At 36.2% G+C, this 121896-nt stretch overlaps 1 protein-coding gene and 1 non-coding gene across 3 annotated transcripts; both read left to right on the top strand.

Annotated features, from left to right (window-relative positions):
- Positions 1-9392: 9392 nt before the first annotated feature.
- PLOD2 (procollagen-lysine,2-oxoglutarate 5-dioxygenase 2) lies at positions 9393-105046 on the top strand. 2 transcript variants are annotated; one of them, XM_047727144.1, is made up of 20 exons: positions 9393-9880; positions 50885-50976; positions 54310-54446; positions 64946-65109; positions 68333-68445; positions 71083-71146; positions 72594-72691; positions 79857-79958; positions 82881-83006; positions 84655-84776; positions 87968-88072; positions 92050-92175; positions 94872-95013; positions 96175-96237; positions 97247-97360; positions 100676-100741; positions 101998-102102; positions 103264-103410; positions 103520-103645; positions 103822-105046. In XM_047727144.1, exons 1-20 carry the CDS (start codon positions 9772-9774, stop codon positions 103975-103977), a joined length of 2277 nt encoding a protein of 758 aa, XP_047583100.1. In that variant the 5' UTR covers positions 9393-9771; the 3' UTR covers positions 103978-105046. The 2 variants fall into 2 exon arrangements, with proteins under 2 accessions (XP_047583100.1, XP_047583108.1); XM_047727152.1 differs by lacking the exon at positions 96175-96237 and having other exon boundaries at positions 9394-9880.
- LOC125089717 (U6 spliceosomal RNA) lies at positions 15328-15435 on the top strand. The gene has a single exon (XR_007124035.1). It is a non-coding gene; the product is annotated as a U6 spliceosomal RNA (small nuclear RNA).
- Positions 105047-121896: the final 16850 nt, after the last annotated feature.

Raw genomic sequence — 121896 nt, 5'->3', positions numbered from 1 at the left:
ACTACTCTTTCTTTGATTTCCTCCTTCCTTCCCCCAGTAGGTAGAGATTCATTCTCTGCAGAATATGGAACAGAGGGCATGGATTCAGGGACCCATATTAGATAAATAGAAGGAGTAGGGGAGGAGGCAGAGGGAGAGGGAGAGAATCCTCAAGCAGACTACCAAGCAGACCACAGAGCAGACTACAGAGCCCGCTGTAGGACTGGATCTCATGATCCTGAGATCATGACCTGAGCTGAAATCAAGAGTCTAATACTTAACCAACTGAGCAACCCAGGTGCCCCATGACAATTAAATATTTAAAAATGTAATTATTAATTCAAGGAAAAAAACAAAATTACAAGAAAGGAAATGAAAGCACAGAAAATTATGTACCTTAATAGTGAATATTATTTACACAACCATAATTATGCAAATTTAGATAGTAATCTAAGTAAAATCATGACATATTTTGGGAGAGGGAGCAGGTATGTGAGAGAGAGATAAAAATACTGAATCCTCCATTTACCTGGTAGCCAGCCAATGAACAGATAATGGGCTATGTTGGCTGTCAACCATCTATTCATTCTTCTTAATGAAACTTTAATCTTGTTTAAGTTTCCAAAAAAACCTCCCCCCACCCCATGTGACTCAGAGAAAGGTTACCCTATCCACATCTCTAGGAAAGACACTGACCTGCTAAATGTGAGTGGCAATCCCCTTCCCCCACCATGATTAGTTTAGTAATGACCATGTGACCTAATTCTGGCTAATGACACCAGGGGAAGACTTTTGACATGTTTTTTGGGGACAGTTGCTGGGCAAAGACATGAAAAATGGCAGTTCCTTTTCTTTTTCAGGATATCTTCATGTCAATGTAATATCTAGAACTCCTGCACACATGTTCCTACCAGTCTAAGAGCAAGGGTAGGGCAGGTCAAGAGCATCAGAAAGAATCAGAACCAGAGACCTAACACACCATACCTGGGGACCTCCCTGCTTCTGGACACTGTTGATTGTGCAATAGATTTTCTTTAATTTCAACCAATTCAAGAGGTCAAGAAACCAGGTCAAGATTTCACAGTTATAAAGGAATAGAATTAGGATGGGGACCCAGGCTGACCTGAGTCAAAGATTTGAGGTAAACAGAATGCCAAACTGTCACTGATGAAATACCTTCAGTGTATACTTCAAAAGTATACTTATACTCTGTATACTCACAAAACTGTTTTTGTGGCAGAGGAAAAAATTAGGGCATATGAAGGTTATCTGATAGGCAGTTTAGTCATGAGTAAAGACTACCTTAAAACTTTAATAACTTAACATCTAATGCTTTATTTTTGCAAAAAATGGCATTTTTTGTAATTTTTTAATGTAACTGAAGTAACAAAATTAATTATTTCCTAGGTGTACACTATACTTTCAAAAATTAATTATTTCCTAGGTGTGCATTTTACTGAGAATTGACATGAATAACAACAAAAAGACTTGAAAGAACATAATATTCTATTATTTAGTTAGGTGCCAAAATCAGTAAACAACAAATGCTACTCTTATGCTTATAAATGAGAAATGACAAAGAAATTACCTTGAGAGGATAATTCAAGTTATTATTTTATCTGAGACATCAAGGTCTAGCTCCAATATTCTGTTGTCCAAAATTCAGAACATTTTTTTCTTTAATAAAATTTTGTTTAGATATACTATAGGCTAAAGAAATGTATAACATGATTTAATTTACTACTTAGCACAGTGATTTAGACATGCATGAATATATACCAAGTGAGAGAAGTATCTAATTCATTTTGAAATCCTGAGAACAAAGTGGTGTCTGGAATATGGTACCTGCCCAGTAATTATTTGTTGACTGAATAATGAACAGCTGTTCATAATAATGAACACCTACTTTAAGGAAAACATAGGTGGAATAAAGAGAGAAAGGGATTTCCCACTTTTTGTGATTGATCTGGGGCAATTTTGCTGTGTGGATACTAGTTGCAACATTTGTTTTGATGTAGGCAGTAAATAATAATTATTGAAAAACTGAAAAACTCAAAGGTTGGCATTTATGTAACTGATTTGATAATATTTTTCATTTTAAGAGATTTTTAAATTTTTAAGAAAAAATATTTTTGTTTAAAAACTTCTTCTTTACATGATTATTTGCCTTTTATAATCTATTCCTAAAACATTTGTTTTAAAGCTGATAATCCTTTGCAACTAAATAGTGTTTCCACTTTGGGTTAAAATTGTAGTTCTTAAGAATCATATTAATGGCTGGAAAAAAACCAGGGCCACACATGAACAAAGTAACAGGAGAGTAGTAATTAAGAAAAACACTGTGATTGAAGGTAAAGATAAATTAGAGGGCAGTCGCCAAATGGCTACCTTCAGATACCAGAGTGGTGTCAGAGATAATGTCAGAGAACTTTGCAAAATATGATGCCTGCCCGGAGTTCACTGAACATTCACATATGATGCAAAGAGGCTCACAAGCAGTCAGCAAGTGGGCGGCATAATCATTACAACTATCTTCAAACGTGTGAAGGTACTCTGTGAATTGTGATCTGTGTCTATAATACAGAAAATTACATCTGATGCAAACCATCTCTTTTGGAAACCTGTAATGGAAAATGCTCTAAAGAAGACAACACTTATAATTCCTGGGGATGCATTCAGAATGTGCATGGCGTGGCATGCTGACCAACGCCATGCTTTTCTCTATTGGCACACCCTTTAAAGGAAACCCTTCTACCTTTCAGTTCTATTGCAGAGATATTTCCTTTAATGTATGTCACAAAATTCAGTTTCCAGATTTTAGGAATGACGAATTAAAAATAGTACTAGAAACTTCATAGCGTATTTTTAAATAATAAGCATTTCTCTGGAGCCAATGCTTTATAACATTCTGATTTTATTCTCTCGCTCTCTCTCTCTTTTTTTTATAACCTCTAATATTGGAGCTACTTATATCTGTTTTATTGCATAATGGATCCATGTTTTTCTTAGCTAGGCTATGCTTCATTTCCAGTTAACATCACTGGAGATCTCACCAAGTGAAATTATAATACAATCATTTTACTCATAGTATTCTGGCTGAATCAAACACTTATAATCAATGTGTGCTAAGCTCAATTCTGGCTTGATCAGCTCTGCCAGAACAGGAATGCTCAGAATCAGACCTGCCAACCATGGGGCAGAGCACATAAGGAAGCACCCAATAGCAGGTAGTAAGATGGTGGTAGCAGGAGGCCTTGAGGAGGTTCAGAGGTTGGCCAAGCTAAAGAACTCCATTCTTTGGAGATTTATGAGACAAAGAAAGCTCTCAGTCTGAGATCAATTAGGCTATCAGACAGCAACCCAAGATATAGCTAAATACTTGAGCTAAGGCATGCAAAGGAGAGCTCAGTCACATAGGAATAAGGTGACAATACCATTTTTGGAAACTGGGCATGACATAAGATCAGAATTGACTCAGGAAGGTCCAACTCCAAGCTGATCAGGAATTACTGATTATAGATTCCTTATATTCTCAATACTTATAGAAAAATTGGGTCTAGATTTAGAGGTAGGACAAGGAATAAATCAAAGGATTAAAGTTGATATCATTTTAGCCCTTTTAAGAAGAAAAACACCATAGAGTTACAAATATAGAATAAGGTAAAGAATGGGTATTTATTTGGGATAAGAAAAATAAACCTAACAATTGATAGAATCCTTGGGGTTCAGGTCTCCATTTTTTTTCTAGGATCTCCCTTGGCAGTTTCTGTGAAATGTTTTTTTAGTAACTGTTCCTCATTACAAACTTGCTTTCTACTCAACACAGGATATTATACAATTCCCAGACACTCCCGATATGCCCAGAGGCTCTTGCAAATGAGGGCACTGATGCTTACACTCTGTTAGTGCAGAGTAAATGTGCCTCTAGGTAGACATGTTTCCACAGAAAGGAGTTAAACGGTCCTGAGAAGAAGCAGGTCCAGGAGAATAAGGAGCAGAAAAGGTACCATAAGAAATCATTAGAACTTACTATTTGAATAAGAAATTTTTGACACTATATTGTGTTTAATCAGACTTAATGTCATTCTGGTGTCACCTATGTCAGCAAATATGTCACAGCTTTGGTATGAAACTTTGGTAAAACTGTTTGGAAGACTGAATGCAGAAGCCACACATTATTTCTGCTGACCTTGTAGAGTGACTCATGGCCCAGACAGCTCTGTCCCAATCTGTGTAAATGGTCACAAAACATCTGTTAGGATCATCTTTGGAGTACTTGTGTGCTCTCTGGCTCTCTTTCCTGGCCTCCTCTTCTTACTTTGAATCTGGCTGTGTTCAGCTTTATGTCTGACATCATTTTGCTAGGTATGAGGGTTTCACAATTCATATCTACCTAGAGGGAGATTCTATACAGCTGTGCTCAGATGACTAACTCATTTAATGAAGGTTTAAAAAAGTGGCTGGAAGTGCTGAACGGGAACTCAAATGTATTAAGGGCTTCTCTCTTTTCCTGAAGACAAAAAGAAGCTAGAGAAGAAGAAAACTTCAGAATACAGGCCATGCACATTTCCCCTCTGATAAGTTAATGTTTTTGTTGGGCGATGAAAGCCCTTTTGCTTACCATATGTTAAGCCTGTGTTTATTTTCTCATACTGGTCTTGTCTGAATAGCCAACTGTTGAAAAATCACCTTGGAAATCCTTCCTCTCCAATTGCAGCTTGAAGAATTTAAAAAGAAGATGGCTGGGGCCCGCAGCGTGCTATGAACCTCTCATTCGTAGAAGATACCTTCAGCTTGGTGGCAACTTGCAAACCCGAGATTTAGAAAGGCCACCTCTGACATGTGCAGGGATGCTGATTTAGACTAGAGGAACAGCCTGACTGTTCTGCGGCACCGTGCCCTCCACGCCCTCATCTGCAGTTTATATCACATTCACTGTGGTTTCTGCTCCAATCTAAGCATTTGAGCTTAAGCTCAGCCTCATGGTGCTACAAGCGCCCGTCTTTTCCTAGGGTTTCTTCTGTTTCCAAGTCTCTGTTCTGCAGAATGTTTGCTGTTTCTCTGACTTTATCAGTGTCCTTTGTCGACTCCTCCCCTTCCCCTAAAAGCATTAGTCTTCTCCAAGTTTCAGCTCTTGGCTGTCTGGCTGTTTTTCCTTCTCATCTATTGCATTTAACCTCTCCTTCCATCTCCACCCCCAGGGCTATTTCATGTGTTCTCAAGATTTGGCTTCTTACTCATTCAACAAATATTCATTGAATAAATATCCTCATCTCCTTTTTTTTCTCTCACACCTACATTCAAACCATCAAATTTTGTTGGCTTGGTAATCAAAATCTATTTAGAAGTTGACTTGCTTTTACTGCTATCCAACAGGCTGAAAGCACCGTCTTCTCCCAGACCACTGTATTAGCTTCCAAACCGGTCTCCGAGCTTTGTATTTCATTTTCTACCGTTCCTTAGTCTAACCATGCATCTGGATTCTGTGGGCCTTTTCAAACCTGGCACCAGACTATGGGTACAACCATCCAAATGGCATTCTCTCTCTTTTTTTTCACTTGCAGTGAGAACACTTACCATGAGTTTGACCTTCTTAACAGATTGTTAAACGTACAGGAGATTACTGTTATCTATGGATGCATTGTTGTTCAGTAGATCTCTAGAACATATTCATCTTGCATAACTGAAATTTTATACCCACTGATTAGCAACTCCGTTTTTTCCCCTCCCCCAGCCCCTGGCAGTCACCATTCTATTTTTAGTTTCTATGAGTTTGACTATTTTAGATGTCAGTGGCTTATCTCACTTCAGGATAATGTCTTTAAGGCCAAAGATGTTACCAGATTCTGTAAGTGACTTCACACTGTCTGCATGTCTGCTTACCTTTGTCCTCCTTGTCACCTCTCAGGACCTACATCTCCCACTGGTCTTAGCCGCTGTCACTGAACTCCTGCTCATTGCTATCTTGCCTTCTTTTACCATTCCAGCCAGATATGTTCTAGCCCCAGAATCGTTAAACTCCCTGTCTCTTCTTCCCAGGCATAGATTTCCCATATAGCAGAATGACTCTCTTTCCCTCACTACTTTTAGGTCTTTTCTCAAGCATCATCTTTTCAGTGAGGCCTTCCTAGGACTTCCTATTCCAAGTTTCCGCATACCCTCTACTCCTTGGTCCTTCCTAGTTACTGTTCCCGATTTATTTTCTCTCTACCACTTATTCCCATTATATGTTTATTTTCTCTTTCTTAATGTAAGAGTAACTGCATAGGGATGTTTATTTTTTCACTGATATATTTGTTTTACCAGCATCTAGAACAGTGCCTAGACAGAGCACGCAGGTACAAAGTCAAAGTTTTCTGAGTGAAAGAATGAATGAATGAATACATGTTACTATGGGCCAGTTACTTAGTATGCAATGATTAAAAAACAATTGGATTCTGCCCTCAAAAAACAAACTAATAAAAAACTAATAAAAAACTCACTAATGAGAGAGTTTTGTTTAAGGTGTTAGAAAGCCTGGAATAGGGATACCTAACTCAGCCTGAAGTAGGATGAGGCCCTAAAACTGGGCTTCCTGTAGGAGGCAGCAAGTGAGCCTCACAAAAGTTAGCCCAATGAAAGGAGAGGTTTGGAAAGGAGCATTTTAGATGGAGGGACAACATGAACAGAGGCATGGTATCTGGGCAGATGCTGTTAGTACTCCTCTCATTTCTCCTCAAAGCTTTCTACCATTTCCAAATATGTCAACCTGACTTGTGGCCAAGAGCTGCCTCATTACTGGGAGCTTGCTGCGCCTATGAGCATAAGCAGGCTGGAATGCCTGAGAATTAATAAGTACCCCTCAGCTCTTGATGACTAGTGAGTGTTGGGGTATATATACCCTTGTTCTCTTGCCTCATGGCCAGGATATTTCTGAGGGGTAAGTACAGCAATTTTGTAGGATTGAACTCTAATTACTGTTGTCGATTTACTAATGTACCCATTATCAACTAAATTCTCTTTCCTGTGTCACTTCACCCTCAACTACCCCTTTTCTTTGAAACTCCCAACAAACTGTTGATCCTTGAATCTGGGGTCAGGGTTGGCCTCTGGAAAAACTCAAATGAAGACAATGATTTTTACCCAAACTCTAGAGAGTAAAAATGACAAAGTCTTTGGCCTGCTTTGGGAGATAATAAAGCAAGCCATATTGGTTGTGTATACGTGTTGGGAGAGGTGATCAGGTTGGTCAGTAAAGGAATTTGCATTCTACATGAAGGGATTTGGACTGTTTCCAAATTCCTTATGAAATTTGAGTTTGGGGGTAGTGTAATCAAAACCATATCTGAGTATGATGAATCTAGCTGTGGCATATAGTGGTATTGTACTGGGGACAGGAAAGGTCTAGTTAGGAAACATTCAGGCAGCACAGTTAGGATATATTCAGGAGTGCATTAGTGAGGTGGCAGTGAGAATGGGAAGGAATAAATGGAGAGAAAATGTCAAGGGAAAAAAATGACAGGATTTGGAATCGAGTTCTGAGTGTTGTGGGGGTGAGAGGAGAACAGAAAATGTCTGAGGTTGTGTGAGTTAGATAGCAGAAGTATCGTTAACAGAGATGAGGAAGCTGTGAGTGGGATCTGGATTTGATGAGTTAAAGACATTTGGAGTTTGTGCCAGTGGAATGTCCAAGCACAAATGTTCAGCAGACAGCTGGAAATATAAGAAGGCAGGAAGGGTTTGGTTTCAGAATTGGGGCTCTTTTAAACAGCGATAAGTGTGCCTGGCTATGTGAAAATCCCAAAGAAACGCTTGCTTTATCCAAGTGTTATAGTCCTGACATTGTGACTCTCAACAGAGGAGAAATTTCAGAGTAACCCATTGGTGGACTTTGCAATTGAAATACATATTTGTGATGTAGAGAGGCTTTACCTATATATAGAGACAAAAGGGGGAGTGATAGGGCAGGAAGGTAGTCTCTGGCCAGGTGAACTTTTAAAGATACTGGACAACCAGGGAAGCTCGAAGTCCAGTTCAAGGAGTCTGGCAGAGTTCAGGTACTGTTGGCAGGTTCTGGAATTCTGGAGACCTAAATTTGGCCAAAAGACCAGCCATTCCTTTCAGAATCCTGACTCAGAAGACTGAAGTTGTTTGTTTTCTGCCTAATTTTACGGAGTGGCATTGGCCACACACTGAAGGATGTTATTAAGGAATCCATCCCTTAGTTTTTTCTTCTTTGGACTAAATAAACCTATTTTATTCTTCTCACAGGTCATACTTTCCATTTCTTTAATTATTTGTTACTCTTCTCTGAATTTTTTCCAATTTTCCTTCTTAAAATCCTGAGACTGAACCTTCAAAGCAGTAACCACTGGCTTAGTTCTGGGCACAGAAAATTATTTTCTAAAATGTCACACCCAGGCAACATTTCTTTGCAGGTTTTTTCCACCTGTTTTAAATGTGAACATTTATTATTCATCTTATCTTCAAATCATGCTATTTTTGGTTAAAATGTGGTCATAATGGGATTTTTTTTTCAATAATTTTCTGTTTTAACTTCAAAGGCTCCGAGTTGGAAAAGATATTGGCTCAAATTAATATATTTTTTTTCATTTTAGGAAAATATAGGTAGAAGATTACAGAATACTACCGTATTACCAGTCTGATTCTTTTTCTTCCATAAGATAGCTCATGTTATGAAATATATGAAACAAAATTGTCACAATTGAAGTTTACCCCTGGTCACCCCAACAGATTAAATACTGGGCTAGTTAAAATGTGATGACATGTAATATAGAAAAAGGGAATTTACTTAGACATGAGTCAAAACTGGAAGCAGGAGAGGGCGTGCCAGGGACCAGAGAGATCGCTCAGACAGCTCCGGGAGTGATTTTCCACGTGGACTGAAGGAAGATCTTGTAAGGCACAGCCCCAGGTTACACATGCTGGACTCCAATTCCGCAGGATTTACAAGCCATTACTGGAGAGAGTCTATGGCTCTTCTGGCACAGGCGGAGGAGGAAGAAATGTTCACTGCACAATAAAAAAAATTCGGTTTACAGGGTAAAATAAAAACAGGGCCTTCCTACTACAGAGTGAAGAAACTCGCCCCCTGAGTAAGGGTTGAGAAAGGGGGGGTCGATCCATTTTCTTGACTTAAGAGGTCTCATCAGCTAAGATTGCTGAGAATTTGCAGTCCCTGCTGGTTAGAAAGTAGTCTCCAAAGGCAGAGAAGCGCAAATTCACACCCTCTGAGGCTACTGGGAAGCTTCTGGTGCTGAGGCAGCAAAGAAGGGGAGGGGAGCACCGCCCGCCAGACTCCCCGCGGCTCCTCCCCACTCTCCCAGGCCCACTCCCAAACTTAAGCACACGCTCCCCTGTTCCAGCCAGAAGCCCTGCGTGAGCCTCTACACGTAGCCGCAGACAGCTCCTTAAATAGGTCGGAGTTGAGCAAACAATCCCAGACGTGGGGCCGGGGAAGGCGAGCGGAGGCGACCGCACCGGCTCGGCGGGTCAGCCGGCAGCCAATAACCGGGGTGCGGCCCGCCCTGTCGCCTCCCCCTCGGGGAGCCTATAACTTGCCCGCAGCGGCCGGGGGGCGCCCACTCCTGCGTGCCTCCGCGACGGCTTCATTCCAGCAGCCAGCCCGCCGCTCCAGACACCCGCCGCGCCTCCGCCGCGCGCACTTGGCCCGCGGGTCCCGCCCGCAGTCGTCGCCCCGGGCGGACCGGGGTCCCCGCGCTCTCGCGAGAAGTGAGCCGCAGCTGGGCGGTGGGGGCGCCGGAGCCGGCGCGGGCTCTCCAGAGGCCGAAGATGGGGTGCTGCGGAGTGAAGGTGCAGCTGCTGCTGTTGGAGCTGCTGTTCCAGCTCTGGAGTCCCTGCCTGGGTGCAGACTCGGAGAAGCCTTCCAGCATCCGCACAGGTGAGCCCTCCCGCGGGTTGCCCGTGTCCCAGGGGCCTCGGCCGGACGGGCAGTTCATTCATCCACTGGCCCTTCGCGCGGGGCTTGCCAGGTGAGTCGGCGGGACGCCCGTGCCTCCTCAGGACCGCGGAGGTGAGTAGGTGGGAGCCTGTCCTTCGCCCGGACCACCGAGGTGAGGGACTGTCCTGCCTCCTCAGCACCGCTGAGTCCTCCCTAGAACTGCGCTCGGGCGGCGCTCGTCCCCGGGGAAGTGTGGGAGCCCCCGGTTCTGAGAGTTCACCGTAACCTGTGAGCGCATGAAGTTTTCTTCAGCACAAGCTGCGGTTTCCTTTTCGTCTTGCAGGTCACTGGGCGCCGACACCTTTCGGGCAGCTCTCCTTTCTCCTTTCCTGGAATTGGCATGATTTATGCATGTTGGAAGAGGCGGTAGTCCCTCTGTGACCTAAACACGGGGCTCAGTGTACTTTCTGATTGATGGTGACACATTCCTTCCAGCGCCCCAGGAAGCAGCCGGTAACACCTACCTTTTGCCAAAAACAACGCTCAAAACCTTGGTTGTTTTCAGTGAGGGGGCCTGGCTACCCAGTAACCTCCGGGCTGCAGCTTTCCTCCTTGGGGACTTGGAGGGGAAGCTGTGGACACACATCTCCCCTCAGCCACCCTTTTCCTAAGCCTGGTGCCCTTTCTTGTTTTCAGAAGCTGGAACTGCAGCGAAGAATCCAGTCAAGTTCCTGTAAAACAAAACTTTTTACATTTACCAAGATTAAAGTTTCACCACTTGTTTGCCTAAACATACTTTGGTGCCATTTGCTGCACAGGAGTTATCCTTGGAGTTTTCTGCTTTTGTGCTCTGACTCTATGCTCAGCCCTCTGAAATTAGATCTCACACTTAAATATCCTTGTGCTGTACTGTTTTTTTCTTTTTTCCATTTCTTTTTTCTTTTTCTTTCTTTCTATTTTTTTTTTTTTTTTTTAGTTAGGATCATTCTGTCCTTTCTCTCTCTCTCTCTCTCTCTCTCTCTCTCTCTCTTTTTGGTAAGTAAATAGGGCGGTTTTTCTGCTTGAACTTTAAGCACAAGGACAAATTTCTATTTTGGATTTATAGTCGGAAAATGACATTTGGTGTAGAACCCAGCTAGTCCCTCTAAGCAGTAGTTTTGTCATCATCTTCAAGTGTTTCAGAAGGCTTCAGTGGGCTAAACTGCCCATCTTTCTACATTCCTGCCAAACAGTACTTGCTTTGTTAGCTTGTGAAACTTCACCCTGTCGATGATGCTTTTCTTTCTCCTAGATAAATGTGTTGGTTTCACAATGGATTTCTGAATCCTGTGTGGTTCTTTTAAATTTGAACTGAGTTTTCCCGTAACTTTAAATTTTCGTTGAGTATAACACCTAGAAAATAGACAAGTAAATGCCTTCAGCAAACTTGGAAATGGAGACATTAAAAAAAAAATCGCCAGAAAAATGACTTTCTTTGTTGAAGCACCCAAGGAAACCTTACTGGGAAATAAAATAACCTCGAAGGGCTTTGCTACTTTTAGAGGAATCTCTTTAGCCTTTGTATATTTTATTTCAGTTTGTTACCACCTCCCCTTTTTATTTAATAGAAGGCATCTCTTTGTAGCTTCTTTTAGGTTTACAGTCAAAATCATCTTGCTTTCCCACTCTGGCTTTTAAGTTTCATGGATCTGGATACTAAAGTTTTAATGGATTGTAACATAACGGAAAGGGAATTTTAGATATGAATGTTTTCCTCAGAAACTGACCACATAAAACCCACTGCTGAAATCTGATGTCTTGTCCATCTTGTTGGGTAAGCATGGGGATTTCAGTTAGCGCCTAAACGCAAGAAAATACTAATTTGTAGTACATGGAGGCAGCACTAGCCAGTTGGATTATGAACTTTTGTGTAGGTAAATATGATGAGCTGATAAATATAGATGATACACTGCTCAATAACATGGCCAGTCGTGGACCATGTTCCATTTTCTCCCTAAAATATTGCAACTGAAATTGCTAAATTGGATATTTTATTTATCCATCTATCAAGTGAATATTTTTTAAAAGATTTTATTTATTTATTTGACAGACAGAGATCATAAGCAGGCAGAGAGGCAGGCAGAGAAGCAGGCTCCCTGCTGAGCCGATGTGGAACTCAATCTCAGGACCCTGAGATCATGACCTGAGCCAAAGGCAGAGGCTTTAACCCACTGAGCCACCCAGGTGCCCCTATCAATTGAGTTTTAGAACTCTAACTAGTTTCACTTAACAGGAGGTCTTTAAGAAAAGTACTTACCATTTCTGTCCGCCTGTATTTGTCACCATGTCCCAGTTAGCCATGAAGAAATACATTAAACCAGGCTTTCTTGGCCCAATTGACATTTTGAGCCAGATAATTATTTATTGGAGGGGGGCTGTCTGGTGCATTGTGCCATGTTTAGCAACATCCTTGGCCCCAACCCAGTAGCACCCTCCTCCACATGTGAGAATGGAAAATGCCTCAAAATGAAAAATGTCCAGATGTCTCCTGAAGGGCAGAATTGCCCAGGTTGAAACCCCTGGATTAGAAAAACGTGTGTCTGAGGCAATGTGGCATTATAGTGTTACTGGAATAATACTAGCAACTCCTTTTTGAAAGCAAATGTTTATAGTGATTTTCCATTTTTCCACTGTAGTAGGGAATGTGCTGTTTGAATCACATTAATCAAGTTTTGGAATGTGTTTTTTCCTAGCTTTCTTTGATGATGTGTGTTGACTGGAGTTGAGAATACTGCTTTTCGTTACACCTCCTGAGGGTTTCGCTGTGTTATGTGTTCATTCCTATTTGGTTGCCACTTTGTTTTTAGCATGGAAATAATCTAAATAAGATTTTGGTTGAAAACAATTATTTTTCTCCCAGAATTATTTATAGGAATTTTCCCTTAAAATTTTATCCCTGTGGGGCTTTTGAGGCAAATTCCTCCTAATAAGTGTCCACGCAGCAGGTTCAAACCCTGATTTATCTTTCCTATACTTTTCTGCCTTCTGGATCAGAGGGAAAGAAGTGTGGATGTATATCTGCCCCGTATTTACAACTGGGTCTCCAGGCTTGGGTCAAAATTTTTGTGTGTTTTCTAAGGTACCTCGAGTATTCCATGTTCTAAATTGGGCAGAAACCAAGTTTTGGGCAAAAATGGAGGAAATGGTTTCAGATGTTTCTGTCAAGACCAGTATTTTTCAACCATGTTCATTTATGAACTCTTTAATTTACTCTGGCACATTCAGGAAGGAAAGGAAAGGTTTGTCCCATCTGCTGAGGCAAACTGACAATTTTTGGGGTGGAGAGGGAAAGGCCAAGGTCCTAGAGAAACCTCTGGAAGGGAGAGAGAGAGGTTTGTCCTCTGTGTATTTTCTGTGTCCTGGACTCCAGCCGCACAGAACAATTCATCATGCTTAAGCAGACTATGCCTTTTATTTCATAACATAAGAAGGGACCTATGAAATATCTATGGAGTATGTGAGGATAGGAAATGAAAATTAAATTGAGATACACTTTTCTACCCATCATATTGACTAAAGCATTAAAATAAACTCTGATCATAACAAATGTAAGTGTGGGAACCTGCTAACTGTTGATAGAAGTACATCATTTTTGGACAACAGTCTAGTGGAATTGATAACCCACATACCCTACAATTCTACATACATACGTGCACAGTACTCTCAAATTTCTGCGTCTGTTCTTGAAATTCTATTCATTGTTAAATCCAGGTCTCAGGAAATTGTTCCCCTTACTATCTATTTTTTTAAGATTCATTTATTTATTTGAGGGAGGGAGGGGTAGAGGAGAAGGGAGAGGGAGAGAAAGAATCTCAGCAGACTCCCTGCTGAGCCTTGAGCCCAGGAACAGAGAGGCTCACTCTCAGGACCCTGAGATCCCCACCTGAGCTGAAACCAAGAGTCTTGCACTCAACTGACTGAGCCACTCAGGCACCCCACCCCTTACTATCTTTTGTTTAACTCACTTTCTAACTTTTTACTGCAGTGGATTTTTATGTTTAATAAACTGTAGATTCTTTGAAATGAGGGACGAAGTTACTCATTTTGGGGCTCCTCACAGTATCTTCCGTGTTCTAACACAAAGATTCTCAGTGTGTATTTGTTGAGTGTCTGACCCGCTTGTAGAATTTTGAAAAGTGGCATACAGTCAGTGAGACTGCTGGATGCTTACTTTCCTAGGATTTTAACTGAATTCCCCTAACATCCTTTCTCTACCCAGGGACCAATACACTACCATGATCTAGCAATTTATCAATGAAATACCTGGCAAGGACTTGTTTCTGGACTGAGGTTTGGCAACTTTCTTCACATGTCCTTTTTTTCTGCTCTACCTACCTTCCTCAAATATAAAGTCACACCTTCAGAAATACTCTCAGATGATTGGATACCATGATTTTAATTTCTTTTTAAAATTTTATGGGTGGGGAAGTAGACACTTGGAATGGTAATATAACATTCAGAAGATCACAGAGCTGGAAAGCAACATGGCTGGAGCTTGTGTCCTTTCTCCAGGCTGTGTTCTATGTCTTTGCTGACCTCCTTATTCTGCTGGGCTTTTGGAACCTATGGGAAATAAATAGAGACTAGACATCAGAGACCTAAAGAAGCAAAAGGAATGCTTTGCTAAAATGAAAGCATGTATTCATAGGTTTGTGTAAATGGAGGGGAAAGGGATTGGCACAAGCTGAAGGAAAACTGGGCCCTGGCCCATGGTGGCAAACAGTGGCCCATGGGCCAAATATGGCAGGCCACAGCTGTCTGCTTTTGTATGGCTGCTGAGTTAGCAATAATTTTTACATTTTTAAATGGTTGAAAAATATCAAGTGAAAAGTAGTATATCGTGATGTGTAAAAGTTCTGTGAAATTCAGTAGTCAGGGCCCATAAAGTTTTACTGGCAGACAGCTCTATTTATTTATTTACATATTGTTTGTGGCTGCTTTGGCGCTCTGAGGCAGAGCCTTATAGTGGCCATAAAGACTGTATGACTTGTAGAGTGTAGATTATTTACTATCTGTCCATGTACAGGAAAACTCTGTGGATCCTTGCTTAGGAGGTGACATCCCCATTTCAGCTGTGGCTTGGGCAGAGCTGCTGCTCTCTTGGAAGGAGCTGGATTCTGGACAGTAACAGCTGATTCCAGGCATTTGAATGGTCTGTTTTTCATTTTAGACTTTCCAGTGATTTCTATGGTGTTTTTAATTCAAAGATAGAGCTTCTCTGTTACGTCTTTTTAAACATGGCCCTTGATGCTAAATAGACATGTTGCTGTGGTGGAAAGAGTGTACTCATGATCAAAAAGGAAGAAGACACTGATGACTGATTGGAAAGGAGATGGATGTTTCTTCTTCATAGCTTGTGGGTGTTCTACAATTTGGTCTAGAAACTTGGTTATGAATTTGTGGCTCCAGTGCTCGCTTCGGCAGCACATATACTAAAATTGGAACGATACAGAGAAGATTAGCATGGCCCCTGCGCAAGGATGAATTTGTGGCTCCATTCCTGGGAGGAAATGATTAGCACATTTATCAGTGAGTGCTTTTATTTTTCTTCAACAATTGCTGTGAATTAGGCTAAACTGAGAAATTGGTGGGTTTTAAAGTGACCGATATTTCTCTTTTACATTTTACTCATTTACATTTGCAGTAGTGTGCTTGCCTCACTAAGTTAAACTTAAATAACAAAACTAATTTTTACAGCTATCAAAATTATAGTTAGCCAAGAAACAGTCAGCCTGAGGGGTAGAATTATAGACAGTCTGTTATGATTTGTTGTCATTATACTGCTTACTACCTTAAGGCTTATGTGTTGCAACCTGTGTTTGAAATGCTGTTAGGATGGTCTAGCAGTACAGAATTTACTACTCTCGTATCAGTTATGTCATAAGAATGCCCCTTCAAGATATGCCTGGGTGGCTCAGTCTGTTAAGTGTCTGCCCTCAGCTCAGGTCATGATCCCAGGGTCCTGGGATCAAGCCCCATATGGGGCTCCCTGCTCAGTGAGGAGCCTGCTTCTCCTTTTCTTACTCCCTCTGCTGCTCTTCCTGCTTGTGCTTTCTTGATTTCTCTCTCAAATAAATAAATAAATAAAATCTTTTAAAAAAAAGAAAAAAGAATGCCCCTTCTAAAACTGTTGTTTATAATGAGAAGATAACTTTCAATATCTCCCACTCAAGATAACTTTATTTTAATATAAAATTCAAAGAGTGGAGGTATGTTATTTTTATACAGGGAGGAACGATTTCTATTACATATTTTCTTTTGTTTGTTGAAAGAGGGAAATCGACTTCTGTTAATAATTTTACTTAATTTTAAAATATAAATCTCTTTATAAAAAAACTAATTCGGGATAGTGGATTTATATACTTAGTTGTTGAGTTGACTCAAGTATTTTTCAGGCCTTAAATTGTATTAGTAGCATACTGTAGCAGTTTTGGGAAAATAGCAATCATTTTTTATTTTTGCTGAAATGTGCATTTATCTTCTCCAATCTTAAATTTATATCTTTTTCAAAAAAGATTTTAATTATTCATTTGAGAGAGTGAGAGAGAGAGAGAGAGAGCATAGGAGCAGGGGCAGAGGGAGAATGGGAGAGAGAGGGAGAAGAGGAAGCGGGTTTCCCTGCTGATCGGGGAGCCTGATGTGCGCTGGATCCCAGGATCCTGGAATCATGACCTGAGACAAAGGCAGTTGCTTAATCAATTGAGCCACTCAGGTACCCCTTAAATTTATATCTTAAAGAAGATGTGGTTAAGTGAGAAAAAGCTTAATTTGTTAGTAAGAAATAAATATACTTTGTTGACTATTTCTCTTCTATAAGAAATTTGTTTTGTTTTTGTTTTTAGAGATTTTATTTATTTATTTGATAGAGAAAGACACAGTGAGAGAGGGAGCACAAGCAGGAGTAGTGAGAGAGGGAGAAGTAGGCTTCCTGCCCAGCCCAGAGCCCGATGCGGGGCTCAATCCCAGGACTCTGAGATCATGACCTGAGCCAATGGCAGCCACTTAACGACTGAGCCACCCAGGCACCCCAAGAAATTTGGTTTAAAGTTTAGTTTGTATAACTTTAGAATTAAATTTTGTCTGCCAAGAGAAAAGCTTTAAACAGTGAGTAGTAGACAGTCTTGTCTTCGCTTTCATTTGAGATCAACACTGAAATATTTTCTTTTACTGTTCTTTTTGAATTTTATTCTTGCTCCAAGGGAGTATCATTCAGTTTCTATGCACGTTTCTGAGTGATGGGAGCACTATTATTAAGATGGAATACATCCGTCATTATTAAGATGGAATAGCAGGGTCTACTACATCGGAGTATTTTCTCCCTTTAGGCTGAAGGCTCATATTTCTGGAGAATTACTATTTTTATAATCAAAGTTTTCACTATCAAGAGAAAAAAACCCACCACATTTTAATTTTAATACAATTCAAAGAACATGCAAAAATGTATTCTCTGCATATACATTATAATTATACAAATATACTATATACAACTTTTAATACTAATAAAAGTTGTGGTGAACATACAGTTTAAGTGAAGGGCTAAATGAGGAAAAGTGTTTCTAACAAATATGTTTAAATTTCTAAAATGGGTCAGTTTCTGAATCTCATTTGTTAGATTGTTATTTTGATTTTAATAATTGCTTTCATTATTTTGGGTGCATAAGACATCCCAGTGTGTATTATGTTTACTGATCATCTATTCATTTCCATTAAGATTACATTCTCAAACTTGTAGAAGGAATTCTCTTTATTTTCTAGTTACTGTTTATCTGTTTTAAAGGCCTTCCAAAGGGAAAGAGTGACAGTTTTCCTCTGATTTAAATGCTAATGTGGTCCTGCTTCTCCATGCTGTGGTCCTCACAAGGTAAAGGTTCTTAGGGCATGAAGGAACTTTCAAGCACATGCGATTTTTATCTCTTTCATCTTTCACCTCTTTCATCTGCAGTCGGTCCCAGACACTCAAGTACATGAAGTTGACTATGCATCAGGCCATATAGCCCGCACAACAGCCAGCGGAACTCCTGGCAGTTTCGGATCCTTGATTCTGGGCATCGTTCAGGAGAAACTCCAGAAGCTATACTCCTTAATTCCAGTGGCCACAAAGTCTTGGCACAGAGCCACTTTCCCATTAGCAAGGTTCTGTCATTGACTGGTGACTGATTTGAAGCCACAACTTTCATGGGGCCGTAGGGTGCTAATTACCAATAGGTATTACACAGCACTAAGAAGGAAGCCAGTTACTTTTAGATATTTTAAATACATTCTCCTACCAGTCCTTTTCTTCCTGGTTGTCTGGATAATAAACACCAGCAGCTATTTCAACGTCTCAAAAGAAAATTACCAGCAAATATAGAATTTAAATCATTTCTTTAAAAATGAACAAAGAAAAAAAACAAAAAGAAGCTGGCAAACATTTTGCAGGCAGACTAAAATGACCTTCCTAATTCAGTCATCTAGGGAAGTCTCACAGAGCTGTTATGCAGTGAGCAAACTGATTCTTTGATGGGATTTTCCAGTCATGCCCAAGCCAGCTCTGAGGCCCCTTGTGTTCAGATGTCTCCCCTCTCCTTCTCTAGCCATGCTAGGTCTTTCCTGGCCTCCAGCTGGCACCACTGTGACCAGACTGCTCTGCTTGTCCAGACCCTCTGAAATTCTTGTCGGCCACATCTAGAGAAGGACAATTCTCCTTTTCTTCTTAGTTTAGTTTAAACAGGGTTGGAATTTTTTAAACAGTGACTTTACTAGGTAACCAAGGCAAAACAAAACAAAACTCCAAACTGGAAAACCACCAAAGCAAAGAAATGAACAGACTTACAAAGTAGAGACTCAGAGTTCTTACTCTACTCTGACTTGAGTATAGTTAGAAACCTCCATACCTGGCATATTTTGGGGGCTTCCGAGGTTCTGTGTTGTTGCTCAGCTTTTCTTTCTCCACACTTCGATCCCACTTCTAATTCTTCTTATCGTGTTCTTTTACATAGACAGCTCTTCTCCAGGGTTGGAGTCTATAAAATCATGGACTTTAGAAGTCCATAAGTGTTAATATGTTGTGAAATAATACGAAATATATTTTGGTCTCTGCCTCTGTTTCTTGCTAAATATTTGGTCTTTGACCCTTGTTCCTGACTCAAAGTTCCTAAAACCCTTATAATTTTTGAGTGATAGGAGTATCTGTCATAGAACTTCTAAATTCCTTAGAATTCCTGGGTGAAAAGAGCATCTTTTGTTCTAATGAGGTGACTCCTGTTGGGCTCTTGAATAGGGGCTGGTCACAAGAAAGATCAAGCCATGATTAGAAGATTGAAGCTTTCAGGGGTGCCTGGGTAGCTCAGTTAAGACTCTTGATTTTGGCTTGGATTGTGATCTCAAGCCCATGTGGGGCTCTGCGCTTGGTGGGAGTCTGCTTGAGATTCCCTCCTCGCTCTGACCCTTCCCTTATACTCCCTCTCTAAAATAGATAAATCTTAAAAAAAAAAAAAAAAGAGAAGAAGAAGACGAAGAAGCAGTAGCAGCAGCAGCTTGAAGTTTTCAGGCCTAAACCTCATTTTCTTTTTCTTTTTTTTAAAGATTTTATTTATTTGACCGAGAGAGATCACAAGTAGGCAGAGAGGCAAGCAGAGAGAGAGAGAGGAGGAAGCAGGCTCCCTGCCGAGCAGAGAGCCTGATGTGGGACTCGATCCCAGGACCCTGAGATCATGACCTGAGCTGAAGGCAGAGGCTTAACCCACTGAGCCACCCAGGTGCCCCTAAACCTCATTTTCTGAAGAGGGAGCGGGGTTAGGAAATAAGTTAATAATTGATTATCCCTACATGGTGAAGCCTCTACAAAAAGAACTGAAGTATGGGGTTTGGAGAGCTTCTAAGTTGATGATTGCATCTATGTGCGAGGAAGGTGGTGTACCCCAAATTGATGGGGACACGTGGGATCCTTTCAGATCTCATCCTATTTACCTCTTCATATGGCTGTTAATTTGCATCTTCTAAAATATCCTTTGTGATAAATCTGCAATAGTAAACTGTTTTCCTGGGTTCCGTGGGCTGCTTTAGTAAACTATCAAACTGGAGGAGGAGGTCTTTGGAACTTCTAATTTGTAGTCAAATCAGACAGAAGTTGTGGGTAACCTGGGGACCTACTACTTGTGATTGGCATCTGAAGTGTGAACAGTCTTTTGGGACTGAGCTCTTAACCTGTAAGGTTTGTGCTCATTCTGGTTGAATTGAATTGAATTACTGGACACTCAGCTGCTGTGGGAAAATTGGCAGTGTGGGAAAAAAATCTACACATCTGGTATCAAAAGTATTATGTGTGAGTGGTAGAGGAGAGACATGACTGTGTATTCTGTAGATATAGGTAGACTAGATATCTTTATAGTTTCGTGGGACATATCAGCACAACCTTAGCCATTAGGCAATCTATTTTCTTCTGTGAGTGAAACTTTTTATGCATTTTTTGCTTATAACTCTGTTGGTATTGCTTTAATTCTTCATTTTGTAGAGCAATTTACATTTTCTTTTATGAGTCTACATACTTTAATAAACCTATGTTTATTTAATTAACTAAACTTCAAAATTTCTCCCAGAATATATTTTTTCTAGAGGTAACTATCATATTGTAACTTCCTAGATATAAATGTATGCTAAGAACAATTCCCATTGTGTAATACTCTGAATATGACAATTATTATTTCAGAATTTAATTCAAGTATTTACTTAGTGACTAGCCTGTATTCTGTGTTGCCTTATGCGAAAGAAAAATAGAAAAACAAAACAAGGCAAACAAAAAACACACCAGGCTCAGTTCCTGCTCCGCACTGAAATTCTAAGATTCTTGTGGGAGAAATACTGCGTGTGTAAAACGGAACAAACCAAAGAAGCACTTAAAGTGAATCAGCCTGGCTTGTGGGGAAGAGCACTGACATCTGGGCATCAGGAAACCTTGATCTAAGCCAATTACCTTGCTTCTCCAGACTTCCTTTATAATTTATGATCTTTATAGCTCTGTTATTTGATGTCTCTTGAATTCTAAGTGTCAGGATGTGGAGTAGAGACAAAGGCTGCAGGAATCAGAAAACAGGCCTGAAGGAAACTTACTATTAATACATTCGTTATGCCAAAGGAAGCATAGATACAAAGTTGTTTCGTATTTTAAAAGTCTCGTTATTCACTCAGGAGTTGGACTTGGACAGCCCTTGAGATTGCTTTTTTTCCTAATTAACTTTTGATTTAGAGGCAAGAAAGTAAATCTAAGAATAACTGGAATTAAATTTACATTTAAAAATATTCCAAAGTGGGGCGCCTGGGTGGCTCAGGGGGTTAAAGCCTCTGCCTTCGGCTCAGGTCATGATTCCAGGGTCCTGGAATCGAGCCCCTCATCAGGCTCTCTGCTCAGCGGGGAGCCTGCTTCCTCCTCTCTCTCTGCCTGCCTCTCTGCCTACTTGTGATCTTTGTCTGTCAAATAAATAAATAAGATCTTTAAAAAATATATATATATATTCCAAAGTGCTTTAAAGTGAGACAAGAAAATAATCTGGTGTTTATATGAAGCTATTTTCTGTCTTCTGAAAGGAACCATATACTCTTCAGTACATTTGAATACTGTAAGCTGTTTTAAAAAATAACTTGATATTTTTCTACTTCAGTTTTGACTGTTTAAGTTCTACTGATTAGCAGAAATGATACTGGAACTCTTTAAAATTAGAAAGAAGGTTTTTTTTGTTTACTTATTTATTTGTTTATTTATTTAATATATAATGTATTATTTGCTTCAGAGATACAGGTCTGTGAATTATCAGTCTTACACAATTCACAGCACTCACCATAGCACATATGTCCATATGAAATGTGTGGTTTAAAAATTGGAGGCCCTCTTCCAAATTGTTCCTGAAACAGTTATCAAATCACCTATCTAATTTTTAGATGCACTAAAATGTCTTTAAAATATGATTGCGTTCAGTAAACTAGAAATATGGTAAATAAAAAGAAAATCAGTTTATTGGAGAAAAGTAGTTGTGTATCTGTCTCTGTGTATATGCATGTGTATTTAGCCATGGAGATTACTGTTAAGCCTTAAGAATGGAGTAGAAAGTTAGAATGCCTTTTGATCTGGAATTTTCTTTGATATGCTGCTCAATCATTGTCACAATAACATTTATCCTACATGTTTTTCTACCTCTAGATGGAACATATCTTGCGAGTGGTATTGTCTTAGACACAGTCTTTGGAGGAGATGGTGGTGCCCAGTGCTTTTTCTCTTTGCTTGGCTTTTCCCCCTACTATTTGCAGAGGGATTTTATGTAAATTGAAGGAAGCAGTTCGAATAAAACAATTGGAGGAGGAAGAGGGTGGCTTAATTTTTAAAATATATGCAGTTGTTGCTTTTTCTAGTAAGATTACCAAAAATCACAGAACCATTTAGCCTGGATGTTGTTTTTGGAGATTAACTGTGATTTTTTGAATAAGCAAGTAAGCATTAGCAGATGTTTTTCCCATGGGTTAGGCAAGTTAAAGAAAGATCTGTTTTAAAAACTGATAAACTGACCTTTATATTATTATTTAATATAAAGTGGTTGGTATTTTTATATCCCACAAATATAAGCATTGGTTTTTTCATACGGTATAAAATCCTAAACAGCCAAGTCACTGAATGGCTCTATTGCAGCAGTACCAGCAGCACCATCATGGGCTATGGTTTATGGATGAGTGGATAGGTAAGATTTTTCAGGTTGAGGTAAAAGATAAAGTAAGCAGCATACTTTAAACCAAACATGCAAGCTTAAGAAATGACTACGGTTGATAGTTACATCTTCTTTTCTGTAACTGTATTTAAATTCTTTGTAGTTGCAAGATATGAATTCTTCTTAAATGTTAGAATAGCCCACAATTGAATTACTTTCAAGCATATTTGAATTGTAGAAAATCCTTTTGAGAATGAATCCTACTCAGGGTGAAGAGGTGGTGGAAGGTAGAAGGTAAGTGGAGAAAAGGAGGTGAAATTACTTGTAAGCATGTTAGAAAATTATAAAATAATGTTATTTGAATGTGTTCAGACAAGTAATTTAAAAACTCTGCTATAGAAGCACTAGAAGCCACTGCCCCAAATGCTAGCAAAAGGGAATATTGCTTATGGTAAATTGGATATGCACCAAACAGAAATATGGTTTGCATATTTTCATACTCAGGAATTTGTTTATCTGGATTATGCTAGTTGATAGTATAGCATTTCATATTAACCATAATGGCATGACCTGACCCCTAGCCTGCTGTCCTGCGTTCATGCACCCTAGTGGGACCCACACCAGGGACAGTGTGCAGTACTGCATTCTCTTTTCATTTGGTTGTCTTGGGGATCAGCAGAAGTTCAGAAATGTAGATACTGTGACTCTGTGAAGCCAACCGTGGCTGTGTTCATAGTGGAAGAGTGTGCCTCATATCTCTTGGTATGTCTGATAAACTGAAGTACAAGTCTCTTGTGCTTTGAATTATCTGGAAAGTTGTCTTGGTCCCACTTCTATCTTGAATATGATTCTGATACTTTGAGAGAAATGCTACTTTGTTCTTCAAACATTAAGTGGTACAGAAGAGAATGTTTGCTTTCTAGATATAGCCAAAGAGGGTTTACCATACAGGAAGAGGATTGGACACCTCTTATTGTGAATTAAAGGTATGTATGAGCTTGCCTGGCTCACTGGCATACATGATTTATTTTAAGGCCAGAGGCTAATATACTCCTTGCCTGATGATTATGAAAGATGCACTGTGGGAGACAGCATAGGGTAATGGTTAAGGGGATAGGGTTTTGGAATCAGGCAGCTTGAATTTAAATCTCTTCTCTACACTCATTTGCTGATTATCCTTGGAACAAGTTACTTAAGATCTCTGAATCATAGTTTCTTTATAATAATAATTGTTGCCGAGGGTTGATTTAAGGATTAAATGTGGTAATGCCAGTAAAGCCTAACGCAGTGTCTGGGAACAGAAAGTGCCCAGTAAGTTCTACTAACTAATGTTATTATTTTAAACAGAATTCTGATTGACATTATTCTAAAGTGGAACCTAGACTTCCTGTGTAGAATTAATTCTTGTATTCTGATTGGTAATGGGAGAAAAATATAGGCTGTCAATAAATTCTAGAAAATAAGTTTCAACAAGATGTATAGACAGCTTTTTCTAGGAGAACCCAAAGGAAATAAATAAAAAAATTAGTGGTTTATTCTCTTTGGTGATATTCTTTATTTGCTCAAATTCAAATCTTTGAAGTCCCTTTTCCTCATTTTTATTCTTGATATTCAGTTGTGTTGAATTCCACTCATTTTCTCTTTTTTTTGTTTCATCTATAATGGAAAATATATCTCTATATAACATATTATTAAATATCTCAAACAGATGAGTCTTTTTTTTAAACATAATCTTAATGCCATTATCACACTCAATAGTAACTCCTTCATGTCATCTAATGCTTATTCAAGTTCGCTTTTCCAGCTGTTCTCAAAACTACCTTTTTACAGTGGGTTTGTTTGATCAGTATCCATTAATTTCTCCTAAACTCTCTAAGCGATCATCACCTTAGTCCAGGCTGCAGATCTTGGGGAGCTTGAGGGTTAAACTCAGCCTGTTTATTGTTTTCCAGAAAACTTAAACTAAGTCCTATATTTTTAAAATCAGGGAATTTTACTTAAAAGTCTGGAATTTACTTCTCTTGGAAGGGGAGGTAGGGAAGAAAGACCTAGAAGCCTGGATTTGCCTTCCCATGGCAACAACAGCTGACTGATGCTGCGGAGTTCTCTTCTTGAGATGCTGCTTATGCACCTGTGTTCACCACAGCTCCCGCCTGGTCTCTTCACTAATATGTGTTTGCAACTCCTGATCTGGGCACACATCACAGGATGAGATAGCTATAATTGCTTCTTAAATTATTATTCTTATCTCATCTTTCCACACTAATCTTTCTGGAGTCCAGTTGCTCCTAATCAGGAGTGATTTTGTTCCCAGCTCTGGGTATATTTGGTAATGTCTGGAGATACTTTTGACTGTCATGAGTGGTGGGTGCCACTGGCATTCTGTGGGCAGAGGCTAGGGGTGCTGCTCAGACATCCTACGGTGCACAGCACAGCTCCCACAAGAAAGACTTATCAGGCTCCACATGTTTCTAATTTTCTAATTTCACTGCCCTATTCAGAAGCTTCCAGTGCCTTCCCTATTTTCAAATATATTTATTATTTCTCAGTTTTCACTCTGTATTCATACCAGACTCCTCATTATCCAGTGAAGATATCATGCTTTTTCACCTTTCTTAAGTCATATCTGTTTTTCCAGTTCCCTCCCACTGTCATAATCCCACTTGTCCCTTTTAAGACCTCCATCTTTACCATTCATGAAGATGGCTTTGATGTCACCTTATCGCAGTATTCTCCAAAAATCATCTTATTAGAGCTGGGAACTTTTTAAAAAAATATTTTATTTATTTATTTGACAGAGAGAGAGATCACAAGTAGGCAGAGAGGCAGGCAGAGAGAGAGAAGGGAAGCAGACACCCTGCTGAGCAGAGAGCCTGATGCGGGGCTCGATCCGAGGACCCTGAGATCATGACCTGAGCCAAAGGTAGAGGCTTAACCCACTGAGCCACCCAGGCACCCCCCCCAAAATATAATTTTTAAATGAAATTATGCCATCTTCGTGAGTCTATTGTATCTTAGTTCTTACTGACTCCTACTGGTGCTTCAACATGTCTTAGGAAAGATCTATCACTTTTTACTAGTTTTCAGAATGATTTTCAGGTGAAAAACATGTTTAGAAAGGGCTAAACTAACTGCTTACTGGGCACATGCCATCAAAATAAATCCAGATTCACCAAAGATTTATTTTTATCTTCATCAAAATAAAAGCAAATTTTTTGAGATTTATTATTTTAAACACATACACATAAAACCAAAAAGCTAAACTTTCCATGGCCGCATATTAAACCTGTATTAGCATTTATTAATCTAACCCACCCATCTCCAACCTAGTTTTGTTTATTTGTTCATTTTAACACTGAAGTGTATGTACTTATCATCTGGGATTGTCAAAAATTATCAAAAATAAGCAAAACAAATGTAATTTAAAAATAAATAAATGCCATGTGTACTTCGCAAAAAGCTTAGAGCCTAGAGAAAGAAAATGAAGCAGTGTATGTCTCAGCTCCAATAATTTTAAGGAAGCCCAACATTCTAATTATAATGCAAGATTCTCCTGTAATTTACTCAGCAGAAGTTTCAGCCACAAGCTTATTTATAGTTTCCACAATAAGCAAAGAAACTACAAAAGTTAAAAAAAATGACATGAAAACCAAATTTACATATAAAAATCATTAAATCTATAATTGTGAAGTACAGTTATGGTGATCCAAAAGTTTTCTCTTGTACTTTTGCTTTCATGACTACTTAAGAAGTGGAGTCAAATTAAATCCTTCCTTCCTAAATGAACCAGAATTTTTCCGCTATCTCTTGACCTTCTCAAATTCCAGAAGCCTTAAATAAGCCCCAGTTGTTTCATCTCAGAAAAGTGACTTTAGTTAGCTAAGTAATCTTAAAAAAAAAAAAGATTTTATTTATTTGACAGAGATCACAAGTAGGCAGAGAGGCAGGCACAGAGAGTGGGGGGGAAGCAGGCTCCCCGCCGAGCAGAGAGCCCGATGCAGGGCTCGATCCCAGGACCCTGAGATCATGACTTGAGCCAAAGGCAGAGGCTTAACCACTGAGCGCCCCAGGCACCCCAAATAAAATCTTTTAAAAAAAATTATATTTTTGGTTACAATGAAAATAAATGTGTGTAAATGAAAATTAAGACATTTAAGAAGAACAAGTTAAATTTGTCCCTAATCCCACTATCATTAGTAAATAATATAAAACATTTTGATAGTTTTTTCCCTTTCTTGGTTCATATTTCTTCATAAACTTTATAAAATCGGGACACATACACATATTGAAAACCATAAAGAGATAATTTTACGTTCCACTTTATTTACAAAACAGTACATTGTAAGTATTTTCTCATGGCTTAAAATACTGATCAAGTCATGATTTTTAAGTAACATTTTGATATCTGTTGTGGGGTTATGCCATAATTTGTATAACCATTATTCTTTTATTGGTTATATGGTTTCTTTTCTATTTTGTAGTAGCAGAAATAACATTGTAGGGATATTCTTGAAAACGTGTTTTGGTTTCCATTTTTACAAGACAGGTTCAAGAAACAAAATTTGGAAATCAATGGATATGAACTCTTTTTTTTTAATCTCTTTTTGCACATTATTGAATTGCTTTTCAGAGGTTATATGGATTGTCATCTTTACCCATCTCTTCCATCTTTTCCACACAAATGGTCTGTTGTGTGGAATTCTCAGTAACATTACTTTGAAAAAATTTTCATCTAGTTTATATGGGAAGTAAGAATTTGATTCTCAAATTTATAATGATTTCTTTCTTTACTTGTCAAAATAAAATCATTTTTTTGTCCTTGCTATTTCTTCTGTGAGTTGCATCTTCTGATCAATGAAGCATACATTCTAGTGGAGTAAGAAAAGACAATTAACAGGTGTACTAGGTAGATACAAGTATCACAAAGAAAAATCATATGGGATGAGGGCCAAGAGTGCTGAGGTTGGCAGTGCCATTTTAGGTACTGTTTTCAGAGAGGACTTTTCATACTGGTTATATTTGAACAGACCTGAAGGGAGGAATTGTTGCTGGGGGAAGAACGTTCTTGGCAGCAGGAATCACAAGTACCAGTGCCTTAGAATGTGCTTGATGTGTCCCTGGAACAGCAGGTTTTTCCATGTGCCTGCAGCAGGGGCAGGGAGGGGCTAGTGGTGGAAGAGGAGCTCAGAAGGACAGGACCAGATCACTTAGGGACCTGGAGACTGTGGTAAGGAGTTTGAATTTTATTGAGAACAAGCCCCTTTTCTGGGTGGCTATGTGGAGTACAACTGCTCAGTTAGATACTGAACAGCTGACAGTGTTGTAGATGTGTCATTCTAGGGCAGTGTAAGCAATAGTTTGGAGTGACTAAATGCAGGGAAATCCTTCTGGAAGCCATTTTGGTAGTCCAGGGAAGAGCATGGCGCCCAGATTTAGACCACTCAGAGATGGTGGTTGGGTAAGGCTGAATTCTGTAGTGCTGATAGAATTTGCAGATGGATGGGGAATGTGAGCAGAACAAGGGAGTCAAAGTTTTGCATGTTAGAAATTTAAATTTGTCCTCAGTTCAGACACCTACCGGGTTATTGGAATATATCCCCCACCAATAAGTGGGGTGTGGGGTGAGGGGCGGTATGACACTCCTGTATATGTTAAACCATTATGCTGTACGTCTTAAGCATACACATTGATGTGTGTCAATTATTTCTCAATAAAACTAGAAAAAAAGTTTAAATTTACCTAAATTTATATCAGTAATATAGTCTAGCTGCCATTCTTATAACTCATTTTTGTGAGATTTGTGGTTTGGAACTTCCCTGAGAGATTTTGGTAACTATTTTATACAGTTATTTTAATAATCACCGTTGTTAAAACTTAAAGTCTGTTTTGTGTCTATAATATTGTTATCCAAATGTTTATTCGGTAAATTGCTGGCACTGAAAAACAGACCCCTTACAACAGAAATTTTGCAAGAGAAGTCAGAGTGTTAAACTCCAGGAAGAAGGCCAAAACAGCTGTTATGATTCACTGACCTGTGAGCTTGGGAGGGAGCACTTGGCAGAAATGATAGTTAAAGTGCTGAAAAATTACAGAGCAGCTTGCAGCTGATTTTTAAGTTTACAGAAATGCCATATAACCAAAACAAGGAAGGTGGGAACAAATGGGGGGAAGCTCTGGCTTCATGACTTGAGAATCTGTCAGTGCTGCTGCAGCCCCTCAGTGAGCTGTGGTTTGCATCAAGGCATCATTGCGTTTGACTGGAGATTGGAATGTGCTGATAATGCCTTTCTCTTATAATTTAATGCAGTGTATTAATTAAAAACCTTAATTTGAGGGCGCCTGGGTGGCTCAGTGGGTTGAGCCGCTGCCTTCGGCTCAGGTCATGATCTCAGGGTCCTGGGATTGAGTCCTGCATTGGGTTCTCTGCTCGGCGGAGATCCTGCTTCCCTCTCTCTCTGCCTGCCTCTCCATCTACTTGTGATCTCTCACTGTCAAATAAATTTAAAAAAATCTTTAAAAAAAAAAAACTTAATTTGAATTCAGCTTTTATTATTTATTATTTATCATGCTTAATATGTTTAAAGGCAAACACTAGGAAGGAGATGGATGTACCTGGAAAATACTCTCCTCACCTGCTTTCCATTTAATTCAATGGGAAAATTAATAGTGTAAGAGAGGGTTGGATTTTGCAGTATTTTCACTGACTATCCTTTGCATAGAACATGCAGCTACCCTGTAGCTGGAAAAAGGTCCCCAGGGCTTCTGATATGTGCCACTGTTAGTTTTCTGAAGGAAATGGATGGATAAAAACTGGAAAAAGACATTGCGAATGAATAAGCAAAGAGAGGAGAAAAAAAACAGTAGAGAGAAGTATCTGGAGGGAAGTTTGATACAGCTAGACAGTGAAGTTGGTGGTAAACTTTTTTGCTATTTGAATCAAACAAGGAGACTTGTTGGATTGCATACTTTTCTGTTTACTGAGAAGAAGAAAATGCCATCCATTGATTTGGGTGACAAAAATTGTTTAGAAAAAATTAGTTTCTTTTAATGAAGGGAATTAAGTAGTAGATAGCAGATTCAGTTATAGTTTATTTATAGTTACTTTCAACAGGATATTTTCTTATTATGTTAAGTTGTAACTTGGGAACTGTTCTTCTGACAGGAACATTTGGTAAATGATACAGTAAGAGACATTGTGACAACATCTCTAACCCTCTAGGAACAGAAATGAAAAAAATCCAGAATAGCTGTCTTTTAAAGAGGGGACTCCTGCAATGTCAAAATTGCTTATATTCAATTATATGAATATAATCAATTATAAAATTGATTATATTCAATTCCACTCTCTCTACAAACAGTACATTTTTTCATCTGAACTCCAAGTCTCAGCTTCAATGTGAATTCCTGAGAGTTCTTTCCTAACCTCCCAATTTAAAACAGTTTCCTTTATTAAAATCTCCTTCTCATTCTGGCTTTGAATTTATTCTTAGCATTTACCAAAATTTCCACTTATACTTAGTTATGTAATTATTTTCTTATTATCTGCCCCCCCCCCCCGCTCCCTGTTATTTTGTAAAATCCATGAAAGCACTGATTGATTCTTCCAAGAATATTTACTGAATGCCTACTATGTGTCAACTAGGAGTTGGGAACACAGCTCTTAAAGTTTACATTGTCTTAAATTCTGGTGTTTGCTTTTATCTCTAACATTTAGCACACAGGTCCTGGTTCTCAGAGAACCATCAATAACTATTTGTTGAAAGAATGAAGATGAAAGCCATTGATGATAAAATGCAGTCAAGGTTTAGATCTGTAGTTCAGGAATATAAACTGCTGAGGCTGGGACTCTTTTCCCCTATCGCAGGCTGAAATTGCCAAGTGCCCCTGCCGATGTGGTATTCCTTTGGTGAATAAGGGTTTCTCTCTAACCACAGTGATCTACCTCTCTGAAAAGGGAAATAAGAATAATCCAGAGATACTGAATGATTAAGTGGTCTGAGGTGAGGTGGGGCACCAGTTTTTGTTTTTGTTTGTTTGTTTTTTAAGTTCTTTAGGTGTTTGCATTATGCATATCAGGTCCAAAATTACTATCCTAAAGGAACAAGAGAATGGAGTTTATGTCTAGAGAGTTCTCACTTCAAATACTGCTTGTTTTATTTTGCCAGAAGAGTTTTTAGATAGGGTGTGTGGATGTTTGGTTGTGCATTTTTCCTCCAGAAGGAGTTTTGAATTTTTTCCATGCCATTCTAATAATTATCAAAGCAACACAAATTTTCACCAAATACCATGGAAGCCAGAGATATTTTTCACTGCTTCAGCCCGAGAATGTTTTAGGTCAGCATGACTTTTTTTTTTTTTTTTTTAAATAAAAACTAGAACCTCCCTAAAGTTAGATAATATTTTATAACTGCATTTGGGGAGTTTATATAGTTTAAATATGTTGCAAGATACATCTCTAAAGACTTCCAGTGGTAGTGATCACTTGATAAACATTATGAAATACAGAAATTTTAATTTTAATATACTTAAATTTATACTTTTCTTTTTGGATATAATCTAACCATCTAGCTGTCTCTTGATATTACTGATAATTAAAGATAGGAAAGCCATTTATTGACTTTATTTAATATAGAGTATGAACAAATGAGTCTTCTACCTCTCATTACATAGTATGTTATGAAAATTATAAGGGAGCAGTAACTGGAGAAACATATTATGTTGTTGATAGAAGCAGACATACTGACACTCAGACGTCAGAATGGAAACCAAGAAGTTAAAGGTAGGAAATAGCATGTGAAAAGCATGGGGATAAATAGCTATATAGAATTAGATGTGTTTGGGGAATTACTGTATCATGGGAAGATAAAGTAAGGAATGATCATGAAACATCAGGAAGAGATTATATTTGGTATTCTTTGCTTAATTAGAGTATTTTATAGAATGATTTCTGTTAAGTGTTTAGAGGAAGATCAAAGGCTCCATGGTTTAACTGACTGGAATGCTCAATGACTAAAAATGCTTACAGAATAATTTCTGACTTTGGGAAAATATTTTCTATTCTTACTTTAAGGCATATTGTATATTTCTGGAAAATGACACATCAATAGTGTAGCTTAATCCAGAATCTCTGATGTAAGCAATATACCTATTTGTGAAATCACTGTGAGTTTTCTCTATTTTGAGAAATTCCAGAATGAAGAGCAAGTGAGGAGTGCTGGAGAGGTCTTTGATGCTGAGAAATGCGCTTACCCCTGCTTCTAGGTCACAGTGAAATCAGACTTCACTGGGGAGCTGGGCTCTGATGAGTAATGTCAGGAACTGTTTCAGCAGTGGGAATGTCTCCTCGTTTTACTCTTGAGAGTTTGGATTTTGGGGGATTCCTCACATCAGTGGGTCCCACGTGACACGGGCCGAGCTTTCCAACCAGGGGACCTTCATGCCTATTACAGAAGGTCTCTGGCTGAAATGCTGGCTCATTCACATACAACCTGACCCCGCACCGAAGAGCATCCTGCCCTCATTGGACTGACACTGCTGAGATTAGACTGCATTCAGAAGAGAGCTATTTTATAAACATCTGTTTTAAATATGCATCTTGTTTATGGCTACTTAATGCCTTGCTATGTTTCTGTTCTTTTTGAAGAACCAGTTGAACTATTCATTTCTAATGTGTTGCAGCTAGGTATTAGTAGAACATGATTGTACAAGAGACAGGGAAAGAGAGGGAGGGAGAAATCAGCTTTTGCGCAGTGACCATCCTCCAACAATGCTCTTTGCCAACAGCTGATATTTCTTTTCCCCAGCTGCTTTTCAATGTACATGTTCTAATCCTTGTAACACGTTTCTTACTAATGACTCAAAGTGATGATGTTTATACAGGAATGTGCAGTTTTGCCTTGCTTATTCTAAAATCATTTTTTTATAAAAAAAAATTTCTGCACATTATTTCTGCCTAAAACCAATAAAAATCTAAATAAAATATTATGAAGTACAGAAAAGCTTCACATTTTAGGATGAGCTCAGTCATTATCCTGTTCTATACATTATAATAAAACCTTAATCTACATTTAGGGGTGTCTATAATTCCTCCAGAGCAAACAAATGACAAGGAGATGTTAAAAGGAAGTTATAAGGCCTGTATCCCCTTCAGGATAGGGAATATGGCAGTTGATATCTTTATTATCTAGAAGGGCATAGTAAATACTTTTAATTTAAACATTTTCCTACCACTTTACCCACACAGCAGGCCAGTCTTTTAAAGTTTGTCTTCTTAAACAACCTGGAGTTCTTCTTCACTCCTTTGCTCATATCTGACATTTAATAAGTCAGTCAGTTTTGTTTAATCTACCTTCAAAACATATCCAAACTGACCAGTTTTTATCTTCTTTACTGCTACTCCTTGATCCATATCACCATGGCCTCTCTCCTAGATTGTTATTGTGAACACTTCCTACTCAGGCTTCCCAATTTTATCCTTGACTTCTTTCAGTCATAGCAGTCAGAGTAATCCTGTTAAACTTCAGTCTGATTATTGCATAGCAGTCATGAGCACAGACTTTGGGGGCAGGTTGTCTGGGTTCAAATCTAGGTCCTGCCATTTACAGTCTGTTTAACTTAGGGCAACATATTTAAATGTAAAACAGGAATAACTGTATCTTTTTAGGTTTCTGGACCCCATGCCAATTGGGGTTGCTCCCCACAATAATCCCTAGCAATTCTCAGATAGAAGCTGGGTGTCTGAGAATTCAACTCAATTCTCCACTCTGGAGATAGCATCAGATTTCATGGGTTAAGTGCTCAGTCCTGTAAGATTGCTTCCCACCCCCCATTTCAGACACCAGTTGCAAGTTACATGTGCTTCTGACCAAATGGCTGTAGACTGGAGGTTCCAATGAATTCCTTAGGTTCTTTTAATTTGGCAGAGTGGCTCACAGAATTCAGAGATACACTTACATACTTACACTGGTTTATTAGAGGACATAGTAAAATATATGTATCAATATCCAGATGGGGGAGATACATAAGATAGGGTATGGGGAGAGGGTGCAGAACTTCTGTGCCCTCTCTAGATGTGCCATTCTCCCGTAATCTTGATGTGTTTACCAACCCGGAGGCTCTTTGAACCCTGTTCTCTTGGATTTTTATGGAAGCTTCATTGCATTGTCATGATTGACTAAGTCATTGGCCATTGTCTGATTCAACCTCCAGTGCCTTGCCCAACTCCAGAGGTCAGGAGGTGTGACTGAAGGTTCCAACCTTCTAATCACATGGTTGGTCCTCCTGACAACTAACCCCCACCCTTGGGTGAGGTCCAAAAGTCACTTTCATTAATAACAAGATACCCATTTTCACCTTTATGGCTCTGAGGCATTTTTAGGAACTGTGGAAGAAGACTAAATTATACCTGAGAAATATGCTTTGGTCATTGGAATGATCAAATATATATTTCTGACAAATTATTATATCACACTGTAGTACTTAGATTAAATTAATAGTATCTACATGGTAGACACTGCTATTAGTAGTAGTAGTAGTACTAGTAGTAGTACTACTAATAGTAGTATTTAGCAACTGTCATGTCATCCTTTCACTCAAAATCCTCTAAGAGCTTCGTATTGCATTTGGAACAAAAGGCAAATCTTTACAATGACCTACTTAGTAGGCCCTGCGCAATCTATTTATTCTGACTTTTGAACTCATTTCATTTTCTCTCTTGCTTAGTCTTTTCTGCCCATTCTGGTATCTGTAGTGTCCTCTCCTCACTCCCCCAAGGACATATGAGAACTGGATCCCACTTAGTCAGATTCTTTGTATTCTTTGCTTCCTTTTACTGGAAAGCTTTTCCTGAGGTGTCTGCCTAGCAGGCTCACTTCCTATGCTTCATGTTACCCTCGAAGTGAAATTTGGTTATGCTATTCAAACTGTAATATATTCAAGACTCCCTAATCTACCCCTCTTCTCTTTAATCCTGTAAGTTAAATGAACATATTTTGTTTGGTTTTTGTCTACCACATGCATGTAAATTCCATGATGGCAGTCTAATCCCATCTTTGAGGCCCACCTAAAACTTTTTGTTATGTGCGAATATCTCAACTACTCTTGACTTCTTCCTTCATTGTTTGACATCCTCATTGGGTTATAATCTATAATTGGAGTTACCTAAGTATGTATATTCATTGGCATAGCTGTTCAGCATCGTCACCATCTCCTGGTGCTGAAGCCTGGTGCTCAGAAGTTATTCCTGAGCTTTTCCCAAGACATACCAAATCAGAAATTCTGGGGGCATAGTCGTGAAATTTTTGCTTTAATAAGCCTTTGGGTATTTCTAATGCGTGCTAATATTTGTGAAACACTGGACAAGGACATTGGCATAATTAATCAGATTGGGAAAGTCTGGATAAGGATCTAGTTGGATCTTCAGGGTTCAGGGATCTCCAGGGGTAGAAGGAAACTAAGCTGGGTATAGGAGGTCCAGAGGTAGAATGTTCCAAGAATGAGTACACAAAAACATTTCTCAGAAACTGAGAAGTATGTCTGCAAGATAAAGGAGAGTCAAGGGAACAGAAATCTGCCAAAGACTTTCTTGTTAAGTAAATTTTGGAAAATAGATGGTTAGCAGGGAACTTGGAAGTTAGGAGTTTTAGCATCAGGCAAATCTTGAGAATGGTAAGCCATGCAAACATTAAGGCAATGCATATATCCTTTTTTGGGTGGTGAGCATTTGAGATAACAGCTCTTTTGACAGGAGCTAAAATTAAGGAAGATTGTACAAAACCAGATTCTAGTCATCTATTGAAATGATATGTCATGATAGAGTTCTGACCTCTGATGGTAGTAGGCTAAGAAACACAGTTATTAAGAAAGGAATATATCTCTGCAGAAGAGCTTGGAATTGGAAGAACCTGAGCACTGAGAATATGTCAGTGTGAGCTGGAACAAAGTTAAATGGCCTCAGAGGTAGTGTTTAGAGGGCTGGTTTTCACATAAATCATTAAGGTCAACAGTGTCTACTCTGTGTTACATGTCAAATTAAATATTTTACTTGAAGATAGGTGATTTACAAATTATACATCTTTCCGTCTCTTCATTGCCAGAATGATAATGGATTGAAATCAAATACTTTCATAGCTTTCTGTTTATGAGAAAATATTTTAATCGTATATATGTGTTTACTATGTGATACCAATCTTTCTTACCTTTTCCCCCTAATTTTGAACTTGAATAAAACAGTGCTTCAATCACCAGGATAATATAGCACATGTTTAGAAAGACTTTTGACTCCTTGCTATAACTGACTCACTATGGGCACAAAACTTAGAAAAGTGAACATGTTCAGGGTTTTATATTTTGCAGGAAATAAGATAGAAGTTCGATTGTGTAGAGTTTCTCTGCTGCTGTCCTTCAAGTGTTCTAAGCCCCATGAGGGGTTTAGAGGTGCATGCTTACCCATATCACATCATCCTCACCTCATGGAATTTGCCTAGATCTGGGTGTGTAGTGCAGGGGTTCTGATGCACTATAACTGGTATGACTGAGGCTGTACTGGGAGGATGGCTGTTTTAAGATTGTGAGGTTAATCAGACACAGGCTGGATTTGTGTAACAATGACTTGTCAGAGAGAATCATCCATGTATGTATTTTAACATATGATTTGGTTCAGAATTCAAGTAAGTCACTATTCAAAATTGAGAGAAGAAATAAGAAGGGAGAAAAAACTGGCACTTAGACAATAGGGAGCCAATTGGGACAGAGGTAATTATACCTTAGGTGAATTTTTGTCAGTGTGGCAGATGGGAGCACATAGAGAACCTTCTCTATAGAGAATCTTCTATATAAGTCTTTATATCTAATCAAAATAGTGTTAGAAAGCCAGTTTTACTTAGAAGAAAACCTTTATGAAACAGTCTTCCTGTTATTTTTAGTGTTTCAGGGATTTGTATACTTTGAGACATATAAACTACCTTTTGGTTTATTCTGTCTTTAAAACAATCACAGGTCACTATCCTGTCAGAGTTGAAGTAAGTAATATTTTTCACAAAGCGTTATTGTGTTAATTCATCATAAATTTTGATAATTCAGAATGGACTCTAACAACTTCCTTGTTTGGAGTAATATGAGAGAAAATCTCAGCAGGTTCATTATTTTATTTGTGCAACATCAGAGATAGGAGAAAAGAAAGAAATGTAAAAAGATGAAACTGAAAGCACTAGAAGAAAAGAGGGAAGATTGTTGTATAGCTGTAGAAGGTAGAAAGTCTTTCTAAAACCTAGAAGACATAAAAGAGTTAATGGCTGATAAAAACAGTGCTATAAAAAAAGAAATTCTGCCTGACAAAAATCATACAATCAAAACAAAGTCAAAAGATAAATGGGGGTGCCTGGGTGGCTCAGTGGGTTAAAGCCTCTGCCTTCGGCTCAGGTCATGATCCCAGGGTCCTGGGATGGAGCCCCCCATCTGGCTCTCTGCTCAGCAGGGAGCCTGCTTCCTCCTCTCTCTCTGCCTGCCTCTCTGCCTACTTGTGATCTCTGTCTGTCAAATAAATAAAATCTTAAAAAAAAAAAAAAGATAAATGGTAAATGGGAGAAAAATATTTGACCTGAAAGTTCTACTTTGGATTTATTCTACAACTACAATCTTATAAGTGAAATAAATCAAACAGAGAAAGATAATTATCATATGGTTTCAGTTATTTGTGGAACATAAGGGAATAGCATGGAGGACATTAGGAGAAGGAAGGGAAAAATGACGGGTGGGGTGGGGTGGGTTGGGGTGGGTGGGAATCAGAGAGGGAAACAAACCATGAGAGACTATGGACTCCCGAGAAACAAACTGAGGGTTTTAGAGGGGAGGGGGATGAGGGGATGGGTGAGTCTGGTGATGAGTATTAAGGAGGGCACATATTGCACGGAGCACTGGATATTATACACAAACAATGAATCATGGACCACTACATCAAAATGTACTCTATGGTGACTAACATAACATAATAAACTTATATAAATCATTATCCATTGCAGATTTTTAAAGTATAGCATTGGATTGGAAACAATGTGAGTATCTGTCACATTAAATTGTAGTTTATCTATATGTTGGAATATAGTGTAGCTGGATTACATTTGAAAATATCTCAAAGATATGTAGATTTTAAAAAGAGATGCAAAAAAATTTTTGAACTACAGAATAGCCAAAAAACTGTTAATAAAACATCAATAAGCACATATTTATCAATAATTACATTAAATGTCAATGAACTAAATTTTCTAATCAAAAGAAATGGAATGGCAGAATGGACCAAAAAAAACAAGACATATTTAAATGCTGCCTATGAGGGACTCACTTTAGATGTAAGGACACACTGGAAGTGAAGGGATGGAAAAAGATATTCCATGCAAATAGAAACTAAAGAAAGCTGGCGTAGCTATACTTATAGCAGACAAAATGGACTTTGAAACAAAGACTATAGTAAGAGACAAAGAAGGACATTACATAATGTTGAAGGGCTCTCCAAGAAGAGATAACATTTGTAAGTATTTATGCACCCAACATATATAAACAAATATATAAAGCAAATATTAACAGATCTAAAGGGAGATATCGACAGCAATAAGTAACAGTAGGTGAGTTTAGTATCCCACTTACATCAATGGATAGATCATCGAAACAGAAACTCAGTAAGAAAGCACCAACCTTAAATGATACATTAGACCAGATAGACTTAACAGTTAACATTTCACTTAAAAGCAACAGAATATACATTCCTCTCAATAACACATGGAAAAGTTTAAAAGATAGATCATATGCTAGGCCACAAAACAAGTTTTAATAAATTTAAGAGAATTGAAATAGTTTCAAGCATCTTTTTTGACTGTAGTGGTATGAATCCAGAAATTAATTACATGAAGAAGACTGGAGAATTCACAAGTCTGTGGGGGAAACAACATACTACTAAACAACCAATAGATCAAAGAAGAAATCAAAAGAGAAATAGGAAAGATAACCTTGAGGCAAATGAAAATGGAAATGTAACATACCAAAATTCATGAGATGCAACAAAAGCAGTTGACTTTTTGAATCTGACCCCAAAAGCAAAAGCATCAAAAGCAACAATAAAATACACAAAAGCAAAAAGAAAGAGAAAACCACTGAAACCAATAAACATGTTGTACTATGTCAAACTAAAAGGCTTCATCACAGCAAAGGAAACCCAACAAAATGAAAAGGCAATCTACTGAATGGGAAAAAAATATTTGTAAACCATACTTCTGATAAGGGGGTAATATGCAAAATATATAAAAACCCATGTGACTGAACAAAAACAACAACAACAAAACAATTTGATTTTAAAAAATGGGCAGAAAGTTTAAATAGACATTTTCTAAAGAAGAAATACAGATGGCCGACAGACACATAAAGAGATGCTCAGCATGATTAGTCATCAGGAAAATGCAGATCAAAACCACAGTGAGATCACAGATACTTTTTGAATGGCAAAAAGATAAACAATAACAAGTATTGGTAAGGATGTGGAAAAGGGGAACCCTTGTGTACTCTTGATGGAAGTATAAACTGCTTTAGCCACTGTGGAAAGAGTATCGAGATTCCTCAAATAATTAAAAATAGAAATACCATGTGATCCAGCAATTCCATTTCTGGATATTTGAAGAAGATGAAAACGTTAACTCTTAAGTTATGTATGCTCCCCATGTCCATTGTAGCATTATTTACAATACCAAGATCTGAAAACAACCTAAGTGTCCATTGATGGCTAGATGAGTAAAGAAATGCAGTACATATATACAATGGAAACTTGCTCAGCCATAAAAAAAGAATGAATCTTGCCATTTGCGACAACATGAATGGACCATGAAGGCATTATGCTAAGTGAAATAAGTCAGATAAAGGCAAATGTCATATGGTCACTTTTATATGTAGAATCTAAAATATGTATCAACCAAATTTATAGATACAGAGAACAGATTTGGTGGTTGCCAGAGGTCAGAGATAGGGGAGGGGAAGGAAAAATGGATAAACTTTTTTTGCTTTTTAAAAAAATTTTAAATAACTCGAATAATAAAAAATTTAAAATATGCAAAATTGGAGTGTAGGATATATATTGACATCTTTTGAAGCATCTATAAGAACAACATTATTGGTATCTCCTAGGGGAAAGTCAGCTAGAAGTCTAGGAGAAAGGTCTGGGAAGGAATATCACTTCCTACTTTATCACCTAATCCAAAAAAGTAAATTACTAATTTAAGGGCTGGGGAAGGAAAAATCAGTCATTGGTATATATAAAACATATTTTTTAAATCTCTAACTTGGCACAGTGAATACTAGAATGTTTCTGACATTTTCTGGGACATACTTTCCAAAAAATAGAATATTTCTCTTACAAAAAGATGAAAGCTTATGACAGTTTACAACACAAATTAAACACTAAAACTCCTTTTTTTTTTTTTTGGAGTCTTATAGTAATTCCATAGAAGGAGCTATCTATAAGTTGTAGATATCGAATCATCTACATTTAATTTTATGTTCCCCAGCTATCAAATGTATAGATTCAGTTTTCTAGAAATCTCTTAAATATAACAAGTTCAGTTTGTTGAACAAGGTGGAGAACTAGGAAGTTGTTGGGGGAGGAATCTGAGCTGCCAAAATAGACGCCGTAAAACTTTCCAGACAGCGTGGGGACGGGCTGCTGCTCAGATTAAATGTATTCATTTTGTGCAATATGGATACAATGGAAAATACCCTCTTTGAAAAAATGTATTTATAATGTGTCATGGCAATGTGGAGTAGAGGAAGCAAATGTTTATACTTGAAGATGAGGAATGAAAGTTATGACTTTTTTCTTGTTTCCATTTCAGCCACTCTATACTTTATTAGGTGTGCTTTTAATTTTGCATCCCAGATTCATTTATTTTTATTCCTTTAGGTTAGGCAGACTTCATGATGACTTTTCTTTTTCCATTATGGAGGAGTAAGGCCATTTTGGATCAGACACTTCATCCTTCCAACTTTCTCTCAGAGTGTGGCTTGCTTAGCCACAAGTCCATCTCAAGTTGACCTCTGCCCAAGGGCAGATCTTCTTTTCATTGTAGTTGAATTAGCAGGAATATGTTATCTTAGCCTCTGCTGTTTTATACTGGTTGTTAAGTTTGCAGTTGATGCCCTTGGCTTATGACTCTGGGAAATATTTTTAGTGCCTATGTAAAATGTGGAATAAACAGCAATAAATCAAATTTGTTTGAATAAACTACATAACCTTGGGACCAGATTTTTGGCAGACAATTCATAGTCTCTGCTAAAGCATTTGGCTAGCAGATGGGTTGCCCCAGTCCACTCAACGGACATTCTCATTATTGTTACATCTTTCTATTTTGGAGGTTGCTGTAACCTTTGAACCCTTGGAATTCTACAGATTAAAATCTGTTCTGTCCATGAAGGGGGCAGCACCTTTTCCCATTGACATTAAAATTATAACCAAGGTACAAATTTCTTATTTTGAATGAATCAAATGTACCCCCCAAGTCAAAAATCCTGGAAAATGGACTTCTCCTCTTTGTATTAATGTTTATAAAGATAGGAAACACTGCATTTCCAAGACAGTCCATTCATCCTGGATCCTTTTAATCACTTTGTATTTGCTATGGCCTGAATGTTTGTGCCTCCCTCCCTGCCAATGTTCCTATGTTGAAAACCTAACTCCCAAAGGTGATAGTATTAGAAGATGGGGTCTTTGGGAGGTGCTTGAGTCACAAGGGTAGAGACCTCATGAATATGGTTAGTACTCTTATAAAAGAGGCTCCAAAGAGACCTCAGCCCTTTTCACCATGTGAAGACACAGGGAGAGGGTGCTGTCTGTAAACCAGGAAGAGGGCTGTCACCATACTGGTGAGGTAATCTTGGACTTTCATCCTCTAGAACTGTGAGAAACAAATTTCTGTTGTTTATAGACTACAGGGTCTGTGGTGTTTTGTTATAGCAGCCTGAATGGACTAAGACAATATTGATATAATAATCTGCCTTCTCTCCATTAATTCTTCCCCAGCCAGTTATCTTCTTTAAAATAAAATAGAGGAAGTCTATTTTTTTCTTTTCAAATGTGATAAGGTAAGGAGATGTTGGATTTTTTTTTCAGGTAGAAAAATTCTCAATCTCTCAACTATTCAGTATATGAAATAATTGTCAGACCTCTAACCATGATGGTCAAACTCCATATTTGTCAAAATTTTCCTCAGTGTAGCATGCCAGACAAGTCAAAATTTTTCATGCATGGACTGCACTGATTACAGAGGGATCCTCACCCCTCTTGTCAAGATAGCTCTTTTGTTTGTTTGTTTTGGCCAGTTGTCTCATATATTGGCTCATTTTTGAGTTTTTATTCTGATAAAGCCTGTAGGGTACTTTTTATCCTTTCATTTTTTAAAGTCATGTTTTGTTTACCCTGATCAAAGCCCCCCTTACTGTGATCATTCCTGGTGTTTAAAATTTAGTTTCCCCTTCTAAACTCCAGAAACAAATTTGTTGGAACTCAGTGTATAGTTTTTGGCTGCAATCAAGTCCTTGCATTTTTATCTCCATGTTTCTGGAAGGGGATGGGGATGGCTGTAGAGGAATGGGTCTCCTTTAATTTTCTTCTATCTATCACCTTTAGGTTGAATTCTTAAAATTTAGGTCACGGATATTTATTGTGAAGGATGGTGGGGTATTGGGTATTACCAAAGTGAATTATTGAATTGGAGTTCTTAAAGTTTGTTGTTGTTGTTGTTGTTTTTACACATTTTGAATAGATTATATTGTTCATATTAATGTTTTTCTAGAGTATGCAAATACTTTTGTGATTAAGTGAAGAGAAATTTAAGTATAAATTTATTTAAATTTATTAAATATGTATTTATATCAATGTTTTTTTATAATTTTCTCAATGGTTGCTATGATTAATATGGTTATAGAGGAGCACACAATTTTTGATATTAAAAATTTCACCTCATTCTAAAATTCCAATGTTATCCTAATAGTTACTCAAGTTTTACTGACTACACGTATGCTAAAATTGATGTTTTTTGTAATATAATTATCTGTTTGAATGCTGTTCTTAAATGCCTTTAACCTCTCATAGCACTGTGAAAGCAACTAGCTGCTAGGAATTATCAGGCATAATATTAAAGATCTCTTTTGTCTGTGTCTTGAAATTTGTCTTTCATTCACTACTAGGTTACCTAATAAACTAAACATGGGTATATACTATCAGGAAAAATGGGCCCCCTTAAAGAAAATTAGAAAACATTTTTTAAAAAGGTGATATTTAGTGTATGTACAAGTTTTTACTTGAAAAAAAAAGTTTAGAAATGTATATTATGGTTTGAAATACTTATGAGGGAGACAGGTGGTCTTTGTCGATTTTGACCTTTTAGGTGCCTAATGCCTCTGGTGGTCTTACTCTGGTCCTGCTTCACTTGATATCTGGTGTTGGTTAAACTTCTGGTTCTAGAAGTGTTTATCCTTAACGTGATGTTATCCTACCATTTGGCTCCTGGACCATTTGTCATTCAGTCTTTTATACGTAACAGGCAATATTCACCTTCTCTAATCCCACTGCACATAATGCCATAGGGATCAAATCATCCTGATTTGCTCAGGACTTTCCAAGCTGTGTTTTTGTTTTTGTTTTGTCTTGTCTTAATTGTGTGTGTGTGTGTGTGTGTTTTAAAGATTTTATTTATTTATTTGGCAGAGAGAGGGGGAGAGAGAGAGAGAGCGCGCGCGCGGGTGTGCGCATGAGCACAGCAGGGGGAATGGCAGTTGGAGGGAGAAGCAGACTTCCTGCTGAGCAAAGAGCCAGATTGGGGGGGTGGGGGGCGGGGAGAGCTGTATCCCAGGACCCTAGGATCCTGACTTGAGCCCAAGGCAGATGCTTAATCCATCCAGCCACCCAGGTGCCCCAGGACTTAACAAGTTTTAAAACGGAAATCCCCGTGCTCTGGGAACTTTCTTAGTTCAGAGCTGACTAGAGTGATAGGTCACCCTACATACTGCCCTTCCCCTCTACCCCACGAGATATCTCCTGATTTGCTGTAGATCTGTACATTGTCCAGAGTAGGCTGTGGAAGCTCAGGCATCCATCAAGAATGCGAATGTGTGAAGCTGTTCCCTATGTAGCATTAGTGGTTGAAAGTTTATTTTTACTTTTTTTTAAGTGTTCCCTTTTTTTCCCACCCTTTCCTACAAAAATCCTAAGGAATTCTTTGATGTCTGACATACCCCTTTTCGGTTTTTTTCTTTGTTGGAATTTTTGATATTAGTTGTTTTTGAGGCATTATTCTTTTGGTTTTTTTTTTGTTTTTTTTTTTTTTTTTTTCAAGAATTTCACAGAATACGATTTCTTTGCTACCTATACAGTGTAGCTTTGGTTTAATTATCATAGTGTTTGGGTGACACAGTACTTAAGAAAGCAACAAAATTGTTCAATAGGACCTAGGAAAACCATGTTTTTTTAATAACTGAGAATCTTGAAGTCCAGTCCTAGATTGGTTACCACTGAGTTGCAGGATACTGAACAAGTGTTTTCTCTTTAGGTCTTTTTTCCTCCTATGTAAAAGAAGTGGACTCTGCTACATTATTTATGAGGTCACAATTTACATTAAAATAAAATGACTCTGGAGCACCTGGGTGATTCAGAGGATTAAGCATCTGTCTTTGGCTCAGATCATGATCCCAGGATCCTGGGATCCAATCCCTCATTGGGCTCCCTGCTCAGTCAGCAGGGAGCCTACTTCTCCCTCTCCCTCTGCCCCTGCACGCCCCCACTCCCACCTCGTGCTCTCTCTTGCTCTGTCAAATAAAGAAATCCTAAAAAGAAATAATAAAAATGAAATAAAATGACTCTTGGCAAAGGAACAGAATGTGATTGTCTTATGTACCAAATACTTCTTCTTTGGAGTCTGGAGTCTTTACTGTCTCTGTAGTGTGACCTTTGAGCCCTAAACCTAATACCTATCCCTTTATCAGGCATATAACCAATTAGGCCTATAATGTCTTTTTTCAGATGAAGACTTGCTGCTTGTCATTAGAAGCATGTTGGGTCTGGCATCCTCAAGGCCATCCATCCCCAGATTCAACCATTCATTAGGAGGACTAAGAGGATGTAGCATTTGGGGCGCCTGGGTGGCTCAGTGGGTTAAGCCGCTGCCTTCGGCTCAGGTCATGATCCCAGGTCCTGGGTTCGAGCCCCGCATCGGGCTTTCTGCTCAGCGGGGAGCCTGCTTCCTCCTCTCTCTCTGCCTACTTGTGATTTCTCTCTGTCAAATAAATAAATAAAATCTTAAAAAAAAAAAAAGAGGATGTAGCATTTAAGTCATACTTATTGTTGTGATTTATTATTGTGAAAGGATATTAAGCAAAATCAACAAAGGGAAAAGGCACATGAGCCAATCCAGGGAAATCAGATGCAGCTTCCAACCGTCCTTTCCCAGTGCCGTCACACAGGATTTGCTTAATTCCCCTAACAACTAACGGTGACAGCACATGTGAAATGTTATTCATCAGGAAAGCTCATTTGAGACTCAGTGCCCAATGTTTTTAGTGGGGGCTGGTCATATAGGCAAGCTCTGTATCAAAATTCCAAGCTCCTAGAAGGAAAGCAGTTGTTCAGCATAAGTACATTGTTTCTACACTTTAGGCACAGTGAACCATTCCTATTGGGAATGGTGGGAACCCTCCCTATATCCAGTTTTCCAGATGGCAGCTAAGGACCAACACTGTATGCAGGTCTTTCTAAGAATAGAAGCTTCAGGCTTGCCACGTTCTCCCACATTCTCTCTTTTCTACACATGTATTAAAACTCAAAGTTTGTATCTAGTCTCTTAACTTCTCACTAGCAAATAAGTCCACGTGAAACAACGAAAAGAAATGTACTTTGAGAAATAACTGAAGTTCTATTCCTGGCTTTGCGAGTAATATGTTGGTTGACCTTAGTGAAATTGTTTAACTTATTAAACCTTACTTTCTTCATCTGTGAGTTGGAGATAATAAAGCTAATGACATAGGGCTTTTGTTGAGAACACATTATTTTATATACACATACATATGAAGCATAGATTTACTTGTCCCTAAATCTACTCACTCAACAAATGTTTATTAAGAACCTACTATATGCTGAACACTGATATAACTTAGAGGTGTAGTGTTGAGAAAAAGACATCCTGTAAGACATTTATAGTCTAGCTGGGGGGAAAGACTTTAATCTCAAATAATAATTGTGAATATTAATACACAATTTGTGGTAAGTGCCTTGAAAGTGAGGCAGTCAGGGACAGTCTCCCTAAGGAAATAGCCTATTGTGAGAATCTGAAATTTCAATAGGGAGTGACTCTATCAAGAGGTCAGGAGGGGAATTAGATAATGATGTTGTATAGGCTCTTCTCTTTAGGTGGGAAGGAGTAGGTGTTGTTGGAGGGTCAAAAACAGCCAGGGCAGTTGGAACAGAGAGAAGAAAAGGAGAGAGTGGTAGTGGATGACATTGGAGAGGGCCACTGTCAAAGACCACACTTAGGCACCATCCTAAGAGCAATGGAAAGCCATGTAAGGGTGTTTAGCAGTGAGTGTTTTGAAAAGATCACTCTGGCTGCTTTGTAGAGCTATGACTGATGTGGGTTAAGTGGGTTTAGGAGACTGTTGCAGAAGCCTGGGCTACTGATGACCATAATTTGAGTTAGTGTTATAGCCTCCTTGGAGATGGGGAGAAATCTAAATATTTGAGAAGTCATATCTGCATTTTCTTGCTGAACTATTTGAATAAATAGCTTCAAGCTAAACTGTTTTTACAGAGGTTGGCTTTCTGTGTTTGTGTGTTTCAATCATTACTAGCACCATAAAATCTTGAGAGTTGGAAGGGATATCAGATTCTTGAGTGTGTAACCCTGGTTAGAGGTGGAGTTATAACCTGCCGAGATTTGCACAACTAAAACCTACCTTATCCATGCATTTGTTGAGTAGAAATAAGAGGATACTATCTATGTAGATGTATGTAGACTTCACAGTGTCAGCCACTTTGTATATATTAACTAATCTAATTCTCACAACAAACCTATCAGGCAGGAGGTGCTATTATTACACATACATTATAGATGAGGCATAGTTGGAGACACACAGAGCTGACCAATTTCTAACAAATAAATGAAAGAGCTGGGATTCGAACTCAAGTATTTGTCTTAAGATTCATTTGGGCAACCCCAGTGGCAAACTATGATTCTTAGGTCAAATCTGACCCACTGTTTTTGTAAAGAGAGCCAAAAAAATTAATAATTAAAAAAAATTTTTTAAAGCATTTTAAAAGGGGTGCCTGGGTGGCTCAGTGGGTTAAAGCCTCTGCCTTCGGCTCGGTCATGGTCCCAGGGTCCTGGGATCGAGCCCCGCATCAGGCTCTCTGCTCAGCAGGGAACCTGCTTCCTCCTCTCTCTCTCTCTGCCTGCCTCTCTGCCTACTTGTGATCTCTATCTGTCAAATAAATAAATAAAATCTTAAAAAAAAAGCATTTTAAAAAAAGAATAAATATAAAGAAGAATCACGACAGAGATTATATATGGCCCACAAAACCTAAAATATTTGCTTTTAGGCCTTTCACCATGAAAGCTTGCTAGTCTCTGCACTATGCTAACCATTACTAAGAAGATAGAATATGTTCTTTCAGTAGAAGGTTTAGAGTCATTGATAAAGGACATATCTGGTCATAAAGTGAGTTAGTTGCAGAGAGAATAGTATACTCATAGTTCCTGTTTTAGAATTATTTTTCTTGCTATCTGCAAATTTTAAAAATTGAGGACTGGCTTGACTTTGAGCAGAGAAAATTTCTTGGAAAGATAAATTTGTCCTTCCATAGTAGGATCAAAAACAGCAGGGCTAATGCTGAGTTAATTCATGTGATGACTGTCATTAAGACATTGAATTTCAGATGACTTTTATGTGCTCGTTTAGCATTTGGAGATGGTATATTATCTCAAAACTTTCTCTTTAAAACCTATGGTTTGCTTTTGAAAAGAAAAATTAGGTCAGCACTAAATATTGATAAATTCTGCTCTTATAGCAACAACTATTTGGAGAAAGAACGCCTCTTTAACAATGTATTTCTCCTGCCTCCAGAACTGCATTAGTAAGAGAGAATATAGCGTCCTGATGGCATCTCCAGATAAACTGACTTCTTGGTTTCTTGAGAAATTCTGATATTCATCTGAATTTTTATAGAGAGCTATACATTTGGCCACTTCATATTTACTAAATCTTACTAGAATGACAGGCATTTGGGGGATTGTAAAGATGATTACAGAAGTTTTTGTTTGTTTGTTTTTTGCCATGGTGTGAATTTTCATTGATAAATGGTGGTTCTAATCTGCCACACTTTATAGATGCATTATGTGTTTCTTCCTCATGCAAACGGTATTAATCTATTTTATGATAGGACCAGACCGTGGCAATAGAGGTTACATTTGGTCACAGTTAAACTTCCATTTGCCTTTTCTTTGACACCATTATAGATTGGTTTCGGTAATGGTTGATGGGTGCCCCTTATTCAAGCATATGAATATTCATATATATATGAATATATGAATATGAATATATGAAATTTCCTTCCTCCATCATCTCACATTATCATTTTGGTTGTGGTGCATGAATTGAGTGAAGTACTAATAGTAGTTTATTAAATTACAATTTTTGGGGTTAGACTATTTCTGCTATTTCATCCTTGTTTTTACTTATTTAAGTGGTTAAGAGTTTCATGTTGAATATTTTTCTGTAATTTTTCTGATTGGAAGATTAGGGATTGTGTATAAATTTGAACTCTCTTTAATTGTAGGAATTTCCAAACATATACAAAAGAATCCAGCTTTAACAGTCATCACATATGGCCAGTCTTATTTAATCTTTATCCTCCTCCTTCATTGCCTCTTCTCAACCTCAGACAATTTTAAAACAAACTGTAAATACTGTATATTATTTCATTGGGTAAATACTTAATATGTGTCTCGAAATTATGAGGACTTTTAAAAAAATCAATGCTATTAGCACAATAAAAAAGTAACAGTAATTTCCTAGACAACAAATATCCAATTAGTGTTCAGATTTCCCTAATTTTCTCAAAAATACCTTTCTGCAGTTAGTTTTTCAAATTAGAACCCAGCTAAACTCCATGGTTTACTTTGGTTGAATTATCTCTTAATTCTATTAATATACTATATTAGTTTCCCTTCCATTCTTTTTCCCTTTTGCCACTGATTCCTTAGTCAATTGTGAAATCAAGTGTGTATCAAATTTATGTTAAAGTTTTGATAGGATACTTCATAAGTGGTGACCAATTAAACTCTTGAATTGATTGGTGAAAACTTATGAGTGGTACATGTCAACACTTTCTTTTATTGCTCCCGGTTGAGTAAGATTTACTTCTCATCATAGCAATGATACTGAATAACAGGTCAGAGGAAACATGTTTATATGTAATGCTATTAAACATAACTTTCTTTAACAAAATTACTAATTCATTATTTGCTTTTGGTGTTTTTGTTTTGTAATTAGAAACAATAGTAAAACAACAGTAGTCCTTATTTGGCAAAAGATTGCCAGACATAGTCAGACTACACATTTTTAATTTTGCCTTCTGAGTCATTGGATTTGGTAACATTTCTGTCTACTCAGTGGTCTGGCCAACATTACTTTTCCTATTAAGGATGTTGAAATCCTTGCTGTAAATTTCATACTGAAAATAGTAAGTATCAAAAATCCATCTGACCAAAATCTAAGCTTATGGATAATTCTTACGATTTATATATAAAATATTTACAAAAAATCTGGTATTCTCTTTCAAAATTCATTGTGAATGGTAGTATATCACATTTTTTCAACCAGTTAAGCCCTCTTTGAAACTTTACAAATGAAATTTTTTTAAAAAAGAATGGTTAGTTTAAAAAGTACTCTTAAAATATATTCATTTGGGCACTGACAGCTTTATGAAAATAACTTTTTTTTCCTTGAATTTTTTTTTCTCATAATGGTGAAAATTATGTGTGATACACCTTTTTCCAGGAAAAAAACCCCTAAGAATATTGATATTTATCTCTATGGAAATGTTTTCTTTTTTTGGTTAACTAATGGATGTTTGAATCTGCTATTTCTTTATATGTATTGCACCTATATATTATATTGTTTTATTTATTTAAAAATTTGATGGAAAATTATTTAGATTTATGTGGAATTATTTCTAATTAAATTCTTTTTTTTTTTAGATTTTATTTATTTATTGGACAGACAGAGATCACAAGCGGACAGAGAGGCAGGCAGAGAGAGGGGGAAGCAGGCTCCCTGCTGAGCAGAGACCCCCCCCCCACCAATGCGGGGCTCGATCCCAGGACCCTGGGATCATGATCTGAGCTGAAGGCAGAGGCTTTAACCCATTGAGCCACTCAGGCACCCCTCTAATTAAATTCTTTAATGCATTAATGCTATTTCCAATAATTGCCTTTTACTTAGAAGACATTTATAAATTTGTGGATTTTTGGTTATTGGTAACAGGCAAGTGACAATCAAGCAATACAGCTCAGTGCCTAGAATGTTGAAAAGATGTTAATTTTTGCTTTCTTAGTCCATGGGTCCTTCCATGTCCTATGGTTAAAAGAAATGTCCCAGCACTTTAGATATCTACTAATGTACTTGCTTCCTTTGTATATTTTCCAATGTGCCTTTTCCTGATAAAGATTCTCCTTAATAGCTTTTATGGATATTTTGAAATGATTTCTTAAATCTACCTACTCCTACTAAGAAGTGGTTTTATGTTGGATAGAAAATAATCATCATCCTTTATAAAATGGTGACTAAAATCTGTGTATTTACTAGAGCAGTGCTGATTTGGTTTCCTTTATTTGTTTGTTAAAAAAACGATGTACTGACTGTGATGTCAATGTTGCTGTGGCTTTTAAGAGTTCATTACAGGGGCGCCTGGGTGGCTCAGCGGGTTAAAGCCTCTGCCTTCGGCTCAGGTCATGATCTCAGGGTCCTGGGATCGAGCCCCACATCAGGCTCTCTGCTCAGTAAGGAGCCTGCTTCCCTTCCTCTCTCTGCCTGCCTGTGATCTCTGTCTGTCAAATAAATAAATAAAATCTTTAAAAAAAAAAAAAGTTCATTACAAAAATTAACAGGAGGTAGGCGGGTAGGTTTAGTGAGGACTCTAATCACTATTGTAGGTTGTAAAGTGGGATCATTTAAACTCTTGGTAAACCATCTTATGTAAGCCCTTCTGTCTTTGCAGATAAATTATTAGTCATAACTGTAGCAACGAAAGAAAGTGATGGATTCCATCGATTTATGCAGTCTGCCAAATACTTCAATTATACTGTGAAGGTACGGTATATCTTCTAATTCATGAAGATGTTAGAATATATGGCTAAAGTACATTTTTTCATAACAGTAATAATACTACCACCACAATCTGCAATCCACACAAGGGAGTTGAAGTTTGGTTACATAGTTATTGAGTTCGTGTATATAGTTGATTGTCTTACGTGTATACTTTGACCTTATTAATATTGTGCCACTTAGATAATAATTTCTTCATATTTGATAATGCTTTATATAAAACAACATAAAAATATGGTTTTATATATATATATATGTTTCTTTTGAGGGGTCATATATAAGCACAGCATAACAGATTTGACAGTAATGTTTTTCACTTACTTTGAAGGATTTTTTTCTGTAATGGGTGTGTCTATCATAGTCTGTTTCTTTGTCTATAGAGAATTAGAAACATGGCTGTGAGGAGAATAGCTTTTCTGTCCCATTATTGAGAGTTGTTCTTACTGTTGTTTGTTTTAGAGGAGTTTGGGAATGTTATAAAAGTATAAAAATGTTTTTTAGAAGACTGACCTCCAGGAGAGTATCTCATTGATAAATGATCAGAGGAAACCTGGGGACTTTAGTAGAACTAGTAAACTGAGTGTGAAAGGCCTGCCTTTTTTATTTACTTACATATTTTTTTATAGAAATGAGGATCTGTCAGCTAAGTCTTTTCACAAGTAAGAGGTGGATGGGGAGGTATCCCAAGTAGGAAAACAAACCAGCCAACTAACCAACAAACTGAACACATTTACAAACCTCCCCCAAAAACCAACCAACCTAAAACCAACCAACCAACCAAAAAACAACTAAAAAAAAAAAAAAGCAGAAGATCGTTTTGCTTAGGGAAAAACTGAGCTGTTTTAGTATGTAATGTAGAAATAAGGTGGTATTCACTTACATAACCCCTGGGAGACGAGGTACAAATGTTAATATAGAGCAGCTATTAAGGAGGCTAAGCTCTGCTGGAAAAGAGATCTAGTGTTAACAACCAGATGTTTAATGTGGAATAAATGAGAAATAGGTTAGAAGTTTGTTAGGATAGAGGAAAAATATAGTAGTATGTACTGATAGGAGTCATATGGAAGTAACAGTGAAATCAGAGTAACATAATGCTGAAATCCAGTTAAGGGGGGGAAGTCTTTAGAGTTTGGACTGGGGAGAGTGTGGGATATTCCTTATATGTGAAGCTGTTTGGAACGTTATATATTGTATTCTGTTGAAACCATATAAGCTAGATATTACTTCATTTCTAGGTAAGTAAAACTTGCCCTAGGGTGTATAGCTATGAAATGTCAAATCTTGGAACCAGCCCATTTGAGTGACTCTTGCTGTCTTCCCAATCATGAAATGTAATAGTTCTTAAAGTGTGGACTGCAGACAACCAGCATCAGCATCATCTGGGGAATTGTTAGAAAGGAAATTCTCACGGCTGACATCAGACCTACTGAATCACAAACTCTAGCAGCAGGACCCTGTCAGAGACAGTAGGATCCTATATTTTTTTAAATATTTATTTGAGAGAGAGAGGTCATGAGTGGGAGGAGCACAGGGAGAATCTCAAGCAGACTCTTCACTAAGCACAGAGCCTGATGTTGGGCTCAATCCCATGACTCTAGGATCATGACTTGAGCTGAAACCAAGAGTCAGACATCCAACAGACTGTGCCACCAAGGCACCCCAAAGCAGTCTGTGTTTTAACAGTCCCTCTGTGTGATTCTGATTCATACTATAGTTTAACACACTGATAGAGTGGAAAGAAAATAGAGAATAGAGCTTAGCATGGTGTACTGCACAGAGTAGGCTTTTGCATGTGGCTGGGTCTGGTATTACTGTGATATTGGAGAAATCCAGAAGGGTTTTGGAGTGGAAGTATAACAAATCACAGAGTTATAGGAGGGCAGTTTTTAGGACAAAAACTAACAATTCTCCTAGACTAATAATTCTCCTAGACTAGCCCCAATATGAATCCAGATCCACATCAATTTTGAGTTTTCTTGGTAGTGTTTATCTCCAACCTGCTGTAGAGATGGTGATCAAGTAACAACTAGAGATCTGAGGCTAGGAGCCCCATGGGCTTTGCCAGCCAGGTTTATATTTGGTTCAGGGTTTAGTGATATTGGAGCTAATAGTATTTATTTTCTAATAAGCAACAAAACTTAAAGGTAACCTACTGAGTGGGAGAAGATATTTGCAAATGATATATCCAATAAAGAGTTAGTATCCAAAATATATCAAGAACTGATACAACTTAATACTCAAAAAACAAATAATCCAATTTAAGAAAATAGGCAGAAGACATGAACAGACATTTCTCCAAAGAAGGCATCCAGATGACCAACAGATTATCAGGGAAATGCAAATCAAAACTACAATGAGGTATCACATCATACTTGTCAGAATGGCAAAAATCAAAAACACAAGGGAAAGGAATTGTTGGCAAGGATGTGGAGAAAAAGGAACCCTCTTGTACTGCTGGTGGGAATGCAAACTGGTGCAGCTTCTGTGGAAAACAGTATGGAGGTTCCTCAAAAAGTTAAGACTAGAACTACCTTATGACCTGGTAATTGCACTATAGGATTTTTACCCCCCAAATATAAAAACACCAATTCAAGGGATACATGCCCCTCTATGTTTATAGCAGCATTATTTATAATCACCAAACTATGGAAACAGCCCAGTGTTACCATGCGTTTCCAAAGTGGGAGCCAACTGCTGAGCCTAAGGCAAACAGTGAGAACAGCTGCAAGTTTAGTTTTGAAAACTGTGCTCAGGCAGTTTCTTGCATTGATAAATTATGAAGCTTTTGAGGGTTATGGGAGTTTAAGATTTATAAGGTAAAGTAGGTGACATTGGACCTAATGCCCTCTGTCTTTCCTTGAATGACCCATAATGGTTCAGTAGGAAAATCATCCAAGGGCCCTGTCCAGTAGTTACTGAGCTTTCAGTGTTCATCATACAGATTTCCTGCCAGATTGAAAAGTGTTATGGAAATTTCTGTATTTTCTTTTTTATTTTATCTGAACAAATTAAAAATAAGATATGAGAAATACTGTCTGTGCCCCCCCCCCCCGCACCCCTTGATCTCCTTAGATTAGACTCTCCTTTTGAAATGGTAAAATTGGGAATGGCATTTTATGGGGTGGGTAACATTGAAGAATCATGACCTGACCTGTGCGTCAAGTGTTTTTCTCTGTAGCATCGTGATTTCGTGATTTTGTAAAATGTTGAAAGAGTGGATACTATATCATACTCTACAAGTTGTTAATGACTTCTCGCTTTTATGTTACTGTCATCACTTGAGTTTTACTCAGTGATAAATGTTGATTTCATTTATAGGTCCTTGGTCAAGGAAAAGAGTGGAGAGGTGGTGATGGAATTAATAGTATTGGAGGGGGCCAGAAAGTGAGATTAATGAAAGAAGTCATGGAACATTATGCCAATCAAGAGGATTTGGTTATTTTGTTTACTGAATGGTAAGAGAAATACTCTATAGATTTTTAAGTTTACATGAAATTATTTTTAAAAAGTGTCAAAATTCATATTTGCAGATTATATATTAAATTATTTTATTCACAAGGAATTATTGTTTAAAAGTATATTTTACTCATGATTATAAAACCATGGTCTGATATAATTATGTAATGGATTGAATCTGATGAGTTACTATAAGCAACAATGGGAAAACATGGCATGAGCTAACATTTTTATGAAATTCATATTTTAATCCTAACTTGAGGTAGAAGAAAGATCATGTTGAGCTTTTCTGTTGAGGAGAATAACTCAGTGGATCCTGGTCAACCAGAAAGAAACAGATCATGAAAAGCTGTAACTGAGAAATGAGAAAGCCCATTTTTAAAAAGAAAAGCCTTTCCAATTTGTGAATATCTTTTTGCATATTGTTTTACTTTCCTTCTACCTCATTTCAAGTGTCCATTGTACTTCTTTACCTTCTTTCTACAAGTTTTTATAATGTCAAGTTGTCATGAGTTATTAGTGGTTGCTACCTTCTTTCTTCCATTTTTTTCTACCTTTTTATTTTTATTTTTGGTCATTGATTGCTCATTTCAAATCCCCGTGCACTTTCCTCTGTAACTTAGGACAGTTTTTTTATATCTATCCCTCAATTTGAGTGCTCGCTTCGGCAGCACATATACTATATCTCTCCCTCAATTTGAAAATCCAAAACCATAATTTATGCAGATATATAAATAAGAAAGGCATAAATTTTGAAATGAAAATAGACATAATGAAGTCCTGGTGCCATCAACCATTAAAAGTTGAGAGGCTCTGTATACTTGCTTCTTTAGAATTTCCCTAATGTCTACCAGGAAGGAAATAAAGTTCTGCTTATAGCTAACCTGTTCTTGTAACATGAAATGTGGGATAGCTGTTATCAGCTTGCGTATTGGGAATTTTTCTGCAGAATCTATTATTATCTATTTTTTATCCTTGGAAAAAGAGTACAAAGCTCATAATAACTGTTCAGATGAAATATTAAGTATGTTTTGTTTTAAAATTACCATGGATTTCAAACAACCATTTTGGTGAGCTAGCACTTGCCACATGTACATTTTGATCTTGACTTTAAGGCAAATTCTGCTTGTGAAAGTTACCACATATGTGCCAGTAATGGTTTTAGACACCCAAGACTCCTTTTGTGTTTTCAGAAGAACCTCTTAGCCTCTACCTTTACTCTCCTGCCACATTCCACATCCTCCCACCACCACTCACAATCTAAGATTTAGCTTGGGAGAAGCTGATGTAATAAGATGCCATTTGTTTCTCTTTAAGAAAAGGGATACTTTGAGATATCTGAAAACTGCTTGAGGTTGCATTTGTTTATTCAGGTGATATGTTAAGATCCAGCTTGACAAAAATGACAACAGTAGGATTTATTTATTTGGGGGGAGAGGGCAGAGGCAGAGGAAAAGAGAGTCTTTTTTTTTTTTTTTTTTTTTAATTTTTTGTATTGGAGAGAGAGAGTGAGAGAACACAAGCAGAGGGAGCAGGAGAATCAGGCTCCCCAGTGAGCACAGAGCCCAATGGGGGACTTAGTTCCAGGACCCCGAGATCATGACCTGAGCCGAAGATAGGCACTTAACCAACTGAGCCATCCAGATACTCTGAGACGGAGAATCTTAAGCAGGCTCCATAACCAGCACAGAGCCCAATGCAGGGCTTGATTTCACAACCCTGAGATTATGACCTGAGGCAAAATCAAGAGTTGGTTGCTTAACCAATTGAGCCACCCAGATGCCCTTTAGAACATTTCCAATACCTCCAAATAATCCCTTGTGTTATTTAGACAGGTTTTCGTGAATTAATTTGGAAACAATTTATAACATTTCTTCCATGGGAATATGTATTCTAAACTGTCTTTTGGATGAACATTTAAAATTAAGAGACTAGATATTTATAAATGTACTCTATAGGGTAAGATTTATCATGTTTAATTTAGATATAAACAAATATTTGTCAAGGGTTTGGGTTCTTAAAATGAAAACTGAAGCTATTCGTATTAGAAAGTACTACAAACTTTTTTCAAGTTATTTCATACTGTAGTGTGTGTATGTCTGTGTATATGTGTGAATATAATTTAGATGTTTTATAAATCTGACACTCTCTCCTTGATTAGAGCAACTACCAATAATTGTAATGAATTTGATGACTTGTAACTGAGGAGTGTGAGGAGTTCTTTTGGAATTGACTCATTACGATTTTGAGGACAAATATTGTAGCTTGGTAGCTGCATATTCCCTTAAGGAGAAAAATTATTCCATAATGATTTTATAATTCACCTTAATCAAGGTATCTGAGCCCTTTGAGTTTTATTACAAGGTACCTTGCGTTACTTTTAGAATTACCTTGTAAATTATGTGTTTCTTTTACTTTAGTCACACTGAAGACAGATGGTCAGATCTAATAATCATTACATAGTAAACAGGGTTTTTTTCCTTTTTTTTAAAATAATTTATAGACCAGTCTGTAACAAAGTGTTTAATTATGAGTAAATTAGATATAAATTGAATATCTCCACAGGCTTGTTCTGTACTAGATACAGTAAATTATAAACCAGCAGAATCCAGACCCCAAAATAAGCATGAGGTAGAATATTTTGGGTATCAGATTAATGTCCAATGAAAACCTTGGTTATTTCTTTTATTCTTTTTCTTTTAGACTTAAGAAAATTCCTTTTTTAAAATTTTGTTTCATTTTTTCAGTGTTCCAAGATTCCTTAGAAGTAATTAGAAATAAAGTTGCTATAATTATTTGAGTTTGAATTTGGACAGAACAGAAATTTCTATTTTTTTGGTGGTGTTGAATATAATGGCATTAAACAGAATGCAGATGGTGCTGCATTTTTGAAAGACTCCCAATATGTGAGATATTTAAAAGACTTATTTGGTGGTGGTTATTGGCCTCACCAAAGAGGAGTATTTCCTTTATGAAAATATCAAGGACTTTGGTAGATAGAGACTCCTCCGTTCATTTAAGTATTTGTTTAAATATAATTAACTCTATGACTTTGAGGTAAGATAAAGGAATTGACTTTGCTGTTTATAAGCTCTTGCTATCTAATGATATTGGTAAGGAAGACTGAACTTAAAAAATTAGAATTATAGTAAATGTTACAATACAGAAGTCAATATAGAATTAAAATGAATATAAAGTAAAGCCATTATTATAGTAGTTTTCTAGTTGGGCTCTGTTCTGGGACATGGATTGAGGATAAGTAGCATTGCTTGAAAATGCAGGGATAATCTTAGTCATACAAATCTTTTCTGTTAATGTGTATGCCTTACCCCTTGTATATTGCTAGCTTCCATTCACTTACCATGTTGGATTCTAATTCTCCTTATTTCCAGGCAGTGAAGTTGGGGGATGTACCTGATTTAAATATTGTCTGGGTAAATAGCAAGGTATCCATAAATATTAACTAACAGAAACTTGCATTAAAAGAGCAAGGAATAGCTCTTACAAGAGGAGAAATATAGTGGATGTTTTGAACTGTTTTTAATTTTTTTTAAAGATTTACTTATTTACTTTTGAGAGAGAGTAAGGGAGGATCAGAGGGAGAGACAGCCCCAAGCAGAATCCCCGCTGAGTGTGGAGCCCGACGTGGGGCTCGATCCTACAACCCTGAGCCAAAACCAAGAGTCAGCTCTTAACCAACTGCACCACCCAGTGCCCTGTAACTGTTTTTAAAGATGGATTTTCTTCATTCATTTAGAGAAACAAAATGATTTATAAAGGAAGGAAAGCATCCAAATTTTCTAAATCTCAAAGATTGAAATTATTAGAAAAACAAATTTTGATTGTCAGAAGTCATGAAAATGATGCTTCTGGTCTTCCATATTTAGGCCAGTGTTTCTTTTTTTTACTTATCTAAATATTACTTTGCTGAGAAAGTAAGGTAAGTGGAAAGACTTTTCACTTTATATTTAGTATGCATGTCTTAAGCACAAACTGTGACCTAGGGATTAAACTTAACACTACGAAAAAGATAAACAGATCCCACACTCAAGGAATTCACGTTATACTAATTTTGCAAATAAAACTGAACAGACCTAATTTGAAAGACATAATATGTCTCCGAATGTTTGGATGTTAAAAAAAAATTGCATTTTGGCATACTCTCTTTAGAATCATTTACTTTTAGAAAATTGTCAAAGATTATGTTTTATTGATTGTTTTGGTTATTATTTATAAAAATATTTTTATGATTTTATTGTTGTCATAAATATAATTTATGTTATTCATTTAATAGATGACCAGATCCTATCTATTTTATTCTATGAAATAAGTATTTTATACCTTTCGTAGTTCAGGTTACATACCCAATATGCCTGCAGTTTTTGTTTATACAGAAGACACAATAAAAATTTTCTGAAAGCAAAGCTTTCCAAGTATGATGACTATAATTTTAACCAACTATGGCAGATTTGTTTGATGGACTCCTCCTTCCTGGCAGTGATGACAATTTAAGTGTGCTGACACAAAGAACTATTCATTAGCAATGGACAACATTTCATTATATTAGTATGAAAGAAGGGCAAAGTGTATCACAGTTCTTAGTTCTAGAATTGCTTTTTTCTTTTTTTCCCTTTTTTGAATGGAAGATTGAAATCATTAGCTGTCACTTAAATATATTGCACTGCCTTCTGGCTCATCCAGAATAGTCTGAAATATGGTTAGGAATTTTGTAGGAAATGAGTGACTTGTTTTTTTCAAATTGTTCAAATGTTCTTGTTAATATTTACCAAATGTTGGAATGAAGATGAAATAAATTATATGCAAAAGAAGCATTGGGTGTTTATATATATATATATGTATGTTTATATATTATCTGTCTATATGTAAATTGATATATGATGCTCTCATATGGCATTAATTTGCCTGTGTATATATGTATACAAATACACATGTGTGTGTATATAATATGTAACATATATATACATATATATATATATATATATATATTTGTTTTTTTTTCCAAACCAGATTGCCTACTCCTTGAAGTTTGTTCTTTTGAATAAACATGTATTAAGTATCTGTTATGTGCAAAATACGGTGCTAGCCCCCGTGGTTGGAACTGGAATCAGGGAGAAAGGGCTGAGTGGGACAGAAGTCTTGCCCCTGGATACATTTTTCCATCCATAGCTCTATAAATATTGTATCTGGCATGTCATAGCTGCATAATAATAAATTAGGGGGATTTTTGAAAGTTTTTTTTAATTCCTTCATCAATTTACTGAATATTTACTGTGTACTAAATATGTGTCAGATTTAAAAGTTCTCATGTTGCAGAGATAAATTTAACTATTATTTAAATGTAGAGGAAATTTTTTCATTTAATTAACCTAACCTTTTGACTTTTTATTTTCCCAATATGGAGAGTGACTCAGAAACAAGTAGTAGTGACTCGTGGCCTCACGGGTAGCTAGCTAGCAGCTTGAGTAGTTTGGTGTCTTGGTGCCATTCCTGCCTTGTCTGCCTTCTTTGTTAGGTTACTCCAGCGCTAGCCTCTCAGAAAACAGTCTGGAGAAAATGATTCTCTAGCACGGCAGTGTCCTCATTAACTTCTACCTCTACCCAACCTCAGTAAGAATTCTGTACAGGAAATGAAAGTCTATACCATTTGGAGAAAAAAGTCTCCCAGTAATATTTAGTTTTTAAAATAGTACCCACTTTTTAAGAGCTAATTCCTACCCCTTCCTTCCTATCCCTTAAAGATTTTAGAATTCTTGCAGTAAATTTATTTATCATTTTATACTGTGCTTTTATTGTAATGTATTTTGTAAGTTCAACTAAGTCGATGTTGTTTAAAAAATATTTATTTTTTTAAGTAGGCTCTATACCCAGTGTGGGATTCGAACTCATAACCCTGAGATCAGGAGTTGCGTGCTCTACTGACTAAGCTAGCCAGGTGTCCCCTGGTTGACAGTTTTAAGTGCTTTTTTTTTTCAGGGAGAGGGGACAGTGGTGTTTCATAGTACTGGTTTGTGGTATTATCTATAGAAATATTGACATGTATTAAGGTGAGGACGTGATTAAAGCTGTGTTGCTACTTGTGTCCTTCAGTTTCATTAGACTTCAGCTTTTAAGTGCTAGCTGCTAGTAGTTTGGGTGATTATAGCTGCTAGTAGTTTGGGTGATTATAACTTAAGTTTGTGTCAGTGATGAAGAAATTGTTGGATTGGGGAGGAACAAATAAATAAAATTAGGGAACACTTCTGTTGTTTTTTCTGGCTACCCAGTAACTTTTGCTTCTTGTTAAGACTGCGGATGACTCATTCATTCATTTGTCTGTTCATTCATTTGTTTAACAAATACTTACTATCTTCAAAATACAAGGCATAGGGTAATACATGGATAAATAAAGATGTGGATCTGGCCAATGAAGGAAGAACAGGCAGTCTAGAATAAAATAGGCATTCCTAGCATGAAGAGCAAGAAATAAAATGTTTCATGAAAGGGGAAACGAAAAGAGCTGTGGGAGTTAAAAGAAAGGGAGTGATCTTTTCCATTTAGGCTGATCCACTAGAAGTTATTAGAAGAGGTGAGATTTGAAATGGGCCTCAAGAGTGAATGGTGTGGACGCAAATGGGAAAAGATATGCTAAGTGGATGGAACATTATGAGTAAACACAGATGATAGATCGAATAATTCAGTCTGGTCTCAGAACAGGTTACTTAATGGAATGTTATTATTGTGATGCTGATTACTTTAGACCTTATTCCAAGGTCAGGGATTGGTAAACCATGGTGTAGCTTACTTCTTGTTTTTATAAATAGTTTTATTGGAACACAGATATGTCCATTGCTTCTGGCTGCTTGTGCATCACAAGAGCAGAATTGTGTCCTTGAAAAGGAGACCATATTGCCCTCAAAGCCAAAAGTATTTTCTGTAAAAGGCTAGATAGTAATTATTTGTAGAGTCCTGCTTTAGACCTAGTTGAGAACCGCTGATCCAGTCTTGGCTGGAATGGTTTTCAGGAGAGTTTATTAGACAGTCCTTATCAGAAGTGGAGTGGAGATAGGTAGTGTGGGGGCTCGTAGGGTTTTTGAATCAATCTAGTCCAGTGTCTTCTAGAGAGAGTGGAGAAGATTTGAATGCTAAATAGATTAAGTAGATGGAATCAGTAGGATTTGGTGAAATATTTGATGAGAGAGGCTGTAGAAAGGGAGGAGGCAAGGCTGGAGGAAAGATTTTCAACTTGGGTGACTGGGTGGTTGATGGTGCCACAGAAACAGGGAACACAGAAGGACAAACGCTTGTAAATATTTGAATGAACTGTTGGAGATAGAATGCTGACATGTCTGTTAGAGAACTCAATATGACCACATAAGGTGGGACCTTAGTTTTTGTAGGACCCAGGAATATTTACCAGAGTTAAGTATGGAAAAATTTTATTATTCCTATTTAAATGGACCAAATTCCTATGAGAATTATTTTTGTGACTGTTGTGCATTTTTTAAAAATTTGATTGTTTGGTTTGTTCTGGCCAAAGTAATTTTAAGTAGAAAAACTTTCTTCCCTTTGAAAAGTTTTAAATCAATTTAGAGGACTTTTCTAAAGTACTTAAACACAGAAATAACAATGCGACTAAAATACGATGGGAAAGTTTTAGCAACCTTAAGTTTTTATCCAGATTCTTACTTGAATTATGTGAATGTAATTTTTGCACTTACATTTTGCTTTAAAATAATTGGTTTTTGTTATAAAGATAAAGCATACTTATAAACTACTGAATCATAAAAGTAAAAGTTGCTACAAATCCTCCTTTTCAAGCTACTGGTTTTTGCTAATAGTTTGAGACATACAATGTGGATACTATATCCTTCACTAGGATTATAAAGACAGAAAGTTCTCACTTTCCAAATGTGTATTTATACCTCTAAAGACACAATGCTACCTGCAAAATCTCTGAGTCAGTTGGCCTCAGTATCCAATCATGTGATTCTCTGACAAAATAAGCCCTTTTTCCTGTGTCCAGACAATGTATTGGGGTTCTTCTGCAACTTGTAGGTCAGTCTCTATCTCAGAAGTTTTAATTTATTTGCCTCGCTTCTTGAGACTCAGTTACCTATGATACTGGTCTTCTTTCCTAATCTTTAATATTAAAAAGAATATATCAACAACTGGTAGTCTTCAGGAAAGTAACCCTGTTAGAAAAGATAGGATTATCTTAGTAGGCAGAAATCTAAAGTGGTCATACTGAGGAGCTAGGTTGTACCTGTTTATAAGAAAAAGAGGAAATTGATATTTTTAAAGTATTATTTTGTGTAGTCAGATTCAGTTTTTTAAATCAACAGGGAAAAGTTAGTTTGAGGTTTTAGTCAGAACATATTTATTCTGATTTAAAATTTACCTTAACACACGTGTATATAAAAATAAAATTATTTTAAATTACGGATTGGTATAAAGTTAAAAGTGAGTTTTTCTCTTGCCTTTCCCATTACTACAGTCTCTTCTAGTAACAATAATGTTAATTTTCACTTCAGCGAGTGCTTATAATGTGTCATTATTGTTCTTAATTTTTTTTTTTTTCAATAACTCGATGACATCAGTGCTCCCTTCTCCTATGTTCTACATGAAGAAATAGAAGCATAAAGAGTTTAAGTAACTGGTTTAAGGTTACTTAGGTAGCGTGTGGCAGAGCTGAAATTAGAAACCCAACTAGCAGACTTCACATTGCATGACCTCAGTCCCTTTATGAATATGTTATTAATAGTATTATTAATAGTACTAACAGAAGCTTGCCAATTGATTCTGGAAGAAAGAAAAAGCTATGTATCAAAATGTGTATATATAGACATGTTTTAATTTTGAGGTACTGTTTTCTGTAACTGAAGAAAAAAACAGATCATAAAGTTTAAATCCTCTAGAACAATATAAAATGAAAAGAAATAGTCTCTCTCTGATCCCAGCCTTATTTTTACTTTTTAAAAAAATTGGCTGGGCACAATTACTAAATTGAGTTGCACATTAGTAACATTTTAGCTCTCTCAGTTTTGCTTTAAGATTCAAAAGTGTGCTATATGGTGAGGGTGTGTGTATGTCAAGTATTTGTTACTTGTGAAGTGTAGTTCACCATGAAAGCAGAAGAAAGAGAGGGAAGGAGCAGAGGGCAAGCAGCTTCCTTTATAAAGTACAGGACCTGGAGATTACAGAAGCACACCAGTTCCGCTCACATCCCACAGGACAGATGTAATCATGTGGCCACATCTAGCTTCAGAGTAGTCTTTAGCAGGATGGCCATGTGCCCAATTAACACAGGGGGATTCCATTACTCAAATAAAGGCTCAGGAAAGTATATGGGGGTCAGTCAGCATCTCTGCCACAAGGATAAACTTACACTATTCTTGCTAAAGCAATTTTTAAAACTTCATGGGGTTTTTACTTTGACAGAGATAAGCAATAGTGTGTTTTATTTTGATAAAATAATTCACATCTAGAAAGTTCTTAAATCTTGCCTGATGCATTATTACTGTCTTGGCATATTAACAAGCTCTTTGAGAGCAAGGGTGGCTGGGAAAGGCAGTGGAACAGCCTCCTTACTCCTCCACTCACATATCACAGCGTGACTCTAGACTATCAGCTCGTAGGAAGACTTGGTGCTGAATTCATGAACATTTGTTTGTTCTTATCGTTTGCTGCCTGGGATGTCAGGTCAATAAATTATGATCTTTAGAAACTTTCGGTCTTGAGGTACTCTGATGTGGAAAAAAAAAAAAGGATGCCAAAGAATTTGTGGGTTATAACGAAAATAATTTTTTTGCAGAGTGGAAGCATATCAGGTAGTGGCTGTTAACACTTCCTATTTTGTTAATCATTATCATTTTGTGAATGAACAATGAGCAATAATGTCTCCAGAAAAGTCAGTGAAACCATAGGCATTAAATTCTAGTGTCAACTTTTAGACTTTTTTTTTCAAATTTATTGAGCTTTAAAAAGATGCAGTTGTCTAAACACTTTTAAGATTTTAGGCTAAATAGTGATTCAAATATAAATTTATATAGATGATATTGAGTAGTTGAACACATTTCATCAAAGATAATAAAATCTTCAGACGTTATAATGGATGGGTACAAATTACATTGAAATGTTAGGTAATTATAATGGCAGCTTCTTTTACATCTATATTTTATTAAGTTCTATAGCGAGTTATTGATTTCTTAACCTTTCAGCACTGTTTTAGCATTTTCATTTGGGGGGATACTAAGCTAGTACTAAAAAAAGTTGTCTTTGTTTGGACTTCATTTGCCAGTGTAATGTAAACATGAATAATTTAGTACAATCCATATAATTTAACTTGAGGGAAAATTGTTTGGGAGTATTCTGTAAATAGCTGGTATTAATCTTAGGTTGGATTTTAGATTCTAACTTTATTAGTGACTATTTCTTGGTTTATGTGCCTAAATTCTCACAAGTGTATTTTAAAACTTCTTTTTCCCCCCTCATTAAACAGCTTTAATGTCATATTTGCTGGTGGTCCAGAAGAAGTTCTAAAAAAGTTCCAAAAGTCAAACCACAAAGTTGTGTTTGCAGCAGATGGAATTCTGTGGCCAGATAAAAGACTAGCAGACAAGTATCCCATTGTGCACATTGGGAAACGCTACCTGAATTCAGGAGGTGGGTAAGATACTGGCAGAGAAGTTTAATGCTAGTCACAGAAAATTATAAAGATTAATGAAACAACTTTTTTTTTTAAGTTTTTTAATTTTTTTATTAACATATAATGTATTATTAGCCCCAGGGGTACAGGTCTGTGAATCGCCAGGTTTACACACTTCACAGCACTCACCATAGCACATACCCTCCCCATTGTCCTTAGAAACAACCTTTTTTTGATATATGTAGCTATAGATATGAAACTTTAAATAACCATTATCTTTTTTATTACTATGAAAAAATATATCAGTTTAGAATCCATGGCATGTTTTGTAGTTGACAAAAGGTTTTCCACATATCATATCATATGATACTCTTAACAAAACTAACAAAACTAAGCGGTATAAATATTATTTCCATATTGAAAGTGGGAAAATCCATGTTCCCCTATTTAAGTGACTTTTCCTAAAGACATTCAGTTGTTCAAGGAAAAACAACATGGATTCAGGTCTTCTGATCATAGTTTGATGGAGAATTTTCTGGCTATAGGATAATGGATTTAGTAACTTACTAAAAAAAAAAAAGAAAAAGTGCAAGCTACAATTATGTAGCTGTAAAAATAGGCATTACTTAATTTTATCTATATTTTAAATATATCAGAGTCACTAGTCAAAAAGTTCGGCATTGAGTGTCTGGGTATAAAGTACTGCATTAGCTTTAATCATGGATTAAAGGAACAAATTATTACATTTTCCCTCTCCTTTCAAAAAAATAAAATAAAACTGACTTTGGGCATTATTATGACTCCAAAATGTTTTCTTAGACTGAGATTAATATAAACATATGACCAGAAGATGTAACCAAATAGGAGGGGGGACATGTTAGAAAAACGGTTTGGATGGAATTTGCAAGCCACAGTGGGAAAACAAATTTTTCTGGGCGATTTGCATGTATATAACTGATGCTATTCAGTCTAGTTTAAGTAAGTACTACTTGAGGTAACAACATTTTTGGATTCTAGGCTCTGCTCAAGCTGCTTATAGCAATGAAACCTTTAGCAAGTAATATAGTTTCTCTGAGATGCCTCAATGCCAGCTCTATTTACCCACAATATATTTTAGCAACCCATTCTCATAGTTGTACTCTGGAATTTTGTCAGCCCCTTATAAATACTTTCTGAAACCTTAAATTCCAGTTTGTATTGCCTAGTTTCAGCTCACTTTTTCTCTCCATCTCAATACAACCATAGTTTATCATTTGGGGGATCTCTTGATCATTTTATTATTCTCCCAATCTATCTACCACCTTTGGATTTTACTTCCACATTCAAGTCAGAACCTAGGTTTTCTCAGATTGGTCACTCCGACCTCATTGCCTTAACCATCTTTTCCTCTTAGATTTACAGTTTTATATACTGATGAAACTTTTCCTAAGATTGTTGCTCACTTTTCATGTCTCTGTCTGAATTCTCAATTATGGATTGGTGCAACTTCTACTTCCAAACTGTCAGGTTCTCAGTAACACACAGCTTTTAATTTATCTGATGTCCTAGATTGTTTAAAAACCATTTAGCTATGGACCTCTGGGAGAAGTTTTATATATATTAATTTTTCTAAACATGACATATGTAGTAAAATATCATATGTAAATTCATCTAGATATTGATATATTTATTCAGGAATCTAAATTTCAGACAGATGTACAGTGCTGTGGAAACAGTGGAAGACTAGCAAGTAAGTGCCTTTATGAGCTAGTTTAATTAAGGAAAAGGTGCTTTTAAGTGGGAAAGAGATCATATAAGGACATCAAAACATGATTTTTGTGCTTTCTATAGTCATAGTAATTAAAGTGATGCTAGGAAATCTAAATATATTCAATAAAGTGTATGTAATTTCATGAATGGGGAGTTATTTAAGGGACAAGAGTTTTGTTTGTGATTTTATCATTTAGTTTAAAAATATGTGTCATGGAAAGAAAACATGTTTCCTAATCAGGAAAATTTCAGAATGTTATAAACATAATATGGCAGTTTAATAAAAAATATAAATTACATGAAATATGTCTCACATAATTTGAAAATAGATGGAATTTCTTTTCAATTTTGAAATAGATTTATAAAAAGGATAAAAGAAACTAATTTTTGAAAAACAGCAATATAAGCCTTTGGAAAATGTTATGTGTCACTACTTGGACATATTTTTCATCATAGTAGTTGGGTCATAGGAATTAAAAATATAGTATTTTTCAGTGTTTTAGAATTTTTTAGTTTGATGAAAATAATAATAAGAATGAGCAACCAATGATTGGTTTAAGCATGTTTTCATTTTGTCTTGTTTTCTCTGAGTAACATTATTCCTAGGTTATTTCTTTTCATTCTCTTATTCCTACAAGGAAACTTTAATATTAAGGGTAAAAAGTTAGGTTTTCTTTCAATTCAAGGAGTAACAATTGGTCCCTTTTTAAAAGTATTGCATGTCAATGAAACATTGCATCTTGGCTGCATTTCTGAAATGGAGAGGAAGATTCAAAAGGGGGAAAAATGATCCTTTTGTCTGTGTCTTTTATAGACAACTGTTAGTGGCAAATTTAATACTTATGCTCGAAGGCCAAGGGGAACAATCCAATTTTAGACTTCCTTCTCCAGACTATGACACACAAAATCTTGCCAGAAAATGGTTTAGCAGGTACAATAATGACTAGTTCAAGGAAAGGAAAAATTCCCCAAATGGCCTAGATATAGAATTTCCTTGAGATGTTTGCAGTCAGTGACATTTCCAACATTCCTTTGATTTTGTTAGCATCACTGGCACTGACATTAAAACCACTGTAGTACAGACTTTTTTTTTTTTTCCAGAAACAGTGAATTCTCTCCAAAGGATTCAAGAAAGAGCATTTTAGAAGGTCAAGTAGAAAATTCTCTGTCTTATTCTATTCTTTTCCTAGTAACTTTTTCCCTTAGGAGCCTTGGAAAACATTCCTCCCTTTCTTGGGTCAATTAATTTGGGGAATGTGGTTATGTGAGTCTCTGATTTGTAGTTGGTGGTAGTAAAAACTCATTGTATTTTAGTTTATATATAAAACAAACAATGCTCAAGAACATTTTTTTCAGGTGAGCTGTAAAATTCCAACCTAAGGATTAGGCCTAATGGCTTTACAATTCTATGCAACTGGTCAGTGGAATTAATAGACACAAGTTTTGGTCTTTGACTACTAAGTTCTCTAATCTCACTCTGTTATATTCCAGGATTTATTGGTTATGCTCCATATATCAACAAGATTGTTCAACAATGGAATCTCCAGGATAATGATGATGATCAGCTATTTTACACCAAAATTTACATTGATCCACTGAAGAGGGTATGGAATAGCTCCCATTTTCAATGTAACCTCCTTGTTTAAGATAGTTACTGGAGCTCCAGCCATTGCATCCATATTCTAGGCAGTTAACAAGCAAAATAGTAAATAAAGGGCCATCTCAGTTGTATCAACTCTCTTTAAATAACCTTTCTAGAAGAAAAAAAAAAATTCTCTTTTCTTTGACCAGAACATATTTATGTGGCTATGTACAATATGGAAAGAAAATGTTGGCCTTTATTTCAAGCAGAAACATCCTACTGAAAATCTGAGTTCTGTTATTAAGGAAGGGAATGTAGGGACAATAGCTGTGTTACCAGTCCCTGAGAGAACAATCCTGAGATTGATTTAAATGAAACCTTGGAGAAAAGTAAAACCAAAGTTCCCTAATTTGAGAATATTTTTAGTATATTTACGTAATGTAAGTTAATGTTTCATAAATTCACTGTATGTAACTGATATAGGTTAGAACTGACGTAGTTCTCAAGTGTCCTGAATTGTATAATTTGTAGGTCGTATTACTCTAAACAAGTTTTTTAAAGTATACTTTATGGTGAGTTTCCAACTCTAGCTGTTTCTGTTCCTTAGATAAATAGTTCAATCATCTAAATATTTTCATTAGACACTTAATACTGAAGAAACCTTATTCTTAAAATGTTTATTTTTCTTGATCTCTGTTTTTTGCTTTCCCACTTATGTGCCTGAAAGAGCAAGCCTGAGGACTTGCTTTTAATCTGGGAGGAGAGACCTACTGTTGGCATGAGTTCTAGCCCATGAAGCATCATGCTTGTCTTTCTCAGTGTAATTCAACTATGAATGTACTTTGAGTCTTATTAGTTGTCTCTGCTTTAGGATGCTTTCTCTGAACTCTCACTGCTGAGTCCATAATATTTTTAGTCGTATAAATCCTGTTTAAGATTTTTTCGGGGGGCGCCTGGGTGGCTCAGTGGGTTAAGCCGCTGCCTTCGGCTCAGGTCATGATCTCGGAGTCCTGGGATCGAGCCCCGCATCGGGCTCTCTGCTCGGCAGGGAGCCTGCTTCCTCCTCTCTCTCTCTGCCTGCCTCTCTGCCTGCTTGTGATCTCTCTGTCAAATAAATAAATAAAATCTTAAAAAAAAAAAAAAAAAGATTTTTTCAGGACTCTGGACTTTGGAAAACAAACTGAGAGTTGCAGAAGGGAAGGGGGTGAGAGGATAGGGTAGCCGAGTGATGGGTATTAAGGAGGGCACATGTGGTGATGAGCACTGGGTGTTATACACAATTAATGAATCATTGAACACTACATCAAAAACTAATGATGCACCATATATTGGCTAATAGAACTTAAAAAAAAAAAAAGATTCTCTGGCAGCATAAAATTTTATCTGGTTAGCATGTGTCCTAGTCTGTTTGTCATAACAGAATACCATAGACTGTTCTGGAGGCTGCAAGTCCTAGATCAGGGTGCCAGCTTGGTTGGTTTCTGGTGTAGACTCTCTTTCTGGCTTGTAGACAACAACAGCTTCTTGCCCTGTCCTCTAATGCTGAAGTGAGAGAGACACACACACAGAGACACAAAGGCACACTCGTACATACATGAAGAGAGTGAGAGAGTATATATGAACTCTTTGGTGTCTCTTCTTTTTTTTTTTTTTTAAAGATTTTATTTATTCATTTGTCAGAGAGAGAGAGAGAGAGAGAGAGAGCACAGGCAGACAGAGTGGCAGGCAGAGGCAGAGGGAGAAGCAGGCTCCCCACAGAACAAGGAGCCCGATGTGGGACTCGATCCCAGGATGCCGGGATCATGACCTGAGCCGAAGGCAGCGGCTTAACCAACTGAGCCACCCAGGCGTCCCTGGTGTCTCTTCTTATATAGACATTAATTCTATCATGAGGACATCGCCCTCATGACCTCAGTTTAATCCTAATTACTTCCCAAAGGCCCTGTCTCTAAATACCAACCATCACATTGTAGATTAGGGCTTCATATGAATTTTGAGGGGACACAAACATCAGTCTCTAACAATATACAACTTCAATTTTAGAAGTATTATTATACAGAGAAATGTAGCTGAAAAACTGGTATGTTGAGAATCATAAAGTTTGTAAAGCAGATTAATCTTTATTATTACACTGATTAATTTAAACCTATTGTAGCAGTCGGATTGGGGATTATGCTGCAATAATAATCCCAACCCCAAGAGCTTAACACAACAGAGGTCTGATTCTCCTGCGCTACATCCACTGTAGGTCAGCAGAGGGTTTCCACTTACTGTCCTCACCTGGGACCCGGGCTGATGGAGCAGCCATCTTAGACTTTACTAGTGCATGTGCCAGAGAGAGAGCACACTTAGGGTCTCAAACTGGAAGCTCCAGGTTAGAAGCAAAATATTTCAGCTCTGCTAAAAGTCACTGGTCAGAATTAGTCATAAGGTAAGGAAGTGGAAATATTTGGAGGGTAGCATGAATACTTTGCCATTCCCTTTATCCTTTAATCCAATCAACTATAAAATTACAGTCTTTCTGTCTTTCAGAAGAATATTGCTGGAAAAATTTACAAATAAGATCCTTAAAATCTGCAAAAAATAAAATACAGTAACATGATAGTGTTGTTTGCATATTTGTTGTCATTTTCAATGGTATCTGTATTCTCCTTTTTAGGAAGCTATTAACATCACATTGGATCACAAATGCAAAATTTTCCAGGCTTTAAACGGAGCTGTAGGTATGTTTCTTAAATACTGAATTGCTCATGTATACAAATGAATACCTGTGTTTTCAACTGTCTGTCCTTTGTCATACCCATTTTGGGGTATGATTAAGGTTTATTTTATAGATATTACCACTTTTAAAAAATAATGGACTTGAGGGGGCGCCTAGGTGGCTCAGTGGGTTAAGCCTCTACCTTCAGCTCAGGTCATGGTCTCGGGGTCCTGGGATCAAGGGTCCTGGGATCGAGCCCCTCATCAGCCTCCCTGCTCAGCAGGGAACCTACTTCCCCCTCTCTCTCTGCCTGCCTCTCTGCCTACTTGTGAGCTCTCTCTCTCTCTCTGTCAAATAAATAAATAAAATCTTTAAAAAAATAAAATAGAATAAAAATAAAAAATAATGGACTTGAGCTTAGCTTGATATAGTGAAATTCATTTACTTAAAATCATGTCCTAAGACTAGTGCAAAAAAAGATAAGCTTCTAGCTTTAGGTAATTTAGAATTTAGTATTTCACCATCTGGAGACTGTAGATATATTTTTAAGTTAATTATACCTTATTATTACACATTTTTCAGTATAAATTCTTCATATTGTGAATTATCAGGAGTATGAGTATTAGAGTACTTTACCTAGCTGAAGGTAACTGGTAACCAGGCACATATACTATGGAATGTGTGGGTGTTTGTTTGTGTGTCTGTGTTTTTGTGTGCCTATGCATGTATGCCTGTGTTTGTTTTCCTTGATAGACATATATCTTAACAAAAATATACTAATACATCAATTAATTAATATATTAAAAATAAAAACACATTAATTCATTAATGCATTAATACTTTAAACATTAAAAATACATTGCAATTCAGTACAACTCTTCAAGGCAGTGCATACGCTATAAAGTTTCTCAGGATGAAAGCATTTAGTTTGGAGTGTTTAGAAAATGTGAGGAAAAGAACTGGGAAACAATACCACCTGACCTGTGTATTCCTGGAATTGGCATTAGGCCTGATTTTCAAGAACTGGCAATACTCTCAATGATATCCAACTGTGGAGACCTTGCTTATGTCTGGCAGTGTTCTATTTTCCATATTTATGTTGTTATTATCATCATAATAACTTTGAAAGGCAGGCAAGGATCCCATTTCACAGTTGAATCAATTCAATTATGTAGTTCATCCTGGATCACATTACTATCAAGAGTCCTTGGGGGCAGGATTACAAAGAAGCTTTCCTTCTGCTGGAAACCTCAGTGGCTTAGCACCTCAGTTTGCTGGTGGCGGGCTGGAGTGATTGAAGTGCTCTCTGGTGTAGCATAGGCAAAATTCATAGAAATGTTGTGGCACATGGAATGGCACTTGCGGGAAATTCTCTAACAACCAGAAGATATAGAATAATGTACACACATATAAGTATATATGAATACACACACATTTTAAATGTTTTTTTTTTTTCCTTTTTAACCCAGATGAAGTTGTTTTGAGATTTGAAAATGGCAAAGCCAGAGCTAAGAATGTATTTTATGAAACCTTACCAGTGGCAGTTAATGGAAATGGACCCACCAAGGTGAGTCACAGTGATTTTTCCCCATTTCTTTATTTCTTGGAGATAGACTTTAGAGCAATATATAGAATGTCCTCTTCTCCTTCTCCTTCATCCCATTCCCTTCCCTTCTTCACCTTCTCCTCGTCCTTTCTTTTTTAGTGTCTTTAAGAGGCTCTCTTTTGATGCTAGCAATCTACTAGCTTCATCTTTTACACTGTAAATTATGTGGTTTCCTTCAGATTCATCCAACTGATGATATCTCCTAAGCAAAGTGATACCTTTTCATTCTGTTTTTAACACATTTCACTTTAGTGTTTAATAATAACAGCAAACGAGAGAATAAGCCGTATTTCCCTCATACAGGATATCCTATCTGAATGGGAAATGTTCAGGTCTGTAAGTCACCATTTTCTTGCTTAACAACTCTGTTGAGATTGAGGTGTAACTTTTTATGGCCGAGCGCTTCTTGCGCTTATGCTATACGAAGGTTGCTGGGTTATATTGACAAAGACTTAATGTGACTAATGAAATTTTGGATCCTTTTCAAATATATATAATTGAGCTTGCTGAAAATGTTATTGAGAGAAAAATTCATGGATAAGTTTGGTAGTTATCTATCTATCATTTAGGTATCTATTTCATAAAAACTGCTTAAAGCAGTGTTATGAGATACTGAGATGCCCAGTTTACTCACAAGTCCCTAGAAAAATTAACAGATCTGCGCTGTGGGAAGAGGGGGTAGGGTGATGTCTGCTGTTTCAGAGGACTGAGTAGTCTGGAATTCCAATGTAAGCTATATGGATGGGAAGAAATGCAAGGGGAAGCCCATACTGGCAGGTTTTCCATGATCAAATTGGAAGAAGTAGATTCCTCTTCTCCTCTGGTTAATCTTTCTGCCTTGCTTTTTGTCCCATTCCAGCCCTCCTGCAAATCCCTCTTGCTGGGTGAGTAAGGACTCTCAATCTTGGATCAGTTTTCCTTGCTTTATCCTCTCATACTCATCAGCATTTTAAAGATCCTCTAGTTTTCCCATTTTAAAACAAAACAGAGCCAGCACGAACTGAAACATCCTCCTCCATCCCCTTGCCTTCCATCCTGTGCAACTGAAACATCCTCCTCAATCCCCTTGCCTTCCATCCTGTGTGTCTCCCCCCTCTTTACAGCCACATTCTTTAAAGTAGAGACAGCTTACTGCCGCCTTAGTTCCTCTTCCCACCATATCAGGAAATGCTCCGCTGACATCTGTTGTGACATCCTTTTCAGCCCTGATTTTTACTTTACCCAAAGATAACATTTGACCATGTTCATCCCACTTGGAACTCTTTCTCTTTGTTTGCACAGTTCTCTGCTGGTTTGTCCACTAATTTTCTGGCCTCTTGATTCTCTCTCTTTTTCTCTTTATTAAATCTAAAAAATCTGACACATTGTGTGGGGGGGGTGATTTGGGGGTGGTTGGGGGCATTCCCTTTACTTAGTTTACTTTCAGTGAAGCATTCCACAGGTATCGGTCAGAGACATCTTCCTTTTCTCTTCTACACAAATTCTTGGTTAATTTGCTTCATTCCTACGTCAGCAAATCCTATCTTAATGTTGGTGATTTCCAAGTCCTTGCTTTAGCTCCTGTGTCTTCCTTGACCTCCATGTCTGAATACTTAGTTGGTAGGTTTATTTGTGTATCGTATGAGACCTGGAGCTTAAGACCAGCTCTGCCTCCTCTTTCATCCATTTGGTTAACTGGAAACTAGGTTTTGTTTGCTTTCCCACTCCCAATCCAAGAGCTGTTTTTTCTGACTCCTGTACATGGGGGTTTGTCTAATATTCTCAGTGCCATTGACAGCTTCCTTAGTTCATGCCACCTGCACCCTACCACCCCTCACATTCACCCACCAGGAGCCTGGAACTAGGGCATTTGGCTAAAGCAGAAAGCCAGTCACGTCACTTATTTGTGTAATGCCCTCTGGATTTCAGGGTAAAGATCCAAATTCTCAACTGGTTTTTTTTTTTTTTTAAAGATTTTATTTATTTATTTGACAGAGAGAGAGATCACAAGTAGGCAGAGAGACAGTCAGAGAGAGAGGAGGAAGCAGGCTCCCTGCTGAGCGGAGAGCCGGATGCCGGCCTCGATCCCAGGACCCTGGGACCATGACCTGAGCCGAAGGCAGAGGCTTTAACCCACTGAGCCACCCAGGCGCCCCTCTCAACTGGTTTTTAAAGCTCTTTTTAAAATTTCACTCAGGGGGCGCCTGGGTGGCTCAGTGGGTTAAGCCGCTGCCTTCGGCTCAGGTCATGATCTCAGGGTCCTGGGATCAAGTCCCGCATCGGGCTCTCTGCTCAGCAGGGAGCCTGCTTCCCTCTCTCTCTCTCTCTCTCTCTCTGCCTGCCTCTCCATCTACTTGTGATCTCTCTCTGTCAAATAAATAAATAAAATCTTAAAAAAAAAATAAAAAAAATAAAATTTCACTCAGGGTTTAGTGGTCACCATCGCATCTACTCCCCCTCTCCTGACCCTACAAATATCCACACATACTTTTCTCATACTCACTCATTCTCTCCCCCTTTCTCTCCCTCAACTCCTACCATACTGAATTGCTTTGAACTTTGCAAGTTTCGTGTTTCCTCGTTCTAAAAATCTTCTATACCTGCCTTTCATTCACATCTCTGGCCCCAGTTCCCACTTGCTGTACCCACCTACTAAATCTTCTTCACCTTTTAGGTGTCTAAAAGGATTAAAGACTAAAGGACTAAAGACTTAGGACTAAGGACTAAAGACTCAGGTCTCCTGCATACTTTTATAATATTTGGAACTTCCTCTGTCGCAGTACATATTGCCACACGCTGGACAGGGGTGAAATTTACTTGTTTTTTTGGTCTCTCTTACTTGGCCTTTAGCCTAGGAGTTATAGAGATCATATCTATCCCATTTACTTTTTGTTTCCCCAGGGTCCAGCCCATGTCTGGCATATATTAGCCTTTCAAAAAAAATGTTAGAGTATAGGAACAATCTAATGACCCAGCATTATTCTTAGAAGTGGTAAGACAGATGATTTTGTGGGAAAGGCCTGATCTGTGATTGCAATGTCATCACCAGTGCCTTTCCAGTTCCCAGGATGATGCCACCCAGAGTTTTACAGAGTGACTGATTTAGGACTTTTCATAAGAAAAGGAGCCCTAATCCTCAGTACATTTAGAAAGACCTGGTCTAGGTCTTCTAGGAAACATTCTCAGTTTGGGCTTTCATAGTTTCTGGCATTTCAAGCCATGTGAGGATCCTGATATATTTTCTCCAAAACGATCCCATCTCATGTATATTCCTGGGATTCTATTTGGCAACAAAGTGAAGTAAATTTTTTTTATTATAAAAATTATATTTGTTATGGACATTGGGAAGGGTATGTACTCTCGTGAGTGCTATGAATTGCGTAAGACTGATGATTCACAGACCTGTACCCCTGAAGCAAATAATACATCATATGTTAATTTAAAAAAATATACTTATTATAACAAAAACATCTGAGAAAAGATCATGTAAATAAACATTTACTTTATGTTAATACCTTATTTAATAATATTATGTTAAAGTTAGAGGCACATAAATATAGCCTGCATCCAGGCTAATGAGGAAAGAAAGCAGATTATTCTCTAGATACAAACTTGGTTTTTTTAGTCATCATGAAAGGCAAAAGGATATTCTGTATGAATTTTTGTAAGTTAATTTCACTTATTATTTTATTTAGTAAAGGGTGATTACAATGTCAGTGTCTTTGGACCATAACATTGACGTAACATAATATTTAAGCCATTTTTTTCATTTAAAAATTGAACATAATCTGTAAATGATAAATTGTTTTTAATGTGTTTGTGGACTGAAGTTATTAAAGTTAGTTATTTTCTCTAAATCTCATGCTATTAAAATTTTTAATTATAATTATATATATATAATTTTTTAATTAATAAAAAATCACTTTATTCCACTGACCTACACTTTGATATTGTTTTGTTCATGATTTCTTTCCGTTTTTATGTCCTTTCAGTCTATATCTATAAGCATTATACTTTTCATTTGTTTTCATAATGATATGTAAATAATTTTGTTTTTAAGTAATATTTTATTTAAGATATGTTCTTTAAAATAAAGTTTTATTTTATTTAAAATGTGTTATTTAAAACAAAGTTTCATTTTATTTGAAATATGTTATCTACATAATTATTTTCATACTTGGTTAGATACATAGAATCTGATATAAATAAGTTTTTAGACAGGAACTGTGATTTCTGGCTGAAACTTTACTTTTTATGCTTGAAGCTGATTTACTGTTAGTAACACATCATAAGATGCTTACTTTGATACTTAACCTTTTCTTTTAAATATCAGATAATATACATGTTAAGGTTATCATGAAATTGGTGGTATTTTTATAGAAGCTAAGATTGAACAGAAGAAGATCCAATCACCTAATTTGCACATGAAAATAAGCATTTCTGAAACTAATTTGCAATAAAAATAGGGACGTTAATTTTGTACATACTTGGTCAGTATGACCTTGAATAATTGGATGATTTGGAAGAAAGAGTGGGAGAGAGAGAAAGAAAAAAGAAAAGAAAAGATTGGTTGGAAAAGTTTCTCTGCCAATGAAATGACATCATTCCTGGAAAGGGTTTGATAATTGTGCAAGAAGGATCAGGGAAGTACTACCACCTAGTAGCTGAGAACTGCCCAGAACAGCCAAACTACAGAAACAGTTTTCTGAACTTTCCAAAGCTGCCAGCATAAATGTCTGCAGATTTTAATGAAGAAAACAGATGTAAATGAAGGGGGCGGGTGGGTGATGGATAACTTCTCTGTGTGTAGTGAAAGATCCAAAGGAGAGAGGTGTCCAGTCAAAAGTAATGCTTTTAAAATATCTTAATTATCTATGAAAATTAAATTGTTGTATAAAAAGTAGAAAGTGGAACGGTTAAAAATAAAGTCTTAATTCTGAAAACTAAAAGTAATGCCTTTTATGCTCTAACCTTTTAAAAGAGATTGATCATTTTCACATTCCCATAAGCGTTCTAATAGACTGATCAATAATTCATGAAATAAATATTTAATTTTTATGAGATTTCTGAGATGAGGAAAGTGCCAGTCTTTACACATTGTTGGGAATTCTAGATATGGTCAACTATTTGGGGGATGTTTTTTCTTCTTTTAAAAAAAACAAAAACAAATTATATTTCCCCACTAGCCTTTAAAAAAGGTTTTTAAAATTTCTTTTAGAAGTAATGCTTAGTATAGGATCCATTTTCAAATGAATCTTTTTTCTTCCTTCAAAACCATATTATATAGAATGTGAATGATTAATGTTTGCATTTGTAATTTGACAATAGCAAAACTTTTGTTTTTACTTTAGAGGCACATTTAAATGACCATATTGACTCTTGAAATGTCATTAATGAATTTCATGAGTACATATTTCCTGCCTTGTAATTTGTTTTCTGAATTATCATGTAGTTCAAAAGAGATGTGAATGAGTTACTTTTCCTATGATCCTACGTCCTATGATCGTACTCTATAGATTACACAAAGATTTTCTCATTGTAATGAATATTGTACTGTTTCAACAACATTTGTTTCAGTTTTAGTACAGTAGAAATATCTGGATGGTATCTGAAATATTTGAGAGGAATCTAGAAAAATGGTACTAGACTAATTACCTCATCTATTCTGAACTGGAGGATCTTTTAGGGTCTTAGGAAGCTAGAAAAATCCAGTTGGCACTTCTGTACATTTTTGACCATCTTTAATATATTGACATGTTTTTCTTTTGATTTTATCTCACCTTTCTAATGAAAACTTAATGATTTTATAAGCATAGTGACGATTTTACGTGCTTCCTTTTCACAGTACTATAAAATCACAGCTAAAGCTAGTTTGCTGCATCTTCACTGTCTTGAGGTAAAATAGTTTTTGAAAAGAAATAAAAACATAAACATTTAAAAACTACAAATGTTCATACCACTTCAGGTATTGAAATTGCAGTAGAAAAGTGTGCTGATTTTTTAAAAAGTAAATCAGGATTTTTCCTATAATGTTTACACTCTAGAAATACTCAGGATTTGTTTGAGGGCTCATATTTTAGTGTTTATGTCTCTATCTTCATTTTCTTCTCCACCCAAAACACATACAAGCGACTCAGATTTTACAAATGAAATGATTGCCAGGAGATGCCTTAGGAGAGGGGAAGATGAGTTACAAAGGAGATGCTCTGAGTGGTCTGAAAGGGGTAGATGGGGGAAGCAGTATTGCACTTCAGTTTACTGTTTATAGGATTTGTGGGGGCTAGGGGGCAGTAATTAGGACCTTGTTCTAGATCTGTTCTAATCTGCAAGCTTTCTTTTCCTGAAGTCAGTGCCCCTGAACCACTGCCCAGAAGCCTAGTTTATAGTCATAGGTCACAGAGCTTCCTGGAAGAGTTTAGTGCTTTTTTGGTGATAAGATAAATATATAATACCTGTTTTGTGTGGTGATGGTTGGCAAGAGATTACACTGGCACTACCCCCATCCACTGCAGGTGTCTGCACTAGGCCTCTCATCATTTTTATCTTATTACCAAATTACAGTTCCCATGACGGTTCTTATCAGTGGTGTTTTTGCTAAGTCTCATTAACTCAATTAAAACTGTGTTTCATTATTTGACGTATTTCTTAAATTCTGTCTCATCTGGGGGCGCCTGGGTGGCTCAGTGGGTTAAGCCTCTGTCTTCGGCTCGGGTCGTGGTCTCAGGGTCCTGGGATCGGGCCCCACGTCGGGCTCTCTGCTCAGCAGGGAGCCTACTTCCCCATGTCTCTCTGCCTGCCTCTCTGCCTACTTGTGTTGTCTGTCAAATAAATAAATAAAAACTTTAAAAAAATGTATTAAAAAAAATTCTGTCTCATCTGGTATTATTTCTTACATACTGAAATAAAGTGACCTTTGTGATTTATAAATAATTTTTTGGCCTTTCTAGACAAAGTTTGCCCTGATTTTATGATTCATCATCTGGAGAGAATTTAGTTCAGTGTATACCTCTAGGTGCTAAATGTTAGCAGAATTATTAAGGAATCTATCTAATGCAGAAAACCTGCTTTGAAACTGGATGTTTATGGAATGAAAGCACATTGATAGGAAAGGCTTACTTTCTTAATACAGTTTTCCTTCATTTACTAGATTCTCCTGAACTATTTTGGAAACTATGTACCAAATGCGTGGACGCAGGATAATGGCTGCACTCTTTGTGATCTGGATACCATTGACTTATCAACAGTAGATGTGAGTGAATTGACTATGTGTGAAATGTAGAAATAAAAAGCACAGTGTCATGAAATGCAATGATTTTTCAAAAGAAGCATGTTATTTTATAGTTTTAGTGATATGGTAGATAATGGATTTATAAAGCCAAAACATGATGACTCAGAAAATTGCTAGATTTGTGTGTTTCTGAACTGTTTTTGAAAGTAAAACTGGCTAGTAATTGATCCCAACAAAAGAGACTTAGTTGGTAATATTTAATAGCTTGTTATGATTGGATACTCTTGTTTTAGTTTAGTCTGCTAACTTAATCAAAACACTGAGGAGAAAATGCTTTAGCATTTGTATTGACTAGTACTCTCCGTGCTTGATTTTCAAAATTGATGATTTAAAAAATAACATGTGATTATATAACTAAAGACCTTATTGTAAGTATTTTACATAAAGTAACTCAATTAAAATTCACAAAATCTCTTAAGTACCATTGATTCAATTTTACAAATGAAAAACTGAAGTACATACGAATTAAGTAATTTTGCTTAACGGCATCCAGTTTTTTTAGGCGTTGATGGTGGGATTTGAATGTAGGCAGTCAGGCTCTAGACCCTGTATTCTTGACCACTGCAGGTACATACTATATGCCAGGCACGGTGCTGTATGTTTCATAGGCAATTATAGTTGTAGTTTATCTTTTATACCTTGAGGGTAAAGGAGCAATTAGAAATAATATTTACCTGTAGAACATTTTGATGCATCCTTCTTCTGTCATCAACCAGAGCAGTTTTAGGATATCTTATAGTAACATTTTTCTTCCAAGAGATTGCTCGTTACTTGGAAGATTTATTGTGTGTATGAACAGCTGGATTCTAGGGATGATTTTGTCATTAAGACTGATTCTTTCCTTCATTCATCATAGGTTTATTGCGTTTCTACCACATGCCAGATAGGTAGAACCAATATAAGCAAAAATAAAATTCCCGGTTATATGGTCTTGGTAACTCCTGGATCCATGCGAATATAAAATACTCTCACTGGAAAGAACTGAAGTTCCTGAATTAGTTTCTATGCTTATCACTGTCTGAAAGGAGGACAAAAAGTAACTTGTGCACATTTAGGAACTTCTGAATAGAGCCTTACTTTTCTTAAAAATAAGACTTTTTGGCTGGTCTCTCAAATAACAAACTGAATATTTCCTATCTGGAAAGAGTGCCAGAATATTTTTGAATGAAGCAGCACCATGATGTTTAAAAATCCATCCTGATCTTTTTTGCAGAAAGTAGCGTTGTCCTTTGGAGGGAGGGTTAATGCTTTTTATCTGTTTGGTCTTCTTTTACATAAACTTTCTTGTGCAAAGATAGAAAAATATTTACTTAAATTAAAATATATTTACTTAAATTTAAAAAAATTTTAGTTATTATGCAGTAGGGATATAAAAATTAAAATTATGTGGGTAGTTAAGATCTCAGCTCTACCATATTCTTAGATGTGGGCCATAGGCAAGTTTCTTTCTATATAAAGAAATATTATATAAATAATATTTTATATGTATGAATTATATATACATATGAAGTGCTAAGCCTTCAATATATGTTAACTGTTGTATTATCATTAATATATAAAACAAACTTAGATGGATAATGAAAAGGTAACACATTGAAACCCTGATCTTTACCTACTAATTATGTATTCTGAGTTGCTTAATTTCTGTAAATCCCATTTTCCTCATGTGGAAATTTGGAATAATAAGTAACTCCAAAGTTATTATGAAATGTATTATTTCATTTAATAAGGGAGAGTTGTAATCTTCTTTTTACTTATTTCCCCTCTTAAACTGAGAACTCTTAGAGGGTAGATATTTTGTCTTTAGTTGTTTGTATTCTTTTATTCAGTAATAAATATTTGGGTGAGTGAATAAATCAATAAAGAAGTACGATAGTATATAAGGTGTTCTTCAGTGCAAACAAATATTAAGTTATGATCCAGGTAACAGAAATATATGAGGCATCCATCATGAAAAGATGGGAGAGGAGGTACCTAATTCAGTACAAACATACATGATACTTCTAAAAATCTTTAATCTTTAAATTCAGGCTTTAAGACATGTTTTAAAAAGGCATTATAACAAAATCTTTCATATAGTTTTGATAATAACACTATTACATGGTCATTTACTTACGTTTCTGTCTTTCCCAACCATTTGTAAATTTTTTAAGCCAGGAACGTTTTACTCCTTGTTGTGTTGCTCATCATAAGGATGAACAAATAATAATAACTACTTCAAGAGTTCTCATTGCAATGAATGAAAGATAAACTATCCTCTAAAACATAACCAAGAAGAATTCTTAAAAATCTATAGAAATAGATTAAACAAGATAAACTATGTTAGTGAAAGAAAATAGTTTTCTTATATATAATAATGAAGCAAAATAAAGTACTATCCATAAAGGAGATTAAAGGAAATATTTAAAGATAGAGATAAAGGCTCAAGACCTCCATGATTGCTTTATCTGAGCTACAAATTAAATGCTGAATTTCCAAGCCATAGAAACCAAAAGGGAAACACAATTAGCATTCTGATTCTTAGATGAAGATGATAAGTAGATTCAGATCTGAAGGACATTTCTTTAAAAACTATCATAAAGGAAGCATTGAATGGTAGAGTAGGCAATTTCCTTTATTACTTTTATGTAATAAATATGATAGTGAGTTTCCTCCTCAAACTTAAGTCATAATGTCAAGATATGATTGGGTAAATCACTTTGATGGGGGCCATAGGAATGTATTCTAAGTGTTAGACAATTGCCACGGGACAATTAAATTTAGCAGATTTTGTTGAACTCATATTCCTAATATATTTTATGTTGTATTGATTAAGACTTAAATAGTATTTAGAGTACATCCACACTAGTAATAATTTGCTTTTATGTTTGCCATAAAACAAAGGTCCATCCAAATGTAACAATAGGAGTTTTTATCGAACAACCAACCCCTTTCCTACCTCGATTTCTGGACATATTGTTGACACTGGATTACCCAAAAGACGCACTTAAACTCTTTATTCATAACAAAGTAAGTATTTGAGAAATGAATATTTTATGTGAAAATTGTTTTTGATCTTCTTTGGAACTATTTGCTATTATTTATTTATGTATAAAATAACCCATTGAGCTAAAAATACAGTGGAGAATTTGAGGGGTAATTACTTCCCGGTTTTTTAGGACCTAAGGACTTTAGAGTCTGGAAACTAGTATCACAATATTGGAGTGAGTTCCATGAAACCCAATTTTGTAGACCCAAATAGTGGAATATCAGCTACTTTCATATGGCTCAGCTTAATATATAAGTGAAGAAATGCCAAAGGTCCTCATATTCCTTTGCCTTTGGGTTAGTTCTAGGACCTTTGATGGAACTGGTCATGAAATTGTTTGCAGTTTAAGTTAATACTGTGACATCAGAACTGAAAATAGCTTCCAGATATTGTATTGTTTTGATTAATCACACAATGGCATTCTCTTCCCCAAAGGATTTTGATACTGTCATTTCCTCCAAAAATAATCAGAACCTCCCCCAAACCTCCCACATATAATCTAAACTTAAAGACATTTTTCCTCAATATTTTCCCATTTACTTGTCTCTTTCCAGTTAAAACAATTGACACTTAACATCTTCTAGAAAATTACAATAACTATGAAGTATGCATTTTCTCTGTTTTGCCCAATGCTTTTTGTTTAACGTTGTTCTTTCTTCCTAATGTACATGTCAGCTTATCATTTGCCTTTTCCAGAGAATATTTTAAATTTGCAGAAGACCAGCTAAAATTTGTTTAAAAGGTGAATCATTTAGCATTTGCTTCATAAAATGTGTCATACTTATTTACATTGAAATGTTTTGTTTTTATATATTGTGTCATTATATTTATGTCCTCCTCCTTTCATAGGACCTTGTGATGAGAGGGGATTTTGTCTTCTCTTTTTTTTATATATAAAATTAACTCTGTGCAGCTTTTATGCTATAAGTAGTTTTAACAAACTGTGAAAATCTTTCAAATAACTTAGTGAAACAATACACAAAAAGCTCTGAAATGCTCACATAATCTTATCTAAATTTTAGCACAGTTGAATCATACTAATTTGATGAGTTTTATGTTCATGATTTCCTATTATATTTCCTTATCAACGAAGTTTTGTTAAACTTTACCTACTTTTTGTAAAAATACAATTTTATATATGACCATTTTTCTCTCTGGTTCAGAGAGTGTTATAATACTTATTTTATAAAATATTATATTTATAACTTAGATTAATATCTATTAGGTTTAATAGACTTTTTTTTTGGATATTGGATGTTTTAAAGCACATGTCTGAAATTCTCAGTCTACAAGCCATTTTTCCTTCAAGCAGAAACATTTTGTAGCACTCAGGATTTAAATATTTCTTCAAGTACGTGTCCAGGAGTAGATGTTAGAAAAAATCTTGTGTATCTTCTATTTATAAGATATTGATGTATACCTATTTTAGATTCTTCATGTGATATTTAGGTGACATTTAAATATAATGTGTTTGATATAGGTTATTTCATCTGTAATTGAGGGAATATGTTAATTGTGGAATTCATGACTTTGAATATGATGCCAAACCTACATATGAATACTTCTGAATATTTCAGTCATTCTATTGTCATTTTCACACTAATTTTCCATTTTTAAAATATATTACAGGAAGTTTATCATGAAAAGGACATCAAAGTATTTTTTGATAAAGCTAAACGTGAAATCAATACTATAAAAATAGTAGGACCAGAAGAAAATCTAAGTCAAGCTGAAGCCAGAAACATGGGAATGTATGTTTTAATCAATTTAAATTAAGTAATTGCTACTAAAGAAATGTGAAGAAAAACAACTTTTCTTCAAAATTAGTATCCTGAACTTGAGTATGTCAACTCTGTGTGTGTGTGTGTATGTGTGCATGCGTATGTACTTGTGTATGCTCATGAGCACACCTCTACTGTTACACTATATCTACATTTGTGTGTATTTACTTGTAAAAGGCAATGGAAATTACATACATAATACATATAGATATACGTATATATATATAGAGAGAAAGATAGATATGGCTAAGAGTCAACATATTTAATCAAACTATTAATTGAACTGCAGATCAAGATTTAAAAACATACTCCAACAGGGGTACCTGGCTGGCTCAGTCAGAAGAGCATATGACTCTTGATCTCTGGGTCATGAGTTTGAGCCTCACATTGGGAGCAGAGATTACTTAAAATAAGATATTAAAAAAAATACTTAGACAAATCATAATGTGGTTGTGGTAGCAGTGATTTAAATGTTTACTCTCTGAAGATTATGTGTGGTGAAAATGTGTGTTTCAGATTATGGGGTGTGAAGGGTATTCCTATTTTCTAGCCACCTACTAATCTAGATAAAACTATAACCCTCCAAAGAAAGTTTTAGGTTCTTTGTTTAGCCAGATCACTAGTAAAATTCTGGTTATAATAAAACAATCATTTTTCAGTGAATGTTAATTGAATATGCCAGCAGTGAGTTACGAGCTGCTGAGAAAAAGGTGAATAAGTCATGTGACTTCTCTTCAGATGTTCTCATGTGTTGTGGAAGCTTACGGTACAGAGTGATGGGTAGTTCCTCGTGTGAGAATAAAGATATAGGCAGGAAAACAGGCCTCAGAAAGACAAAACTAAAGGTTCCATAATTTATTCATTGGAGAATACCCTGGATCCACATTTGGAACTTATTTTCTCTAAGTTTTTAAAATATACTCTGTTGTGTCTGGCTTCTTTGGCTCAGTACAATGTATTCTCATTCACTCATGTCAATACAGTTATCAGCAATTCATTCTTTTCATCACTAAGACTGTCATATGAATATACCACAAATGATTTTATACTTACTGATTGATAGAATTAGATCATGTCCAGTTTGGAGCCACTTGAATAAGATTGCTAATGAAGACTCCTTATTAGAAGTGTATGTCCATGTGTATGTGTGTACATATTTTGCTTCAATATATTTTAGAAAAATACCCCGGAGTAGACTAACTAGGATGGAGGGTTAGAGTAAATGTATGTTTAACTTTATAAGAAACTGCTAAATAGTCCTCCAAACCATTATACCATTGTACACTCCTGACAGCAAGGTAGTTCAGACCACTGGCAGCTTCACATTTGTCAACAGTTATGTTGTCCATCTTTTTCATTTTAGCTACTCTATTGGGTAACAAAAATATCTTACTGTGATTCTAATTTAATTCCCTGACAACGAATTCCCTATTTGTGTATTAATTGGCTATTTGTATGTATTCATTTGTGGAGTATCTGTTGAAGTCTTTTGTGCATTTTTGTTTACATTGGTTTGTCTTTTTTGTTGTTTATTTGTAGGAGTTCATTATATAATCTGTATACAAGGGGTGTATGATATTTTGTGAATATTTGCTCCATTCTGTGGCTTGATTTTTTACTTTTTTAACCATGTCTTTTGAGGAGAAGAAATTTGAATTTCAATAAAATTCCATTTCTCTCTCTTTTTTTTTTTATGCTTTGTGCTTTTTGGGTTTATTTTCTATTTAAGAAATATTTTTTATTCCAATGTCATGAAAACATCCTTTGGAATTTTAAAAGCTTTATTGTTCTAGCATTTATGTTTAAGATGTTTCAATCTACGATTCATCCTGAATATATTTTTGTGTTTGGAGTGAAGTAGGAATCAAATTTTATTCTTTGCAAAAGGAATTCCAGTAGTTTCAACACTCCTTTTTATTTTAAGGCTTTCTTTTCCTATTTAATTGACCTGGCTTTGGTCAAAAATCAATTTACTGAATATTTATGAGTGATTGTGAACTCTCAACTGTCTTCTGTTGATCTTAGATCGATGCCACACTTTATTACCAGGGATTTATATTAATCTTGAAATCATGTAGTATAATTCCTTCAGTTTTTATTCCAAAATAATTTTGGCTATTTTATTTTTCTTTTATTTATGTATTTAATTGAGGTATAATTCACATATATTAGCTTTAGATGTACAACATAATAATTCAATATTTGTATACATTTTGAAAAATGATCACCAAAATAAGTTTAGTTACCATCTATCATCATACATAATTACAAAACTTTAAAAAAATTTTCTCTATTTCTTTGCACAAAGTTTTAGCAAAGTTTCCTCTCTGCTGACTTATATGACAGTTGTGTAGAAACAAATGTGGAATAGGGATGCATACTGACAATGGTGGAAAATCACTAGGATTAGCAGTGAGGGAGTGGAGCTCAAAAGGTGAGAGCCCCAAATGTAGAAACCATTCATACTTGGAAGCATCCTGTATACCAAAAGTTGTTCTTTCCTTCTTGTTCCTGATGATAATGCTACAGACTCTACCAAGAAAAACATATATCATAATCCATGACCCCTGATAAGAAGCAGGGGAGTAAATTTCTTAGAAAGAATTCCATGCAAATCAAGTTTAAAAAGTATTGATAATACACATTTGTATCTCCGAGGTATTTGTATATCTAAATATCTAGGTATCAGTTATCAGCAATAATACATTTGTATCTCCAAGTTTCACTTAAAACTGAGTTGTTGAATAAGCGAGATTTTGCACTGTGTGTATGTGTATGTGTGCAAAAAACATTTTGATTTGTGAAAAAAAGTTGTTGATAAATATATTGAGATAAACTATGTTTCCCTTTTAGAGAGGTCTAAGTACTAACTTCTAAATTGCCATTCTGACTGGGTCTTTTATGCCTTAAACTTTTTAGTAGCTTGAAAATGTATTATACTTGACCTAAAATTTTTAGTGTTGATCTCCATATGAATATCTATGTTGATAAACTGACCATTTTGAAATCTAAGACAATATTTATCCCTTTGGAGACTGTCTTACTATTTTGATTAGAAGAATACGGTAGAGAAACTTTATTTTATATATAAGCTTTATGTTGACATTTTTCAACTAGCAACTATTTGTTTTATCTAATTCTTATTTCTTTTTCAATGTTAGGGATTTTTGCCGTCAGGATGAAAATTGTGATTATTATTTTAGTATGGATGCAGATGTTGTTTTGACAAATCCAAGGACCTTAAAAATTTTGATTGAACAAAACAGGTACTGCATAAGATTCATTGTCAATTTATTTTTAAAATGATAATCATTTTCTGTGTCTATGTGGACACACTATGCTTACATACCTGTGTTTAGTGAATTAAGGGAAATCACATGAAGTTATTTTCTGTGCATTACAAACTTAAAATTCTGATTAGTTTTCTTTTAAAGAAGTTAAATAGAAAACAACCTAATGAAAATTAGAAGTATTTAATATTAGTTACAACCACAAATGCAATGTTTATCAATTATATTTGACCTATTTTTCTGTTAAAAGTAATGTGAAATCATGATATATCTGTAAATTTGGAATTTTTAAATTATCTGTACATATTTTTGAAGTAGAATTTCATAAAACTTATGACCTAAAAAGTTACTGCAAACAGAGATCTAAGTTCTTAGAATTTGAAAGAAATTTCAGAGATCCGTGATTTTATTTAGTACTGAACTAGTAATTATTACTCGGCAGTGACTGTTTTTATTTAATGAAATTGAAGTGTGAAAAAATCATCTATATCAGCTTATCATGATATTAATCATTATTTATTATATTACACCTATTGCTACTAGTAGTCATTAATCCTCCTACTAATAGCCCACCTTTAATGAGCGCTTACTAAATGCCAGGTATTGTTTTTAAGTATGTTTACATATATTAATGCAATTATTTCTCTTAGCAAATAGTATGATTAGCAGTGAAATGTTAGAATTACTGTTTTTATTTTGCTGACTAAAATATATGAGAAATCTGTTATGCTGTACTAATCTCCTCCTCTATATGTCATGATTTGCCAGTTTGAGAATTCAGTTATTCCTTCAAAATCTAAGACCGCTTAGTATTAATCTGTATATACAGCCCCACTGTATATCTATAAATTGCAAGCAATTTTTCAAAACATATAAATAATGCTTTGATCCTTAAGTAAGGAAGAACAGCCTACCTTAGAGATATGGGATTGAGTTGCAATTTGTGACTCTTAAAACCTAGCGGAATTCAGTAATATTTTCTTGAATTTGCACTGTTAATTGCTTCTTAATTTGATTTAAATTCAATATTATGGAATGTACAATTTTTATTTTTTTTATTTTTAAAGATTTTATTTATTTATTTGTCAGAGAGAGAGAGAGAGAGAGCACAAGCAGAGGGAGCAGCAGGCAGAGCAGGCAGTGGAAGAAGCAGGCTCCCTGCTGAGCAAGGAGCCCATGCGGGACTCAATCCTAGGATCCTGGGATCATGAACTGAGCCAAAGGCAGTCACTTAGCTGACTGAGCCACCCAGGCATCCCTGGAATGTACATTTTTTAGATAATACTTATATGTTTTTATTATATGACACTTTTGCAGGTACTTATTCTTACAGTGAACTTTTAATGAATTCATATTATGTATTTAACACATATATATCCCTTTAATGTTAATCTAATGTTTTAAACCTTGTAAAAAAAAAAATTCCTTCATAAGTAACTCAACTGCCTTCCGGGGCCATTGCCCTTGAAAGGCCAATAAAACTTAGGATATTTTTCCAATTCCATAAATTTCTGTTACTGATCAAATGTTTAGGTTCATATGATACTTATGGTTCTTGCTTCTGTATCCAAGCATATAGTCTTCGTAAAGAATTTGCATACAACAAAAATTTGTGAGATTTAGCAGACTTGACTGAAGGTTAGAGGAACTAGGGATGGATTGCATCTTAGGTCATGTAGCTTTCCAGCATTTCATCAGCTCTCTTTTCCCATCTCCCCTATTCACTGCCTTACTCCAGATTTTACTCCTTCAGTAATGTAGTGTAATTCATCATCCCCCACTGCTATTCTGATAAAGTAGTTCCCCCTTAACCGACAGGGAATACGTTTCAAGACCTCCAGTGGATGCCGGAAACCACAGATAATTCCAAACTCTATATATACTATGTTTTTTTCCTATACGTACAGACCTGCAATAAAGTTTAATTTATAAATTGCTCACATAAGAGATTAACAGCAATAATAAAAATAGAACAGTTATAACAAGATACTGTAATAAAAGTTATGTGGATGCGATCTCTCTCAAAATATCCTTTTGTTCTGTACTCATGCTTCTTTTGATGATGTGAGATGATAAAATGCCAGTGTGAGGAGATAAAGGGAGGTGAATGACACAGGCAGTGTGACTTAGTATTAAGCTACTGTTGATCTGAGGATTCATCAGAAGTCATCTGCTTTTGGACCATGGTTGGCCCTGGGTAATAGAAACCTTGGAAAGTGACACCATGGATGAGGGGCTTTACTGTATTTCAGCACTCAAAACGTTGAGGGGTGCCTGGGTGGTGGCTCAGTTGGTAAGCGTCTGCCTTTGGCTTGGGTGGTGATCCCAGGGTCCTGGGATGGAGCAGGCTCCCTGCTCTGTGGGAAGCCTGCTTCTCCCTCTCCCACTCCCCCTACTTTTGTTCTTTCTCTCGCTGTGTATCTCTCTGTTAAATAAATATAGAATATTTTGAAAAAAAAAAACAACAAAACAAAACGTTGAGGCACACTTAAGATGGATTTTGAGTTCCATTTCTTTGCCCAACCTTCTTTGGAAGGCAGCTGGGATTATAAATTACAAGATTTGTTTTTCTAGTATATATTTGATCTTATCAGTTATCACTATTGAATTATTCCTTAAATTAACATAATATGTAAATTCTAATTTATATTATCATTTCTAATATTATAGATATTCTAAACAAAACAACATTTAAATGTTTCTGGTTAACATTTCCTTTTAGTAGGAACCAGGAAAAATAACGAAAATCACTATTTTGAATGATAGGTATTTACAAACTATGTTTCACTTTTCTGTAGGTAAGGGAAAAAGCACCCCTGGTGCTCACAGGACTGGAGTATAGGTTTTTTTGTGGCAAATACCTGGTTCATAAACTTCCTCATGGAAGAGTTGGGTGAGCTTTTCTTAAAAATTGCACCACTATAATTCACTTCGTTTTTAAAGTAATTCTAGAAGAATCTCAGAATTACCTCATTTGGAAAGTGTTGACACATTATAAATCAGATTTGCCTAAGAAAAAAATCTGACATATTTTGAATTTGTAACATGTGCTTGTCTCAAAGGAACTGGTAGGTAGTCAGACAGGGTGCTATGGCAATTACCCTCTATTTTGTTTTTTTTAAGTAGTTGAAGGGCCAGAAGAATGTCCAGTATTGCCAGGACTAGCACAACCCATTTTAAAGGTTTAAAAAAAAAAAAAAGGAAACATACTTTAAAGTAATTCAGGACTTAACTTTAGGAAAACTGGCCTATTTACAAATATCTCAGCTCATCGTTATTCATTTTTTTATTCAACAAATATCTATTGGTACTTCAATGCACGAGGGATTGTTATGTCTTCTCAAAGACAATGAAAATATTTTATTTCATTTTGTATAATTTCTGAAATGCTTAAAATAATTAAATAATTAAGGTAATTTGACTTAGTTGGATATAAGTACTTTTAAAAGTCATTTTTATGCTTTCATTACCATTTTCAATTACTTTGCCTTTCTTGTTACTCTTAAGAAACATCACTGAAAATCAGCAGTGTGCTTATTTAAGAAAAAGTGGAAATTCCTGTTTCTCTTTTATTTTACTTTTTTTTGGGCGCCTGGGTGGCTCAGTGGGTTAAGCTGCTGCCTTCGGCTCAGGTCATGATCTCAGGGTACTGGGATCGAGTCCCGCATCGGGCTCTCTGCTCAGCAGGGAGCCTGCTTCCCCCTCTCTCTCTCTCTCTCTCTCTCTCTCTCTTTCTCTGCCTGCCTCTCTGTCTACTTGTGATCTCTCTCTGTCAAATAAATTAAAAAAAAAAATCTTAAAAAAAATTTATTTTACTTTTTTTTGAACTCATTACATAGGTATTAAATGAACTTTAGTGTTGCATGTATCGTACTAAGCCCAAAACAAAATTCTGTGGTAATTTAAGAATAAATAATTACTTGGATTTGTTTTTCTTTTCACGCTGTCTTTAGAAAGATCATTGCTCCTCTCGTAACTCGTCATGGAAAGCTGTGGTCCAACTTCTGGGGAGCCTTGAGTCCTGATGGATACTATGCTCGATCTGAAGATTATGTGGATATTGTTCAAGGGAATAGAGTGTAAGTTACTTGGTCAGTCTTTTAATGTAAAGTGCCATAATCTCTAAATGTGGTCTTGTTCACATTACCTGAGTTTTTTTTCCTCTTTTCTTCATGATTAGTGGAAATCTGAAAACCTGGAGACCACTTGGGATCCTGAAATACTAGTGTAAAATAATATTACAAAAATCTGTCATTGAAGTTCTAAATCTTCACAGGAACAAACTTAAATGTTGTGGAAAATACTAAGAGATACTGCATGGTAGGTGGGAGTAGCCATGAGACGGTGTCAGAAGACTAATATTATTTAATTAAAAGTTTAGAAAAGGAATTTCATTTAGCTTATCTATTGGCAGGATGAAGCCAGGATGACAGTTGTTTTGATGGCTTTTAAAATTTACAAGTGAAAAGCCACCCCACCCCACCCTCCCACCCCCACCCGGTTGCTCAGTCCTTAAGCCTCTGCCTTGGCTCAGTTCATGATCCCAGGAGCCTGGGATCAAGCCCCGCATGGGTGGAAGGGGGGATGGGTCCCTGTTCAGCAGGAAGCCTGCTTCTCCCTCTCCCACTCCCCCTGCTTGTATTCCCTCTCTTGCTGTCTCTCTCCCTTCAAATAAAGACATAAAATTTTAAAAAATTTAAAAAAATCATTACAAGTGAACAAACAAAATCAATACCAAAAGCAACGATTTACCTTCTAACATTTCCTACTCCGAGAGTTTTCTATGTAACATAGCTAATATTCTGCTTTAAAGATCAATTTCTTCACCAATATCTGATTTCCATTTCTAGAGTTTGAAAGAATATACTTGCTACCAAGTGTATACGTGATTGATATTTATTTCAGAGACAACAGTTGATATGTTTTAGACTAAAAAATAATCAGAATTGAGATTTTTTTTTTTTGCTAAGGTAGTAATAAAGGGGAATGTTGTCCTTTTTCTTCATATAGATGATGAACCAGAGTGACTGAGATGTTAAAGGCTTTGCCTAATTTCTCAGATATATCAGCCCAATTAAAAAAGGAAAACATTCTTTCATGACTAAAGATATGTGCCTCTAAATTTAGAATAAAAACCCCACATACTTTTTGATGAATATTTGAGTATTAAAAAGATGTTTTAGTTGTGAAAATAGTAATAGTAGATTTGAATAATACGATAAAAGCTTTTTTTAGCTGCAATTAAGAAGCATGATAGCTGAGGGGCGCCTGGGTGGCTCAGTGGGTTAAGCCGCTGCCTTCGGCTCAGGTCATGATCCCAGGTCCTGGGTTCGAGCCCCGCATCGGGCTTTCTGCTCGGCGGGGAGCCTGCTTCCTCCTCTCTCTCTGCCTGCCTCTCTGCCTACTTGTGATTTCTCTCTGTCAAATAAATAAATAAAATCTTTAAAAAAAAAAAAAAGAAGCATGATAGCTGAGAAAACACAGTTCAGATCATACTCTGTTGTTTCAAAATATTTGATTGTCTCTGGGATGATTTGTGTAGACAAAATGCCTGGTATTGTCTGTGGGTATAACCAAAATAAGTAAGGGTTTACAGAAGTAGAATATAGAATTAATGTTTCCTTTAAGTTGCTTTAGGCACTGGTGATATTTTTGTACAGTCTCCTGTCACTGTTGTTTAAAGTATAAGGAAAAGAATATGGGAGAAGTTTTTGATGTAGTTAATACAAAAATGCACTTCATGTCCAAAAGCTACATGAAGGAATGACATCTTATGACATGTATGCACACTGGTATGCGTGTCTGTGTGTGTTTCTTCAAAACTGAGATACTGCATACTCTGCCAGTGACAAATTTCTGAGTTCAGATGATACATTGTGTATCTTTTATGGCTATTTCCCTTGAGGTTCATCTAGCAAAACAAAAGGAAATCATATTCCTTTTAATATCTAACTACATTTCCTTGGTCAAAATCTTTCCTTTCTGTTCTCTAAAAGCAGCGGGCCTATATGCCTTTCGGTGAAACCTACTCACTATTCTTAGGAAATGAGTCATGTTTAGAGTAAAAAGACAAATGTGGGGAAGAATGAAGGACAAAATAAAGTATCTCCCACCCCTCAGGTACTTCTAGCTCTATTTCTTCATATCTTCTCTTTCTCAAGAAATTTGAGATGGTTTAGTGAATTTCAAAAGAATATATTTTAGGAGAAGTTTAGGCTCTACTCAGTGGTGTGCTGGTAAGAGTCTAACAACTGGATCTCGGGGTTGAGGGTTGCCCTGATTTGTAGTGTTTGCCCATTTCTGTAGCGTAAATGCTTCTGCCATAACTGATTTCAAGCTTCCAAGATGAAGTCATTGAGCATAGCTAAGTGCTCTGGGGAGTCAGTGTGAGCTAGTTCTAGCACACCACAGATTGTATGTGATTATTTTTGCTGTCAAACTGCTTGATCCTAAATGGAAGCTCTTTCTGTATAACAGAATATTATACTCATACAAATGAAGTGAAAGATTATAGCCAAAATGCTAAACAGATAACCCTAAAATGAAGTTTATGTAGGGAGATAGTGATTTATTGTGTGGTATATAGCAAGTAATGTCATCTATGTGTGTATATGTTACATATCATTACATGTGTTTGCATTTGCATGTAATTTGATTCAATGCTTTATATATACAAAATTTAAAACATACAAGGCATTTGTTTTGAGAACATAAAAATAAAACTTTAAATATTTTTTATTTGTGGTATTTTGGAATGTCTTGTCTTTACTTTCAGAGGGATATGGAATGTCCCATACATGGCTAATGTGTACTTAATTAAGGGAAAGACTCTTCGATCAGAGATGAATGAAAGAAACTATTTTGTTCGTGATAAATTGGATCCTGATATGGCTCTGTGCCGAAATGCTAGAGAAATGGTAGGGTATACAATGATGGCTTGCATGAATGTTCTTATAAAATGGCTTCCTTTACCAGTTGATGTGTCATTGTGTTTTGATGCCCCTTTTCTTTCTAATTTGTAAGTACTTGCCAATTTTTTTGGTTCCATATTGAAAAATTGGGAGCAGTTATGGAGATAATTTGTGAACATTTACCTATAGAAATAGCTTGGAAAATATTAGGTTCTGTGCTTAGGCTAATTCATAAGCAACAGAAAGATTTCAGTCATAAACATGGATTTGTTACAAATCAGTTGGCATTTTTAACCAGCTGAGCCACCCAGGTGCCCATTAAATCAGTTTGCATTTTTAGGAATTCATCTTCACTTCCTTTTGAAATTTTATAGTGGAAAACTGACCTAGGGTGAAATAATCATTTACACATTTAAGAAGAACAGATTTTGTTCTGAAATCAATGTCAGTTCTCTTTATTATTATAAACTGCACACTCTTCAAGGCAGTTCTTTACCACTGAACTGAGAGAGGGACTGGGATATGTAGTATATTTCATCTGTGTGAAAAGTAATGATACATTGCTATTCTACAAATGTACTTTCATTTTAAAACTCCAGTGATTATAGAAAATAATCTGTTTTTCAAAATGTGTAAATGTTTTAAAACAAGTTTCTATAATTTTTTATTTTAGAAGTGATTGGGTTATTTTACTCAAATTTATATAAGCAGATGTGATTTGGGGAAAAATCAGAGAAGTTGGCAAATATTTCTTTCCAGTTTAATAAGGCATGTATTGTTTGAGTATATTTGTTTTTCCCACAAACCTATGTGCATTGTTATATCGAGTATCTTTAGTACTTGTGATTGTAATTTGTGCTCATGTTCTGCTAATTTGACTCAACAGCGCATCCTGGAATGGCCTCTCTTACACATTTTTTCCTTTGTCTTAATTTTGTGTCTAATGACAATTCTACTAAGGAATGAGCTTGGATTTATGTTTGACCAAAAAAGGGGGGAGGGGCTGGAGTTGTTTCTTTGTGTGCGCTATAAGCTTTGCCTGTTATGCATGTTGTCTATGAAGGACATTTCAGAATGTCAGCTTTTGATCAAGGGCTGCTAATGTAAGATTACCTGAGAGAGTGTGGGTGTGCAGGTCAACTTACCCAATGCTTCTCTTCATTTTAGACTTTACAAAGGGAAAAAGACTCCCCTACTCCGGAAACATTCCAAATGCTCAGCCCCCCAAAGGTGTTATTTTTATTTATTTTTATTTGTTTTTGTTTATTTAATTAATACTAGATATGATATATTGCCTACCAGTAAAGTTTCTTTAAGAGTCTTCTTTCCATTTAGCCCAGTAAAATGTTGGTATTCATTGGTTCTTAATTTGTATATGTGTGTGTATGTTTTGTGTGTTGGGGTATCATAATTGTGATATTCAACTCTTAGTTCTTTGGGCCAATTCATATTTTGTGGTTGACGAATGAGAAAGTTAAACCCAAATCCCTTTTACTAGTTTTTCTAGTTTTTTTTTTTTTTTTTTTTAAGGGGGAGAAAACATAGGAGTAAGTATAAAGTACATCTTGACTACAATGAGATTGTGGTACTCTTCATTATTTTTATATTTTATTAATAACTAACCCTTTTATCATTAAAACAGGTACAAAAAGAAACAAACTTACCATAGTGGTGTTTGCCACATTTATTTGGTCTGGGGCAAGGGAATGAGACTGGTTTTCTTTAGCTGCCTTTAATGAATAAGTAATTTCTACGTTCAGTTTTTAAACGTAAGGACAATAAAAAGAATTACATAGTCTGATGAAATAATACTGACATTTGAATTCTTGTTTAAAAATATGACATTTTCTTTGAAAGGGAAAGAAGCCAAAAGAGGTACAATTCATTGCACTTTGGTGTCTCAAAAATATTTCTGCTTTCAAACAGGATTTTTTTCCCCCGATGTCTACATCTAGGATCAATGAGAAAGGGACAAAAACAGTCATTCTTCCTCTTCTTTTTTTCAGTTGAGTGTCAGTGCTATCAATTAGCTTTATGTGGTGTCTGAATCCATAATTAATAAAAATGTTATTTCTTTTATTTTAAATCATGCATGTTTTATATGAAAAATAAGAATGCATGTTCAGGAATGAGAGATGAAAGTTGAAATTAATATCTCATTTATATTTTTCCTATGGTTAAGTTTATTTTCTTGTGTTTTCCTGTAAGATTGTTAATACTGTTATTCTTTGGCACATAGGGTGTATTTATGTACATTTCTAATAGACATGAATTTGGAAGACTTTTATCAACTGCTAATTACAATACTTCCCATTATAACAATGACCTCTGGCAGATTTTTGAAAATCCTGTGGTAAGTATTTCATACTCAACTTCACTCATTTCTTCTTTTCCTATAACTCTAAATGGATATAAATCAGTTGGGTTAATAATATGAAAATGTGGAAAGAGGCTTTAAAGATTAAGGTTTAAAGTTTAAAAAGCAGCTTAAGAAATATAATTAATTGTGCCTTTTAAAAATAAAATAATTTAAAATATTATTATATTATTCTTTAAAAGATGCAATTATATTTCTTGACCAAGAATTTTAAATTTTTTAAAAATTTTTCTTTTTTTTCTTCTTTTTTTTAAACTTTTTGTAATAATTTATTCTTTGGTCTTTCCCAAGAATTTTTTTTTAATATTTTATTTGTTTATTTAACAGAGAGAGATCACAAGTAGACAGAGAGGCAGGCAGAGAGAGAGAGGGAGAAGCAGGCTCCCCACTCAACAGAGAGCCCGATGCGGGGCTCCATTTTAGGACCCTGAGATCATGACCTGAGCTGAAGGCAGATGCTTAACCCACTGAGCCACCCAGGCACCCCCCAATATTTTTTTTTTTTAAATTAAGACGTATATTAGGTGTGAGTAAAAGAATTATCAGTTTCTATGGTTTTTCTCAATACTTCTGTTTTATATATTCAAAAGCATTATAAAATTTTTCATTATAATTTCAGAAAAACTGTTTACAAGTAGCTCACATATGACAATATTATGTTTTGATTTTCAAGAAGAGAATTCAAGAAGTTAGTATGGGAACATACATTTTATTTCATCATTTTATTTATTTTTTAATAACAAGTTCGTGAATGTATGCCAAAGACAGCCAGAGAAGATTGCAGAGTAAGGGGATTCAGCATATATCAAAAGTCTGAGGTTCAAGAAATTATTACCTTCTAACTCTAAAATTATTTCGTATCTTAAAGATTTGAATCGTGGGGCGCCTGGGTGGCTCAGTGGGTTGAGGCCTCTGCCTTCGGCTCGGGTCATGATCCCGGGGCCCTGGGATCGAGCCCCACATCAGGCTCTCTGCTCGGCGGAGAGCCTGCTTCCCTCCTTCTCTCTCTGCCTGCCTGCCTCTCTGCCTACTTGTGATCTTTGTCTGTCAAATAAATAAAAAAATAAAATCTTTAAAAAAAAAAAAGATTTGAATCGTACAAGAATTCACTCCTTTTTTTTGTTTTGTTTTATGGGAGCCTATTTTTGTCAATTTGGAACATTTATTCAAGTGAAAATACTCTTTAGTAATCATCTCTGTAATGCTACTGTTCATGGTTTTCCCCTTTTCCATAGTAAAAATTTTAAATTGCAAAGACTCTAGCCACCTGGTCAGAATTGTCTTTTATTTTGTAGGAGTAGTTGACATCCAAGTATAGTAAATTTAGTGGTCTCTGAAGACACTCTTCAATAGAAAAAGAATGTCTTTTGACATTTTTGTATTTTAAAAGTTTTTTCATTTCATCTTAGCTATATATCTTAATCTTTCATAGGAGTGTAATTAAAAAAAGGCTTTTTAAAATGGTGAGGATGGAATTACATATTTTACTTTTGGCACTGAGTCTCTTGGTTATTTTGAGGAATAGAATTATTTCTTGGGTAGTATTAGTTCCTGAAAAAATGTCCCAAATTATATCCTGAATTATAGACATTTGTGTCAGAATTCATATCTTTGGAGAATATGAAAGGAAAACATCAGAAGTAAGTAGGAACTGCTTTTCTTTCCATGGCTTTGTTTTGTTTTGGTAAATTAGCCTGATGGTTAATGCCTCCTGAGGGATGTCCCATAGCAAACTATTTGACTATTGTCCTATTATCAGAATTTCTAAGCAATGAGTAAAGTCACAGTTTGTTTAATGATACTTGAAAGGTAGCCTAAAATGAGAAGTTAATGCCTTACTGTAAGATCTTAGGGGGTTTTTTCCTTCTACTCCAAAAAAATCAATAATGATGCATAGGAAAAAAATACTTAAAGATTCTGAAATGTTATGAATCACTGTTTTTTTCTAATTTCCCACCATATTTTGGAATCAGAAAATAACCACTATTAAAGGGATTAATGACATAATGCAATAATTTGATTCTTATAATTACATACTATGTATAAATGAAATGTACTAAAGAATTAGAAGATAACTTTGGTTCTTTCATATCAAAAATATCTGAGCTACATATAGGCAAAGATGTACAAAACTAAGAATGGTGTATAAATTATCAGGGCCTCTCTGAAATCTGACCTCAAAAGATGTATTTCAGAGACATTTTCTGCAACATATTTTGTTTGGAATTATTTTGAGTCTATACCTCAGTTCTTCCCTCCTGGCTCCCTTGTCTGTACTTGGTAAAGAGAAAATTAAAAGTTTGTTAAACATGTCTAAATACATTTAAGAAGAGATCTTTCTGGATACTAAATCACTCTATATTTTCATATATACCCTCTAAATATGTGGTTTTTAAATAAAACACTTGACCAAGGAAAAGGATTCCTTAGCTGATGTTGACAAAAATTGAGAGAGATATCTTAGTATGTGGTTCAGGTGTCATGTATCAAAGAGAAGAATCAGGTTCCTAAGTTAGCATGAAGAGAAGCTATTTCTCAATGTATGGTTCTATACCTTAATTTCAGTAATTAAAAGAAATGAAAATGTTAGTAATGCATGATCATTCTTTGTTACATATTAAAAACTGAAGTGAAGAGAAAATTTTGAAATAATTTTTAAAATCAAAATTATTTTAGAGTAATTCACTACTAAAGTACATATAAGTAAGACTTTAGTTTATTAATTTGCTAATTTTACTAGTATTTGTTGATAGGATTTTGTTATCATTAACTTTTAAGCACATATTTACCTATCCCTGTGTATATGCATAAAATACAGTATATAAGTCTAATTGCTGTAAGATTACTCAGGTTTTATTTTTTTTATTTTTTTTTAAGATTTTATTTATTTATTTGACAGAGAGATCACAAGTAGGCAGAGAGAGAGAGAGGGAAGCAGACTCCCTGCTGAGCAGAGAGCCTGATGCGGGGCTTGATCCCAGGACCCTGAGATCCTGACCTGAGCCGAAGGCAGAGGCTTAACCCACTGAGCCACCCAGGTGCCCCGATTACTCAGGTTTTAAAATCTTGAGGTATAACTTCATAAATAAAAATTTGATTTTTATAGAATGATGTGAGCATATGCAGACTCAGACGATGTTTAAAAAACAAACTGTGATTTCTGAAAATTCCTTTTTTGTCTAGTACACGTAGCCATTTTAAATGCTAAATTTAAAATGCATGATCTTTGGATTTTCTATTACTTATAAAAAGGTATTTGCTTTAATCTGTGCAATTAATTTTTTTTGATAGGACTGGAAGGAGAAGTATATAAACCGTGATTATTCAAAGATTTTCACCGAAAATATAGTTGAACAGGTTTGTATTAATAATTACTAAGCTGTGTAAGGCACTTTTGCCTTGTTTCCAGAAGGGAACAATATTAATGCAGTATGGCTTTAGCAGAGGATGTTGTGAAAGTACAGAAACCATCTTCTAGGTAAAAATCATGTCGCTTAATTACCAATGTTATAGCCTTAAGGGACATGTAGTTGTAAAAACGTAGAACGTGGAATTGAACAGTAATTTTAAGATCTTGCCCTTTTTGGGGATGCTTCCAAATGTTGTATCTTTCTCAAACCACAGAAAATAAGGAACCCTTGGCAAATCTCTAGTGTAGGCCTCATTCATTAAGTTTATCTTTGAAAGAAATTGAACTTCAGGAGTCTTTTTTCAAAGATATTTAAAAAAAAAAAAAAAGAACTCTAAATGTTCCAAACTGTTGCAAATAGCGTACTTCAGAGAATGTAAGGCATCTCTGATTCTTTTTTTTTTTTAAAGATTTTATTTATTTATTTGACAGAGAGAGATCACAAGTAGACAAAGAGGCAGGCAGAGAGGGAGAGAGGGAAGCAAGCTCCCTGCTGAGCAAAGAGCCCGATGCAGGACTCGATCCCAGGACCCTGAGATCATGACCTGAGCCGAAGGCAGCGGCTTAACCCACTGAGCCACCCAGGCGCCCGGCATCTCTGATTCTGAGATGCTGTTATTTTGTGTACTGTGGGAAAGAATAAGAATACTGCCAATTAAACTAGGACACAACATTGTCTAGTCATTTAGAAATTTTTTTATTTTATACATATTGGAAGAGCTAATTTAGGCTTATTAAGATATAATGTTATCACATGTCGTAGAGCCTTGTATACAAAATAACTTTCATTTCAATGGCAAATTGTAGTATAAAGTATTTAGAAAACATTTCAAAGGGCAAGTCAACTCAAGTGCAACACCAGGTACGTGGGTGTGTATACGTGCACACACACAGATGTACGCGTACACACAAGGTAAGGCAGACTGTAGCGTGACAGCTGTATCAGTGGCTGCCTGGTCAAATCTGAGACTAAGATCTGTCTTGATTTTACAGATGTAAAATGCAAAAAAAGAAAAAAGTCTTAGCATTAAAGAAAAGCTACTATTATTTGTAACAGTAATGTCAGTAATATTGGCCAAACCTCTTAAAAAGGTATCTAAGTGAGATGAATATTGAATATTCCGTCCTGTTACTTTTGAAATGCCACTTATTACTTAAGAGACAAAAACTATTATTCTCTTCATGGTGATGCCTTGTTTTATAGCCTTGTCCCGATGTCTTTTGGTTTCCCATCTTTTCTGAAAAAGCCTGTGACGAATTGGTGGAAGAAATGGAGCATTATGGCCAGTGGTCTGGTGGGAAACATCATGTAAGTGGTAATTTCACACAAAGAACTATAATGTGTATGTGGGATAGACGCAGGGGTAAATGTATTTAGACAGTTTAGAGGGGATATATCTCTTTTGTGATGTATCTCTGACTCTTAGACCTAAATGCAAGGCTGACAAGGCTGGCAGGAGAACTCTGATAGCATTTAATCTGTCTGGCCTCAGGTTGTCCTTTATGTATGTAATTACACTGGATGGTTTCTAAAGGTCAGTGTTTCTAGGCTGGAATGGTTAAGGTAATTTATGTCTATTGTGTAGTATTGGTCTTCTCTAGGGCCACTTCCTATTCTCTCCATTTTCACAGTGAGCTATAGTGGAAGTACCGAGACAAAGTTTATCTGGTTGACTGCCAAAGCTTTTTGTGGGTGTGTAAACATTGGTAGAAAAAATCTGTTTGAATGCCATCGTTGTAATTCAGTTTTGCATTTATATTCAGTGTCAAAGGCTTGGCAGGAAGTATTGCTGTTTTTGTTTCAGTGTGTTTCTTTTCCTCAGAGTATCCACAGACGCCTGTTCCTTAACAATACCAAGGAATTCTAGGGGAATACTCTGGAATATTACTGCCTCTGCTCAACTTCATACTCTAGCTAGTCAACTGACTAGAGAGACAGAAGTTCAAAGTATGAGGAAGAACTTGAAGTCAGCAGGTTGTAGGATAATAGAAAGCAATCATGGATGGACTTTGGGTATCATAAAATTGAAGTGGGGAACATAGCAGGGAAAGCTTGTTTTCAGTGGTAGGGGATTCAAAGGCAGACAAGCAGAATCTTTGTCGGTCAAGTAGCTAAGACTGCCTGAAGGGTTACTGTAAAAAACTAATTTTTTAGGAGGCATGGGAGGGCTTTGGAAATATGTTTTATTTACTTTATAGTCAGACCGCCCATATATATTAAGTAAAAAAGGAGTCTACTGACTCTGCCCAACTTTGCTTCATCATTGATACATTTGCAACGCCATGTTATATAACATGTTATATATATCATTTTGATAGTTTTGCAATTAAAGCAGATGGTACACCATAATTGAACAACTGTTATTTTTATTGTCTATTATGATCTCGTGGTTGAAAAAAAAATCCAAGGTAATATAAATGTGAATTGCATGTGGACCACACTTTATGACATTATTAATGATGTTTCTAGGATAGCCGTATATCTGGTGGTTATGAAAATGTCCCAACCGATGATATCCACATGAAACAAATTGATCTGGAGAATGTATGGCTTCATTTTATCCGGGAGTTCATTGCGCCCGTTACACTGAAGGTCTTTGCAGGTTATTATACAAAGGTAGTTATCTTCCCATTGCCCCCGTCTACCTCCTACTCGTTTTTACACAAATGTGCTATTTTATATTTTTATTGATAAACAAATCCATTGGTTTACTTTGCTTTCTTAGGGGTTTGCACTATTGAATTTTGTAGTAAAATACTCCCCTGAAAGACAGCGCTCTCTTCGCCCTCATCATGACGCTTCTACATTTACCATCAACATTGCACTCAATAACGTGGGAGAAGATTTTCAGGTAATTATAGCTTTGATTTTTTACATTTTGAAATCATAAATTTACGTTCACGAGAAGGCCTTTGCCTTATTATTTTTTTTTTTTTGATTCCGGTTAGATGGCATAATTTGAATTTTCCCAAAGATTAAAAATTAAACATAATAAGCTGATACATTTATTTGTTCCATCTCTTTTAGGGAGGCGGATGCAAATTTCTAAGGTACAATTGCTCTATTGAATCACCCAGAAAAGGCTGGAGTTTCATGCATCCAGGGAGACTCACACATTTGCATGAAGGACTTCCTGTTAAAAATGGAACAAGATACATTGCAGTGTCATTTATAGACCCCTAAGTTATTTGCTTTTCATTGAATTGAATTTTCTTTTGGAATGGACGAACATGTCTTTGAAGTTGTGCTTGAGAAGATGAGAGGAATATTTAAATAACTTCAACAGAACAACTTCACTTTGGGCCAAACATTTGAAAAACTTTTTTGTAAAAAATTGTTTGATATTTCTTAATGTCTGCTCTGAGCCTTAAAACATAGATTGAAGAAGAAAAGAAAGAAAAAGCAAAAACAAATATTTATTTCTATGCCTTACTGTCTCTGAGAATAACGACAGTTTTCTGGATTTGTGTTTCAGTTGATAAAATACTCAGCTATAAATGTACAAGTGACAAGAGACATAGTATTTTATTATTAAAAAAGCATGGGAAGGATTTTATTTATTAACATATGAACAAAATGAATATAAGTGAAAATTGGCAATTTTTGAAACATTGGAAAACTGGAGTTATAACTGAATTTGTATGCAACTAATTGTGTAAGTACTTTTTTGATGACCTATACAGATACCTTTTACAGTAGTTACTGAAGGAATACAAAGAGCAGTAAATATTACACAACGTTTTTCTTCAAGAAACTTGGTACAGAATACAACTGAGGTTTAGAGCCAGTTGAAAACATTATTTAGATTGTTAGATTTTTTTTGTTACATTTGTATTAAAAATCAAACCCTATATTCCTTCAGATTAATTTTCCAAGGTGGATTATATTGAGTAGGTATTAGATTTAGGAAAGTTTTCAAGCCTTTCCGTTTTGCAAAGTATATCAAATATGAACTTAAGATCGCCAAGTGTCCTTAAGTCAAAACAGGCTTTTGATTTTAATTCTAGAAAATAATGAGGAAAAAGAAAATTTCACGAGATTACTAGTAGCATTTTATAGTTTGTTAAAAACTTTGTTAAGTACTTGAATTTTATATCAAGAAAATAAAGTTGATGAGCCTTTCTTCTTCTCTTTGCCCCTTGTCTCCCTCATTATTCTTTTTTTAGAGAAGGTTATTTACCTTTTTGTCTTTCCAGCATAGTCTCCTTTTATCCTTCCTACTCTTTTTGTTACCTTTTCTTAATCCCATTTTTAAAAAATTCCCCAGCACAAAAAATTTGTGACTTGCTTTTCACCATTTCTCTGAGTGAGATTTAAATATACTTATTGTAGCTACTGTTTTTAATTTAAAGATTAAACTTGAAAAAAAGTTCTAAGTCATGGTGCCAAAATTCATTTTTCTAACACTATGTGTTAGAAAATTATGAAAAATAAAATAATTTAAAATAAGTTTCTGTTGGTCTCTTCATTACTGGTGATTTATCTTTAGAAGAGAATGTATAATGGGAGTATCCTAAAAGAATATCTAGATGTAATAGGCTATGATTTTTTTCATTTTGATTGGTATATTTACTAATATTATAACAATATTATAATTCTACTTATTGAACTATGAATTGAATTGTAATATCTTCAGTCTGATAATGACTAGGGATTGATCTAATTTCTTTTACAAGTGAAGAAATCGAGACAAAGCATTCATTCAATACATATTGATTCAGTGATGTATTTATTTATTTATTTATTTACTCTTCAGATCACATTTATTAGGGGGATAATTTTTTTTATTATGTTTAGTTAGCCAGCATATAGTACATATTGGTTTTTGATGTAGTGTTTACCGATTCATTAGCTCTGTGTAACACCCAGTGCTCATCACGACGTGTCCCCTCCTTAATACCCATCATCCAGTCACTCCATCCCTCCACTTCCCTCCCTTCTGTAACCCTCAGTTTGTTTCCCAGAGTCAAGAGTCTCTCATGGCTCTCTGATTTCTTCCTGTTCAGTTTTTCGTCTGTTCCCCTGTGGTCCTCCACGCTATTCCTTATGTTCCACATATGAGTGAAACCATATGATAATTGCCTTTCTCTCCTTATTTCATTTAGCATAATACCCTCCAGTTCCATCCATATCGATGCAAATGGTGGGTGTTCAACCTTTCTGATAGCTGAGTAATATTCCATTGTATTTTATGTATTCAGTGGTGTTTTTCAAGTCCCTACTATGGGCCATGCAATGTTCCAAGCACTGAGGAGATAGTGATGATCAAGATTATGATTACTGGATGATGGACTTAGGAAATAAGGAAGTTGGGTTCTATCTCTTTTCTCTTCTTTGGTGGCACTTAATACTCAAAGTAAATTCCTATAGCCCATCAACTTTGTTGAAGAGACATGTTATTATTTCTGAATTACATTACTATACTTCAAGGATGGTATTCTAAATATGTAGCAACTGGTATGTCATGGATGTCAGCCAATCAGAGCAGACTCTGGTTATAAAAAAACAGTGCAAGCCAGCATAATGCCCCTTGTATACCTAAGAAGAAAGACATCTGCTAGATCCTCGTTCTTTTCAGTTGTGGTTCACATCTGTGGCAACCTATAATAACTATTTTAATCTCGTGCTTTGTTCTCAGAAATTGGATCAAGGCAGTCAATAGCATTTTTTATCTTCCCTCTTGTCCCAGTCTTCCTGAAATGATATGAAATGTTTTTTTTTTTTTTTGACGGAGAGATCACAAGCAGGCAGAGAGGCAGGCAAAGAGAGAGGAGGAAGCAGGCTCCCTGCTGAGCAGAGAGCCCGATGCGGGGCTCGATCCCAGGACTCCGAGATCATGACCTGAGCCGAAGGCAGCGGCTTAACCCACTGAGCCACCCAGGCGCCCCCTTAAAAAGAACAATTCATGATTAGTGAGGGAAAGTGTGAAAAATTCCCATAAATAGACCAGCAAATTGGAAAGATGGAAAATACGTAGGATTGGATATATGGAGAACTCAGCTCTGGCAACCACCTATCTGTTCTCCTGTTTCTGTTCATTTTTTTTTAGGCTGTGCAAGTAAGTGATAGGTAATCTCTGTCTTTCTCTGTCTGACTTATTTCACTTAGTATAATGCCCCCAAGACTTGTCCATGTTGTCACAAATGGTAATATTTCCTTCCTTTTTAAGATTGAATAATATTCCCTTGCATATATACCACATGTTTTTTTAATCTATTCATCCACCTGGAACACTTGTTGTTTCCATGTCTTGACTATTATAAATCATGCTGCTACAGCGAACATGAGGGTACAGGTTGCTTTTTGAGATAATGATTTTCTTTCAGATACACGCCCAGAAATGGAATTGCTAGATCATATCCTTGCTATTTTTAGTGTTTTGTGGAACTGAAATCTTTTACTGTGGATATATATTTGTGTATTAATTGTTAAATATAAAGAAAAAACAGTAGAAAGAAAAGGGGAAAATTCCTATAACTTATTTAATTTGAATAAGTGGAAGTATATTGATGTCAATAGTAACTATTTGAAGTATATTGATGTCCATATTAACTATTTGTGTTTATGGGTACATGTTTGTGTCTGTGTGTGTGTATATATATGTATTCCCAGAGAGCTTTAAATGCTTATATTGGTGACTTTTTTCCTAATTCTGAGTATGCATAAGAATTAATGTGAATATTTTTCCTTAATACAGATACTTTAGTAGTAGTCTAGTATATTAATTTTCTTGATCCTGCTACATTTTTGAAAAACACTAATAATTTACTTGTGTTGGTAACTTACCGAAGAGATCAAATACCCCTCTATAGCATTAAAATAAGGAAAACTATTACCATATGAATTGAGTCCATTCTGTCCATCCTAATGGCAGAATCTCTTTATATATTCCTTCACTCCCATTTTCTTGTCTGTCATCTGCACTTATTAATTTCTCTGCTTGCTAAGCCATACAGTCCATCTTATATGACATTTTAGGGGCCTGTCATTTATTTGGAATATGGAGTAGTCTATTCCACAGATCTCTTCAAGTTGCAGGAAAAGCCAGATATAATTTTTAGTCACAGCTGAAAGTCAGTCTCAGCAAATAGCCCTCTTTGACTAGATGTTGACTATTTTGGAAAATTAAAGTCTTTAAGGTTTCATGAAAGCAGTCTTTGTCAAACAGCACTTTTTTTTCTGTGGTACAAAGGTACAAACTTCTTTAAGAATAACTCTTTCTTAAGAAAAAGCACTTGGGGTGAAAAAAGGGGAAAATGTATAAAACTCTTTAAAGATAGCAATGAATTTTGGATGAAATTTGAAGAAAAATGCAAATAAGCAGTGAAGAGAGTAGAAAACTACATGTAGACGTGCTTTAACAAGCAAAGTATGATATAGCTTAATTATTCTAATAAAAGGAACTAGAAAAATTGGAAAGATGAATATATATCTTTCTAGGGATGTGAGGACTTTCTAAATCTAAATTTGTCTTGACAGCTTTTTAAAAAAATTAAATTATATCTTTGTATCATTGTTAATATAATAAAAGAGGTTAGAATATACTCACGTGGGGGGCTTCTGGGGGCTCGGTCAATAAAGCTGTTACCTTCCACTCCAGGACCTTGTCTGGCCCCTTGCTCAGTGGGGAGTTTGCTTCTCCCTCTTCCTCCCTGCTAACCCTGCTTGTGGCCTTTCACTTGTGCTCACTTGCTCTCTCTCTCAAATAAATAAAGACAATCTTAAAAAAAGAAAAAAGAAAACACTTCATGTGAAAATAGTTTCTCCGCTGATTTTTGAGGTGGTGGTGCTTGCTTCTTTACTACATCAAATAACATTATTTTGGCATGCTGTTGTGTCTCAATTGAAAAATGGTTAACTGAGAAATCTGAATATAATCTTTTGAAAATTGGAAAGGAATTTTGGCCTATTTAACAATACAAAACACACAACTTAAAAGAAGTTTTAACAGATGATATGGAGAGATCATGCATGCCATCAATAACATAAAGAAAATACGGTCTCTTTCAAATCAAACTTACCCCAAAGTAACTACGGGTTGGCCCTTGAACAATGCAGAGGTTATGGGCACCCAGACCACCCTCCTACCATCATCACTCCCTGCACAGTCAAAAATACGTGTGTAACTTTTGACTCCTCTCCAATTTATTAATAGCCTCCTGTTGATTGGAAGCCTTACTGATAATATAAAGTCTAACACGTGCTTTTTGTTACATGTATTATGTACTGTATTCTTACAATAGGTAAGCTAGAGAAAATTTTTAAAAATGTTATTAAGAGAATCGTAAGGAAAAGAAAATACATTTACAGTACGGTATGGAAAAAAACCTCACCAAGTATATGCGTGCAGTTCAAACCCGTGTTGTTCAAGGGTCAACTATATTAGATTACAAAAAAAGAACTAAGGGATAGAAAAGGAGAAAAAAAATTCATGTAGATTTGTGATGAGGAATGAACTTCTCTGTGCTTATATTAATTTTAAAAGTCTTTCTAAAAGACATTTTTCCTAACACTGATTGAAGTTCAGTAACTTAAAAACGCAGTGTGAAATAGTAGCAAGAATCCTTAAAGAAATCACATCGTTATATATAATTTTGCACCTACAAAGGAGAATTTTGCGTTTGAAAAAAGCTCAGTAACTCCAAGTGAGAGATGGACAAATTACAGTGTGATTTTCCTTTGCTGAGCATTAGAGATTGGATAATTAATTGAAAATATATGCATATTTGAAACATGAGATTAGCTTATTAAACTTTGCTTTATTAAATTATTTTTATCTGTCTTTATGTGTTTTATAAATCTTGCCAAATTGTGACATCACAGCCCCATCTTGTGGTCAATGTAGATAACTAGTAGAGTCCAAAATTGATACAAAAAGCAGGAACCTTAATTTTTTTATACTTTCAGAATTTTTCTTAAAGGCTAATATGAATAAAAATGATAACATTGGATGATTTGGGGGAAGTTCTTATTTATTTTGGTAATATAATACAATATTTTAAAGATAATTAGATACCTTATTCTGAAATAAAGGATAGCCAGCATTATTTTCAGTTAGTACTAAGGAAATAATTTGTTTTCTATTTTTTTAAGGTTTTGTTTATCTATTTGAGAAAGAGAGAATGCATGTGTGAGAGAGAGTGTGCATGAGCAAGGGAAGGGGGTGAGCGAGGAGGGGGAGGAGCAGAGGGAGAAGCAGATTACCTGGGGTTCAAGGTAGGTGCTCAAGGACTCCAGGAGTGGGAGGCTAGATCCCAGGACGATGGGATCATGACCTGAGCCAAAGGCAGATGCTTAATCCTCTGAGCCACCCAAGCGCCCCTATTTGTTTTCTATTTTTTTTTTTTTTACCTACTTTGTAAACTGCTAATCTACGTTCACTATGGAATATGGGCCTAGATGAATAATAAAACCAGTGTAGAAATGGTCAGACTCAACTACAACTGCTACAATAGTTGGTTTTGAGTAGACAAAATACCTTACATTAGAACATTCCAGAGAGTTTAATTGTAAATATAAATATATTCTTAAAAACTTCATGTGAGGGACGCCTGGGTGGCTCAGTTGGTTGGACGACTGCCTTCGGCTCAGGTCATGATCCCGGAGTCCCGGGATCGAGTCCCGCATCGGGCTCCCAGCTCCACAGGGAGTCTGCTTCTCTCTCTGACCTTCTCCTCGCTCATGATCTCTCTCACTGTCTCTCTCTCAAATAAATAAAAATAAAATCTTAAAAAAAAAAAAAAAACTTCATGTGAAGCAAAGATAAATCACAATGATTTTTTTTTTTCCTTTATAATCAGCAAAGAGCTAGTAAGGGCAGCAATGGGGACAGAATTCCTGTGGTACAAAATTTGAGTGATTCAGACAAACTATGAAAGTTAATAATCTCCATTTTGGCTTTTTGAGGATTAATGAAATGTGTTCCTGCTGAAGTTGTTGACAGGAGGTGTACTAAAATAGTGCTAATTTACTCCAGCTCTCCTGTATAAATGTTGACCACACATCCTCTCCATCGCCTTTCCTTCCATTGGGTCACCCTGTGCCCTGGCTGCTTGGATGAATTCAGGTGTTCCTCCTTTAACCCTAGAGTGACTCCACTGATTTCCAAATTGTCTCAAGACAGCTTCTCTGTTGATCTTCTGTGAGGTAAGAGAAAAGGAAATGTAAAAAAAAATATGTATTACTGAAACCTAAATGATTTGGTACCTGTGACAGCAAGTTTTCAAAGGTGTCATCAATGAGCCATGACTTCCATGACTCATACCTTTGTCCTGTTCCCTCCCATGTTGAATCTGGGTGGGTCTTCTGTGAAGCTGAGGCTTGAGAATACTTGCAGCTTTGCTGTGTTGGAATATTCAGTCTTAGGACACTCCCTCTAGAATCCAGGTGCCATTCTGTGGAAAGCCCATGCCACATGGAGAGGCAATGTACAAGTAGTCTAGCTAACAGCTGTAGCTGGGCTGTTGTGTGATTTGGCACCCCGTGAGTGAATTTGGATGTGATGAGCCCCACCTGAATCTTCAGATGGCTGCTGTCTCCACGGTTGACTTTCTATTGCAACCACATGTGAGTCTCCAAGAAAAATTCACCCTTTAGGCCTGGTCGACCCATAGAACCATGAGAAACATAGATAACCTTGTTTTAAGTCACTAAGTCCTGTATAGTTTGTTACATAGCCACAGATAACTGAAACGGGGATAATCTCCTATCCTGCCTCTCTAATTGCCCCTGCTTTTCTGAGCACTTAACATACTGCATTGTTTATTTACCTTTCCTTTTCCTCAGTAAAGTCATAAGCAATTTGAGGAAAGGGATTGGGCCTTATTTAGTCCTTTCTGTTTTAGACCCTAGCATACAGCCTGGCCTATAGTATACACTTATGTGTGAATAAGTAATGGAGAGTTGGTTTTATGTCAGATTTTATTGTATTTGAAATAAAATGGTCCCTGAAGGGAATAGGAGCTTTGAAATTAACAGATAGACTAAAAATAAAAATAAATCTGTTTTTAATAATGTATATTTTGGTTTTGAGGCATGAGGGGAAGACTTGAGAAAATTGTACAGTTTGTTCTTGAATAAAGGGATATGTAGGTGGCCTCAAGTTGCATAGAATGATATACTATGATGTTGTAAAAATAAATTGATTTCATTGTTATTCTCAGCATTTTCTGCTGAAGAACTGAGACAGGGAGTGATCAATTCATGAGTAACCTGTTTAGTGGCCATATGTGTATTAGACTTTCAATAAGTATTGTGAATTGCATGAATTTGTTTTTACCTATCCTCAAACAGTTTTTAACAAAATGCTTTAAAAAAGCATTATGCTTATATAGCAACTAAAAACTCTGTATTTTATCATCCCACTTAAAACAGAAAAATATAAAATAGAAAAATGGAAAACAGTGCATTTTGAAACTCCAAGGAGAGTGTGGACTTGATGTGCATTTTCACTGAACTAAGGTTGTTACTATGGTTACAGATTGCACTGCTGTTGGGTGTGGCTCCTTGATTTTGACCAAGCACCATTTTTAACATCAATGTGGTCCTAGAAATGTGACGAATAATGGCATTAAAACTTCATAATTTCAATTCCTTCCTGATCAAAACTCTTCAAAGTGTAGGGATAGAGGGCACATACCTCAATATTATCAAAGCCATCTATGAAAAACCCACCGCAAATATCATCCATCCTCAATGGAGAAAAACTGAAAGCTTTTCCGCTAAGGTCAGGAACACAGCAGGGATGTCCATTATCACCACTGCTATTCAACATAGTACTAGAAGTCCTAGCCTCAGCAATCAGACAACAAAAGGAAATTAAAGGCATCCAAATCGGCAAAGAAGAAGTCAAACTATCACTCTTCACAGATGATATGATACTATATATGGAAAACCCAAAAGACTCCACTCCAAAACTGCTAGAACTTGTACAGGAATTCAGCAAAGTGTCAGGATATAAAATCAATGCACAGAAATCAGTTGCATTTCTCTACACCAACAACAAGACAGAAGAAAGAGAAATTAAGGAGTCAATCCTATTTACAATTGCACCCAAAACTATAAGATACCTGGGAATAAACCTAACCAAAGAGACTAAGAATCTATACTCAGAAAACTATAAAGTACTCATGAAAGAAATTGAGGAAGACATGAAGAAATGGAAAAATGTTCCAGGCTCCTGGTTGGAAGAATAAATATTGTGAAAATGTCTATGCTACCTAAAGCAATCTACACATTTAATGCAATTCCTATCAAAGTACCATCCATTTTTTTCAAAGAAATGGAACAAATAATCCTAAAATTTATATGGAACCAGAAAAGACCTCGAATAGCCAAAGCAATATTGAAAAAGAAAGCCAAAGTTGGTGGCATCACAATTCCGGACTTCAAGCTCTATTACAAAGCTGTCATCATCAAGACAACATGGTACTGGCACAAAAACAGACACATAGATCAATGGAACAGAATAGAGAGCCCAGAATTAGACCTCAACTCTATGGTCAACTAATCTTCGACAAAGCAGGAAAGAATGTCCAATGGAACAAAGACAGCCTCTTCAATAAATGGTGTTGGGAAAATTGGACAGCCACATGCAGAAAAATGAAATTGGATCATTTCCTTATACCACACACGAAAATAGACTCAAAATGGATGAAGGACCTCAATGTGAGAAAGGAATCCATCAAATCCTTGAGGAAAACACAGGCAGCAACCTCTTCGACCTCAGCCGCAGCAACATCTTCCTAGGAACATCGCCAAAGGCAAGGGAAGCAAGGGCAAAAATGAACTATTGGGATTTCATCAAGATCAAAAGCTTTTGCACAGCAAAGGAAACAGTTAACAAAACCAAAAGACAACTGACAGAGTGGGAGAAGATATTTGCAAATGACATATCAGATAAAGGGCTAGTGTCCAAAATCTATAAAGAACTTAGCAAACTCAACACCCAAAGAACAAATAATCCAATCAAGAAATGGGCAGAGGACATGAACAGACATTTCTGCAAAGAAGACATCCAGATGGCCAACAGACACATGAAAAGTGCTCCATATCAGTCGGCATCAGGGAAATACAAATGAAAACCACAATGAGATATCACCTCACACCAGTCAGAATGGCTAAAATTAACAAGTCAGGAAATGACAGATGCTGGCGAGGATGCGGAGAAAGGGGAATCCTCCTACACTGTTGGTGGGAATGCAAGCTGGTGCAACCACTCTGGCAAACAGCATGGAGGTTCCTCAAAATGTTGAAAATAGAACTACCCTATGACCCAGCAATTGCACTACTGGGTATTTACCCTAAAGATACAAACGTAGCGATCCGAAGGGGCATGTGCACCCGAATGCTTATAGCAGTAATGTCTACAATAGCCAAACTATGGAAAGAACCTAGATGTCCATCTACAGACGAATGGATAAAGAAGATGTGGTATATATACACAATGGAATACTATGCAGCCATCAAAAGAAATGAAATCTTGCCATTTGCAACGACGTGGATGGAACTAGAGGGTATCATGCTTAGCGAAATAAGTCACTCGGAGAGAGACAACTATCATATGATCTCCCTGAAATGAGGGAGAGGAGATGCAACATGGAGGTTAAGGGGGTAGGAGAAGAGTAAATGAAACAAGATGGGATTGGGAGGGAGACAAACCATAAGTGACTCTTAATCTCACAAAACAAACTGAGGGTTGATGGGGGGAGGGGGGTTGGGAGAAGAGGGGTGGGGTTATGGACATTGGGGTTGGGTATGTGCTATGGTGAGTGCTGTGAAATGTGTAAACCTGGCGATTCACAGACCTGTACCCCTGGGCATAAAAATATATTTTTATAAAAAATAAAATAAAAAACAAAAACAAAAACAAAAAAACTTCATAATTTCAGAAGTATGGACCTGTATGAATCTGATAAAAATAAATGAATTGTTTAGTAGGAGAGTTGTGATGGAGATTATGTCAGAAAAATCCAGAACTTAGAAACTTCTTGAGTGCATATAACGAAGAGTTTGAATAAAGCAGATTTGGGTAGCAGCGTTTTTATAAAATATGGAGATTTTTTTTTTAAGATTTTATTCATTTATTTGACAGAGAGAGATCACAAGCAGGCAGAGAGGCAGGCAGAGAGAGAGGAGGAAGCAGGCTCCCTGCTGAGCAGAGAGCCCGATGCGGGACTCGATCCCAAGACCCTGAGATCATGATCTGAGCCGAAGGCAGTGGCTTAACCCACTGAGCCACCCAGGTGCCCCTGGAGGAGATATTTTTAACTACTTAAAACTGGCTAAAGATTAGGGTGCCTGGATGACTCAGTGGGTTAAGGGTCTTCTTCCTTCGTCTCAGATTATGATCCCAGAGTCCTGGGATGGAGCCTGGCATCGGGCTCCTTGCTTCTCTCTCTACCTGCCACTCCCCCTGGTTGTGTGCTCTCTCTCACTTGCTCTCTTTCTCTGACAAATAAATAAAATCTTTTAAAAAACTGGTTAAGGATTTGGTGGATCTGAAGCATTTAAAAGATAACAAACAGTGAATTCAAGTGTGTAAAAACTTGGGAGAGAGCAATGAGATTCAGAAGTTATAATAGATTTAATTATATTTAAAAACGAGAATATGACAAATGGGCAAAAACCTACATATAACTTGCCATGAAGTAGAAGGGTCACATTTACTAACTTGGGACATTTGTTTTGACCTTAAAATGTCAGATTATTCTATTATTTTTGGAAAGTATATTGTGTGCACTGTTTTTCTGTTTCATCCTTCAAACAGACTTTCTTGCAAATATTCAGCCCAATGTTACACTATTTTTTAAGGTGTAAAGTGAATACGGAACAAGAAGTGCAGAATAATATGTGCTTGTCTATGTGACATGATTAATTGGTGTACACTCTCAGATGCTTGTAGCCCAGAATCTAAATCTTCAACGATGGTTTCCTTTTGTGACAATTTCATGTGCTTTTCACAGAATATCCATATGCTTGCAGATTTCCCACTCATAGGTGGAGCCATGTGACTGCTTTTTGGCCAGTGGCTGATGAGCAGAAGCGGTATGGATAACTCCCAAGGCCAACCATTTAAGAGCCCACAGTAGTGACCCTTAAAGCATATATATTGAAATGTCTGGGTCCTGAGTCACTATTTGGAAGGGAGTTTGCCTTAACAGGTGCCAGGCCCACAACAGATGCGTGTGAGAAAGAAATGAAGCTTTATACGTTAAGGTTTCAAGGCTTTGAAAGATAGCTTTTTACCTGATTAATAAAACCAATCACATGTTTGAGAAAATGATACATATTTTGCTTGGAGAAGATGGATTGAGGTATGTATTGATTATAAATTAATAAAAACCTAGAGGTACTGCAGGGTTTAGTGATTTAATTTGCTCATCTGACAATAGAATCTCAGGATTGGAAGCAGTCTTAGAGGCTAGGTAGTCCAATCTCTGCCCTGCTCCCACCCTCACTCCTTCACCTCGCCATATTATCTTTTCCACATTTAAAATATCATATTTTCCACTAGTCCTTGTATGACCACCTTTGGACCTCCCTCCTGCTCAGTGTGGCTTGCTGATTTTACGAAGTGTTAACATCACAGCAAGCACTCTCCTTTCCACTTGGAATGATCCGTCAGCACGTCCATGGACGTTTGATAGCTCTGGCCTGCCTTCGGCAAGAATCCTGTTAGGTTAGTTTAGCCAGAATTCCTCCTTTCCCTGGTGTTGTCTCTTAAGAATTTTCCATCAGTTGACCTCCACCCTGCTCCTCACCTGTATATTCCCACTGCCCAAGCTGTGTTCCATGTTGACCCCAGTCTCTCCCCTTCACTGCAAAATCCCCCTGCAGTGGTCCCTGTACCTATTGCAACGGTTCTGAATAAAGTTCGCCTTACTATACCTTAATGGTGTCATTAAATATTTTTTCTTTAACAAAGATGTTATTTCTATTACCATACAATACTCATAGCCTTTATTTAGCTTACTGCATGAGGGTTTTCAGCTAATCCGTGGAACTGTGTTAAATGGAAAGTGTCTAATCAATCGTCAGATGGCAATCTAAATGAAATCTCAAGGTTTCATCTGGAAGACAAAAATAACCAAACTCTGCCTAGGTTACTACATCCAGAGACTTGAGCTGTGCGGCCATGTTGGACCTAGTGTGATCACACACACACAAAAAACAGTTTATGATTATAGACAGCCTTGGTTCCAGTCAAGTTCCTGTAGTCAATTCTTTCTTCTGCTTTAGCTCCCAAAGCACTAGAACACAGTTTGAGAAATTTCACGAAACTTCAAGATGTTCTTTCAGCTTATTAGTACAATGAGAAAGAAAAGATCATTTTGTTCAACCTCCTTCCCATGTCAGTGACAGATCACTTGGCCTCTACTTGAGGATTTTTAGATTGCTCATCTGTGGATGAAGCGCTTTTGTTATCAGAATTTTCTGTGTATTGAGCTGATGCAAGTTACCCTCTCAACTTCTTCCTGTTGGCTCTAGTTCTGCTTTCTGGAGGAACATCGACTAAGTTGAATGCTTTCTCCATGCGTTAGCAATGCCAATGGATTGTAATTTTCCCAAGTCTGCTCTCCAAAGTAAATATCTTAGGTTTTTCCAACCATCTCATCATCCTGTCCTCCTTGACTCCCTGATTCTTTCTCCTTTGTCAACATCACACTTGCCAGGTGTCATCTAAGTAGGGCATCGACTATTGCAGTGGTTCTGATTGCCTCCTTTGGTCTAGTCACTGTACTTCTAGAAAGAGCATTTAAGATTTTATTAATTTTTTATGGGGGTCATACCACAATGACTTAAAGGAAAATACTACATCAGTGGTTTTAAAAACAGACTGCAAATTAAAATCACCTGGTGAAGCTTTTAAAAAAATACTGATGCGGGGCACCTGGGTGGCTCAGTGGGTCAAGCCTCTGCCTTCGGCTCAGGTCATGATCTCAGGGTTCTGGGATCGAGCCCCGCATCGGGCTCTCTGCTCAGCAGGGAGCCTGCTTCCTCCTCTCTCTGCCTGCCTCTCTGTCTACTTGTGATCTCTCTCTCTCTGTCAAAAAAAAAAAAAAAAAAAAGAATATGTTAAAAAAAAAAATACTGATGCATGGGGCACCTGAGTGGCTCAGTCAGTTAAGTATCCGGCTCTTGATTTCAGTTCAGATCATAATCTCAGGGCCCTGAGAGCTGGGCCTACATCAGGCTCTGTACTCAGCGGGGGAGTTTGCTGGAAGAGATTCTCTCTCCCTCTGCCTCTGCTTCTTTCCCCCACACACTCTCTCTCATTCTCTCTAAAATAAATAAATAAATCTTTAGAAAAAGTAAAATAAAAAATACTGATGCCTAATGTTCTGGCGCTAACCAAATAAACCAGCATCTCTGGAGGGAAGGCCCACGTACAGGTATTTTTTAAATGTGCCTCAGCAATTATACTGTGTAACAAAATGGGTTTTGCTCTTAAATGATGTTTCTCTCCACCTATGTGTAAATGCAATGTTGAAATTTGAATGTAAATATCAGATTTTGTTCTGTTCCAGTGTAATTATCTCTAATAATAGGATTCCCAGAATAACCAAATGTAATTTTATGAGGTCAATTTTCAACTAAATTAGAATATTGAAATTGCTATTGATGTCCACAAAATGTTTAGAAAAGTTTGGAAAGGATTTTGAAAAAGCATAAAGATTAATTCATTTCAACTTCATTTTTCTTATCTTATTGAATTTATGCACAACATAATTGTACTGTGTATAAAAGCATTCTGCCATCATAGTATGAATAAATTTGGATGATCATCAATAGCAAATGACATGGCCCAGTAAGCATGGGATAAAAGAGTGGTTTTCCAAATTCAAGGTCTTTCCAAATAAAACAAGCATTAATGCTATGCTAGTTGGCTCTCTTTTTATTCAAAGCACTGGGTTGTAAGGCGTATCCAAATTAAACTACTTTTTGGTCCCTTGACTTTTGATATCTTTCAGCTGTTAAAAGGAGCATTCTTTCAGATAGTTTGGCAGCAGAAAGCTTTCAGTCTGGCACATCTGAAATTAATCACAGTATTGAGTAAGAGTTAAGAGGAACAACTGTAATTACTTAAATTTGCATCTCTGGGGCATTTGGCAAAGGCATTTTTTTTTCTAAGTTGTTAATATTGCCTGAATATTTCAGTGTAGTGAATGAGAATTTCACAAAAGTCAATGTTATTGGACCTTTATTTAAAAGGCCCGAGGCAGCCCTCATGTAGTAACTCCCATTATTCTTGGTATATTGAGTACACTGTTGATGATGATCATAATGTACAGGTTTGAAGGCATTAGTTCATAGGCTAAGGCATCATACATTGATATTTATAATATCTGTCATAACTATCTGTAAAATGAATTATGGATAGTCTGAAGGAATAGTGTTTTATTTTCGTTTTTTATTTTATCCAAAGGAATAGTGTTTATACCATTCAATTGAAAATTTAAAAAAAGGTCAGGAAACATTTGCAGGAAGTGGTAAGAAGTTTATGGTAATTGCACATAAAACTTACCATTAAGCTCCCTTGATAGCCAAGTCAAAAGAAGAAACACAGTGCTTATCTATGTAGTGGCCTCTTTATGTTGCCATAAAGGCGTTCCTTTCTCCTCAGCTACCATCTGTCTTTTTTTTTTCTTTTTTCTATTTCTGTATTTATTAGGCCTTAATCTACAGATTCCGTCTTGCTTGATTTTAACTCCATTCTAATCCTGTCTGTGTTTAAGGGGGCCCCAAGTAGATCAAATAACAAGTTAACATTGATGCTTGTCTTCCTTTGACTTCTCCCTTTCAGATCTGTTAACCAAGTTTTATTTTGAGACTGTGGAGAAATCATACACTCCATTTGCTAGAACTGGATTTGTCTTGTTCCTTTTGTCTGAATACCTTCCTAGATATCTTGAGTCTCATTGCTATTACCCTAAGACCGGGATCCCCTCAGGGACTAGGGGTCAGTTTGTGCTTTAGAAAGCTAGCAGCCAGCCTTTGCCACACAAAAGACTCATGGATCTGTGAGTCCCGTGGGCTCAGTTTAATGGGATTTTCTCTACAAATTTCTTATTTCCCTCCCAGGCCTGGTGGGCTAATCCCAGCACGTGTTCCTCATGGCACTGATAGAGGCATAAGAGGGCAAATGGAAACATAGTCCTTTCAGGCTCTAGGTTGAATGGTCACATCATCACTTCTACTTTATACTCTTGCCAAAGCAAGTCATGTAGCTGAATCCAGACTGAGGGTTGGAGAAATATACGTGGAACCTTTAAAAACTCCAAAGTCATATGGCAGAGACTATTGAAGCAAGGAGGATTGTTGAAAGGTATAAAGCGGTACTTAAATACACTTAAAAATTGTGACTTCAATTTTTTTTTTAAAGATTTTATTTATTTATTTGACAGACAGATCACAAGTAGGCAGAGAGGCAGGCAGAGAGAAAGGAAGGGAAGCAGGCTCCCCGCTGAGCAGAGAGCCCGATGTGGGGCTCGATCCCAGGACCCTGGGATCATGACCTGAGCGGAAGGCAGCGGCTGTAACCCACTGAGCCACCCAGGCGCCCCTGTGATTTCAATCTTTACAATGAAATACTGTATTGCTAAATTATTATTTTGAGAGAAGAGTGCTGGTTCATTTATCAATTCATTTCTTTCAACAAATATTTGAGGACCCAGTACAAATGCATCTGCTTTTTCTTCTGACTCACCACATAAAAGTCACACAGTCTTGGGCAATTTACTTAACAGTTTTTTATTGTTGTTGTTTTTTAAACTTTTCTGGTTTTGATGTATAATTCTGTAAATTTTAACATATTTTAATTAATATTTTACTCTTTCTGTTGAATGTAGAAACCTTATCACCATATCTCCCTTTATGTTTCAATTGTAATATTCATTAACTGTATGTTTATTGGACAACCCATCAGAAAATGATATAATTTTTACTTTCAACTACTAAAGAATGTACAGTCTACTTACGCAGAATTTTACCTTTTGTGTTGCTCTTCTTTTATTCCCAAATCTATTTCCCTCTGGTATCTTTTTCCTTTCACCTAAAGAAACTCCTTTTGCAATTCTTTCATAGCAGGTTTTTACTGGTGATGAATTCCCTTAGTTTTCATCCATTTGATAATGTCTTTATTTTGTGAACGAAAGTTATTTTTACCAGTTTAAATAGTTTAAACTCGTTTTACTAGTTTAAATACATTTAAAAATTGTGATTTCAGTTATACAATATCATTTTTGTTCCACTGCTTTCTTTGTGATGACCAATCTAGAATCACTTAAATAGTTACTTTTCTATATGTAATACATGAATTCTAACTGCTTTCAAGATTTTTCTTTATCTTTGATGTTTATTAATTTGATTATGATGCAATAGGGCATAGATCTTTTTTTTTTAAGTGTATCCTATTGGGGGTTTGCTGAACTTCTTGGATCTGTAACTTTATATCTTTATCCAAATTGGAAAGTTTTCAGACATGATTTCTCCAAATGCATTTCTCTTTTTCTAGAACTCTAATGACAGAAATGTTAGGCCTTTTGATGCTGTCCTCAAGTTTTAAGACTGTTCATTTTTTCTTTAAAGTGTTTCCTCTCTATTGTTCAGATTGGATAATTTCTATGATCTATCTAATCTATCATTAACTTTTTCCTCCTCCATTCTGCTGTGTAGCTCATTCAGTGATTCTTTTCTTTTTGTCTTGTTCTTAATTTTAGTAATTGTATTTTTCAGTTCTAAAATTTCTGTTTGAGTCTCTTTTAAAACTTCTATTTCTCTGATAATACTTTCTATCTTTCCATTTGTTTTAAGAATGTTACATTTTTTAGCATTTTAGAGTAACTTCTTTGATAATTTACCATCTGATTCATATTAATTGATGTCTGTTGATTTCTTTTCCATTAGTAATTTGTCAGATTTTCTTTATTCTCTTATAAGTTGAGTAATTTGGGGTTGGATGCTAGGCATTTTGAATATTAAGTTATGAGGATCTGGGTCTTGGTTGAATCCTATGGAGAATGTTTTATTGTTGTTTTGTTTTGTTTTAGTAGGCGGTTGAGTCAGTTAGGTACTGGCTGCAATGTCTGAAATGCTTATGTG

The sequence above is a fragment of the Lutra lutra genome, chromosome 1, assembly GCF_902655055.1.
Source record: "Lutra lutra chromosome 1, mLutLut1.2, whole genome shotgun sequence".
Taxonomy (NCBI): Eukaryota; Metazoa; Chordata; class Mammalia; order Carnivora; family Mustelidae; genus Lutra; species Lutra lutra.
The sequence above is the reverse complement of the archived record's forward strand: the minus strand, read 5'-3'. Positions and strand labels throughout refer to the sequence as shown.

Bases quoted from the DNA above. Each gene is read 5' to 3' on its own strand.
- PLOD2 (XM_047727144.1), top strand. From the start codon at position 9,772: ATGGGGTGCTGCGGAGTGAAGGTGCAGCTGCTGCTGTTGGAGCTGCTG. The intron at 71,147-72,593 runs GTATGTTTCTTA...TTTTTAACCCAG, and splicing joins GGCTTTAAACGGAGCTGTAG to ATGAAGTTGTTTTGAGATTT. The intron at 83,007-84,654 runs GTAAGTATTTGA...AATATATTACAG, and splicing joins AACTCTTTATTCATAACAAA to GAAGTTTATCATGAAAAGGA.